This window comes from Lygodium microphyllum, chromosome 30 (genome assembly GCF_053477565.2).
Source record: "Lygodium microphyllum isolate KBCC chromosome 30, Lygodium_microphyllum_v1.1.10, whole genome shotgun sequence".
NCBI lineage: Eukaryota > Viridiplantae > Streptophyta > Polypodiopsida > Schizaeales > Lygodiaceae > Lygodium > Lygodium microphyllum.
Window position 1 is genome coordinate 9,413,532 of NC_141164.1, and position 144,179 is coordinate 9,557,710.

Here is a 144,179-nt window from a genome sequence, read left to right on the forward strand (position 1 = left end):
TATTATCATCATTGTGGTGCTTTTGAGTTGACTTATTATATTTCCTTTCTTTTGTTGCCTTATTTTGGACAAAAATTGTTCTAATCTAAGAGCTTTCTTGTAGAATATGTTGATGCTATTACCAATAAGTTATCAGAAGCAAATGCTTTCTGGACAGGTTTATTGAAACCTTGAACATATAATGTGTTCAACATCTCATCTTTTGGTTGAGCATTTGGGTCAACTCTATTGTTGAGAATAGTGAACTTGGTGATATACGTTTAGACTAATTGATCCCCTTTCTTAAGGTTGTAGAACCTTCCAAGCTTCTGCACATCCATTCTATATTGGGTGGGAATCAAATATAGAATGTGATGAGTGTGTCATTCCATGTTGGATAGCCATGTTCTGGCCACTAGCCAAGTCACAGTCTTTTCCTGCATTGAAGATTCAAATACAACCTTGTGATGCTCATTTACTCAACCACGGAAGTTGATTGTGTATGTTACATCAAATTGATGGATAAAGGAATTTGGATCCTCATTAAAAGATCTAGAGAACTTTTGAAATGAGATATTGGGTGGATGGGCCATTGAAATCAGAAGTGAGGATGAAGTTGGGAGTATTGAGGGGATAACAACAAGGTTAATAGAAGCTAAGAAATGACTTGTTAGGTATATGCTTTCACTGATAAAATAGCATTCAACCCTATTCTTATAAACATCAATGAAAAACCTCTATATAATTGAGCAAAAGAGTTCTCAAATCAATCCAAGAAGCATCCAAGACAATGTCATTACATCCTTTAAGCATCGGGATACCATATGAGTATCAATATACATAAATAAGAGCTCCAAACTCTGAGAGTATGCTATCCCAGATGCTATTGTAGCAAATTGTCCTATGTATGACAATCAAGAACTGAAGTATGAAAGCTCAAATCCAATGCCACATGCTCAATATAAATGTCGAGATCTTATGTGGCCTTTGCCTAATGTTGAAGAGTGTTCAGGGCTATAAGAGATAACCGGAAGCCGATTGAGTCACGAAGAGCAGACCATAGAAAATCATGCTAAATTTTTGCACCTGTTTTGGTGATGGCCTTGCTAAGCATAATGCTAGTGCTACTAAGGGTCAAAAGGTTGTTGATGGTACTTGAGGTACCCCCTGGAAGATCTTTGACAAGTGTAGAGAGGCCTAAAGAAAGTTGAGCATCAATGATTACATTAACATGCTAAAACCATGGTTGCCATGAATAAAGAGCTAAAGCTTTTCAAATCTGGGTTGAAGTATGTTGAAGGGGAAGAGTTCCTCAATGCTGGTGCAATGGCTATGATACCAATTGAACGAAGTAAGCCTTGAAGTGGAAGCACAAAGCAGAAGTAAGAGCTATGTGGAAGGGGAGAGAGAGAGAGAGAGAGAGAGAGAGAGAGAGAGAAGATATGTGGGAACTCCAACAGTCACAATGTGTGACTAGTCTTCCCTTTATTCAAATGTCACTGAAAGAAGAAAGAATGAAGTGACAGTGATGGCTCGAGTGATGGGCACCTGCCACCTACAATGTACAAGTGTGTGAGTATGCGGGTGCTATCAATGTAGCTAATACATGGGTGGCTAGACACAAGCGCCTTTACCCCCAACATAGAGAGAGAGAGAGAGAGAGAGAGAGAGAGAGAGAGAGAGAGAGAGAGAGAGGGGAGAAGAGAGAGAATGAGAGAAGCCATGAGAAAGGGATAGTGCAGTAGAGAAACAGAGGTAGAGAGAGGGGGAAAGAGAGAAAAATAGTTAAATGGAGGGATGGAGAGAAAGAAGTAGAACCAAAGAGACGAGGGAGAGAGAAATAAAAATGTAGAGGGGAGAGAGAAAAATAAAGAAACATAGGGATGGAAGGAAAGAAACAAAAACAAAGAAATTAAAATTTTTAAAAATAAAGAGAGGGAGAAAAAATAAATAAATAGAGGGGGGAGGGATAAAGATGCGAAGGGAGGGAGAGGGGAAAGAGAGAAAAATAGAGAGAGGGAGAGAGAAACAAAGAAAGAGCGGGGGGGAGAGAGAGAGAAACAAAGAAATAGGGGGAAGGAGGGAAAAAAACAAAAAAAAAAGATAAATTTAAAAAATAAAGCAAAAAATTGAAAATGAAAAATATAGGGAGAGAAACCAAAAAGGAAAGAAAGAGAGAGACAAAGAGTGGGAGGGGGGAAGAGAAACAAAGAGAGACAACGAGGGGGAGAAATAAATATGCGAAGGGAAAGAGAGAAGTGTATTGTCCACCATGACATAGAGAAGATGGATAACAATGTGAGGGTTGTGATATTTGATATCGAGAGGCATATCTCAATTGATGTATCACATGTCCGTGCACTCAATGCAAGCTTGCAATTTGACGAAAACGTTGCTTGTCTATAAACCATGTATGATGCTTCGACAAATTTCAATTGAAAATCATCGATTAAGTGGTCTTAGACTTTGAGTTAATGGTGAGCAAATGTGTGTATCGTTCATGCTTTGCAATCAAAATCTAGTTGAAATAAACTTCAACAATAATAAATATGCCCTGCAAATGTTCACAAGGAGGTGCCAGTCCATCTCAAGTAATGAATCTATTATGGACTGTAAGAAGAGTGCCTAGCTATATAGTGGAAGGAGCATCCAAGTCGATAAATTGTTAGAGGGCACTTTGCCACTTGTGCTCTCAGTACTTGACATGGATTATAACATCATTCATATATGTATTAATGATTGTGTGCTCTTTCGAGGAGAACAAGGGTCCATGGAAACATGTACGAAGTGTGGTGCTCACTAGTATCACCAAGACCTACATGGACAAATCATCCCTCAAAATATTCTCAAATACTTTTCACTTATATCACGTATCCATCACATGTTTCACACAATAAGCATGGCGAGTTTAATAATATGGCATATGCAAAATAGGCCCACAAATGGAATCCACCAAATATTAGCAAACTCACAAGCATAGGGTCACATTGACTCCACCGTTCTAAGCTTTGCACGAGAATCAAGAAATCTTCGACTCTGTCTTGCTATGGATGGCATGAATCCTTTCGAACTTTGCTCGACTTCTTATAGTGTGTTGCTAGTAGTCCTTGTGAACTACACTATACCACTGTGGCTTTCTACGAAGAAGGGACACCTAATCCTTAGCTTGCTCACTCCTGGGTACTACAAAGTCAATAATACGAATGTCTATCTCTATCCATTACTTAATGAGCTCAAGATTTTATGGGAGGAGGGGATTACCATGAAAGACATGAGCAAGTATATTGAGAGGTGGTCTGTTAACATACAAGTTAATCTTATATGGACCATGGACGACTTTTTGAGATTTGACAAGTGCTCAAGTATGTTTGCTTCCATTCTCATTGTTGGTGTCTCACATGGCTCGTTTATTAGTATGTGACCAAACTATTGATTTAATATGTTTTGTTGGTTGCTACTAGCATGGCCCATACTACAACCTCTTGAAGAGAATCTACCATATTTCCTTCCCAAACTTGAGTAAGATACTTGGACATGTTCATCACTTCTTTCCAATAATTCACCCTCCTTTTTGGTCCTTCTAAGGGTTTGGTAGTATAAACAGTTCTAATATGGAGGAAGATTTTGGCTTTGCTTGTAGTTTTGATAGTCTTGACAGTGCTGCTAACTTTGATAAATTGGGTTTTTCTAACTATTTTGGTAGTATTTATAGTTTTGTAGCCTTGTTTATTCTCAAAGTATTGGTGGACTTGGTTGTTATGGTAGTTTTCTTAGTTATGAAAGTCCTTATGGTTGTGCTAATTTTGGTAGTTCTAGTACTTTTAAACTACTTTTGATAGTTTTGATAATTTTGGTGGTATTGGCTAGAGTTAATTTTCTTACTTTTTTTGTACTTTTACTAAGTTTTTTGTTGTTGTTGACACGTTCTAATGTTTTGAAACACTTTGTGCTATTTGATATTTTTCGTACTCATTGGTACTCTCTATTACTCTTTGCTACTTTTGGTAATCTTTGATATTCTTTGGTACTTTTGGTACTGATTTGGAACTCTTTGTGCTATTTGATATTCTTGATACTCGGTAGTCTCCAATACCCTTTGTGAGTTGTTGGGGTTGTTTGATATTCTTTGGTGCTTTTGGTAGTATTGTTTTGAAATTCCTTCTGCTAGGTTCTTTTGGTACTTCTTGGCTTAGGGTATTTATCGATGCTTCTTCCACTTCATTTGTACTAATTGACATGTATGAAACTTTGGATGCTCTTGGTACTGTTGGGCACTTCTTTATGCTGCCAATTGTATGTTTGGTTTAGGGTATTTATTTTGTACTAGTTGGTCCTATTTGAATCCCTTTGGTATTGTTGGGTACTTTTTGGTATTTATTGTTGCTTCTTACACATTGTTAAATTACTATTAGGGTGCTTATGGCACTTTGGGTACTATCTTTTGTTATTTGATCTATGGTACTTTTGATACTTTTTGGTATTTTTGGTATTGTTTGGCTTATAGTGTTTGTTGTTACTTCTTATGGTAGTGTTTGACTAGCGGGTATAGAACTTGAGATATTAGGGGTTTATATGTCTAATCCTTTAATGTGTTTTTGTAGAGAGACTATGAAAAGTTTTAAAGACTAAGTATGCAAAAGGCTAACTCCAGTTAAATTTTGTCACAACAAGCTCATTACAAATGTGAAGAATGGAACAATGTTCACCTTTTTACCAAGGCCTCTTATTGTGGATGTGAGAATACCATCCATGTCTTTGGGTCTTGTGATACTTATGGGGAGGCTTGGGAGTCCTCTTATGTTGTCGATAGCTTCATGCTTTCTTGCCAACATCTTTTGTTTGACAATGATATTATGGGGAGGCTTTGGAGTCCATGCTTACAAGGATGAATATGATGTCCTAATGAGACTTGGGTGCTAGTACTGTGGATGGGAAAGGGAATGAGCTAGGGCTGGAGGGTGTGGACAATATGGTGAATACCTCAAACATTGCTAATCTAGAGGATAGATTAGAGTGCCAAGAAGGAGATATTGAGACTGATATGTAGGACATGATAGTAAAGAAAGCAAATCTGGGAGAGACAAATCCCTAAGACCATAAAGTTGGATGAAGAGTTACCAAGTGTAGGTGACAAGGTTGAGGAAGCCACTATTGATGATGAGGTAATGCCTGATGATGAGGCTAATGATGTTGATCCCAGGGCAGTTGATGCAAAGGCATTCACGATCTCGGTGGTCATGTTGCACAAATAATAATTTGTGCAAGTTCATGAATGTGTGCTTTTCTCGACTGATGAAAATGAGAGGATTGTTTCTAGGAAAGAGAGAAAACAGAAAATCTTCTTACTAATTTATTGCTAGCTTAAATTCTTACTATTTATCCTTCACTTCAAACTTTTAAAACCAACCTCTCTTGGTGGCATTATTGTGATACCATATCATGAATCTCGTGGTGGGAGGATTTGCTTGAGCTATTGCATTGAATACAAATAGTGCACACAAGATGAAGCTCACTCAAGAATACAATAAGAGAGATAGATGCCAAATTATTTTCTTACTAGTTTTTATTCTTTCTTCCTCTCACAATAGAATGTACACAAAGTATAGATAATATTGAACATAAAGAAAAAATGTCCTACTAAGTCAATAGGTGTACAACTGACTATATTAATCAATTGGTGTTATAAGTATGTCAATTTGTAGAAAGGTGTAACTAACCAAAAATAATAAGTCAATAGCCATGCAAGGATCATAGCGAGCACCAACATGTTAAGTGTAGACATACGGATCCATCTAACTAGATGGTCCATCATCAATATTTGCACGTGTTGAGCTTGCCATCTAAACAAAGTTTGTATTCAACAAGGATATATAATTTCTGTATCTATCTTATATAAGGTATACATGCCTTTGTCGTATGTTCTTCTCTTTCCAAAACTTGTGTGTCGATGGATCCTCATATTAGTGTCGACAATCTTACAATCAAACATCGTGTCACTAAAATACAAATATTGTGCTTTTTTACTTCAAGTTTGCAATAATATGGATGCATTTGCTTGCTATAATAATACATTGTTGATGCATATTGTTGCACTAAGCAATATATATTAGTTTCGTATTGTTGTAATCAAGGAGCTTTAAAAGTTGAAATATATAGGGGATTGGTAAGTATGGTCAATGTATTATATGCAACTTATAACGATATTGGCATAGTTGTGGGGAACAAAATAGTGTTACCATTTTTCTTTATAGGCAGACCAAATTTCATGTATCATTATAGAGATGCTATGGCAATTGTGCACACCAAAAGGAAACACGATATGTTTATTACCCTAATATGTAATTCGAAGTGGTTAGAAACTAGACATGTTTTGTTGCGTGGGTAATCTGCATATGATTAGCCAGATTCGACTACAATCCAAAACAACGTTCACCACAGAATGGGGACCTATGCCTATAGAGTGATGCCATTTCGGCTTTGTAATGCTCCTGCCACCTTCGAACGAGTAATGATGGCTCCCTTCTAGAATCATCTACATGATTTCATTGAGGTGTATCTTGATGACTTTTGTGTCTATAGCTTAATACGAGAGCATTGGGGACACCTAGAGCAATGTTTTGATAGATGCCGAGAGTATGGGATTTCTCTCAACCTCGACAAATGTATCTTTGGCGTTTCATCAGGAGTTCTTTTGGGCCATATTGTCTCTGCACAAGGGATTGCAACAGACCCAACGAAGATTGAGAAGATTATCACCTTGGCAGCACCAACAAATCTTAAGCAATGGGGAGGATTTCTTGGCCATGTGGGCTACTATAGAAGATTTATTGCAAATTTTGCAACCAAGGCAGCCCCTCTGCACAAGCTCCTAAGGAAAGATGCAGATTTCCTTTGGAATGATGACTATGAAGGAGCCTTTAATACCCTAAAATAGTGCCTTATCCAAGTACCTATCTTGCAACCTCTTGATTGAACGAAGGAGTTCCATGTACACACAGATGCATCAGTTGAAGGGCTAGGTGCTGTCCTATGTCATACGATGCAATTGACAACCAAAAAGAAATTATTCGATAGTGTTGCTAGATATGTATCTGTTATATAATTTCAAAAGAGGGACTTACCTCATTCACACACACTCTTGATATTAAAGCCACATTTTAAGCCCTTAAAATCATGTCATTATGATAAATTCTGCATGTTGAGCTTCTTGATAAAGAAAGATTTCCATCTCTATATTAAATTGTCGCTAAATGCAACATGCACAATCCATGTGGAGCATTTAATGGTGGAATAATTCCCTTGCATGAGGGGTAGCCAATGTACAAAGGATCCAATAAAGTTTATGCATTTTTAATTACAATTGATAATAGCAGTTATCCTCTATATAGATGTTGAGACGATAGAAAAAAGCATAATGCTAAGGGTAACATCTTGGATAATCGATGGGTAGTGCCTTACAATTGTAACTTGAGTTCCAAGTAGAATGATTATATAAAGGTAAAGGTATGCTCAGTAATCATAGCAAGGTTAGATATCATTTGTTGCTCTTTCATGTTCGGAAAAATACTACTTGTGTCTACTTCTCATCACATATAGGGAGTGCACTTCCTTTGGAGCATCATGTATAGTTGGTAATGTGAATATTCAACATTTAAAGAGGCTTGCATAGCAAAGAGTATGTTAGAAATTGATGTAGAATAGTAAATGAGCTAATGTGAAGCTACATTAATATGCAACTAGATACTCAATTGAAAACTTTGTTTGTATCAATATTGGTATTTTGTTCACCTACCTAACTTGGTGTATGTTGGGAATATTTTTTAGTGCCGTTAACAAAGGATATAACACATTGATTGTCTTACAATATAGAAAATTTGTGAAAATACAAGATGAGGATAGTAATCAAGTTTTGATGTATTCAATAACTTCTACATCAATATAGATAGTAATTAAGTTTTGATGTATTCAATAACTTCTATATCAATATAAATGCAATTTAGTAGGCTATCATAGACTACCTGAGGTGAGAGTGTAGGACTATGCAAACCCTTTGATCATTTATAAAAAACTTTAAAATAAGATAGAACCAGAGAAAACTTTCTTAGATATGGAAGCTATCAATGATGATGGACAAAATAATCATTTATAGTAGTAATAAGTGATATTGATATTAATTTAAAATATATTGGATGGTCCAAACTTGCTATTAAAAGTAAATGGTTCAATAATATTGCTCAAAATTTTGAATCCTTTTAAAGGTTTATGCAACAACACTAGACTTATGTGCAAGGTTTTCAACAACAAGGTTATTGATATAGTGATAATAACAAGGACCAATATTGGAGAATCAGTATTTATCCCAATAATAACTTTTATCCCAACCACATTATGACTCCCATTCTCAATGAAACATTTGCAATTTCCTTATTGTTTAGCATTTGCAATGATAATGAACAAATCTCAAGGGCAACATTATCATGTTTGGGGTTATATATAAAAACTTTAGTGTTTAATCATGGACAATGATATGTTGCATTCTCAAGAGTAAAGTCTCCAGATAGATTTGAAGCTTTGCTTGATGAGAAAGAGAATATGGCAAATGCTACCATCAACATCGTGTACAAATAAGTTTTAGGGAAAGTATTACAAGCCCTCGTTCTCTTATTCAATAGGAAGTTATTTGAATTGCCTATCAAGTGTAGTATTTTCTTTGCTCACTCTGAGTACTTATTCTTCCTCGAAATATGTTTACATAAAGTTTCAATTTCAACACCATCAAACTTATTTTATTTGCTTATTTGTGTAGGTAGGTATAAAAAGGATTTACTAAAAATATTATAGCCTCTCATTCTCTTTTTCAACTGAATGTTATTTGAATTATCTAACATTTTTTGCATATTTGTTTACATACATACATGGAAGTTTTATATAAAAAATTAGTACCTCTATATCTCTTATTCAATATAAAATTATTTGAATTCCCTGTTAAGTGGTGTAATCTTTGTTTGCTTGCTCTAAGAAAAAAGAATGTTCACATAAAGTGTCAATCTCACCACCATCAAACTTATTGACCTTACTTATTTGTTTTTAGTTTATTTTTGGATTATAAGCCATGTTATGTTGAATAAAATTAAGAAAATGATACAAATAACTAATTTTTAATTTGATCCTTCAAGTATTGGCTAGATGGTCGAATTAGTTTTCCATTGTTACCGTGCTTCGCCTTATTAGATGCAATTGCAATAGAGATTACACCCATAAGCTCCAAATGATATAATTTGTTGAACTCTTGCAATAGTAATCAATAGTTGATTCAACACCCTTGACATCCCCACGTGGAGCTAGATCATGCAAGCTAACTAGCAATGTCAAATATAAATATATGGGCAAGCTGCCTTCTATAGAATCTTGTATACCTTAGTATATAAATCAAATATAAATATATGGGCTCATCTCAAAAAAATGGTTCACAAAAATCTAGATCTATTGGATTCTTACAAATCAAGGCAAGGCCAATTTGGTCTAGTTTAGGTTTATGGAAAAGGGTTTTTATTTGGCTATGGTTGCTATCAAAGCACAACAGGACTGGATCTTCTGGATCTTGGCTTCCTTCGTGGGTTATACGGAGAATCTGGCCTATGCATTGTCTCGGTCTTTCTCCTCACCGAACGAGATTTTATCCCATGAATGCCCTATGTGGATTGAGCTTTCTAGCATCCCCCCTCTAGCTGGTTGACAAAGTCCATACGATTGCAGCAACATTGGGAAAGGTGTTGTTTGTGTCTACAATGGTAGCCTCCTCCTCGAGCCTTATTAAACCAAACATAAGGCATGCATATTGTGGGATGAACTACCTAAATACCTGCAGCTTTTGGATCCATGAGACATGGAATTTCTTCTCTTAGTTAAGTTTGCCACAGTTCATGGTGCATGTTATATATGTAGAGAGGTTGGACACTTTGCTCATGCATGCCTAAGCAAATCAAATGTTGAGGATCTAGTGCCTTCAACGGAAGATGGCAAAGAGGTTGGGAAGAAGGAGGACCCCAAAAAAGGCCCACAAGGAGCTTCTAGCCCTGCGGGTGATTCCCAAGCAAAGCTAAGACCAACAAGGCAGACGACTAAGGACTCCAAGTATGATCCCAAACCTATGACATCAAAGGCAAGGGCCTTAACAAGCTAGACATCAAGCCAAGCAAGAGGCAACAAGTAAGAGGCAAACACATAATAATAAGGAGAATGTGGATCCAAAGACATTTGGTAGCAAGATGACTAGAAAGAAATATAGCAAGAAGCCATTGCTCAAGAAGCAAGCCCACACTCCGTTGGTGGATAAAACTATTATGCTCCCATTAATGGTCAAGCATTCATGGATGAATTGCCTCTAGTGTAATGTAGGGATGTTTTTGTCATCCAAGATCGTGTTATTCTTGGAATGGTAGGTGTTTTATGTCGGACCTAAAAAACCAAGTCATGCATGGGCTTGTCACATTGAAGGCATAAACCACCTTTTGTTGCGCTCTAGGAAATAAAGCTTCGTGAGGAAGTATGTAGAGCATTTGCTGTTAAGGGTTGTGTCACATACTTTGACAGTGCATCAAAGGGGAGAGGGGACACGATGCTTCTCATTAGTGTTGGGGGTAAAGGCACCTATGCCGCCTTGCCACCTATGTATTACTACATTGATAATACCCACACACTTGTATACTGCAAGTGGCGAGCACTCATCATTGTCACCTCACTCTTTATTCTTTTAGTGCTCTTACTCCTTCCACCATAACTCTTGCTTTTGCTTGCGTGCTTCCACTCTAGGCTCACTCCCTTCAATTAGAGCAGATTTCAAACTGACCCTTCTATTCACTTCAAGAGTTGGTACCTTTGTTATTGCAAGAGTGTGAGTATGCCAATAGAATTTTATTGTTTGCTTAGTCTATGCACCTAACAACTCTATGACTGGGGCCAAATTTTGGGGATGTTTGCATGACAAGCTTTTGAGTGGAGAGGCCCTAATTGCAGGTGATCGAAATATGACAGTGAGGGAAGGGGGCACATCCCACAGTTCTAGAACTCTCATTGGAATATGACTGTGAGGGAAGGGGACAAGTCCCGTAGTTTTGAACTCTCATTGGAGAAGAAAAGGAGGGTTGGGCTAAACTCAGTTGTGCATGTGATATGGAGGACACGGTGGTGATTGCCTCTAAAAACAACAAATTGGAATATAAATGGCACAATAAGCATGTTGGCAACACATGGAGAGGCAACATGATTGATAAGTTCTATGCCTCACAAGGAGATTGGTGTATTAATGGGGGATGTAAGTATCGATGGTTGCTCTCTTTGCCTTCCTAGAAGATGAGATCATGAAACATTGCCTAAAGAGCATAGACGAGTTCTCGAGAAGATAGGAAGCTGGTGCAATAGAAGCAACAAATATACAATTTAGAGGATAGTGGGAAACTAAAGGGGACGAACCTAACAAATTCTTCCTAGTTGAACTCAAGGCTAAACACAAGAAGGAAATAGTTACGGAGATGATTAACTAGGAGGGGGTGCTCGTGTCTAATGAACACTCCATAGCACAAGCATTCATGAAGCATTTCGTTGTTATGGTTGGGAGTGATCCCCCTGAGTGCCCTGACTATCAAGTGAGGCTTCAAAATTTCCTACAAGCTATAGCAATCCCAATTGGGGTAGACAAGGCTCTTGCCCTAGATAGCCCATTCACATAAGAGGAACTTAAAGTGGTTGTCTTTGCAATGAAGATTGGGTAATGTCTTGGAATCATTGGTATGCCTCTTGAGCTCTTCTAGAAATTGTGGCCCGTCTATAGCAATGACTCAACTACCTTGATGAATTATATAAGGAGATAAGGTGATATGCCCCCTAGCATAAACCAAGGGCTGACAAAATTGATCCCCAAAGCGCACGATCACTCTGAGCTCTCCAATTGGAGGCCACTTACCATACTTAATTTCTCCTACAAGGTTTTGGCCAAGGTAGTATCCCTCAAGGTGAAGTTGCTTTTCTTAGATATCATACATAGTAAATAGTTCTCGGCTTGAGCTCTTCTTGAAACTATGGTCAGTCTGTGCTAAGAACTTAATTCCATTAATGAACTATATAGGAGATAAGGTGACATGCCCCCCATCATGAATCAAGGGTTAACAAATTTGATCCCCAAAGCATGGGATCGTTCTAAGTCTCTAATCGAAGACCACTTACTATGCTTAATTTCTCCTATAAGGTTTTGGCCAAGGCACTATCCCTTAGGGTAAAGTTGCTTTTCTCAGAGATCATACATGGTAAACAATTTGGCTTCATGCATGGAAGGCATATCCATAATGTAGTACTCAATCTCATTCTTTCCATGGACCATGCCATGAGTTTTGTCAGCAATGTGCTTTGGTTCGGTCTTCTCCAACATGGTGGCTGTCTTGTTCAAAGGTGCCATTGCCTATATAATCACAAATGGAGAAATATCTTCTCCCTTTTCCTTGAAAAGATTTATATGGCAAGGTTGCCCATTAGCTCCTTTATTGCTTGCACTCATAAACTGACCTGCTTCTCCTCATGATTGATAAGCGACTACGAGTGGTGCTATAAAGGTCTTCCCCTTCTAGATGGATACTAATTAACACTATAGTTTTTTGCCGATGATAATCCTTCAATTGTATAGGTGGATAAGGAATCAATAAGTAACCTCATGGAGGTATATGCCAAATTCTCTGCTCTATTAGCATCTAAAGTGAATCAAACTAAAATGGAGCTCTTCTTCCTCTTATGGAGAGAACTAGAGCAATGGATTGTGAAGCAAGGTTTTAAAGCGATCAAGCCCCTCATGAATTGGTAAGATACTTGGATGTCCCCATAGGAATTAGAGTTTCTTTAAGACAAAAGTTTAAATGGTTTCTTTCTAAGGTCCAAGATAAGATTAAGAGATGGATGGGAGCTCCTCTATCTTTTGTAGGGAAATTGACAGTTATTAATACTATGTTGGTATCTTCAATGGTGTATGTTGGATCTCTCCTTCCTTTCAATCAAGTTGCATGGAAGGAGTTTGAGAAATCAATGCGAGTGTTCTTGTGCTCCTTTCAGGGCAAAAACCAAGCATCGCAAATAAGTTGGGATATTATCATTGCTCCTAGGGAAGGGGGAGGAGCTAGTATACAAGGCCTTTGCAACAAAGCCCAAGGCTTGCTAGTTATGGCCTTGCTTAAAAGGATGACTGGCAAGCAACCGTGGATGTTGCTATGCGGCATTGGATTGCTTGCACCAAAATATTGGGTAAGCATTGGCTCAATGTGGATTAGGAAGATGTAATTCCCTATTCTCACCTGTAGGTTAGGATATCCAAATTAGATTTTGCGTAGGCAATGGTCAATAACTGGAAGAAGATTATTGCAAACTCCATGTGGAGCTTTAGAAGCCCCAGGCAAGGAGACTCTTTGTGCTGAATAGGGGTATTTGGCTCAACCCATCCTAAGCACTCCCTAGTTTACTCAAAGCTAGCACGGGAACTTCACACTACAGGTTTAAGGATCTAGGATGATGTTTAGGACAGTGGTATTGCTAGCTTACATTTGATGGAGTGGCTTGTGGATCATTATCACCCGAGCGACCGTGAAATGGACTTGATAAGCACAATTCTCCAACAGATAAAGCCAACGTGCCCAACTTGAGTGGTCAAGCAACAATGGATCGATTCTCCAAGACTTGGCAAGTCCTATAGGGAAATAACTATGGCTCTGCAAGTTAGCACAATACTACTTAGTGTTCTCTCCAAGGACTCTCTTAAACCTCTTAGCCAAGTGGAAGAAGGAGTGCCTAGTAGGCAACATTGCCATGTGGAACATGAGATTGGAGAGACTATGGGTGGCCTCACCCTCGTTCATACTGAACATTTTCAGGTTACACCTGGTACTAAAGAAACTACCCCTTCTTCAGGCAAGGCTTGCTAGATGGCTAACAATCTCACAATTGTGCACATTCAATGGGCATGTAGAAGAAACATAAAAACAATTGTTTTGGGAGTATCTCCATGTTGTCCTAATATGGAGAGTTGTCAAAAGATGGTTTAAAAGGAGTCAACCTAAGAGGCCAATTTGGCATGATAGTTGTCTTCTTTGCCGATCAAGGCCCACCGAAAGAGAGTAATTGGAAATTGATCAACCTACTTGCAATGGTCACCTTGAAGTTCATATGGTCAAAGAGGAACTTTTGCTTGTTTGGGAAAGGGAGCAAGGAGAAACCTAATGAACGTATAGGGCTCCTTAAAAAAGGGTGCTTAGTTGTCGTAGGACCCCTTTAGTTTGAAATTTGGCTTTACAAACAGTTGTTCAAGAAACTGAGTACTCAAGCCTAGGACCTTGCTGCTTGTGTAAACTATATTTTACTCGCATTACAAAAAGAGTAATCTATCGATAGTTTACAAATTGACCAATTTACTAACATGGACTTGCCAATGCTATAACGTTTTTATCCCCAGCATCGAACAGCTTTGTGATGTCAGGACTCATTCGGATGCAGATTGTCCGAGGTTAATTGCGCGGGAAGAGGCCTCGTCGCGACTCGCTATAAAATTATTCGGCTACACATTCTCCCGATGTCTCAGCCTCCTTCAGAAGAGAACGAGGCTCTTTAATGGGCAAGGATGTCGCTTATCAAGCCCATCGATAAAGCGTCAATCCATAGGATATGCTCAGGCCAAGTGATACTTGACCTGGCCACCGCTGTGAAAGAGCTAGTAGAGAACAGCCTGGATGCTGGCGCAACCAGCATTGAGATCAAGCTCAGGGATTATGGTGCTGAGAGCTTTGAAGTCGCAGACAATGGCTCTGGTGTCTCCCCTGAAAATTACCAGGTTGTAAGCAGAACTGTTGTTATGCTCTGTCAATCTAAAGAAAATTCTCTTAGAAGATTGAAAATTTTATTACAAAACGAATTTCTTCATTCGTGTTCGATCATGATACAAAATCATGTTTGATATTGCATTGCGCTTAGATCATGTCTTGCAGACTATTTGCAGATTTATTGTTCTAAGCTTCTAGCATAACGATGCCATTGATCTTCCCTTGTTAGTGACAGGGATCACCCCTTTGTTATTGACAGGCTTTAACGCTGAAATATCACACCTCAAAAATCTCTGAGTTTGTGGACCTTCAGAGCTTATCATCCTTTGGCTTCAGGGGGGAGGCCTTAAGCTCTCTTTGTGCTTTAGGTGACTTGAGTGTAGTTACGAGGACAAAGAATGAGCCCATCGCTGTGCAGTTGAAATTCAATCATTCAGGCCACATTATTGAGCAAAAGAATCAAGCACGCCCTGTGGGGACGACTGTTACTGTGAGCAAACTGTTTAGTTCCCTGCCAGTCCGATTCAAGGAGTTCAACAGAAACGTTCGGCGAGAATATAGTCGGCTGCTCTCTTTGCTACATGTAACCATCTCTGTAATGTCTTGTTTGAAGTGTTTTCAAATGATTGTCCCATTGGTTATCTCTGGGTCGAAGGTTTCAGTACCTGTTGACATGGAGATTCAGGAATTGGATTCCTGGTTTGTGTAATATCCATCCGTTGCCAAGCCCCATATTTTACTCACTTTTTTATTTATTGTTTGCTGCTCAGGCATATGCTCTTATCTCGAAAAATGTCAGGCTGGTCTGTACACATTTGACAGGAAAGAATAACACAGTAATTTTGAAGACTCAAGGAACAAGCTCCCTCAAGGATAACATTATCAACGTTTTCGGTACAAAAACAGCATCTTGCCTGGAGCCTGTGGACCTCCATGTGAGGCACGATTGTCGAATTGAAGGCTTTATATCCAAACCAGGCTCAGGTTCAGGGAGAGCATCCGGGGATCGACAACTTTTTTTTATCAATAATCGCCCAGTTGAGCTTCCAAAAGTTGGAAAAATGCTGAATGAGTTGTATAGGTGTTTCAATTCTCAACAGTATCCAATGGCTATTTTGAATTTTATTCTTCCAACTACAGCGTATGATGTCAATGTGACTCCAGACAAGCGCAAGGTATTTCTTCATGCAGAGAGTGAGCTCCTTGCAGCATTAAAGGACTCGTTAAATAATATTTATGCACCTGATAAATACACATATGTGGTACACAAGATGGAGAACACAGTTTTGAAAGAGGAAAGCTCTTTACCCAATGAATTACCGGAGTTTGAAACACAAAAATCTCCTGATGAAGACTGTACAGTTGCTCTTGGGGAGATTCAGGAGAAAATCTCGTCTGATGATGAATCTCCAAATCGTACAGATAGATTGGCAGTGTGTGCAACAAACATCGGATCTAGTCACAAACTCAACAATGTCATTAGTAGTGCAGACATTAATTCATTCCGATGTACTGCAGCTTCTTTAGTGTCAACTGGCACCCACACCATCCTGCCTAGTCGAGAGGGGTCCACCAACTTTGATATAGAAAGAAAAGGTACTTCAAGCTTTTTACAGAAAAGTGTCCAGTTGACTCTAACTGGAATCATAACAGATAGAAAGAGACAGGCAGAAGGTGTGTCACTTATCAGCGAAGAGCCATTACTAAAGAAGTGGTTGTCAGGACATAATAGTGGGAAACCTGCAAGTAACATCAGTGATTCATTGAAGCGGATGAAGTCATTTCCCAAAGATGCAACAAACCCCACCATTGATCAAGTGGTATCATGTTGTGCTGGAAAGGATGATGATGTAAATAACGAAGAGTTTGAGGTATGTATATGTTTGTGATTCGTTACACATCATCTCTCTGTCAGAATTACATATTTACTTAATAGCATTTATGTTGCAATAACTGAGAAAACTTGCTATGAAGGGAGAAAGGACAGTGCCAGAAAACAATGATCACCAAGAGTTTGAGGTATGTATCAGTTTGCGATGTGTTACACCTCTATCAGTTAATATTACCCAACACCACAACTGAGAACACTTTTTGTGAAGGGAGAAAGGCCGATGATGAAAAATCCTGCCAATAGTCACTGCTCTACTTCAATGGTTACAAGTGGACCAAGGATAAGTAGGCCTTCAGTCTCTGAAGTGCCTACTGTGGTGCATGAGGAAGTTAAAGATCAAGCTGTTACCTCCATTTCTACAAAAGCGCCAAATGAAGATGCTGATACAACCTCAACTGTAGAATTTGATTTTACTGAGCTTCGGGCAAGGTTTTTGAAGGGGTGGCTGAGCTGCAGAAGCTTATCAGAAAGGAAAAGAGCACCAAGAAAGAAAGGGTAAGTTTTTGCATGTTGCAGTGATTAGCTTATTATCGCACACAATTTAAATTTATGTTTTGTGGAGCAGCTTATATACTGCTGCATCGATGGTGATCAATGGCATCACAAATGATGCAGCAGGAAAGGAGGAAGCTCTTGCCGCTGCAACCATGGAGTTGGAAAGGACATTTGATAAATCTGATTTCAAGCACATGAAGGTTTTACTCATCTGGTTGCTGTTATCTGATATTAAAATGTGGTTAAGTCTAACTCCTGTTGAATTCTGTCACTTTGCTATTTGGGATCTATCTATTGACATTTTCTATTCAGTTCTAATTTAGCCTGAAGTTGCAATAATTTATTTTGGCCCCTATTTGTTACCATTCTCATGGGCTGGGAATGTCCTCATGTTGGAGTCCTAGAGAAAGATGGCAAGAACACTTGTCCCTTTTGCCATTAGTGTCTACCCAGTTTTTGATGCAACAAGATAGTAGCATGCTCTGTAATTTTTTTTTTTGGGGGTTGAGGCCATTCATAGAAATGGATATCTGGTTTGAGAAGAGCCATGCTATGTTTTGAGCTCGTGTCATGCTTGGGTTTCTGAAGTAATAGAGCTGCACATTGCCACACTATTGATATGATGATGCTGGTGATATGTGGCACTGATTCCTGTCAATGTGGGTTGCAAATTGGAGGGTGTGATTATCCCTTTCTGACGGTGCTTTGGCTGGGAGGCATTCATGACCTGTAACCTGGTCATTTGCTGACAACACTGGGCTGCCTACAGTTTACTGAATGCTACTTGTAACTTCGGTCCCAGCCAAAAGCTTGTCACAAAGTAAAATTCTAGCACACAACATGAGGCAAACAAAGTGAAGCACTTTCTCATGTGGCTGGCTAGAAACTTGCTTAGAACAACTAATATGAAGCTAGTGGTATGTGTTCTTCTTTATAAGCCTTTTATTGAACATTATATCAGTTTTATTTGTGAAGAAGCCTTCTCTGTCAAGAGCTTAGACCCAAACTCTTGATTGGCTTGCCCTCTCAAAGGGATCTATTAATTTGCACAAAACCATGCCAAATGTCTTCACTCTTCCCCAAAGATTCTAACTTGACACAATTTCCAATAAAGGTTGCATATCAAATTGGTGACTCTCAGATTCAGCCACTTGTTTGTGTTCATTTTGAAGTCAGCTAAATGTTGTGCACACCAGCTTTTTATAGAGTAAATAGCTTTACAATGCACAACTTGAGCTATTTTCCATTAGTAACACCTATATATGGATGCAATCATGCTGATGTCATTATTCAGCATAGTTATGCGCTAGAATAGTGCAAAACAATGAAGCAAAAGAGAGCATTTCAATAAATGCAAGAGATACATTGGAATGGAGCAAGGAATCCACCAGCAATAATCAATAAGATACATCTGGAGCATGACAAGATGCCTGCGGAGTGTGCTCAGGTTTCCCATCTCTCCGCATGTGCAAAGCAATCAATGAGGCGTGTGTCCTACACCCCACCCCTCTATATATAGGGCACATTCTATCATGAGGCGTCCACTACAACCATAGAGCAGTGTACAAATTGTACAAAGTGAGCACATGTGACATGCCCGAATAATAATGGTTGATTGTGATTGGTTTTGGTCTTGTTTTCAGCTGTATAGGATATTTTGAAGCTTCAACCTACTAAGGGTATGTACTTATATTTTGCTTTGGGATACTTTGTTGCTTGCAAGGGGATTTACTAATAGATTCTTTTTCCTTCTCTAGGAAAAAGAAACCCTACTAAGGGCATGCAAGTTTAAGAAAATGGCATCATGAGTGGCTCGGATTAGTTGTCATTGAACTTGCTCATCCTTTATAAGTTGAACTATAAGTTTTGTTCGAAAAGTTTTCTAGCTTCATATAGCATGTTCATTTTCTTACATCAAGTGTGCAAATTCAGGTGATTGGGCAGTTCAATCTGGGCTTTATTTTGGCAAAATTAAATAATGATATATTCATCATTGACCAGGTTGGTTATCTTAGTAGCTGTCAAGGATTCTCTTGGTTGCTAACTTCCACTTCTTGAGTTCAGTAGAGGCAGTTCAATGCTAAAAACAAGCAGTATTGATAATTGTTACATTTCACATATTTGGAATATATGTGTATTTTTTGCTTGCTTCCACTGCTATCTTATCTCTAATGTTTCTTTCTCACTTTATAAGCTTGCAGCATGCATCAGATGAGAAGTATAATTTTGAGCGGCTTTCAAAAAGCACAGTCCTGAATCGGCAGCCTCTTCTTAGGTAGGCCATTACAAACTTTTGAGCACAAAGAACAAACTCTAAATCTTTGCTAATATCTGGTTTTGGGTCTTAATGTATGCAGACCTCTGCCTTTAGACTTCTCATCTGCAGAAGAAGTGATTGTTACAACTCACCTTGAGGCTTTTAGGTAGGTAAGCAATGGCTTATCATGATTAGGTATTTTTCTTAGCTGTGACGTGTATATATCAACATTTCTGGTATAATGAGTCCATTCTAAGGCTCAATTGTTTTCCCCCCAAATTGTGTTATCGATACAGCTGCCAGAATGCCTTAGCTGCGAGATCAATAGATCAATATTTTAACAGCTAGTAAGTCTAGTTTAAGGTTCAATTGCTTGTTTTCCCTAGTTTTCCTTGCATTTAATAGATGCAACCGTAGAAAGCTCAAAAACTATTTAGACCATTTATTTTCCCATGCGTTCAACACACATGGATGAATTGGAAGTGGCTTTTTCTAGGGATAATGGGGATGTTATGAGACCTTGGCCAATATAGGGTATTGGTCAAGGGCTATTCCTTGTGGTTTTTTGTAGGTATCTAATTGGTCAGTTTTGGAGCAATTGGTGACAGTTTTGTGCTTCAAATCTTGAATGATCCACATAATACACACCAAGAACAAGGCTCTATGCATTGTTCTCAATGGGAAGGGGGTCATGGAGGCACTCATACACTTGTGGTAGGAACTATCCTTGTAATCCCTTGCCATTGGCTTGCCTTCCCTAGCGGCTAGGTCTTGGAGCCTTGAGTTTGGAAGATGGACTCATATGTTCAAAATTAAATTGGATGTTTCACCGTTGTGATTTTGAGGCCAAGGGAATTCAAGTTTGTTTTCATTGCATTGAGAAGTTGCCTCTCTCTTTGAAATGCTTTTGGGATTGACAACCACCGAAAATCATCAATATGATTTTTCTTGTTGTTATACTTGATTGTTATTACCTTTGCACATTTGATTTGGTAGACCTAAGTTTAAGGAAAAACTTATGGGTGATAATTATACACACCTCAAAAGCGTATTGTGGTTGAGGCCGTACTAGTAGTGTTCCATTGATAATTGACATGCATCGATGCATGTTGGTTACATATTTTATCACATTGCTATCTCTGTTCTTTCTTCTGTTTTAAATTTTAATCAAGGACCTCGAGAACATCTTGATGATGTTGTAATGAATTTGTCGTACTAGTAAGTGTACAACCATCTTAAAGTTATAGGTGGTCATTGCGGGGTCAATTTACCCTTTTTTAAGGTATGGTCACTAGGAAGATTGAACATGAATTTCTTATTATACAATGGATCACGGGTGCTTATTTGTCTTCGTTTTTGCATGATGCCCTTGTTATGCAGTATGGAGAAGAGCTAGGTTGAACTAACCCTTTTTCCAACAGTTCATTTACTTGTTTGTTTAACAAAATCATGTTTGGCTTGATCAATTAAAGAGAGGGGTTCTTTTAAAGTCTAAGCTTAGAAGCATTAGTTGGTATTGTGTGTTCATTAGAGGCATCAAGTGTCCTTGAATCATTAGCTTCTTTTGACTCTCTCACAAAAATCATGTACGCAAAAATAGCTTTTTTCATTTCTTTAGAAATGCTAACATGACCAACCATTGGCACACGCCAATCTCCAGCATCAGCATGCATACTATGTTCTGACCCTTGAATTGAAATGCAAGGGTCTTCTTAACAAAATCAGGAAGAGGTCTAATATTGTAATGCCAAGGCATACCTAAGATAACATCACAGTTTCCAATGGGTGCAAGTAGAAAAGACTCTTGGTCGCGGTAATCCCCAATTCTAAAATTCAACTTCCCTTGGATATGAGTAGAATTGATTGTAAGTCTTTCAAATGTTGAACTTGATCCAATTGGTATTTCCAATCGATCCGGTGGAATTTGTAGCCTTTCAGCAGTATCTGTTGACACAAAATTATCTGTGGACCTTGGATCAAAGAGTATCAAAACTCGTTGATTGTTGAGTGTCCCCCAACCCTTTCAGAGTTGTCTCTTCTTCTCATTTGAATGAGTGTGAGCTTGTGCATCTAGAATAGAAATTGAGGATGGTGAAGGAGGATCTTTAATCACATTTACTTCCTTCCTTTTGTGAGGACAATCAGGCTTCATATGCCCTAACTCACCACAAAGAAATCACCTTCCTTCCTGTTTGTATTCATGGCTAGAGGTAGGTCTTCTTCGATTAGTTCTGTCTCTTGGTTGATCATAGAGCTGCTCTTGTCTAGCTCTATAAGAACTCATCTTCAACTTTCGAGATGTACCAGGTGTATGCAAACTTTTAGCTACGATGGTAGTCTCCATCATGGGAGATAAGGTTTCATGTGGATACACCTTCATGGTTTTGTGTAAATGAGGGAGTAGGCCAACTTCAAACTTCCTTTTCTTCTTTTCATTGCCAATCTCCATGAAAGGAGTAACCTTGAGAAGAGTAGACCAAAACTTGTCCACATAACTAGTGACCTTCTCATACTCTTTTTGGCCTAGCCAATCCCACTCCTTGACATCATTCTCAAAATCAGAAGGCAAGAACTGAGTATAAAACTTCTTTTTGAAATTTTCCCAACTTGTAGGTTTCCTTCCCTCCAAAATGAGAGTCAACCACCAATTGCTAGCGGCGTCTTTCAAGTGCATGTCTACATGCTTGAGCTTGGACTTTTCTGAGAAATTACCATCAGAAAAAGCAACTTCAAATTCCCTGACAAAGGCTAACGCCTTAGCAGGATCTCTCTTACCAGAGTAAGAGTCAAGCTTTATGTCCTTATCCCTAGACTTGAAAGTCGTAGTCTTCTTAAGCTTGCTCTGCTTATGGTCCCTCTTTGTTCATTTGCGGATTGCACGAGACTTAGAACCAAGAGAGTAGAAACTAGAAGACGATGAGGAGGAGGAGGAACTTGAGTAATTAGGGGAGTAGTTGGTTGCTGAGGGAGATGGCTCCCTCCTTATCTGCCTCACTCGAGGTGAGGTCTTTTTACTCTTCTTGACCCGAAAGTCCTTCCTTCTAGGAAGCTTCTCAGTAATTGGATACTTTGCACCTTCACTATCAATCGGTGCAATGGTGTTACCTCCAGTATCACCATCTTTTGGAGGATTCGGTCCTTCATAAGTAGCTTCTTCCCTTGCCCTTAAGCTGTCAATCAATTGACGTACTTCGGGAATCTCCAACAAGCTACGATACTCAGTCAATTGAGCTTGTAATTGCTCACTTGTAGGCACTTCATCAATTTCCATCTTTACCTTCTTCTTGCAAGGATTGCCTTTACTTTGAGAAAAGCAAAGAGACCTGCTTTGATACCACTGTTATAAGATCTGAGATACATGCTCGACTTTTTTATATGCTTAATATATATATATGGTGAATATTATGCTGGCGCAGAGAGAGAACATATGAGAGAAAAGAAAGATGTAGAGAAATGAAATGATATATTAACGTCTACAAAAGGCCAAAATGACCTATGAGACCATGAGTTACAATCATATGTATGATGGTATAACTGTCAGGGCAAAATATGTAGCATAAAGCTAAATAAGAAAAGAAACTAACTATGGCTATGTGTAAACATAGAGCTCTATCTAGCAACAATGAGCTCCAAATGGTACAATCTCATGTGGGTATGGAGGGCCTAGCTCTAGCCCGAGGAATTATCCCTTGTATCTGTCTATGAAGGTGTCGTCGGTGTTTGTGTCGAGGCCTAGGACGTTTGGATCGGCTAAGCTGAATGGCTTGATCAATCAATACTTCTTGTCTATGTGTGGAATGTGGCAGTGGGAGAGGCTCTCATGTGGACTGTGGTTGTAACTGTATTGAAGTCTTCTGAGTCTCCTTTGCAAAGAAGTCTGTGAGCTGCCTCTACGAAGGGCCTCGGTGTCCTGGAGCAGCTGTGTTCCTGAGGCGCATGTCATGAAGCTGTTGTATCTTAAGAAGAAAGAGGCCAAGGCATTGTTGATTGGTAAAATCCATGACTCTGGATAGTGGTCCAAATCCGTCTCTAAAGAGACAGTGGAAACGACCACGGACCTCATAATACGTTGGGCAGCGGCATATATAATGCTCCTCCGTCTTTGACTCTAATTGGCATATCTAGCATATGCGCTCCTCTGGTGGGATGGATCTATATCTGCTAGTCTCAATCTCTAGCTGATATGAGGAGTTGCGCAATTGACCAATAGTACATTTGATCTCATGGGAAAGGTGGGTGTCCATGTATCTCGAGCGAACAATAAATCCATCGTTAGTAGTGTGAAGGAAATGCTGCTGGTAGAAAGCCATCTTTGTTCCTAGCTCCTGCCCTAGCATCAACCATGTCCGTCTGATATCCAACTGGGTAAGATCCATCTTAATGATCTTGCGAATCTCTAACCTGCTCAGATCAAGAGATGGTGCATCAAGGGAGTATTGGAAGGGGGGTAACTTGTCCATGCTAAAGCCATGCAGCTCAAACCAGGCCGACATTTGTGCATACCAACATGAAGTATCACCCTCTCTGGCAAGTTGCTTGGAGGACTCAAGGACCAACCGTGCATATCTGTGTTTGGGTAAGTCCCATAGGCTATGTATGTATGCGACCGATCGGGTGAGAGCTTCTACCACAATCGGTGTAGCTGCTAGCTCAGCTCTAATGATCTCGTGTGGCGTTGAGGCCTTACATGTGATCATCTTGAATATCATGGACACTAAGGGTTTCTCCATCGACCTCCATCCGTCATAAGTACGTCCTGATCTGCTACGGTGGTCAAGACTGGGTCCCCATATCTGTACTCCATAAAGTAGTGTGGATGTGACTAGTGTATTGAAGAGCCATAGCTTGGTGCGGGGTTCTTGGAATTGCGCCTGTGAGCACATCCTCTCCAAACCACCTAGTGTTGTGTATCCGCGAGTCAGTCTAGTGTCTGTTACCTCTTGCATAGAAAAGGTGGGCCCTGTGAATAAGACTCCTAGGTATGTATAAGAATCTACATACTCCAGTTCCTTAGATCCATATGTGAAATTAGGCGCTGATCACCCACTGGTGTAGTATTAAGTACCATCACCTTGGTTCTACCAAGGTTCACTGAAGCCCACTGTCCAAAGTATAGGAGTGTAATGCATCCAAGTGTCTTTGTAGACCCTCTAGAGAGTCAGCTATCAATGTCAGCTATCAATACAATGTCATCTGCATACAATAGGAGAGATATCCAAGTGCTAGCTAGTAGATCTCCTCTATCTCCTTCCTGTGAAATGTAATCAGCAATCCCATCAATGTACATGCCAAATAAACGTCGGAGAGAGGGGGCATCCCTGCTTCACCCCAATGGTGGAGTAAATAGGTGCCGAAAGGCCCTTAGATGTCTGGACTCTACCCACAACTCTCTCATACAGTGCTAAAATATTCCAATTGAGCTCTTTCGGTACTCCCATGGCATGCAGTCTATGTATCAGCCTGTCTCTTGGTACTGTGTCAAAGGCTTTGCGGAAGTCCACAAAGCAGTAGTAGGTCCGTTGGCCATGGGCCCTTCCCTCCTCAATGATCGCTCTGAGTGTGAGGATGTGATCCAATGTGGAGATAGGATGGAAGCATATAACTTAGCCAATGTATGCCCGACCATGATAGTCCGATAGTTACTGGGTAGAGTAGGGTCCCGTGACTTGAGGATAGGCGATAGCGTTCGTGCTTCAGCTTTCTGGTAGGCCTTCACACATGGCTCTGTTAAACATGTAAGCTAGGAATCCTGCCACCAAATCTCTAGCATGGATCAAGTGCTCGGCTACTAATCCATCATGATCTTGTGCCTTTCCTTTGCCAAGTTTGTCAATGGCCTCTCGGATCCTACTTTTTGTAAAGAAAGTGGTGGTCTTTGGGCAAGGCTCAAGTGGGTCAGGAAGAGGTGGCTGACCCTCCACAGTATAAAGACTAGCTGCATACTCCTCCCATACAGCGGTGGACGTAATAGGTGTGGTCGGGCAACGCTCTCTAAAAAGCCTCCAAGCCTCTCTAGAGTCATGGCTCAAGAATGACTGATATAGGTCTCGCTCCAGCTGGGCCAAGAATGTTCTCTTTTTCCACTGTGTGAGGCATCTAAAGAGTATCTGTGCCTGTTTGTGGGTAGTGGACCCCAATGCTCTCTCTCTCTGTAGCCGTGCTTTGGTCTCACGGTACTCATCATCATACTAGGTGTTCCGGGGTGTCACCCCGGTGGAGGCTCTTTGTGTGGGTCGTGAGTGTGGGAAGGCTACACCTGCAGCGATGTGTAGGGCCTCACTGAACTGCTGAGTTAGCTCCTGTAATGGAACGTCGGGGTCTGCATCATGTAACAATCTAAGGATCTCCATCTCATAGGTATCCTCTGTCTCTTTGGAAAAGAGGTATCTCCAGTGTCGGTGAGCTGCATGATGGGTCTACGTGTGAGTGAATTGGAGGTCGATGGTGAATGATAGGTAGGTATGATCCATTGCAACTCCGAGAAGGTGTGGGGATACTGAGAGGTCTTGGATGTGAGATATTAGCATCGGTGGGGCAAGAACATAGTCTATTGTGCTGGCACCATGTCGGTGAGGATAACATGTGAAGGTGCCGGATAGGGGGTATCTAGCCAGGCCATTGAGAATGGCCAACCTATGTGTTGTGCCCATCTCCACAAGGTATCTCCCATATTCAGTGACTTCCCTCATATCTTGAGATGTCCTCTCCAGCTGTAGCTCTGACACATCCTGCTCTTGTAGTATCTTCTCAGATGCATCAAAGAAAGACACTTTGATGGGAGGCTGTCCTGGTATTAAAGTCTCCTAGTAAGATAACCTCACCCTCCTTCAAGAACTCCCAAATATCCTCATCCAAAGCTACATATGGTGATTGCCCCTTGGGTGGGGTGTATCGGGACGTCATAGGGGGGAAATAGCATATGGCAACATACAAAGTGCGTTCCTCACCACGCACTCTCACCCACATGTATCTGGTCTGCTCATCTCTGCAGACTACCTAGATAATCTGTTGTAGCTCCTCCTTGAATAATACTACCACTCCTCCCGACCCGTGATTACTGTGGTTTGTGCGTGTCTCCTTCCTGCAAGCTGACTCCCACCTATAGCTTGTCACCCGTGGAAGTGTAGTATGTGGTCCTTGATGTGTCTCTGAGTAGAACACTATATCTCTCCTCTGAATGTCTCCTCAAAAGCTCCCATATCCAATCGGAGGGCTCCATTACAGTTCCAGACTGCCACTGCAAGGCTGGTCCCATAGGTCTCTCACCGTCATTTGTGGCGCCTCTCCATGACTACCACTCTCCTCCTCTGTAGAAGGCAAGTTTGCCCTCCTCCCTGGTTGCCTTAATTTTTGGCATGCACTCCCTCATGTGGGCTAGTTGGGTTGGTGTGAGATCGTCACCCAAAAACACACCGGTTCCCTTCAATGTACGACGTTGAGCTAGGAAGTCTCTCTTAGCCTCCATGGTGGGGAAGCGGAGAATGAGTGCACGCTCTTTTGAGCTCTCCCTTTTTGTGCTTTTCTTGCCCACTCTCCAAGCGGAGACATGCGTGTTTTTCTTAATATTCATTAACGTGTATAGCACCTTGGTGTCCTCATGCACTTTTTCATGCATCTTCAGCCCCGTCGCCCGAACATGGAGTACTCTCATTTTCCTTTTTTGTTCCTCCTCCAATGCGTCATTGATTATGGTTGTTGTAGGTGCGTGTGCTAGGTGTTTCCCCTTCTTTGCAATTTGAATCCATTGCTCCGCCTCCTCTACTTGCTGTTGGGTTTTCTTGAGCATCTCTGCCCAAGAAACAGCCTCCTTTGTCGTCTCCTTTTTTTGGAGTTGTTGTACTTCCTCTTTGATGCGGGTGAGCTCCTCGGTCATGCTAGGTTGGATTTCTCCTTCCTCTAGCTTGGGGCTGAGCTGAACGTCAATCAGTAGTTGCCTAAGTGATTGAATCTCCCCATCTTGGGCTTCTATCTTCAGTTTCAGCTTTTTAATCTTATCGTTCAGCTGCCTATTTACTATGCTCAGTCCGTTGTCATACTCCTTCTTGACTTTGTTGATGGCATTGGTAATCATTTGCTCATCTGGACCTTCTCCATTTTGGGGGCGAACTCCTCTTGTTGTGGTGGGCTTGATCGCGGGCAATAGGGGCAAAGCGTGGACTAGAGGTGCGACCTTGGACAATAGGCAAGAGTCAAGCTAAGCAAGCACAAGTTGAGGCGGGAGTCGGGGGGTGGACAACATGCCAGCAGGAATCGAGGCGGGAGTTGAAGTGGCAATCAAAGCTGACGAGTCACGACAGGCAGGCGGCAATTGAGGCGGTTGTCAGGGCGGATGAGTCACGGCAATCGGGGTTGGATCTGATGAGGAGTTGTCGGCGGAACAGGATTGCGACCTGGCATGAGAGAGAGAGAGAGAGAGAGAGAGAGAGAGAGAGAGAGAGAGAGAGAGAGAGAGAGAGAGAGAGAGAGAGAGAGAGAGAGAGAGATTGACAACACACTAGGGAGTGGAAGATGGGCCAGTATCCCCCCTTGTGGAGTTATATTATTGACAAGGAGCAAGCTCCTCCATTACACATAAACCAGTTCTTACTTGTAGATCTTGGAAACAAGATCATAGTTCCTTGCTCGGTATACAACCGGCTAACACTTGCATAACTTGGAAGTTGGCATCTTTTGATCCTTCTTGAGTCTCCTTCTCTTCTACACAATATGTGTAGGGACTTTCTTCTTGGAGCTTGATTTCAGCGGAGCTTCCGCAGCACTTGTACCTTCTTTTCTCCTCTTGGAACTTGATTTTAGTAGAGCTTCTGCAGCACTTACATCTTCTCTTCTCCTCTTGGAACTTGATTTTAGCAGAGCTTCCGCAGCATTTGCACCTTCTCTTCTCCTCTTGGATGCATGCAAAGTGATGCTTTCTTCATCTCTCCCACACCCAAGGAGAGCCTCCTCTTTTATAGGCTTTCAAGAGCTTCTCTTCTTGGAGAGAGACTTGAGTGCCAGGATTGGAAAGGTTGATCTTCATGCAAGATGTGGTTGTTCCAGGATCTACTCTGCGGCACCAATTTTGAGATATCTTTTTGTGCGTTGCTCGGTTGCGTCCAACACGAAAGTTGTAGATCTTGTTGTTTTCGATAACCTTCGCAAGCCATTTTTAGAGATTGTCTTTCTATCGCGAGATTTTTTAAAAATGGACTCACCATGTCTATTTTAGGAAAAACAACTTTTTAAACTGTACTCTTAACTTGTGGTCCATGCAACTGCCTTAAGGAGAGTTCATTAGATTGCCTTGGGCCTCAACCTTAAGATTGACTTCCACACAAAAGCTTGTGTCATTTTAGACCTTAGAAAGAGATAATCATTTCTCTCCTCACTTCCAGAGGATCATGTCTCTCGTCTTTCTTAGTGAGAGAATTACCTCTCTCGTTCTTTCTTAGTGAAAGAAAAGACCTTAATCCTTGACTTATAAGGGAGAGGATGACCCCAAATGAATGCAATGCTCATTACACACAAGTAAACATTCCCAGGCGCCCCGGGATGTACACATAAATACATATACATAATGCTAATGCACTTCCTTTTCTTAGAACTCAATCCATCTTCATTTATGTGTAACTCCTTGGTTTTTGTGTACCCGCTAACACTTGGTAGACACTTTTTTTTCCATTCATAACTTGTACTGCATGTACCAGATATCCCTATCACAGTGCTTTGATCACCCCATTAAGTGATGCACTAGGAATACTGGTCTCTAAATGGTCTCATGGCCATGCTAGATCATCATCAACACTTAAAGAAAAGTGAGTCATTAATTTATTGAACATAAATTTATTAAATAGAAAATGGGTAATAAGCAATCAATTTAGTGACATCTCTTCCCCTTGTGGAGTTATATTATTGACAAGGAGCAAGCTCCTCCGTTACACATAAACCAGTTTTTACTTGAGATATTGTAAACATTTATTTGCAGCCATCAATTCCCTACTTTGTGCCAATGTTTTCGAGCCCTTTCTTTGTTGTTTTGGCCTCTTTTCAGGCTGATTTTCAGATCTGCTCCTTTTCTTAGTCTTAAACAACTTTTTATTCAGCTTCTCTCCACTCTCTAGGAAGCCCGAATCCTTCCCACGCAGCAAAGCATTGGCTGTAGCAGCAGTCTCTATAAGCTGAGACATGCTACACGGTGGATTTAATGCAAAAATCCTTGATTCCTTTGGGCAGCCCACAAATCTATTTTTCCACTTGCTCATGAAGGGGTAGGGGGGGATAAGAAGTAATAGGCAGCAATGTATCCCAAAACTTCTTATTATATTGCTCCAAATTCTTACATTTCTTAGCATCCAGCTTATTCCAAGCTGTCATGATGTCCACCTCAAAGGTACTTGTCAATTAATTCGATGCAAACATTTGCTTGAATTGTACCCATATTGACGGTGCTCTACCTTGCATAAAAAGAGTGGACCACCACTGTAATGCATTCCCTTTTAAGAAAGTTGCTGCCTTTCTAATCTTTGAGGACTCTGTGAAGTATCCCCCCTAAATAGGTTGCATCAAACTGTTGAATGAAAGTCAAAGCTTTCAGCCTATCTTGTACACAGCTGAAGGACTCAAACTTCACTCCTTTTCCACCCTCATCATAGTCTTTTGCTGCCCCTTTGGTTGCTGCAAAAAGGGTGCATTTGCTGAATTTACATCAAAACCAATGCCAAACAGAGCATTTGCATGACCAACATTCATTCCTTGAGCCCCATAAGTATTCCGGGGTGCAGATGCAGTACCAAACATGCTACTTTGTGCCCCAAGCATCAAGCCAATGCTGCCATACATAGGGTTTTGCATATTTCCAGCCATACGCGAATACATTGGGCCTTGCACATCATGCATTGGTTGTTGCATACCATAGGGATTTGTGCCATACATTGCCGTATGTGGTCCTTGTGCAACCATAGCATGAAAATTGTGCTTTCACCAAAATATCTTGGCTGCCCCATCATAGCATGTGTGCCCGGCTGTCCAAAATCCATTGGTTTGGCACTTTCGTGATAGCCTTGCATTTGCATTCCTTGCTCCATAGGTACCAACTGTTTTATCTCATTAGCATCTTTGGGAGCTTCAAATGAAGGGTTTGGCATTATCTTCGATGCATCTTGCTGTCTCGAAGGTGTAGAAGACGTCTTTTTCTTCTTGCCTTTGCTGTCCTTCTTTGGAGCATTCAAAAATCGGGTAAATTAAGGATCCTTTGCTAGTTCAGCAAAGAGATTTGCTGCTGTCCTTATCCGACTCTTGAATTGGTCATCAAATTCCTCTTCACTTTGCTGGTCATTAGTCTCCTTATGCCCTAAAGGCCGTGCATTTTGCCCAACAACAACATTTTCAGCTTGCTGTCCATGGTCTGAGCCTTGTCCAAGGTTAGTCATTGCATTTCCTTCATTCCCATGTGAACGTTCATACTAAGAGGCATTATCATTGTTTGAATCCATCTCACTGTATGAAGACAAATGTCTGTAATTTTTTAGCTGAGAGTAAAAATCAACACTAGCACAAAGCTTTGGCTGCCATCAGGTGCCTTGGGCCCACCTAATCAAGGGATTGAGTGGTATCCGACAATGAAACCATGTAACCAGCCTTCCTTCTGTGGATGGGTGGTAAATCCTTGATTACAACTTAATTACAATAGAAAATAATTAATGCAAATTTGAAAATACAAATTTACCTACTGATCTTGGACAATGCACATCCAATTGGCCCCAAATTAGCATCCCTTTCGGTATTTCTTTAGCTTTATTGAAGAAGAAGTTGATTAAGAATGAGATTCTTCCGATTCCCTTCGCAATCCAAATTCCCTATGCTGTCCAAAGTGACTAGCAAGTCTTCTATCTATTTTGCCCCTTGATTTGGATACTTAATTGGCCTTTACTCACTTCATAGACGATGGAAATGCCCCAAATTTAATGGCTGGCTAGTCTTCTATCTGAATTTAGCTGAAATTCACTTTTAGCCTTGTTGAATCCAAGTCTTGGAGCTTCCAATTTTTGGCATGCTTTCCAAGGTTGTTACTAAACCCTAATTTCTGTTGTAAATTAGTGTTTACAACATAGAAGTTTGCAATTTCTCAGCTTCCAAGGGTCTAGATGTTGAGATCTTCAGACCAAAGTTGTGAAATGGCTGGAAGATAAGAGAGAAAGGTGTAGAGAGAGAAAGTTCAGAGTTTTGTCGCGAAGAACGACTGAAAATCAGTCAAACGTAGCTATTGCCCTGCCATAACAGCTTGTAGATGCAAAGAACTAAAGAAAATCAGTCATTTACTGTTGTTGCCCTGTCTCAATACCCTGTAGATGCTGTCATCTGTTGTTGATTGGTTTTCTCCCTCCTGTGGTTGTCTCAAAAGGTCCAATTGTTGCAAATGAGGGCAACATCTCCTCCCTCTCTCTTGCAGGTTGAATACACTAAAAATGTCTCTCTCCAGTCTCTAAAGACGTTTTTCAATCTTGCATGGGCATTTTTGACAAGTGGCAGCCTTCCCAAATGGTTTTTTCAGCATTATCCATAATTAAATATTAATTTGCAGTCTTTAAATATTGAAAATTAATCTAATAATTATTTTGGTATTTTGAAAAATAATTTGACTTGGCCAATAATTGAATTGGCTAGGCAACTTCCATTCCCGAGTGGCTCTGTGTCATCTTTGACCATAAGATTGGCGTTAGGTACCATTAAACGCCACTTCTTTAGTGTTACCAATTGACACTTATGGCCAAATAAATGACCTAGGCCAACAATTTACACCAGATACCACCAAGTACATGTGCGGTATAACTTATAGTAACTTTTACCTTTGACATCCTGTGATTTCTTCGGGTCTTGGGCTCGTAAATTTACTTTAATCCAGTTGCATCTCACATGTGCAACATTTATCTAATTATGTGATTAAAAATTAATCCACATGTTAAGTAAGGTTTCAAAAATACATGTCCTCATGACATCTAACTCAGAATCGAACTCTCTGTCTTCACTAGAAGAGAGAGTCTCTCTTGGTGGTCGCAGCTCGGAAGGCGAGTCCGTTCCCAACAGTGATATGACACTTCGTTGGACTAGACTTGCCTGCTCGTAGTCGATTGTGCCTATGTGTTCCAACCAGGTTCGATCTTAATCTATGCGCATGACTTCTCTCTCTAACCTAAAGGTGTTCTGCTTGCGTGGTTTGGAGTCAGCTCGTATTTGTTCGATTACACGTGTCGTATTTTATAGTGTCTATTTTTCTTTTGCTCTCATCACCAAAGGAATATCAATTTTCATATTCATCGTCATCAAAGCTGTCTTTATCCGATTGTTCATCATCTCCTAAGTCTTGATATGTCTCTTCTCGTTGACTAGGGACTAAGGCCTAATTGTACATAAAGTTTAAATCGTGTATCTTGGCCCATGGCCACTTAGGCTCATCCAAGAGATCTTGAAATGGCTTGAGATTGGTTGTTGGATTGCCAGCTAACTTATCAATCGGATATTCTAAGATCTCAAGGAGCTCTCGTCTATTGTTTGTGACTTGGAGTATGTCAAGGTTAGGTCTTCCACATAGGCTTCCAGCCATCATGCAAACTAGCATTGAGGGTGTGCCCTTGGTGCTAATTGTCTTAATGGCTTGTTTGTAATCCTCATTGTTCGAGAATAGCAAGTCGATGGTAGCAAGAACATGCATCCAATCTCGCTCGTTCTCAGGACACGGGATATACTTGGTTAAGAGTCTGTAGGATTTCCTAATTTGGTTGTCATCCTTTAGCATGGTGGAGGTATTTATGTCAGCCGACGTAGTCTTTCAGGTGTCCATCTCTACCCTTACAGCCTCCATTTGAGTGCTTAGGAAGATGAGACCGTTGCCCCAGTCTTCTATGACTCTTGTGTTGCGCATTCAGGATTGGCCTAGCAGGATGTCGTAGTCCACTCCCTTCATGACTATAAAGTCAACAGAGAATTGGACTCTTGTGATATTCATTGGCCAATTCTTTAATACATTGAATGGTTTCACCTTCATTTCATTAGTTAGTGTGACGTTGAACCTAGCAGTCTCGACCGGTGGGTTATCCCAAGTTTGAAGTATTGCATGGCTTAACACACTAACTCCCGCTCCTGTGTCTACGATTTCCTTTCTTGTGACATCTCCAAGAGCTAAGACTGACAGGACTGCATGCATCTTTGTGCCTTTCCAGAAAGCATTGACGTGCAAGGACTTAGGCACGGAGTGTAGCGTTAGGCTCGGTATTTGCGTTTCTGCGTCGTGCTCGTGCAAGTCTACAGCAGCTTGCTCATTTGATTCTTCGACCCACTATTTCAACCCTTGCCATAGCGTTGGGTGCTGCCTAAGTAGGTCTCCTGAGCTTAGAGTCATAGGGGTGGTCACCAATGTATTAAGGAGGTTGCTAGCTGCTTGCCTCTCTCCTAACTCTGTGGTTCTTGGCCAATGGCCTTGACTAATTTGTTGGTCCGTAGCATTTAGGCTTTGTCTAAGCAGCATTGGTTGTGGTGTAGTTGTATCTCTTGATTTTGGTTGTAGGGGTGAGATTGGCGTGCTTATGTTTGAGATATCATCGATCTCATCCTCTAGTATGGGCTCAACGTTGTTTAGGTGCTCTTGGGCTTTTTTCATCCACTCCTTCACTTTCTCAATGGCTTTGAGTTGGCGCTTCGAGTTGGGGTACTCCTCGACCTTAGCACTTTTCTTTTCAACCGTCTTTGGAGCTGACATTTTTGCCTCTGCGTCAGTGACTTTCTTTCTAGCAGGCAGTGTCATGGTACTTTTGGTTTTGAGCATGACCTTAGCATCTGGTCTCTTCTTTCTCCGTCTTTGACTCTTCTTTCTGATCGAGGTTGTATCAAGATTGCTAGGCCTTGGCAATGATATGCTAGCCTGCTTTGTTTGCGTGCGGGTCATGATATGCAATGGGATAGGTGTGGCCTCCCCTTCAAGTGTCTCGACAATGAACAACCCCAATGGGACTGATGGCTCGTTTGCCAAACTAGAGAATGGCTTTCGTCTAGGGCAATTGACAAAGAGACGAGTCATTTCACACTCAGCCCATCTTAGGTGAGTCTTGTCTCTATTTGCTTGCTTTCTCTCGGGGCAACGCGAAGAAACGTGTCCTGGGTGACGGCAAGTCCAACACACGATTGGCTCTTGTATCTGCTTTTCTAGGCCTTTGCCTCTCCCTCTACCTAATGCCATCATCGGTACTGGTCGGTAGTCCATAAGGATTGCATTGCTTTCTTTGTCGTACGACACGTAAGGGTGTATATAAGGCTCGTTGCTGTTCAGCTTTTTCATGTAGTAGATTGGAGTGTCACTCAATGGATGGGTTACGTAGGGTCTAGGTGGTCTAGGGATATTTGTAGGATTTATCTCCATCCTAGGGATGGTGAGCTTAGTGTCATTAGGTGTTGGGAGGGTCAATGAGGCTTCCCTTTCAAAGAAATTCGGCGGCCTATTCGCAAGGTAGGGTTGACCGTAAGGCTGCGAGTATGGGAGTCTCCGAGGTAATCGACAATGTATGGAGTCATGGCCGAACCTACCGCAATTAGCGCAAGGTCGTGACCTAGGGTCCTGACACTCGGCTGACAGGTGGTTTCCGCCACAATACACGCATTGGATGTATGGGCGTGTTGGTCGTCTCATCATCTCTTGCAATTTGGCTATGTCCATCTTCATCTTTGCTAGCTCTTGTCTTAAATTAGTGCCCTTCCCTTTATTCTGAGCACTTGGGCCTGATCTCTCGCTCGGTGTTGAAGCTCTCTCAGAATTCCTAGTGCTGGACTCTTTTCGATTCGACTCTTGGAGCTGGTCATCCACTCTAATAGCTTCTTCAAAGACCCTTGCCAGTGCGTCTTGCTGTAGGCTCGAGTTGTCTGTCGTCTATAGGGGCTCTTTTGAAGAGGCTTCTCACATGGGTCACTTAATCTCGAATGTCCTCTCTCTCTGCTTGACATTTATGAGTTGCACTAGCAGGTTGGAGTAGTATCCTAGTTCGGAGAATCTCTTAATGAATAGATTTTTCACGCCACTGAAATTGGCTCGCTCAGCAACATCTAGACTTGTGTACCAACTCCTACTCTTATCGCCTAAGCACAAATCGAAAGCTTGCGAGCGTTGAGTGAGATAAGTGAGGCTGTTGGCCTTGCAGACCTGCTCAAACTGCTCTACGAAGCTGTATGGGTCGTCGTTTGGCTGGTATTTGTCCAACTGCTTCGCTACTATGGGAATTTTCGACTGGCTCTTAGAGCCTTGGCTTACTCCTAACCCTGGGAGTAGCGATGTTGCTAATGCCGCAGTACTCTACTCTGCTGTTGTATTATCTAGCAGTTGCTTCGTCCAAGAAGCTCGCTCAACGTGAGGTCTCCTTCTAGCACTCTCTCGTTCTCTGTTTGATTTTTGCCTGCTAGGGCTAGCACTCTTTGGATCTCTCACATGTCCATGCTTTGGCATAAGCTCCTAGTCTGCTGATCTTGGTTGTAAGCAACTATGCCTTGTAGAGCTTTGCGTACTAGTTTCCTCTTCTCCTTAAGGTTTGCTATGATATTCTCTGCAGGTTTGCCTGATGTTCTAATCGGGTTTAAGCGTCATATTTGCTCACTAATTGTTGAATCGTCTCAAGAAAGTCTCCTAGGTCAAGTTCTTCGTCGCTTTTACGATGTGAGCTACCCTCTTCCATATCTAAGATTTTATGTTTTGCCAAGTTGTCGATTAAGTTGATGAAATCGGGTAGATCCACTTCCCCGATAGTGTTGGTCCTTGCTACTCTAGCTTTTCAGTTGTGTTCTTCGCTTGGTCCTACACTCGGGGATTTGATCACTCGTCTATGTCTTGGGATCTTCTCTTACTAGTGGGTTCTTTCAAGTTTCTATGTCTTAGTGAGTTTCTTGTTAATTACAAAGTCCTCAATTTACCTTCACTGTGTGTGTGTGTACTCTTTTCCATACATTGTGTGCAATTAGGCTTTTAGTTTTTCTTAAGTGTGTTTCGAGTACTGAAAATCAGAGCAAGTGAGAAAACAAAGTGTCTAAACGGCTCTTGCACTCTCGTTTATGGGTCTGGCTTGATAGGCTTGTATGTTCGGTTTTTGGCCGTCCTCTTCGGTTTATAGGGTTTTCGTTGAGCCTTCCGCTCAGGCAAGATTTGTTTGAGGGTTTACGGCTCCGTTTGATGCTACTTACGGGTTGGATCGCTAGATAGTCGACTAGCATCGCCTCTATGTCTGTGTCTTGCTAATTCTTCCATTCCTTGCGCTAGAAAGGTGTTTCAAGTGTCTGTATGGCCTTCGGAGGTTCGTACAGTCGGTGTCTAGGTGGGTATGGTCTAGAATTTAAAAACTTTGGGAAAAATCAAATTTGGCCCAATAGGTCTGAATTGCAAGGGCTGAGTGTATAACTCGGACGAGCCGAATGGTTAAGGGCCGAGTGAAACTGGGCCGAATGGGGACGTCCGAATGACATGTGGCACAAGTGGGCCGAGGTTGAATATGGGGTTCGTACCGTCTGAATGGTTGGTCATGCCGAACGGGACTGGGTCGAGTCGGGTAGGCCGAGTCAGAATTGGGCAGCTGAGTATCTAGTGTGCTTGAATGTGCAGCTTGGTCGGCGCTGGCCGAGTGGTTGTGTTCGAATGTGCAGCTTGGCCTGGCCGAGTCCAGGTGGGCCGAGTGGCTGTGTGTCCGAGTGAGCAAGGCCGAGTTGGCTGAGCCAAGGAGGCCAAAGAAAAGTGGTCGAGGACCGACGAGGCCCAGAATCGAGCCGCTTGGATGGGCCGAATGTAGCGCGTTTTTAGCCGACGCAACAATAAATCACTCGAATCACACGATTTAGTTCATGGTATATCGCACGCACGTCCATATCCAAGGTTATGGATAAAGGAGAAGGGTTGGATATACCTGTAGCGGGCAATAAACTCGTCGGCGGCAAGATCGAAGCAAATCTACACAATGGAGCTCTCTCTCTCTCTCTCTCTCTCTCTCTCACACAATCAAGGTTTCAAATGAGCTCTCCCATAGCCTTAGCTATTAAAACCCTTCTCGGCAAAGGTCTTGCTACTCCTAATCACTCACTTGTCGATCTTAATTCCCTTGAGCACTATTTCTTTCCCGTTTTTCTTAATTTGTGCCCTGTTTGGGTCTGTTTTACAGCAGCAAACCCTATGTTTTTCCAATCCAATTTCTTAATCCTAACCTACTCTAAATGCAACAAGAATCGAAAGCAAAGTACTGAAATGATTTCTCCTACTCTCCTAAACATCAAACCACCAAAATAATCAAAATACTTACTTGTTGTGAAGATTAAAAACCCAAAACTTCATATCTATCTCAAGCTTCGGTTCGGGGATAAAACCTTACTTCGATGCTCGATTTGAGGCGTGTAAATGCTCAAGCTTGGATCCGTTGGTCCCGCCAACAGAACCAAAATGTAGGGGGAGCTTATGCCCAACCGTCAAGACCCATGAACCGCTTATTCGTTCAAGCGTTTCAAGCGACTACCTATGGCTATCTCTCACCTAGCCGATGCGCCGTGAGCTTACCTCAATGTCCGAATGAGTTGCCTCCTCCCTAAAGCACACCGGTAGCTCCACAATTCTTGATGCAAGCTCAAGCATCCTCAAGCCTCTACCTCCAAGCTCTATTCTCCATAGCCGCGCGCGAGATAAGAGAAGAGAAGAGAAGAAGAAGAGTCTCTTGTTGTCACATACCAAAGAATGAGCTCTCATTTACTTTTTTAACTTTATATACATGCCCTAAAATCCCATGGGCACCCATCCCCTTTTTTACATGACCGGCCATTGTGGCAAGGTCCTCTTTTCCATTTCCTTCTACTTGGCCTATTTCTTTAGTCTATGCCCATCTATCCTTTTACAATTTGCACAGGAGGAAACCTGGTGCTCTTTTACAAAAGTTTCGGAGCGCCTTTCACTTAAAATGCGCTTTTGTCTTTAACTTGATTTTAGAGGCCGCCCTTGTGCCGTTGCTTGTTCTCCATCTTGCTTCTTTCATTTCATTCGCATTTCACTTCTTTTACTTCCATCTCGAGCTAGGGTTAACATCAACAAACACTTGCCATTTGTAGCCTCTACTTTTCACTTTTGAGCATCCAAGACCCACACCTATATATTGAAGATCTCTCTTCATTTGCGTTGAAGTTTCAGTTACATGCTTTGCACTCTTCTATCTATCACTCATCCAAGAAACACTCTCTACCTAGCTTAATCTAATTAGACTACTATTCGGAGTTTGCAAAAATTAGGATTTCAAACCCCTAATTTTCAGAATTGCACCAAATCAACACTTTTGTATATGGTTTAGGCACTCGATGCCCATGGTTTGTTTTAATAAATTCCTGTAAAGGGGGAGGGGCTAGTTCCCCTCTCAACATGGTGTTAGCTACTCTCTCTCCCTAGCTTCTAATTTTCATGGTGATAATTGATCAAGTTGGTTAAGTTCAAAGTATTGTCATTCTCATGTTCTTCCCGTACTTACAATCTGTTACAATAATATGGGTATCCGTGTCTCTCCTTGCTCGGATCCCTTCCCTCCAAGTCTATCAATGTAATTTGATATCTCATCAATAATAAAGCCCGAACAAAGTAGATGAGAGTGGACATCCCTATTTCACCCTAATGGTATTGGCGATCTCCTTCGATAGCTCTCATGGTGCTTGTATCCAACAGATTCATATAGTGCTAGCACTCCCAATCTCTATCTTAGTTGAGACCTTAAGCTCTTGTAGTCTCCACATAGGCTTGGCACAGGGTAGTGTGAAAGGCCTTGTGGAAATCCAGAGAGTAGTGGTATACCCACCTCTCCTTTGCCTTGCTCTCCTTGATGGTGGCTCGGAGTGTGAGGATGTGATCGAGTGTGGAGTATCCTCTTCAGAATCTTGTTTGTCCACGTGCCCAATGTTGGTATTTCTTCTCTGCCCATTTGCTCAGCTCATGCATAAGCTTGGCTAGCACATGGCCAACCATGATCGTTCAGTAGTTCATAGAAACCATGGGTTCTCTTTCTTCTAGGATTGGTACTATAGTATTAATTGATGAACTGGTAGGGAAGCCTTCACATAGGCCCCTATTGAACACGTAGGCTAGATGGGGCATGAGTATATCTTTGGCATGTGATAGGTGCTCTGCTACTAGTAGACCCATTGGTTCCCCCTCATGATTGAGCTCTAGGGTGGCATGTCGTCTTTCCATCTATAGCCTATCACCTTTGGTAAATGCGTGCTTGAGCTTTGGTGTGTCTTTGTGTACAAGATATGTTCTTGTCAGTGAAGGTATTCTGGAATAGCCTTGCTTCAGTTCTCATGGCTCCATTATAGTTTTGCTCTGCGAACCTTAGGTGTGTCTAATAGGCCACACCTTGCCATTGGTACCTATTTGTGATAATGATGCGTTTGTCTCTGTATACTTCCCATTTGCTTGCTTTGCAAGCCTCCATAATTTGTGGCATGCATTCTTGGTGGTGGGCTACTTGGGTTGGTGTGAGATCAGCCTCAAGGTAGACTTTTTCCCCTTTAAGAGCCTTCCTTTTGGAGAGGAAGGCTCATCATAACTCCGAATCAGCAAATTTGAGGATAAGGGTCTCAGCTCTTTTTTAGGTCTTTACATACTCGCCACATGTTTCCCATAGTGGAGGGGTCCTCTAATCCCATTTTTCCTCATATGCTCTTGGCATCTTCTTGAGGGTTGTCTCCGACTTTCCATTTGACCACCCAAACGTGTAGAGCTCTAATTTTCCTTCTCTTCTCCTCTTCAAGTGCTACATTCAGGAACTCTTCCTTCTTTGTTAGGGTCTTCTTTGCCACTTTGATCCATTTGGAGTTTTCACCTGCTTCAGCTTGTGCTTGTTCCTCTATGGCTGCCCACGTATTTATTTCCTTTGTTATGTTGTTTTCAGCTCATTAATTTCACTTTGTACTTTGTTGTGCATTGTTTTGGTAATTTCCCCTTCCTTCTTCTTAACGAGGTCAAGCTGGTTCCGATAGTCAATAATCTCATGCTGAATCTCTTCAATCGCCTTATTTCTTTCTTGAAGAGAAGACTCAATGTCTGCCTTCCAAGAGGCGAGGTATGCTTTAATCTCCTTGTATATTTTGCTCTTCCATTCTTGCATCTTCTTGACCGTCTCCTCCCTAATTTTCCGGATAGCCTCATCGCACATTGCTGTCATCAATTCTTTAAATTTTTCCACATCACGGTCCTGCATTTTGTAGACATCTTGGAGTGCTTCCATGCCCTTGTACGTATGCAAACGCCTCACTTTTCAATGCTGCTCCAAATGGCTGAATATTTCTCTCCTCCCCCCTCTTGTGCAGCTTCCGAGGGGAGAGAGAGGTTGGGGCCATAATAACATATGGAAAATAGCTTTGTGTTGCCAATGTTTTTGGATGTGTTTGTTGCTTTGGGATGTATCTGTTACTGAACACCTTGGCTACTTATGGCCATAGCCTTGATTGAGCAGGTTGTGATAAGCAAATGTGGACCTTGGCAATTGTTTTCTCAGTTGTTAGCTTTTTATCAAAAGTTGTTGATTTGTAGGAAATGGAGTGTTTGTCATTGCATATGATTGCCATTTTTAAGTGAGGGTTGGGTGATAGAAAAAGAAAACAGAGGCTCAAAAGTTGAATGCAGAGTACTATGGTGGAAGATCAAGTTCAAATGAATGGCATATCTCCAAGATTCCTCTTGAAGCTAAGGTTGTGATAACCAAATGCAACTTGCATAGACAATATTTGGGGATACCATTCATGGTAGACAGAAGCTTGTCATGGATTGTCTCACTTGTCAACTTTTTGATAGGAGGTGTTGATTCCTACGAAATGAAATCTCACTTGGTAGTTGTTGAATCCTATGAATCATAACCATAGTATTTTCATATGTCAAGAAAATATCAAACACCAATGGGTATGACAATATGACAAAAGCGCAAAATGTACAACATTGAAGCAAAAATAACCAATATCGAGCCAATAATAGATATGAGAGCCTGAGGGTCAAGACTTAAGAGCCTAGGCCACTAGAGATGGAAAACCAAAAAGCAAACACCCAAATGAAACATAGATTTAGCCCATAGACATTAGTGCGTCGTCTTCGTTCTTCTCAGAAGGAGAGTTCTCCTCCTCGTTGTCATCGTCATCCATGTCATGCTGACCCAGGGAACTAGGACCAGGAACATCCCTTGTACTTGCCCTCATATGTGACAATGAGGCTATGAATGTCCTCTTCCTCCTCTAAGACTAGCAGGCACAGAAGTACAGGCCAAAAATGGCACTTTATTCCACTTGTGCAGCGAATTTTACCCTTAAAAACATATCAAGTCTGAAACCCATACATTATACTTAAAGTTTGCAAACGTTTGCCTAGCATATTGTACGTGCTTGAATAGCATATTGTATTAGTCTGAAAACCATATGTTCATAACCAGATGAGATATTGATTATGTCTATCATTAGTGCTTAGCTGGGAAAAGAGAACTGTCAGTTGGTACTTTAATAGAATGGCATGCTGGGGTGGTGCACCTTAAAATTGTCCTTTGGTACAATTCTCGAGATATTCAATTCTTGGAGGCAAATGAACCATGGTCTCTTTGCTTCAGAACTTCGAGAACTTAATGCTCAGATTGTAAATAGCCTTTGTTGCTTGCTGGTGCACAGTGAGTGTTGGGGACAGGAAAAGCCAGTAGGAGCTTGAAAGTTGAAGAGTATGGTGGAAGACCACATTAGGAACAAATTGTTGGACCTCCAATATTCCTTTTGAGGATTTTCTAAGCAGAGTTATGGTTGGAGGCACTTTCTTAGCAAACATCAAAAATGAAACCAAGATTTGGGCAAGTATGTTGATTCAAGATTTCATCAGTTCAAGTCATGCCCAGTGGTTTGTCCCATTTAGGGTGTGGGCACCTGCAACATGCATACATACATATTTGTACTTGGTGGATTCATATTCATGTCATACACTACTGTACCGCAAATTCTGTACATATTTTATGTGTTGCTATGGAATTGCATTGATTTGCAAATGTTTACTCCTCTTCTAAGAGAATACACAGGTTGTAATACATGATGCTTGCACCTTCAATACCCCAACTCACATTTCAAGTTGTCAAAGTGAATCCCGGTGTTTAGTGAAGAGAGAACTTTACATGTCATTTTATTCAGCACCAGACTAGTTTTTTAAGCTGAACAAAATGCTTCTGTCAGTTCTTGACTGGTTATACTTGGTTGGTGTTTAGTAATCTAGCGTACACTTTTCTTAGCTAGTGCACACTTTTTTCATATTTATCCCCTAAAGTGTGTGTTCCTCTTCAAATAAATGATGTGCTCCTTGTTTTGTTCAGGAGAAATGGTTTTGACTTTGTCCATCATAAATCTGGACCCCCAGGTCAACGGCTGTTGCTGAGTGCTGTTCCTTTCAGCAAGAACATAACTTTTGGTGCTAGTGGTATGAACATCTTAGATATGTAATCTCACTATGAGAAATTTTTTTTGTTTTGTTTATAGACAGCTCATATGAAATTTTTGGTTGCCTTAGCTTAGCTTCTACTGAATGAGAAGCCTTACAATGCTTGAATTTTATTTGCAAGCTGGAGACATTGTCCCCACTTTTCAAAAGTTTCGAGTGTCAAGTTCCTGAATGGAGAGCTGTGAGCAGCCTGTCACTGTGCGTCTCTGTGGTTGAGAGAAGTGTGATGGTCACTGCTATTGTATTGGAAGTGATAATGACAGAAACGCACAACAACAGTAACCGAATGCAATGGAATTCTCCACCACATGTTGCAAGGAGTAGGGGTAAAAGAACTGTATGCAGGGGTAGACTGCTGGAAACAAGTTGACTGTTGGAATAAATGGCAAGCAGGTCAAAAACTGCCTGTTAGAACTCAGTAGTAGTAGACCAAAAAAAAGGTTGCAAAATGGCAAGTTATATTCAACCAAAAACCTCTACTAAATAAAGGGTGCCTATAAAAGATTTTTCAAGGCTTTAGTATATTAGGCAAATCAATATCGCGAGTCTAAAAGTAGAATAGAGAGTGGTCAGGAGATACTCTTTGGTTGGAATCAGAAGAATCTTACTAGATGTATGACTTGGTCATATGGTTGGTACTTGATTGGCACTGAAGTTGAATTTGGTCTTAAACCAAGTTTTTGTAACTAAACTTACTCCCGAGCGGTCTAAAATGGTAAGTGGTTAAAAAGGAGTCACCATTGGTATGAACTTTACCGGCACACGAGATGGGTTGCAGGTCCACCTAGCCATCAACCAAACTGGAGTTTAAAATCAAGTGTCAATCAATCTGCTTACATAACCTAACTATACTTTTACTCTAGATGGACTCATCTTTTAGTGAACAGTGGACTGTCATCGATAGTTATGATTGTTTGGTCTCCCAACTACCTTTTCAGTAGTTTGTAGCCTGGATCTAACCTACAAACAATATTGGTGCACACGGGCCATCTGGTACGGAAAACATTGTATCTTTAGGACTACAGAGGGCGTTGTCGTGGACCTCAAATCAACTTGCACTTGGGTCATAGAGAGTGGCAATTGCTTCCACGGTTGTAAAGAAGTACCAGTCCTTCCCCTAAAACAAGTATCCCAAATTCCAAGAGCCCTCCGTGAGCTCATACCCACTACCCAAAATCAGGTCTTTCAATGCCCTGAGATGTGCACGTGACGGCTCCACTACCCCATTGTAGGTGGGACTATGGAAATCGCCAGCCAAAAGCCTAGCTGGCTTCGTATGCACCATAAGGGTGCATATATCACTCAAATATGGTCTTTTCAGAACTTGACCTTTAGCCAGTCTTGAGTAGTGTCCTTTTGAGATTTATCATCACCTCACGGATGGCACAGTAGAGGACCTTGGGGCGAGTCGATTGTTGTATAATCTTCGGTCGTCCGATTCATCGATTATCTTTGTATCAAGTGAAGACTTTTTCTATTATGAATTTTCTTTATTTGTCGCAAGCAAAAATCAAGAAATAATTAATCCAACCTACACGAAACAATCCAAGACATTTATTGTACTTCAAGATAAGTTAATGTTATAATTGATTCTAAATCGATACATATCCTCAACAAACTTCTAGATTTCTCTTCTTATTAAATTTAAACCTTTGTCATTTGCCCCCTCTCATTAATTCTCTAGTTGAGACGAACTTATGTGCCCTTGGAAGAGTCTAATTAACGTTATAATTGATTCTAATTTGATACATATCCTCAATAGAGTTCTAGATTTCTTTTCTTAGGGGGTCATAAGGACTTGTGACCCATGATTACTACTTATAGTTCTTATTTAATTAAACCGTTGTCATTTGCCCCTCTCAGAGATTCTGTAGTTGAGAAAGAACTTATGAGCCCTTGGTAGAGTCTAAATTAGTAAGACCCTTGTGGGCGTATTTTATGCTTCTTTTGTTGTTACATCAATGATTTCTCTTCCTTCGTTTATGAGACCTAGGATTATCCAAGTGTGTTCTGCATGGTTACAAGTAACGGGTAGGACGGACGTGTAGGACACTAGGACGCCGTCCCCGAGACAATTCCTTGACGGGATGCGTCACTTCTGATTGTGAGTTCACTTTCTTCGGCACCACAATGTGACGGGGCAAGGCGCAAAATGTCATGGACGAGCTTGTACGTGACGGATTAAAGTTACGTGAGGTCCGATTGATTAAAGTTTAAACGTGATGACTCGTCGATTATAAAAACGAGCTGACTATTGGTTTTTTAAATGCGATATCAACTCACTTTGTTGCATCGGATAGGACTATTGTATATTCGTAGTCGTAGCCGCAGCCCAATTTGTTCAAACTTCCCGTCACACTTCGTTGGCGAGCACAGCCTATGTCCACCAGGTTCCAACCAACTCCCAGCTCCACATAAAGTAATCATCTTCGCTCCCCTCCCCCCTTCCCCTTGATAAACCTGCACTCGTTATGCACTCAACACGGTACAGAAAGGTAACACGATATGAGCTCAAGGTATACTCTTGTATTATTCAATCCAAAAAGCGGGACAACATAGACACATCCTAGGACCACACCCTCGTGACGCCGCACATAAGAGGGTTCACCACTGGGCATAGGGAATCACACGTAGAGTGGAAACAAGGCAGGGCTTTAAGTCACTACTACTCCCTATATAGGTGCAATCGGTAGCAACGGCATGGTATAGCTACAAAGCCCTTACACTCACTCCCACTTACTGGATTGCTGACCTCAGCAATCTAAGGGTAGCGTTTGTTATTTGACTCATCCGGGGTCTTAACGCAGCTTTTCCTAGCAAGCTGGTCAATGTCTGCCGGTCTAAGGGGACCGCGGGGTCTTAACACAGTCTATACTATCAGATTGGCCAGTGTCTGCCACACTAGGACGTTGGGGGCTTTTTGTTTGATGGAGTTATTTTTGATGATTGCGACCATGCGGGTCCACCCTCGACTCGATTACATTTGAGGAGTGGAGGCACATTTGGGGTCTATGCTTGAGAACCGCATTATTTGTTGAAGTATTGGACAGGCTCAAGGGTCATTGGAAGGAGCAGGGGGGTTCTCCTCGAGCCAAAGGGCAAAGGCATCCTTTCCGCGTTCGCGGGCCTCCGCTTCTGAGATCCAAGTGGCCTCCTTGAGTGGAGGCCCGCGCCACTTGGTGAGGTATTCGGGGAAGCCTCTTTGTTTCCGGCGTCGGAGGAATGCTTCTACTTCGAAGGGACCGTTGGAATGGAGCATTGGTACGTGCCGTTCCCATTGGTTGTCGGGATAGAACCTGCGCAAAAGACGAGCATGAAATGCATTATGAACACAGATACTGTCTGGCAGGTCCAGCTTGTAGGTGACTTCGTTCAGCACTTGAGTGATTCGGTAGGGTCCATAGTAACGGTGATTGAACTTGGGGGTCATGTTTTTGGGAAGTGACATATTCTTAGAGCTTACTAGGACCATGTCTCCTTTGGCGAATAGTACAGCCTTTCTCTTTTTGTTTGCTTGCTCTGTCATGGTGATCTTGCTCTGCTCTAGGCTTTGCTTTGCTGCTGCATTGTGGTCTCTCCATTTCTTCAAGAATTCTTCCGCATCTTGATCTTTCGCTTTGGCCGCTCCGGATGCTAAGGCCAATGGTGTAATGACTTCTTTTCCTATTGCTAACTCGAAGGGGGTGTACCCGGTTGTCGAGTGTATGGAGCTATTATAGTGGAATTCCAAAACATCAAGGTACAATGCCCAATCTTTCTGGTCCACTCAAGCATAGCTTCGGAGATAATCTTCGATGCCTTGGTTGACTCGTTCTGTCTGTCCATCTGTCTCTGGGTGGAAGGATGATGAGAATCTCAATTGTGTTTCCAGAGTCTTGAAAAGTTCCTTCCGCATGTCGCTCATGAATCTTCCATCTCTATCTGATACAATAGCCAGCGGTAAGCCATGAAGTTTGAATACATGTGTGAAGAAGAGGCGTGCTACCTCCTTGGCATTCAATGGTGGTTTGGCTGGGATGAAGTGAGCCTATTTGGAAAAATAGTCCACCACTACAAAGATGATTGTGTACCCATGGGACTCAGGTAGCTCCACAATGAAGTCCATGCTGATGACGTCCTAAGGGCGGTTGGGTACCGGTAATGGCTGTAGTAGGCCTGCTGGTCTTGATCGTGGTGCTTTGACCATTTGGCAAGTGGGGCAAGTTTTGATGTAGTCTATTACTTCTTCCTTCATGTTTGGCCAGAAGAACTGCTTCCTAAGGGCCTCCAAGGTTTTGCTTTGCCCTTTGTGGCCTCCAATCTTGCCATCATGTATCTCATGCAGTATGAGTTTCTTCAACTCCACATTGTTGGGGATATACAATCTCTTGTCTAGAAAGAGGATACCTTCCTCTAAGGTGTACATTCCATGTGGGGTCTTCTATGCTTCCACATCTTTGATTATCTTGTGCATTTCTTGGTCTTGCTCTAGGGCCTCTTTGACGAGTTTTATGAAGTTGCTGCTGACCACACTGATAGCTTTTAGGTCAGCTTTCCGGCTCAAGGCATCTGCTATCTTGTTAGTGGAGCCGGGCTTGTGTTTAATCTCCAGGTCGAATTTGGCTAGGAAGTCTAGCCAGCGGGCTTGCTTTGCCGATAACTTGGGCTGGGATTGGAAGTATTTGAGGGAGATATTGTCGGTGAAGACGACTATATGCTTGTCTTGAACATAATGCTTCCATTTTCTAAGGCAGTGTATGACTGCCAACATTTCCTTCTCATGCGTGCTCCACCTTGTTTCAGCACCGGTGAACTTCTTTGACTCATAAGCAATGGGGTGACCCTCCTGTACCAGGACACCTCCTATGCCGTAGTCGGATGCATCTGTGGAAATTTCAAAGGGTTTGGTAAAGTTTGGTACCTTTAGGACGGGAGTTTGGCTCATGCACTTCTTCATTTTCTCAAAGGCTTCCTGTTGCGCGTTCCCCCATGTAAAAGGGTGATCTTCCTTGGTGAGGTGGGAGAGGGGGGCAGTGATGAGGCTGTAATCTTTTATAAATCTTTGGCAAAACACTGTGAAGCCGAGGAATTCCCGCACTTCTCTTACATTCTTTAGTACATGCCATCTTTGAACGGCTTCCACCTTCTTAGGATCCACTTTGATTCCATTTGCTCCTACAATAAAGCCTAAGAACTCGAACTCTTTCACTGCAAACTCACATTTTTCCGGCTTGGCATATAACTGATGCTGCCGCAGTTTCTCAAAAACTCAGCGTAGGTGCTGCTTGTGTTCTTCTAATGTTTTGCTGTAGACTAGGAGGTCATCTATGTAGATAATAACAAAGATATCTATCTCCGGTCTAAAAACTCCATCCATGAGGCCACAAAATGTGCCTGGCCCATTGCTTAGGCAGAATCCTAGTACTAACCACTCAAAACTACCATATCGGGTGCAGAATGCTGTTTTGGGGATATCTTCTTTGGCTATGCGGATTTGGTGGTATCCTGATCTAAGATCAATACGGCTAAAGTACTTGGTTCCGTGTAATCTATCTAAGAGGTCTTCCACTAGGGGCATGGGGTATTTGTTTTTTATGGTGATTTTGTTAAGGGCCCTATAATCTACACAGACTCTGAGTCCCCCATCCTTCTTCTTTACAAATAACACTGGGGCACCAAAGGGGGATTTGCTAGGGCGGATGAATCCTTGTTTTTCTAGTTCATGCAGCTGCTTCTTCAGTTCCATTAGCTCAGTGTGATTCATGCGATAGGGAGCTCTGGTTGGTGGGGCAGACCCTAGGATCAGCTCAATTTTGTGGTCTACGTCTCGCCTGGGTGGTAGACCTTTGGGCAGCTTGGCTGGCATCACATCTTTGAACTCCTCCAGTATTCTTGCCACCTCTGTTTTCTTGTTCTGTTGTTTGGGTTTCTTGCCACTTTCTTCTTCTTCAATCGGTCGGATCATACATAGATAGACCATATCTCCTTGTTTGACTGATTTTTCGACCTGCTTGGCACTGCAAGTCATGATACGTGGCCTGATAACGGTCCTCTGGATTGGCGCACTTTGGGTCTGGCCCTTTGGTTGGGTTGTAGTTGGTTTCATTGTTTGGCATGATACTCCTGGCTTATTCTCCTTCATTTGCACTTTGATTGGGGTCCTGCCAGGCAGTTGCATTCTTTCACATGGTACTCTGACGCCTTCTCCTTGCATATCTAGCATCATTTCATTTACACCTTTACCAAACATTGCAATGACATACTTGTCATAGAATTCCAATCCCAGTATCACTTCAAAATCATCCATGGGGATTACTAAGAAGTTGAGTTTCGCCTTTTACTTGTCGGCTGCTACTTGGACTGCAAAGACTTGTTTCACCTCCTTGGCTTCTCCTTGTGCGAATGTCACTGTTAATCCTTCTGGGGCCTTCGACAGTTTTAATCCATGTTTTGCTGCGCACCCTGGTGTCATGAAGTTGTGTGTTGCTCCTGTGTCCACCATGATAGGTCGGTTACCCTCGCCCACTCGGCCTTTGATGTATAGATGGTGGACTGCTGCTACTCTGGTTGCCATGCATTGGGGTCGGGCGCTAACTGACCCTACCCTTGGGTGGTCCATGCTTTCTTCACTCCCATTTGGGATTTCTTGGATTCGCGGTGGTTGTGGTTCTTCTCCTCCATATGCACTAGTTGCATTCACCCTTGATCCACTTGACGAAGCTGTATCTTCTATTGGGTATCTGTTTTGGTAGTGTGGACCCCCGCATTTGAAGCATCTGATTCCGATTGACGGGCCTGGGGTTCTCCACCATGACGTGTTTGATCCTGCCGGCCCATACGATGTACTAGGGGTTGGCCTGTAGTGATTGTTTCCCCATCTCCCTGCTGCTCCTCTTGGTACTAAGGCGGTTTGTGATATGGCCGTGGTGGTGGTGGTGTTTTGGCTCCTTGTATCAGTGAATGCCTCTCTAGGAGCACCGGGCCTTTGGTTCCATGAGTTGTTGTCGTTGAAGGTGTTGTTGAAGTTGTTGTTGAACCTGTTTTGATTCCCTTGTGCTGTTCTTCTGCCTTCCAGGTCCACCAGTCGTTCGGCCATTCTCATGGCTTCTGCTAAGCTTGTTGGCTCCTGTCTCTCCAAATCTCTTCTAGCCCATTCTTGCATCCCAAACAAAAATCCATGTAGCTTAGTGCCTGTATCCATGTTTGGTAGCTGTAGCATGATCTGCCTATATTTGTTTACATATTCTTTCATCTTTCCCTGTGTTTGCTTGAGGTTCCTCCATTCATCTCTCACTTTGAATTTCTCCATCTTTGGAATAAAGTAGTCCTTCAGTTCTTCCTGGAGTTCTTCCCACGAAAAGATCGTGTGGCCCTGCTCTTGTTCTAGCAGGTACCAATTGGCAGCGTCCTCCTCCAAGTAAATGGCTGCCACCTCCGCCTTCCTGTCTTCGGTAATTCGTGAATACTTTAAGTACCTGTCCACCTCTGCGATCCATTTCTTTAGAACCAACCCACCTCTCTCTCCCTTGTACTTGGCGGGTTGGGGCATCTTGAATTTTCCATAATCATCTTCTGAACTACTGCTATCTTCCTCTTCTTTGCGATGGTGCTTCTTTTCCTTCTTCTTGTCTTTCTTTTTGCTTCCTAATTCTACTACTTTCTCCTTCTCCTTCCTTGTATCTTGCGCCCTCCTAGATGTCTCGTCTCTACCCGTTCTATCCATCTCCTCTTGCATTCTGTGTCTTTTCTCCTCTTCTCGTTGTTGAATCACCCATTCTCTATAGCCCTGCTCTACTTCTAGTTTTTTTCTCCTTTCTTCCTCCTCTTCTTTCATCTGCATGTTCCTCCATATTGATTCTAGCATGCATGACATACCATCTAATTGTCTTTCTAGTCCAGCCACCTTCTCCTCTTGGGCCACTCTCCATTCTTGCCTCCTACTCTTCTTCCTCTCCTCCAGTGTTGGGAGGGTGACATTCTCCCTTTCGTCCTCCATGTGGTTGGTGGTGGTGTCGACGCGAGGAAGCCGCGTTTCGCCTGTGGTGGTGTGGGTCGTGCCGCGGGGAAGCCGTGCCACGTCTTCAGACGGTGAGATGTCGAGGTTGGGGCGTCAAACCGGGGCGACGCGTCGGGGGGTGTCGCGACGTGGGGCGACACGACGCGAGGCGTCGCGTTGTGGGTCGTTACGACTTCGATCTCTTCGGGGCACTGGATCTTCCTCCTGCTTCCGTGAGCACTCCTTCACTCCGAGCAAGAGTTGCTCTGATACCAAGTGTGATAAACCTGCACTCGTTACGCACTCAACATGGCACAGAAAGGTAACACGATATGAGCTCAAGGTATACTCTTGTATTATTCAATCCAAAAAGCGGGACAACATAGACACATCCCAGGACTACACCCTCGTGACGCTGCACATAAGAGGGTTCACCACTGGGCATAGGGAATCACACGTAGAGTGGAAACAAGGCAGGGCTTTGAGTCACTACTACTCCCTATATAGGTGCAATCGGTAGCAACGGCATGGTATAGCTACAAAGCCCTTACACACCTCCCCCCCTCTCTCTATGCCCTGCCCCGCCGATTCAGCCTCTCGATGTTAGATAGACCCATGCGGGACATTTTAGGATGACCAAGCTCCATGAGCAGTTGCGCACCATACTTGGAACACATATGAATTGTACCCATTTTAAATACCATTTTGTACCTACTCAATTAGTTTATCATAGCATTAGATGGTAGCTTTGCTGGGACCTGGAAAGTTTCCCAGTATGTAACGTTGCCAACTTGGCCTTTCGTAGACGTTAATATAACTTTCTTTTCTTTTCTTCTTTCTTTCTCTCTCTCTCTCTCTCTCTCTCTCGTGTGTGTGCTTAATGCACACTTTTTGCTGCAACTTGCCTCAAGTTTCAATGTTTCCCCTCCCCCTTCCCTTGTTTCTCTCATTTCAATCTTTCTCATCATCTCATGGCATTGACATTTCAAGCACGCGGCAACCACTTTCGTTGAGGTGGTCATCATGGCGGAAGAAGTAGGAGGTCTAATGCATGTTCCTGATGAGATGAGGTGCACGTTGAGCATCATGAAAGTGGTGGAGGATCTCATGCATGGATGTGCAAATTGTGCCCGTATTGTTGCACAAGTGGGGCAAGCAAAGTTTGAGCTCATGTCTTGCACATTGAAGGATATGGAGTGCAATATTGTCCCTATGCGACTACTCGGAAGAGAAGAGAGCTCTCATAGAAGGACGGGGGGTTACGAGCCTCGTCTTTAGTGAGAAGAGTACTATGTTTGCAAATTGTTGACCGCTACATTTGCGACAACATTGAGATCTCAAGAATCTCGTCCACCATCTAGTATTGATGCTAGTCACATATTGTCTATTTGAGATGTATTTGGAATAGAAGAATCTATTGAGCAAACATTGATTGATCCTCTCAAGCAACAACACACTCTTGAGGGTGTTTGGGATCCACAAGAAAAGGAGAAAGTTGATGTTGTTGTTGCACACTTTTTTTTTTCACGATCACTATTCACATTGCATTCAATGTTGTGAGGTTAGATTATTTTAAAGCAATGTCAAAAAGAGTAGGGAGTATGGCCCAACTTATACTCCTTCATTAGAGCCTTGCGTATTGCATTGCTTGAAAGGGAAAGCAAGTGGTGGAGCAAGCAATTGAGAAAACCAAGCGTGCATATCAAAAGAATGGTGTATCACTCATTGCAAATGGATGGAGTGGCTTATGTAGGAGATCTATTAATGGGGTGGTTGCTTACATTCGAAGTGAGATACATTCATTTCATCTCATGATGGTTCAAGAACAAGAAAGTCAATTGATACACTTGTTGCCGAGTGGGTAGATGCAATGGAGTTTATTGGCAAAGATCTTTTTGTGGGGTTTGTTGTTGATGGTGAGCTCTCAAATAGGGCAGTAGGTGTTATTTGCAGAATGTCTATCTGCATATTATTGTTTCTTCGTGCATGGCTCAGTGTTTGAACAACTTGCTAAAAGATATTGGAAAGTTGGCATGAATACAACTTGTCATTGACAATGCAAATTTGATGGTATCATTTGTGCTGAATCATCAGTTTTTGCACCATGAGTTCAATAAGAAGTCAAACAAAATGTTGTTGAAATATTTTGATTCCAATCAATGGTTGTATCTATTCTTCTATACCAAGCTATTTCTAATACAATATCACAATGACCAAGATTTCCCATGACAAAACTCTCATAATCTACATACTCTCCTATCTCAATTCGTAGTTTTCTAGGAACGGGAGTAACTTCAGACTCCATTTCTTGAAAAGCAGCACATGACATTTTTGGTGTTTCAAACCTCTCCTTTGGTAGATGTGGAGGCTCAACAATTGGAGGATGGATATAATGATATGCAGCCCTTGTATCAAAATGAATGAGAATAGGTTGATTAGATCTTATCCCAAGCCATAAAAAGCTTTCTTTTCTCTAACAAAGTTTCATCCTATTATAAGGATTCCTTAGGTACAATGTTTGCTTGAGGTGTCTTTTGGGACTGATTTCCTTCTTTGCCTTATTAGGACATATACCAGCCATGTGCCGTTTTTCTTCACAGGAGAAACATCGTCCTTCTTTTGTATATTCTACTAATTGCTAATATGTTAGCTTCTTTTTGGATGGCAAAGATGGTATATCTCCATCCTTATGCTTTGATTCTTATTTATATGACTTCTTTTGGTCAAACATCTTGGTCTTTTTCCTTTGTGGTTCTTGTTTTAAGGCTTTACCAAGCATCCATGGCATATGGAATCCTTCAGTTTCTAAGGTTGTATCTTGGGCTGCTGTCAAAGTATCAGCCTTTGTCATCTTGTCAACTCGCCACACCGTTGAATGTAATCCATGGATAAACTTTCTCATCTCCATATTGGAAGAAACTTCATTAAGAGATGCAAATTTAAGAGAAACAGTTGCAAACGTGTTGATATAGGTTTCAACACTTTCTCCATGGCTTTGCTTCAGCTCATCCCATTCTTGTTGCACATCTAATTCAAAGGATGAAGATAGAAACTTTTTGTTAAATATCTCCTCGAACTCTTTCCAAGACTTGGGTTTCTTTTTCTCTTGAATAACTTTAAGCCACCAATTTAAAGCAACATCCTTTAGATGCATTTTAATCATCCTAATTTTTGCTTTTTTAAAATAATATTCACCATCAAAAGCAACATCAAATTGTCTAGTAGAAGATACAGCTTTCTAAGAATCTCTCTTACCATAGAAAATATCAAACTTTATGCTATTCTCTCCAGGCTTGAAGTCTCTTTTAGTATCGTTTTTCCTTGCTAAAAGCATTCTTTGGAGATTTAGCTACCATGGAAATAGTTGGTTCTTTAACTTTCTCCTTTCCTTCTCCATGAAGGGATTCTTTGGACAAGAGGAGATAGCTTGCGTATGATGAGACTTTGAAGTCATCGCTTGGGTGAATCCTCGAATGATAGGTGATGTGTTACCTTTCATAGACTTAGTTGTATCAATAACATTGATATCTTTTATGTTGAGACAAGCCTTCGCAACTGTAATACCATCTGTCTCAAGAGCCTTCTCGATAAGGAAATCTTCAAAGACTCTCGCTTTAGTCCGTGCTTTAGTCCTTCTCTTCATTAAAGCTTGAATTGTTGGATAAGCTTCCAACTCCTTGTATCTTTGTATCTTGTCATAATCAGAGAAGTATACAGGTGCAGAGTATTGGGACCCTTTCCGTTATTCATCAAAATTCTCCTCTTTGCCTCTTGACATGGCAAGAAAGTTAGGCCCAAAGATCTTGTCACCCATAAAAGTTCTTGCAAAGAACAAGCCCTTGCTTTGATCCCAATGAAAGCGTGGGGAAGAACGTGGGAATGATAATACTTTGAACTTAACCAACTCGATCAACTATCACCATGATAATGAGAGAGAGAGAGAGAGAGAGAGAGAGAGAGAGAGAGAGAGAGAGAGAGAGAGAGAGAGAGCGTTTCTTCCCCTCCCTTCTCTTCCTTAAAGAAATTTATTGAAACAAAACCATGGGCACCAAGTGCTTGAATCATATACAAAAGATTGATTTGCTGCAATTTCGAAAATTAGGGTTTTGAAACCCTAATTTTTGTAAACTTGGGTAGCAAGCTGATTTTTTAATTTAGTGCTCGGATTAGATCAAAATAAGTAGAAAGTGCTTCTTGGATCAGAGATAGATAAGAGAATACAAAGCATATAGCTGAAATTTCAGCATGAGAGCTTATTTCAAATGAAGAGAGAGATTTCCAATATATAGGTGTGGGGCTTAGGTCAAAAGTGTAAAGTGGAGGCTACAAATTACAAGTGTTTGTTAAAAATGACAAGTGTGGGGACACTTGTCTCTTCAAAATGACACATCAGACATGCTCTCTTCTAGATGTTTTCTAGTTACGTTGCTAGTTCCAAGGTCCCATTTTGCATTGTTTAGATTTTGGAATTAATGAAAAGGGCACTTTTCTAGGATTTGTATTTTGTGTGTGTGTTGTATGGGGGAGGGGGAAAGCTTAGGATTATTAACTTGTAATATTTTTTATTATATTTTAACCATGTGGCCAATCCATATATGCTCCTACTTCTATTATATCACCATATCGGCGGCAACAGAGGTGGTGGTTATTTGTATTCTCAAAGGGTTTGTCTTGTCTTGTGAAAACAAAGACCTACTTTTGACGGCTATTTCTATTGTTGGAAGCGCTCATGATGAGTTGGATGCCTTGAAAATTTAGCTCAAGAAGAGCTTAAGAAGCTTCCAAACCTTCTATTTAAAAAATCTTTCAAATGGTGAATAATTTGAGATAGCTGCAGAAGATAAAATTGTTCATTGCGAAATGCCAGAGCCTTTGATGTGAACAAAATTTTCCTTTGAGCAACTTTCAAAAATTGTAACCTCCTAAATTTTAGGAGTCACCAAATTTAGCTTTTGGAGAGCTTCATTATATAGGTTCAACGGTTCATGGTTTGTTTTTTTAATCATGAGCATTTGGTTTTACTTTTTGAAACCACTCATTATATGGGTTTTTAGTCAATGTGACTATCTGAGTGAAAAAGTCTTAGTCATCCGAGCTTTTTAATCAATTTGACTGTTCGATTAAACTTTTAATTTCTCTTGGGTAATCGTCAATGACGACCCAAGTAATTATAGGGCGTTTTGGCCATTGGCCACCCTTAAATAGAAAGATGAACATTTAATCATATTTTGAAACACTTAAATAATACAAATTGCCTTTCAAAGTACACGAGTATTAAATTAATTTGGAATCATTGAGCCAATATGTCTCGGTAACAATTGATATACAAAAGGTTTGCTACATATTTGACTATTGCTACTTTTTTCTCGGGCTTGATAACTTATTCTAAAATTGTCATTATAGAGGTATTTTATAACCTTATATCCTCATAAACTAACATTGTATTCATTTAGTTTTATAGTTTGCTCATTGATATAAGACCACTTCATTTTAATGTTTTCTACCTTTATAATGTTTTAAAGGTCTAATATCCTAGCTCTCTTAGTATGCGTATAAACTAAGCAATCTTCTAAATCATATTCCTTTATTGGGGAGTTGTGACCCTAAGATCTCTAGGGTTCTTAATAGAAATATAGCAATAAAACCAACCCCTATATTATAGTTTATTATGCTAGCTACATATTCGATTAGTTCCACTTTAAGATGATCTAAGTGGATTTCCTTGTTTCTAGTTGTTAATCTCTAAAGACTAGGAGGAGGTGATTATTTCTTATGGTTTGCTCCTAGCAAAAGTGCATCCTTAGAAAGTAAGGGTATAAAAGGATACTACCTTAGCTCTAATTGCTTGCATTAAAGAAAATAATCATAATCTTGCATGGTCTAATTAAGGCATCCCATACATCCTATTAAAATAATAGTTGCAACTTCATAATCATGAGGGAGGAAACTAGAGATCTTGATCCACCGATGACACCATAGAGAGTGCCATTTGATGGTGCTAAGGTCAATGCAAGAGTTGAGGTGGTGGAGCTCATGCTAGGACATGCAAACTCAACTTCTCTTAACAACCTTGACTATCTTCCTTTAGGCTCTTTGGAATACAACATTTAGAGAGGTGATTGATGTGAGGGTGACAAGGCTATTACAAGTGAGATGATGATTGAAGCATAGAGGTTTGATAATAATAGATTGGGTGAAGTTTAGGGGGGGGATTAAGTAATGATATCTAAATTTATAGGCTATGGTTAAATAAGAGGATGGCAGTAGATTGAAGAAAAAGATGATGTTAAAGGTGTTAGAATAGAGGTGTCACAAGGGCATTGCAGTTCATCAATTGGGGTGGTAAGATACAATACTTTGTGGCACATACAAATTGTAGATTTCAACTAGAGGGGTCGGCTCCTTGGCATTGTGTTTGCCCGATGGGTAGTTTCTACCAATGCATACTTTCTCTAGGAGGTGGTGGTCAAGGTAGACTCCAAGTGACACTTTTGTGAATAGGGTGGCTATGTGAGTAGGCAAAGCCCTCTCCTTCTCAGTCGTAGCAGGGAAAATATAAAGTAAGAGTTCCCCTCCCCCCTCCCTCCAAACCACCTTTTCTTTTTCTCCCTCCTTCCCTCCCTCAATCCCTACTTTTGTGTGTTTAGTGTTGAAGGGTGGTGCGTTTGGAGGATGGCTTGTGCAAGCAAGGTGATAGTGCAGCAGCAATTATGGCTATGGACCGTGTTTGATCGGGGTGCAATATTGTGGTGTAATAGATCCACTAATTGAAGGGCATGTTTTTGCTAAGATGCAAAGATCCAATCCTCATGATCTATGACTTCCATGCACAAGAAATAGGATAGTTGACCAAGGCCAACCATTTCAAATGTGAAGTAAGGTTTGGCCTATATATTCGCAATAGTGGTAGAATTTAAGCCATTGATCAATAGATCATCAATATAAAGAAGGATATATTATAGCTCTTGCCCATTGAAGTGGTTTTCATGTATAAGTTTAAGTCATAAGGGGTAGAATGGTAGCTATATGATCTAAGAAACTGATCCATTCTATGGAATTGGGAATGTAGTGCTTGCTTCAATTCATAAAGAGCTTTTTGCAAATGAAAGACTTGTCTTTATGGTTTGGAAGAGGAAACTTGGGAGGTTGCTCCACATCGACTTCCTCCTCCAAATAACCATTTAGAAAGACACTTTTGATGCCCATTTGATGGATAGACTGATTGTAATGGGTGGTAAGGCAACCAAGAGATGGGATGATCCCAACTGTGTTGTAGATGCAAGGTTTCTTTATAATCAAATGATGTCACAAGTGTAAGGAAAGGATCATTTGGATGATATGCCAAAGTGAAAGGAGTGCTATCTTGATGTCCAAATGGAGGTAGACCTTGTTCTGCTCTAGGTTTTTTGCTCTCATTGTGATAACTTTGACACATTCGTCAAGACAAGTGCAAATATCCTCTTGGTAGGATGACATGGAAGAAGAGGAGCATTTTGGATTTGAGGAGGTAGTTTCTTGTCTCTTAGAGTTTCCATGAAAGTTGATATCGGCATCGAAGGAGTTGGCTCTTGAGGAGACTGCTTTGGTGATGGTGGAAGAGACATCTTTCCTTTCGTGTTTGTGCTTTACTTTGATGTTGAGCATTGAGATCAAGGCTTGGGTATCTTCAGAGTGTACCTAGCTTTGATACTATGTAAAGAAATGCTCAAGCAAAGAAGATAAACACAAAGTGTATATAAAACACAATGATAAACAATATAACTCAAAGGTGGAAGGGTAACTTAAAGTGAAAGAGAATGAATGCCGAGAACACACTATGCAAAGTGAATATAATGACCTTGAACCTCTCTGTCTCAGAGTGGACCAGGGCAGAAATGAACTCGAGAGAGTGTTGTACTTTGAACGGATTTTGAATCGCAGTAGGCAGCCTATAAAGATAATAAGCCATTGTAACCACAGATCAAAGTGTGAAATTTGTCTCGAACAAGCCGATCAATGGTATTGGCAGTAGGCGGGCTTGCACAGGAGGAAAACACTAGGCAGCTGATGCAAGAGCTGTCCAGGCTGCAAATGGCAGCTGTAGACATAGAGTGACAGCTCCAACTGATGAACAGGATGCTGGGTGGTGCTCCAAGGAGCAGCAAACACAGGCAGCAATGCTGCAGCCAGCAGTCAAGACAATGATGTCAGCTGCTGTACAGCAAACACGAGCTGAAAACAAAGCCTCATTGGTGTCACCAGCTGCAGGATGCTCCGGATAGGCAGCAGACAGGTCAAGTGCAGCAAACACAGGCTGGAGGGGATGGCTGATCAGGTTGCTTGGCTGTAAGAGGTGTTGGGCAGCACCATGAACTGAGGTATCCACTTGAGAGGGGTTTGGGCAGTTGTAACTGACCTCAAGTGTTACCATGATGTATCAACCCAATGATTCAAATTAACTTGATGCTCATATGCCTTGAAAGGTGATTTGTATATTATTTGAGTATTTTAGAAAATTTGTTAAATGTTATATTTTCATACAAGGGTGGCCAATGGCTAGAATGCCCTATAATGACATTTGGGTTATCATCAATGAGATGCCATGCAGAACTTTTAGCCACATCCTTTGTGCTCTCATACCTATCACTTATCCAAGAAGCACTTTCTACTTAGCTTGATCAAGTCCAAGCGCTAAAGAAGAAAATCAACTTGTTGCCCGGAGTATATAGAAATGAGAGTTTCAAAACCCTAATTTTTAGAATTGTAGCAAATTAGCACATTGCATATAGTTGAGACACTTAGTGCACGTGGCTTGTTTCAATAGAATCCTATAAAGGGGGAGAGGTTGGTTCTCCTCTTAATGTGGCGTCATCTCTTCTCTCTCTCTCTCTCTCTCTCTCTCGCGCGCGCGCGTTCTCACTGTCTTTAAAATTTTGTGGTGGTAAATTGTTCAAGTTGGATAGTTCAAAGTAATTCCATTTGTTACATTCTTCCAACACTTGCATTGGTGTTAGAGTAAGTACTTCTTCCTTTTAAGAACTTTTTTGGGGTGACAAGATCTTTGGGCTCAACACTCTCACTATGTCAAGAGGTGAAGAGAATAAATTTGGTCGACAACTGAAAGACTCTTGACATTTTGTATGTGTATGCTTCTTTGATTATGAGAATATGCAAAGATACAAGGATCTAGAAGGGGATCTAGAAATTTAAGCTTTGATGGAGCTTCTTTGATTATGAGAATATGCAAAGATACAAGGACCTAGAAGGGGATCTAGAAATTTAAGCTTTGATGGAGAGAAGGAAAAAAGCATAGGTTGAAGCGAGGGTCTTTGAAGATTTCTTAATTGAGAAGGCTCTTGATATAGATGGTATTATGGTTGCAAAGGCCTATCTCAGAATGAAAGGTATCAATATTATCGATGCAACAAAGTCTATGAAAGACAACACATTGCCTACCATTTGAGGATCCACCCAAGCGGTGACTTTAAAGTCTCTTTAGACACAAGTTGCCTCCTCTTGTTCCAAAAATCCCTTCATGGAGAAGGGCAAGGAGAAAGTCAAAGAATTGGCTATTTCTATGGTTGTTGAATCTTCGAAGATGCTTTTAGCAAAGGAAAATGATGCTAAAAGAGACTTTAAGCTTGAAGAGAAGAGCATCAAGTTTGACGTTTTCTTTAGTATAAGAGCTTCTCAAAAAGCTGTGTCTTTTACTAGACAATTTGATGTTGCTTTTGGACTTTTCATAACTTTTGTCTTTGACACCCACCAACTTCTCAAGGTTCTTGGCTTGCCACTGTGACTTACTGACTTGTACATCACATATGTATCTCACATTTACACTTTTGATTAGTAGTCAATCAAATGCTAAGTACAACATCAAAATTTCACGTCTTGGTGATGGACTTTCTAATTCAAATTCTTGCAATTGCTCTTCATTGCATTGCATTTTGTCAAAAGGTTCTGTTGCCACTATTGGAAATACATGTTGGCATCATAGTTAAACAACATGTGCACGTATTCCTTAACCATGTGATGAGAAACCACTTTTCATTTTACACACTTCATTTAGGGTTTTGCATTGACAATCCCAAAAAGGGTTGGTGTCCATGTTTTGGTCACTTTTTTAGTGTGTGCCCACATAGTGCGTCACCCTAGACAGCTTATGCCTATAAATAGGTAGTCATTTCATTCATTCTTACACCTCATCTCAATCATGCCCCTCTTTCTCCGTCACTCCCTTGCTCTTTCCTCTTCACTCCATTGCTGCCCATATCCCTATTGAAGGACATCACAATTCATGGTCTCCCTTCCTCTTCATCTTTAGGCATCTTGTCCCATCAATCAAGTCTTATGTTTGGAGGCTCCACCCTATCGGTGTCATCATCAGATTGTTGGCGACAACACTCCTACGTTGGCATTAGTCCTCCATAGCTGGTGACCTCTTCCTCTTCCTTCAGGCTTCACTAGATTTGCGTTTGGTTGCCTAGCGACCTCCACATTTGGTATCACCTTTCCTAGCTTGGTGTCAATATCTTCCTGCCCAGTGTCACCCCATATTTAGCATAAGTTTTTGCAGCTGCAGATTCCTGCGTTTTTGGATTGACAAGGCTTTACGGGTTGTGTTTACCTTCCTGGTGGCTATCCCTTCATTTGGCGTCATCATCCATCCCCTGGCGTTAGCATCTGGGCTACTTTTCTTGTGTTTGATAGCTTTGATACACTCTGGGATTTGCATTTTGTTACTGTAACCAATCTTTCTTCCGTGGATGGGTAGTAATTTTTTGATTACAAGTTAGTTACAGTAGTAACATTGATTACAAAATTGAGAAATGCAAATTAACTTACAATCTTGGACAATGGACATCTTGTTGGCCCCAAAACTTGCATCTCTTTCGATATTTCTTTAACTTAATTGAAGAAGAAGTTGATGTACAATGGGATTTCCCAATTCCTTTCGGTATTCCAACTCCCCTTGTTGTCCTAAATGACTAGTAAGTTTTCAATCAGATTTGCCCCTTGATTCAAACAGTCAATTGGCCTTCACTCGCTTTGATGGAGATGGAAAATAACCCATATACATTGATTTGCTAGAGCTTGGTCCCTCCACTTGAATTTGACTGAAAACAACTTCAACCCTGTTGAATCCAAGTCTTGGAACTTTCAATTTTTGGCATGCTTCTTGAGGTTGCTGCTAAACCTTGATTTCTACTGCAAATATAGGGTTTATAGGAAAGAAATCTGAAATTTCTCAGCCTTTGGTGATCTCAATGCTATAATCATGGAGCAAGGTTGTAGAAAGGTTGGGAGATGAGAGAAAATGCTGAGAAGAGAGAAAATTCAAACTTTCTTTGCGAAGAACTGAGGAAAGTCAGTTATTTATTGCTGCTTCCCTATCTAAACAACTTGTAGATGCAAAGATCTAAAGAAAATTGGTCATTTACTACTGCTGCCCTGTCGCAATAGCCTTTTGTAGATGCTATCACTTGCTGTTTATTGGTCCTCTCCTACCCTTGGCTGTCTCAGAAGGTCCTCCAATGGCTATAGATTAGACCAGTAGCATCTCCTCTCTCTCTCTCTCTTGTAGGCTGAACACACTAAAATGTCTCTCTTCAGTCCCTAAAGACATTTTTTAGTCTTGCATGGGCAATTTTGATATGTGGCAGCCTTCCCAAATGGTTTTTTCAGCATTATCCATAATTAAATATAAATTTTCAGTCTTTAAATACTAAAAATTAATCTAATAATTATTTTGGTGTCAAGAAAAAAATATGACTGGCCAATAATTAAATTGGCTAAACAACTTCCATTCCCAAGTGTCTTTGTGCCATCTTTGACCATTAGATTGACATCAGGTACCATTAAACTCCACTTCTCTAGTGTTACCAACTGACACTTATGGTAAAATGAATGGATGATCTAGGCCAACGACTGACACTAGATACAATCAAGTACTTGTGTGAACTTATAGCAACTTTTGCCTTTGACATCCTGTGATTCCTCGCGTTCCGAGCTCGTAAATTTACTCTAACCCTAGTTACACCTCACATGTGCAACATTTACTTAACCATGTGATTAAAAATTAATCCACATGTTAAGTGAGGTTTCAAAAATACATGTTCTTATGACAGTTGTCCAAGCCATCTTCTCAGTATTTGAGGATTGCGGTTCACTTCCTCTACAACTAGTGATTATCTTTCTCATCTCTGACGGCATCACAGGACTACGGTTTACTCCCTTGACAATTGTTCTTTACCTTCCAATGATTACTTCGATAGTCCACTGCTCGGAGGATTGTGTTTCGCTTCCTTTGATTTGCAGATTCCCATAGGTGTGTGTTGTCGCCTGATTCAGATAGGAGAGTGTAATTATCTTTTGAGCTTTTGTTCTATTGTATTAGCTTTTCTTCTCATAGCATGATTTAGTGTATCATCACCGCGTTCTTATGTTTTCGAGTTTCTTTTTTTTCTTAGCGTTTGCCGTACACATTTTGTGTTTCTCCTCGTAAATCCTACTGTCTCTCTGGTTTTTGTCATTTTTTTGACATGGTATCAGAGCCAAAGATGATTAGCGAGTCATGAAGATCCTCTGCATTAGAGAAGGCAAAGATAGGTTGCGGATTCGGCATCATCCACTGATTTTCCTCTTCATTTCCGCTTTATCACCAAGAGACAGAGATACCCTTCTCTTTCTGCTCCATCCTCCCTTCCTTTTACAGGTTGACACTCCAATGTTATGACTTTTTCATAGGCAGATAGAGAGGTCACTGGATGCTTCTCTTCCATCATTATTGGAATCCCCATCGATGCTTGCCGACATGGATCTTTGCTCCCTACACACTCAGAGTATATGTGTCTTCCCCCAAGTACTCATTGTGCCACCTCTCCATTTTGGGCCATAGAGTTTATTTTGCACCGGCTTTTAGATTTCTATGCTCAAGGCAATAAGATGTATTAGATGCGCACTAAGTCCTTTTGAGCCACATGAGGATAGCGTGGTACCGTGGCCTCCTTACGACCACCACAATGTGCTACCGAGGTTGCTTCTACTTCTTCTAGGATTTTAGGAATGCCACATCGACAACTTGTAGCTCTATAGTCTACTCCATCGAGAGACATCGATTATTAGATATCGTCCCGTCCGCAGTCCGCTCCTTCACGAGACAGTGGTTGTTCGACACCTTTTATTATTGTGGTTGCGCAGTCCACTCCATTGAGAGACAACAACTATTAACTATCCTCTGCTACGCATGAGTCTCACCTTTCTCCATTCTCCACTCTCGACTAGTTAGGCTTGAGAGGCCACCTCTGGGAGTTCTTTGACATCTTCGATACTCGAGATATCTTCTTTGGTATGAGTAATCCATGATCCATGAGTGTTTAGATTCCCTCTCTCTCGTCGAGGTGGATTTTGACAGAGATTACTATCATTGCTCTTAGAGGGGGACTTACTTCTTCAAATTCAGAGGGGCCCCTTGCATCTCCACCTTCAAAGGGAGTATCTACTCATCCTAAAGTTCTTCCCCTCGATTTACTCTTAGGGGATGGCTGTCTTTGAGTAGTCATTTCTTCTATTGATACCGAGAATCTTCAGGTACCACTTAGATTGGGGCCTTGGAGGTTCAACTGGAACTTGGTGATTAGGTCTTCAAATTCCTTCCGGCATAGAGTTATGGAGTTGGTGGCTTCTCTCTTGAGGTGGACTTAAGTTCTATAGTTGATCTCGTTTGTTGTTCCTTACTAGAAGTTACCTTTTAGGTGGAAATCTTAGATCTTTGGAATCCTCTATCTCTTTTCCTCTTTCTTCATCCCTTTTTGGGCTTGAGAGGGGGTGTTGAGAAACTACTTCTTCAGTTTACACACTTCATTTAGGGTTTCACATTGACATATCCCAAAAAGGGCTAGTTTCCACATTCTAGTTACTTTTTTAGTGTGTGTCGACACAATGGTGTGCCACCCTAGACAACTTATGCCTATAAGTAGGTAGTCATTTCATTCATTCTTACACCTCACCTTAGTCATTCATCACCCCTCTTCCTCCGTCACTCCCACACTCTTCCCTCTTCACTCCATTGCTGCCCATACACCTATTGGAAGACTTCGTTGTTCATGGTCACCCTTTCTCTTTTCCTTTAGGCGCCTTGTCCCATCATTTGGAGGCTTCACCTTACTGGTGTCATCATTAGATTGTTGGCGACAACACTCCTACCTTGGCGTCAGTCCTCCATAGATGGCAACCTCTTCCACTCCCTATAGGCTTCACTAGATTTGCATTTGGCTGCTTGGAGACCTCCATATTTGGTGTCATCTTTCTCAGCTTGGTGTTAGCATCATCCTAGTGGAGGACATCGCGGTTTGTGGTTACCCTTCTTCTTCTCCTTCAGGTACCTTGTCCTATCATTTGGAGGCTCCACCTTGCTAGTGTCATCATTAGATTGTTGGCGACAACACTCCTACCTTGGCGTCAATCCTCCATACTTGGTGACCTCTTTCACTCTCTTTAGGCTTTACCAGATTTGCGTTTGGTTGCTTGGAGACCTCCACATTTGGTGTCACCTTCCTTGGCATGGCATCAACATCTTCTTGTCTAGCATCACCCTAGATCTAGTGTCGGTTTTTGCAGCCCCAGATACCTACGTTTTTGGGTTGACAAGCCTTTAGAGGGTGTGTTTACCCTTGTGGTGGCTGTCCCTTTATTTGGCGTCATCATCCATCCCCTGGGATTAGCATTTGGGCTGCTCTCATTGCGCTTGATAGCTCCGACACACTTTGGGATTTGTGTTTTGCTGCCTAAGCCATCTCCTTGGCATCTGAGGACTGCAGTTCGCTCCCTTGACAATTGGTGATCATCTTTCTCATCTCCGACAGCATGAGAGGACTGCTGTTCACTCCCTTGACAATTGTCCTTCTGGAACCGGTCTATGACTCACATAAAGTGGTAGTTCCTTCAATTAACACCTGGATTTTACATACACACACATAAACAAAGACCTCTCTCTCTCACTCAACACCAGATTGGCCTCGAAGACCGGCGCTCCTCTCCGTATTTCTTTATCAACTAAAAGATAGAAAATTACAAAAAATGGTAATGTTCCAAAATACATAACCTGTGACCAGTTGGTTTTCATCTCTTCTAAGTAAATCCCAGCTGCATAGTAACAGTACAACATGTCCAGATCAATATCCCTTACTGTCCAACATGTGCAGAATTCACTGTTCTTACTATCCAGTATGTGCAGAATTCACTGTTCTTACTGTCCAGTACACTGTTCTTACTGTTCAGCATGTGCAGAGTTCATTGTTCTTACGATTCAGCACGTGCAGAGTTCACTGTTCTTACGATTCAGTATGTGCAGAGTTCACTGTTCTTATTTAACATGAGCAGAGAAAACACAGAATTGTACCTTCGATATAATCAATCCATCATGCAAAGCATTTCTTTTGAGAATAGAGAGAAAGGTGGTTAGAGGGAGCAAGCTCTACCTCCGTGCTTGAGTCAGAGACGTAGAAGTACTCTCCATGGCTGGTTTTCTTGCAGCAATCTGCCCTCAGCTCCTCAAAAATTCATTCTCCCATTTGTCTCTTATGCCTATTACGTTTTTTTAAAAATGTTCTCTCTCTCTCTCTCTCTCTTTCTCTTTTTTTCGTAAAAGGTAATTGTATTAATTACGAAAAAAATACAAGATTACTGGATTACAAGATACATGATGACACAAAGCCATCATGTGAAGAGGTTTTCTCTTTTTCTCTCTCTCTCTTTTTTCTGATTACAAGATACACGAGGGCCCTAGGCCAACGTGTGGGGAAGCCCCGTAATAATGCACTGAAAAGGTTACACCAATCATGGCAACGAGCCAGAGACAATTGCCATATGCCACGGATGCAAATCCTCCCGAGGGAGCAAGTCGGAGTGTCGGATGATATCTAGCTGCCAATGCAAGAGCCCTTTAAGCTTGGCAATATGTCGCGGTACATTAGAGGCCGAATCAAAGAGAAAAGCATTGCGCGTGGTCCAAATGTGCCAGCATCCCCAATATCTGAAAAAGTGAAATAAGATCTTCTCATGCAACTGTGGCGGTGTGGGATACTTCGGGCGCACAAAAACCCAGTCGAAAGGAGTTAGCGAGGACCCCACCACCGCGCGCCAAATGTGCGACAAGAGTGACCAGATATTCTTGGCGAGCGGGCAAGAGAGAAAACGATGTCGGGCCGATTCCGCCGGTGTGGTACAGAAGAAACAATTGCCGTTCGAGATGTGACGCTTGGCAAGGGCTGAGGCCAGAGGAAGACCACCAATCATCACCCGCCAAAGAAAAACCTTGCTTTTGAAAGGTGTCTTATTTAGCCAGCCCTCCATCAGCGTTTTCTGCCACCATGACAGCGATTTCCGCAGTCCCCAAACAGTATTAGCTTTCTCTCCCAGCCATTGGTGATCTTGAACAAGAAGATGATACACCTGATTAGTAGAGGCCTTTTCCAGACTCAGGCGGCTTGCAAGGTCCCAGTCCTGCCAAGGGCGATCCACAGTTAAGGCAGGAAAGGGTTGCCGACCCTGAAGCTCCGACGAAAGCTGCTCCCATAAATCACGGTATCCACGCGGGATCTTGAAGAGTCGCCGAGCAGTTCGAAACGATACGAGAACATTACGAGTGGCAAGGGTAGCATCTGCAACCGACGTCACACCTAAACGGGCCATGCGATTAAATCTTGGTCTGAGTTGATGTCTATCTTCCCATGAAAGGAGTCTCGATACTGCCAACAATTCCAGCTGAAAGGAGTTAGTCTGCAAGCGGTCCCCTACTGGGTGCCAACGGGCCTTTTGGAGCACCACTTTCCAAGAGCCGACCAAGTGCAGTAACAAAGAGGAAGAGGGACTGGAAACACGAGAGTCAGCATTAAGGACATGCCACCATGAGGCCCGAAGCCGTGTGTTGCCATGGCGGAGCCCGCTGTCCTCAAGAAAATAACGGGCTATGATGGTCCATGGGTGATGATCCACACACATGGCACGAAAAAGGGACCAACGGAGAGCTAACATATGAGTGTGTGCATCCAAAATAGCTCCTCCACCCATGCGCTTAGGGGTACATGCGTGTGACCATGAAATCCAGGAAATACCGGCCTGCAGTGAATCCTTCTTCCACAGCATGAAACGGATGGGATGAGTGAGGGCCTTCAAAGTAGTAGGCGTCCATGGCAACAAAGGTAGGAAATACGTTAGCATTGGAAGCATGATTGTCTAGGCCACTTTGAGGCGGACATGGAATGGCCACGCTTGCGACTTCCAATACATAAACTTCGCCGCCAGTTTTTGTGAAATCCACTCCAGCAGGTCTTTTGGCCGTACATCCACCCCCAATGGGTATCCAAGATGCTTGACGATGGAGCCACGGGAAACCACCTGGCCTTGCCAGCCTAAGGACTGTAAATCAGGCTCCGTACAATTGAGAATGGCTGACTTAAGGGCATTGATGCGAAGCCCAGAGGCCTGACCAAAGAGCGTCCAAACATCTAATGCCCTTCGAATGTTGTCCCTGTCCGCCTGCAAAATCATAAAGGTGTCATCAGCTAAAGATTGGCTAACGAAGTGCTGACCCAACGGAAGAGACAGCCCGACCAGCTGAGCAGAGGCTGCCATGGAGGATAACATTGAAAGGACCGGGTGAGTCGCCAGGGCAAAGAAGAGAGGGCTCAAAGGACAACCCTGTCTGACCGAGCGTGCAAGGACAAATGGCTCTGTAACTCCACCATTAAGCATAACTCTGGAGGAAGCCTCAGCACTAATGGTGTAGATCAATTGGGACATTCGGGTACCAAAGCCCATAGCCGATATGAGGTCTGCAATGAAAGACCAGTCCACATAATCAAACGCCTTTTCCAAGTCCAATTGGATCAATACCACTTCCTGACCGGAGTGCCGCGCATAGTCAATAGGCATTTGCACATTTAAGATATTATGCAGAATGTTGCGGCCCTTAATGAAGCCATATTGGAGAGGATGCACAATAGCTGGAAGCTGCTTGTGAAGCCGATTTGCGAGCACTTTGGAGTAGATTTTGTACATGGAGCCCATCAAAGAGATTGGTCTCCAGTGTTGCAACTTTGACGGCGAAGGGACCTTTGGAATTAGTTTGATAAGGCCTTCTTTCCATGAGGAGGGCATGACCCCCGTTTCCCACACCTGCTGAAACATAGCCACCAATGGCTTCACCAACTGCGTGGCCGAGGTCTGAAAGAATTCATTCGTGAGACCATCCCAGCCAGGACTTTTATCCTTCGACAGGTGCAACAAAATGTCCATAACCTCTTCCTCGCAAATATCCGTCTCCAAAGTGGCTTGCATATCAACTGGAACTTGCTGGCGGACCAGATGATAGAAGACCGAGCGAGCATGCGTAACTTGGCTAGAAGGCGAGGAAGAGGAACCAAGAAGTTCCATAAAATAGTTTCTACACATAGTGACAATGGTCTGCGGATCCGTGACCATGCGACCTTTCGAATCCTGGAGTCTGGTCATATTTTCGCGAGCCGGAGACGCATGCAAGGCGCGAAAGAACTTATGAGACTGGCAGGCGCTATCTTGCAATGTGTCCGTCAAGTTGTGCAGCTTGGCCTGTTGATAAGATTTCAACTGAAACACTTGAATAAGATGGGCCAACCGCCTCTCCAGAGACAGCAGAAAATCATCGTCAGGGGAATCCAGAAGCAAGGAACGGACCAAAGCCAGTAAGTCTTCTGTTGCATGTCGACGTCGGCGGCAAAGCGAGGCATGATGGATCCCATACTGGCGAGCAACCTGCTGCACATTAGAGAGCAGCCGTGCAAATGAAGACAAGCCCTCAGAGGCGAAGTCCAATAAGAACCTCTCAATCAGCTGCTGCATATAGCCTTGGAAAATTGAATGCTTCAAATAAGAGGAGTTGAAACGTAAAGGGAGCCTACCGGCAGTTGCACAAAAGGTGCAATAGAGTGTGCCCGCATCTCAAGCTGGAGGGGGAAATGGTCCGACAACGCATATTGCCGTAAGACCTTCATTTTCAGCATCTCGGGAAGAAAATCATCCCCCTGCATGATATACATTCTGTCCAGTTGCGACCAGGTAGTTGCATATTGTGCGGAATGAAAAGTAAATCCTAAAAAAGAAGGGTGAAGCCATGACCAAAGATCTTGCTTGAGTACGTGCAAAGCAAAGGAACTCCACACCCGGCTTTCCGGCGTATCCATTACCGAATGCCCTGAAGTGGACTGAGAAGAGTCAACACACATATTGAAATCTCCCATCAAAAACCCCTTCCGGCCGAGTGACATGGAGCCCTGCAAGGTGGACCAAAGATCCCGTTGGGATGCGGGATCATTCGGAGCATAGAGGCCCAATAGCCATAAAATCTCTCCTTCAAATAAGACTTCGATCACCAGAAAGCGGCCCTGCACATCATTTTTAACAAGGACAGGCTGATATTTCTCATGGACAATCATCAGCACGCCCGAATAGTGCGTAGCATGGGTCCCTGCATAAAACAGACGGAATCCATGACAATCCATCACTTTTCCTGCTTCACCGTGACTTTTATGCTCAACTGCACACAATACATCCCACTGGTTCTCATGCAAGACGGTCCACATGGCATGTTGCTTATGGCGAGAGCAAATGCCTCGCACATTCCATGTGGCTATCTTTATGTATCCTCAAAGAAGGAAGTCAGGAACGAGGCGCTTGCTGCCTCGATTTCACCTTTTCCGCGAGAGCATCCAGGACACCCTCATCCAGAAAATCAGCCAATACTGCAAAAGAATTCTGGTGACCTGCTTTGGAGGTAGAAGGGAAATCCATTGCCTTGGGAGAGGGGCGGGGATAACGCCGATCCCAGGATGTAATAACATTTCCTTTGGCATCGAACGCCAGCTTGGCAGGTGGGCCTTTGGGGCCATCGGTATAGGCTCTCCTTGGAGACTGATTACGGGGGGCAGACGGGGCCGTAGGACGCGCAGCCTGCTGTGAAGTGGCCATTTCTTTCCGGTGCGTATACGTGCGCACGGAATCCTGGGGCACGGTAGGCCCAGGATCCGCCAGGCCTGCATCCAACTTTTTACCTTTTTTGGGACGTGCCTCAATCCAGTCAGTGCGACGGGAATCCACACTCAGGACCTGTTGTTTGCCTTTATCCATGACATGAGGAGACTGAAGGGCTTCCTGGGGCGTGGCATCAAGCAGCATGTCGTCCTTGGGCAGCACAACGTGCGCATCTTCCGAAGACGATTGCTTTTCAGGGCATTCGGCCACGAAATGCCCCAATTTACCACATGAAAAGCAATGGCCCGCAAAGTTGCTCCATTTTAAGCGAAAATACAAAGGATGCATGCCCGAACAATTGAGGCGAAGCCACGCGGGCCTTTTCCTGGCCGTGTCCCATAGCATGCATAAACGGTTGCGGTTCATCGCTCTGAGGCTTGGGGGAACCAGCACTGTTCCCACAACTGCCATCGCATCCTTCAACATGGGCCAATAGACCGCCGGACAATTTTCCACCTCTACCCACACCGGGCATTCGCGTTGAAGCAGACGCTGGAAGTCGGCCATGGGGCGCCATGGCACAACATGGACCAGGCGGCGATCAAAGAATAGCGGCAACTTGGACAAGAGCTCAGCGCGATGCGTTTCCGATTTCAGCAGGACCTCATAAAAGCCGCGAGGTCCAAGGAAGATCTCCTCAACAGACTCCCCTTGCAATAGATGGTGCAACCACTGGCGAATATGCGAAAGCACTGGGATCCTGCCAGTGAAGAAAAGTATAACTGCACGGTCATAAAACACCGAGAAGGATCGCAAGACTGATTTGGGGTCCATCGTGGCGTCCAGCACATCATCCGTTCCCGCAACAGAAAAAGATTCGGTATTATGCTGGACATAATCGCCGAGCAGAGTATTGGCGAAGTCCAGCAAATGCTCCCAGTCAATTTCCTGCGAGTCCACAGGATCAGAGGCCACTTGCGCATAGGAGCGTTCCGGAGGACTCATTGGCTCATCAGGCGTATGCTTGGAGCGTTTGCCGGCAGGCGGCAGCTCAGAACTCGGCGGCAACTCCTCCGTGCATGGCACCATATCTTCCGGCTCCTCTGCATCGGAATCAGGGCCAAGGGCTGCCACTGTCCAGTCAAGAAAATCCATATCCAGGCCAGCCATACTGCTGTCTTCACACTCGTCCTGGCAGAGGGCGAGCTAGGTTAGATGAGGTCGATCCTGCGCAGGGACGGATTGCTGGTCCCCAGCTTCACGCAGGATCCAGTCAAGCCTGCGCTGCCCTGGGGGAAGGGGCCAGGCGGCGCGCAGGGCAGGACGGCGAAGAAATCACAGGGCAGGGCGGCGCAGCACGCGGGCGGGTCAAAGACGAAAGGCGCGCAGGGGGGCGACGAAGGGGGCGCAGGGGGAAGCGACAGGCGAGAGGTCAGGGCGGCGCCAAGCGCGCAGGTCAAAGGGGCGGCGACAGGGCAGGGCGCGCAGGGCCAGACGGACGCCCGACGGACGCAGGGGCAGACTGGCACGCAGGGCCCGACGGGCGCAGGGACTCGCAGGGTCAGACGGGCGCAGGCGGACGCGGAGGGCGGAACGGGACAGGTCAGGCGACCTTCTGCAGGGCGACAGAACCAGGCGGCGCGAGCACGATCGAGCTCCCTGCCATCGCCGTCGCGTCTACTCTCTCTCTCTCTCTCTCTCTCTCTCGGGAATTTGTGCCACATGGCATACATGTAACAATTTTCCCGTTTAAACCTTCCGGTCTAAAATTCTCCATGATCGGTGTAAAATTTGACCTCAGCATAGACCAGAGAATTAATCCTCGTGTAAAAATGAAGACAATGACGCGAACAGATTCTAGGGTCCAAAAATAGTAACTCCCTAAATTTTGGGGATGGTGACCCATGCATTCCTCAAGTTGTTTTATGCAACTTTTACCATTGCGACCGCATCAAAAGTGTAATGTGGCTTAGTTACAGTAACTTTTATTCCGTGAGCATTCTCATATGTGCATCTTCTATCTTGGCCAGGCTCATTATCCTGCACCATCTCCAGTGGCTAAGCACACAGTCCCAAACCACTGGCATTCTATTCTTCAGTGCCCATTCAATATGGAACTGGTCCTAAGGCTTAGACAAACCATTAGTTTAATTTGTCCCAATGGCTGTCTCTTCAGGCCATACAAAGATCCCGCTTATTCCAAGAGAACTCTAGGGGTAAAAAGCAACAACAACAAAATAAAAGAAAAATAAAATATTTATATAAGTAAATAAGAAAAGCAACTGTAAAAAGTATCACCACCTCATGACATACCTCCCTCCTGAAAGAAGCAAGCGACCTCGATTGCATGCCACATATGCTAATGGATGACACAGGGCGAAAACATGATTCTCCATGTTATTAGTGCCATCGCATGTATCACTTGCTAACAGATGACACGGGGCGATGGTAGGAGTTTCCTCACTACCATTTGTGTCATCACAAGTTTAAGTCTCACATAGATGGAGGATTACATCCTGTATCCAACTATGATTATTAGGAGCCTTTCTAATATACATGTTTCCGGATGCAACACAGGGCGATAACACGTATGCGCGAACTATTAGTGTCACAATATGCATATTCATTCAACTGAAGTGTAACAAATACAACTTCAAAGCACTAAGATTTCATTCAATGATACACATGTTAATGCTAAATGTAAGCCATATATTATGCATTATTCAATGAGATACAATATTCAACCGTACAATAGAGAATGTACATTGCTTCAAAAAGCATTCTAAGTCACTGTAGATTCCAGTAAGAAAGCTTCTCGATAAAGTTGCAATAACTGAGGCGAATCTGCAAATTCAGCCTCTTCCATCCATTTGGCATCCATTGGTGAATAGTTCTTGAACTTCACCAAAAATCTTCTTATAACTCTACCTTTCACTTTCCTATCCTTATGTGCCAGAAACTAGAATCTCATCTAATTCCTCTACTTCAGGCTGTTCCTCTTGAACCAAATCTTCTGGCAGTTCACCAATAAAAGGCCTCAATAGGCTCACATGGAATGCATTATGAATTTTCCAATTCTCTGGCAATTTCAGCCTATATGCTATATCATTGATTTTCTCTGAGACTTGAAAAGGGCCATAATAACGCATACTCAACTTTGGAAACAAACGTTCCTTGCCCTTTTGTTTTCTCAAACGTGCCTTTTCAAAACGCAATAAGACCCAATCATCCTTTTCGAACAAGAGCTCCCGATGATGACTATCAGGAGCTCTTTTTTGTTTTGCTTGTGACTTTTCTAGGGCATACTTGACCTTTTTATATGCTTCTTCCCAATCTTTTACATAACGATCTACTTCAAAGATGTTATCTTTTGTCTACAAAATGGGAGACAATTTCGTTCCACCCTCCACAATCTCAAAAGGTGCTTTGCCAGTAGATGAATGCACTGTATTATTGTATGCATACTCAACCAATGGCAAGTAGTGTTCCCAAGAAGTCTTATGATTTGAAACATAACACTTCAGTAAATCTAAAACAGTGGAATTTGCTTCTTCAGATTGTCCATCAGTTTGTGAATGGAAAGAAGATGAAAATTTCAGCGTAGTGCCAATGTTTTCAAACAATGCTTTCCAAAACAAGCTAGTCATTCTTGGATCTCTATCACTGACAATTGACCATGGCATTTCATGGTACTTGAAGATATTTTGCATAAATATCTTTACCATGTGTTCTGACTTAACCTTTTTCCTTACAGGAATGAAATGTGCCTGTTTGTTGAATCTGCAAATGATAGTCTAGATTGCATCATTCCTTGAAGTTCTTGGAAGATCAAAAATGAAATCCATGGCAATACTTTCCCATGGCCTTTTTGGAATAGGCAGTGGTTGCAATAACCCTGGTGCCTTCTGTCTAGCAAATTTGATCTTTTGACATACAAGGCAAGATCTGACATATGCATCAATATTAGATCTCAAAGCTGGCCAATAGAAGAAAGTCTCTACCGCTTTGACTGTAGCATCAATACCACAATGTCCTGCATACGGTGGAGCATGACTTTCTAATAAAACTTTGGCCTTAGCTGTTTTGTAATGCATAGTCTTCCATGCATCATGATAAAGCCTTCTTTGAACACAAAATGATCATGATGTTGGCCATTGATCAACTGTTCATAGATTTCAGAGAAATCTTCATCATTAGTATACTGCTCTTTTATATCATCCAATTCATGGTGATAAGGAATTGAAACAGCTGACACCTGCGGTTTGCGAGATAAAGCATCTGCAACTACATTCTTCTTGCCTTCCACATGCACTATATGAAAATGAAACGTAGATAGGAAATTTGTCCAACGCATGTGTTTCTCTGACAATTTAGCCTGTGTGAGAAAGTATCTAAGTGTTTGATGATCCATTTGCACTACAAAATCAGCACCAAGCAAATAGTGCTTCCAACTAGAGAGTGGATGGATCACAGCCAATAATTCTTTCTCATAAATTTGGTAAGTCCTTACAACGACAGAAAGTACTCTACTCTCGTATGCCACAACTCGGCCATTCTGCATTAATACAGCACCAATGCTGTTTCCACATGCATCACATTGAACTACAAATGGCTTAGACAGATTTGGCAAAATAAGTACTGGATCTGTAGTCATTTTCCCCTTCAAACGTCTAAATGCTGATTTCTCTTTGTCAGTTCATTGCCATTTGACATTCTTCTTTTCAAGCGCATGTAAAGGAGAAGCAATCTTTGCAAAGTGTCTTACAAATCTTCTTTAGTAAGAGCATAGGCCAAGAAAACTGCAGACATCATGAACAATTTTAAAGTTTGGCCAAGAGACAATTGCTTCTATCTTTGCAGGATCCATCTTCACACCATCTTTAGAAACTATGTGCCCAAGGAAGTGAATCTCTTCCAAAAAGAATTCACTCTTCTTACCATTAATGAGTAATCTATTACGCTTAAGCTCATTAAAGATTGCAACTAGGTGTTTTCTATGCTCCTCTTCATTCTTCGAAAAGATAATCATATCATCAAAGAATGTGCCAACGAAACTTCGATAAGGGCAGAAAATTCTATCCATCATCCTGTTAAATGTAGCAGGAGCATTGGTCAATCCAAACGGCATGACTAAAAATTCATAGAGACCAAATGTCGTTCTAAAAGCAATCTTATGGATATCCTCTAGCCTGATTCTGATTTGATGGTATCCAAACATTCCTGCTCTTTGTAATCGATCAAGAATGCCATCTATCCTCGGAATTGGAAACCTATTCTTGATCGTGTTCTTATTCAAGGCTCTGTAGTCAATACACATTCGCCAAGAGCCGTCCTTTTTCTGAACTAGCAACACAGGTGAACAAAACGGAGAACTACTGGGCTGAATTAGTCATTTCTCTAAAAGCTCATTAACCTGTGTCATAATCTCTTTCTGTTGCGCTGCATTGACCCTGTACGGTGGCCTATTGGGCAGACTAGTCCCTGGAATAAGATCTATGGTATGATCTTCAAGCCTCTTAGGGGGTAACTCTCTTGGTAACGAATCTGAGAAACAGTCACCGAATTTATCCAAGAAAGCCCTTGTACTTTCATCTAGTACAGACACATTACTGTCAACTTCATTAACTTTCTTTGCAAAAACCAAGTACGCAGGAATATGATTTTTCATTACAGAAGTAATTGCAGAAGTAGAAACAAATGGGATAGACTCTCCTTTAAACTTCACATCTAACACATGAGTCTTGCTCCTATGTACAAGAGTAATCGTTCGATTGTAAGTATCCAAAATAGCATGCTTCGTGTGGCACCATGGGATACCCAACAGAACATCACAGCCCTCTAGAGGCATAATATGGAACTCCTTTGTGTCCACATAGCTTTGAATATGCATACAAAGTTTGCCAAGAATGGGGGTGACAGGTTTAGTATGTCTTGGGCATGCCAAATCAGCCTGTCCAAATAGTCCCATTTCCTCGGGACGTATACCTAATTTAGCTGCCAATGCTAGTGAGATAAAGTTTGCATGAGCTCCAGAATCAAAGAAAATAAGCACTGTGGAATCTCTGATCTTTCCCCAAGCTTTGCACAATTTTGTAGCATCATCAACTGATTGATCTCCCACCATATCAAGCACTAAGCCAATGCTGGGTTCTTTTTACTTGGCGCATCTTTATCCTCCGCATCTTTAGAAAATTGTTGTGGGCACTTAGAAGCAATATGGCCTTTTTGTTCACAAATAAAGCATTTTCTAGCCATCATTAAAGCCTTTCTTTCTTCAAATGATTTGCCAAAAAGTGGTCTCTTTTGTCCTTTACCCTGTTTAAAAGAAGTCCGAGGTTGCTGCTGAAATCTTTTCTTCCAAAAAGACTTCTTTGTAAAACTGGTCCTTTTTGGAAATTGTTGCTTCTTCTTGCCAGGATCTTGCTTAAATTGAGAATCCTTCTTTTCAGTGCCTTTAAAGTTGTCAGCTTTTCCTTTCAACAATGCATTTGCCACACCATCATTTTCAATAAACTGTACCATATTTGTAACCCTAGTCTTGGTACAATAATCCCTGATGGCTTCGGGCAAACTGCAACAATACTTTTCAATTTGTTCTGATAGGGGCACTGTCCTGTAAGAACTCACGGGCAAAAGTGCTTCCCAAAATTTCTTATTGTACTCTTCTAAATCCGTACAATTTGCCGCGTCCAATTTATGCCATGCAGTCATAACATCTACTTCAAACGTGTTAGTTAACCACGAGGCTGTAAACAACTGTTTGAAATGAACCCAAGTGGTAGGTGCATATCCTTGTATCAACAATATGTTCCACCATTGCAAAGCATTACCTTTCAAAAAAGTTGCAGCCTTCCGCACCTTAGAAGTCTTAGTAAAATTCCCTCATGTGTAAGCTGCATCAAACTGCTGTATAAATGTCAAAGCTTTCAGCTTATCTTGCATACCACTGAAGGTTTCAAACTTTATTGCCTGACCACCCTCTTTATAGTCTTTAAGCTTTGCACTTTTTGGTGTCAGGTTGTTATAGACAGGTGGCTGTAAAAAGGGGAGTCCCTTAGGTGCATTATCAGCATTCATTTCACATGTCTTAGCTGCCATATGCCCACTAGGCTGAGAAAAACCAGCGGCTGCATTGTGTACTCCAAGCATCAAATAAGGACTCTATAGAGCCTGATAACCGGGCTGTAGACCAATATTAGCATAAAGTGGGTTCACTGCCTCAATAGGCATCAGTCTTGGTGGCCCTCTAGGCAAGTATCCCTGATAACCCGTGGGTAATCCGGCCATTGCTTGAAAAACTAACCCACCACCAAAGTAACCAGGATAAGTAGCAAACTGAGGAGGAATAGTTTGCTGTGCCACTTGTGCATTCACTCCCTGATCCTGTGCTTGTGCTTCTTGTTGCACTGGACCTGTCTCCATGTTTGGTGTCTTTTCCACATGCTCATGCACATTATAGGTTTGCCTTTTTGAGCGCTCCATGGTATGATGTGATGACTTAGCCTGTGAATCCTCATTATGTGACTTCAAAATTTTTTGCATCCAAGGATTCTTTACCAACTGTTGGAAAGAGCCAACCATACTGAGGAGTTGTGTCATAAACAAGTCCTCTTGTTCTTGCTCCTCATCATGTGGTTCAATCTCGGTTCTAGAAGGTGTTGACACCTGTGCACCAATACAATCTCTCTCGTCCTGTAATCTCTGTAAAACCTGTGTGTGACCTTTTCACCCAAAACTGTCCGAGCTTAAATTCTTACAGAAAAGAATTCAAATCCCGGGGATGGAACCATGGAACCGGTCTATGACTCACATAAAGCGGTAGTTCCTTGAATTAACACCTGGACTTTACATACACACACATAAACAAACACCTCTCTCCCTCGCTCAACACCAGATTGGCCCCGAAAACCGGCGCCCCTCTCAGTGTTTCTTTATCAATTAAAAGATAGAAAATTACAAAAAATGGTAATGTTCCAGAATACATAGCCTGTGAATAGTTGGTTTTCATCTCTTCTAAGTAAATCCCAACTGCATAGTAACAGTACAGCATGTCCAGATCAACATGCCTTACTGTCCAACATTTGCAGAATTCACTGTTCTTACTGTCCAGCACACTGTTCTTACTGTTTAGCATGTGCAGAGTTCACTATTCTTATTTAGCATGAGCAGAGTTCACTGTTCTTACGATTCAGCATGTGCAGAGTTCACTGTTCTTATTCAGCATGAGCAGAGTTCACTGTTCTTATTCAGTATGTGCAAAGTTCACTGTTCTTACGATTCAGCATGTGTAGAGTTCACTGTTCTTATTCAACACGAGCAATGAAAACACAGAATTGTACCTTCGATGGAATCAATCCATCATCCAAAGCATTTCTTCTGAGAATAGAGAGAGAGGTGATCAAAGGGAGCAAGCTTTACCTCCGTGCTTGAGTCAGAGATGTAGAAGTACTCTCCATGGTTGGTTTTCTTGCAGCAATCTGTCCTTAGCTCTTCAAAACTTCATTCTCCCATCTGCCCCTTATGCCTATTACGTTTAAAAAAAAAGTTCTCTCTCTCTCTCTCTCTCTCTCTCTCTCTTTCTCTCTCTCTCTCTCTCTCTTTTGGAAATTTGTGCCAGATGGCATACATGTAACAATTTTTCAATTTAAACCTTCCGGTCTAAAATTCTCCATGATCGATGCAAAATTTGACCTCGGCACAGACTAGAGAATTAATCCTCGTGTAAAAACGAAGACAATGACGCGAATAGATTCTGGGTTTCAAAAATAGTAACTTCCTAAATTTTAGAGATGGTGACCCTTGCATTCCTCAAGTTGTTATGTGCAACTTTTATCATTGCGACCACATCAAAAGTGTAATGCGGCTCAATTACAGTGACTTTTATTCCGTGAGCATTCTCACATGTGCATCTTCTATCTTGGACAAATTCATTGTCGTGCACCATCTCCAGTGGCTAAGTACTCAGTCCCAAACCATTGGCATTCTATTCTTTAGTGCCCATTCAATATGGAACTAATCCTAAGGCTCAGACAAACCATTAGTCCAATTTGTCCCAATGGTTGCCTCTTCTGGCCATGCAAAGCTCCCACTTATTCCAAGAGAACTCTGGGGGTAAAAAGCAACAGCAACAAAAGAAAATAAAAATAAAATATTTATATAAGTAAAATAAGAAAAGCAACTGTAAAAAGTATCACCACCTGGTGACACCTTCACCTTCCAATGATTACTTCGATAGCCCACTGCCTAGAGGATTGTGTTTCGCTCCCTTCACTATGTAGATTCCTACAGGTGTTGCCACTTGATTCAAATAGGAGAGTGCAGTTATCTTTTGAGCTTCAGCTCTGCTGTAGCAACTTTTCTTCTGATAGCATGATTCGGTGTATCATCACCGTGCTTTTGTGTCTTTGAGTTTCTCTTCTCTCTCAATGTTTGCCATACACACTATGTTTCTCCCCGCAAATCCTATCGTCTCTTTGTTCTCTATCATTTTTTGACACCACACTCACATCCTTTGCATGTAAGAAATTCCAGCCATTCAAACTGGTTACAATCCATACAGATGAATCATAACCATTGTCAAAACCATAAGGAATGCATCCACATGCCAAAATCCAACACTATTTTGACTAGCAAGGCATTGTAATGCATAAACTAGGCATATTCAACACCTCATAGCAATGATCTACCATATGATAGTTATGTAAAGCATACATCAGTTGCAAACTGTATGTATCTTAGTTAATTAATTAATACCTAGTTTCTAATATCACCACTGACATTTAATGGTTAATTAAATACCCTAGGCTCAAATTGTCATTGGGCACCTAGTACTTGACAAGTATAACTTATTACAACTTTTGCCTTTTACACCTATCGACGTCTTGGGGTCTTGGGCTTGTTATCGTAACTTAATTGACTTGCACATCACATATGTACCTCATATTTGCACAATTGATTAATAGTTAGTCAAACGCTAAGCAAAACATCAAAATTTCACATTCTCGTGAGATTTAGTGCATCACTCTTGGGAGGGATTTGTTCCTTAGTTGTGGTAGTAATGTGTGTGAATACACTTAGGACCATCGGGGCACTTTTACCTTCTTTAGGAGGTTTTGTGATCCATGATGGCTTTTGTGATCATGGTAGGCCTTTGGGTAGTACATTGTGATACCCTTAGTTCGATGCCTTGTTTTCTTTGGGGTGTGACCTTTGGTATAAAGAGGCTCAAGTAAGACTTTCTCCTCTTGTGGTGCTTGATCCACCATAATTGAGGCATGCATAATGTTTAATTTTACTCCATTAAAACAGCCTGAAAAAGCTTTATTTATCAGAAAAGGCATTATTTTTGGACGGTAAGACGGATACTTGAAAATGCCCCACAAATGGACATATTGTGGATATCTAATCTCATTTCACATTCTTGCTTTTCAGTAATCAGCATCACTCTCCAGCCTGTTCATGTCCTGGAGATTGCATTGCCATCATCTAGAGGTCATTGCCAGCCTTGGTAGAGGTCTGTCCTGCTGCTGTAGGTTCAACCCAGCCTGCTGCCATCATCACTATTCAAAGGACATCATCGCCCAGCCTGATCCTGTGTTGCCCAGCTGATCACCACCTCTTGGAGTTTGTTACTAGTTGCTGCCCTTGCTAGCCTCAGCTGCCTGCATTTTCACCCTTTGGATGTTTACTTACTGACCATCATCGTCTTGATCCTCAGCTGGGGGTACAGCTGCTGTCAGCCAGCATAGCTTGTGACTTGCTACTTGGAGTCATTGCATGACAGGCTACATTTTGCTTCCTTCTTTGCTGCCCACATTGTCATCAACCCCGATGGACTGCTGCTGGTCCATTTTGGGATTTGTCATGAGTACGGCACACTCTTGTAGTTATTATCAGCATCTTTTATGCTACTCTCAGCTCACCTCTGCTTCGGTCCTTATACTCATCTTCATTAAACATTTGTATGATTGTGCTCATCATATTGTTGTGGTTATTTCTCTATGTTTACCCTACCCACACACGATCCCACCATAGCAACCAAAAAATGCATTTCGTCCTAGCAAGACACGAGACCTCGAAACATGCGAAATGCTTTGTTTCATCTTGTGAAATAGGGTCTTGAAACAAAAAAAAAAAGCAAAATGAAATTATTGTTATTTTCTTTATTAAAAAGAACATAATGTTTTTCTTTTACAATTAACATTTTTTCCATCCTCCTTACGTGCCCAATTATCTCCTCCATCTTTTCATACTTTGTTTCATTTTGCGAAACGAGGTCACAAGATGAATTAAAAAAAAAAGAGTTTCTTTCATTAAAAAAAAAAACTCCACACACATACACGAAAAAAAAAAGCTCGTTGAAATATTATTTCATCTAGAAGCCAAGCAAGGTAAGAATTAGTTGATGCAAGGATCTCAAGAAGGTATAGTTGCATCCATACATAGTATAAACTGATCTGTATGGTGTGTATCTGTATGATTTAGTGCCAAAAAATTACATTTTTTAGTACAAAAAATTGCTCCTTTTTAGTACGAACAAACTAGCCCTTTTGTATGATCATTGATGTATGATGTATCTACTCCCATCTATCTACTTGTAAGTTGCAAGGCATGTTATGTATGTGGCATATGCCATACATGTTTTGGCTTGTTACCCTCATATATTCATCTTATATGCTCTAATGGCATTGCTACTTTGGCTTCAAACATGTGTTCTATCATTTGTGTCCAAAGTAATCAAGTTGTTTTTTCTTTTGGGTACTAGTATCATACCATACCTTTAAATTCTTAAGGTGCCATTTAGTATCGTATTTTATCGCACCATACAATATCGTACCTTTCATACTCGACAACTGTGCAAGAAGGGGATCCGACATTGGGCATATTATGTGTTGGAGGTTTTACCTAGGTAGATTGTAACTCCAATCTACAATCATTGGTATGTGCCAATTGGATGTCTGTTGAGGTTCAATGCATGGATCTTAAGAGTCTTGTTAAAACATTCTTCCATTTGAAAGCTCAAGAAGGGTATGGATTAGTTGATGATCTTAGAAAAGTACTAGACTTGTATTGATGATTCTTTATTTCTTTTTACACTTATGGAACATGTTTAATACTAAAAAGGCTAGGTATTATAAATATGGGGAGCCATAATGACAAAAATGATCATGATTTATGAGTTTTTCGCTATGTTTGGAAAGTAAATCCAATGTTTGAATGAATGTATACGTTTAAACATTAGTTGTGAGAATCTTAATGAAAAGGAGCTTGTTTCTAAAATAAGGATCAAATGTTTATTGGATATTATTTTCAAGTTGTATGTCGGCTTGACACAAGCTAGAAGACAATGAAGCTTAAGTATTTAACTTTTGGCAAGCAATTCTTCATATTCATGTCTTGTATCTTATGAATTTAATGAAGTTCAAGAACAACTAAAAGTAGTTTGGTCAAGAGAATTTGTTTGATATGTATAGTTTTCAAGTTAAAGCTTAAAGATTTACTAATAATCCCTTCCTTAGCAGATGTGCAGGAGATGGTTTCCATGTTAGCAGAAGAGTCAACCTTCAATGACCTAGTTTCTACCAGGAACAATGGCCAGACCGTTACTAAAGCGCAACAAGGGCCTTTGCTGTGCAATGAATCTTCTATTCGTCCATCAAGAGTACGAGCAATGCTTGCCTCACGAGCTTGTCGTAGTTCCATTATGATTGGTGATGCTCTTAGCAAAAAGGAGATGCAAAAGGTATGGAGTGGGGCATGAGTGAAGAGGGAGGGAGAGGAGAGGAGGTAGTAGTGCTTAGTCAAATATAATGTGTGCACATACATGAATATGTACACATTCATGCATATGTATGTGTGTGTAGATATGTCTGAGTGAGTGTTATGGACATATATACATGTGTCCACATGAGTATTTTAGCTCCGCCTTGGGTTGATAAGCATGGGAATGATTTGTGGCACCTGGATAAATCATTGGCCTGGTGGAATTCCAATCTCAATAAAATTTGGAAAAACAAATTGCCTTTGAAGCAAAGGCTTTGCTTTTGGAGATGTATTCGAGAGTGTTCCCTGTGGGACAAAAATTGGCAAAGCATGCTATTGCTTTCTCTTGTAGTAATTGATGTGTACATGCAAATGAGGTAGGTCCACCTCTACTTTGATTTTGTCCTGTTAGCAGATATTGTGGGTTTTGGCACTGCATTAGTGGGCACATCATTGGGCTTTAATGGGCAGCCGGATGGCACATTATCCATGTGGATGGCAACATCTATTGCTAACTGACTTGTCATTATTGATCTCGCAGAGGTGGCAAACCTGTTGACATCTTTGGCTCCCTTGTTGCCTATATGTATGCACTCCTATTCCTCCATATCATCTTGCATTTCACCTGCATCCTTGAAAAGAGGGATTGGAGGCTGCTGGTCATGTGAGTGCTGATTACATCGGTGGTGTTGTACTTTGTTCTTATGTTTTCTTTATGGAATCCATTGCCTGTTCATTAGTTCTCTCCAAGTTCATTGGTCTTTACTTTTCATTTTTTGTTTTGTGCTTTGTGTTCATTGCTTCCGCTTCTGTTCTGCATTCTGATGTCGTATGAAACATCTGGATCTCTAGGTCTTGGTGCTGCTGGTGTTTGTGGTTGGCTGAATGCAGGTCCTGAACAGTTGTGTATTGATTAGTAAGAGATGCCGACCTTGCATTTGATTGCTTTAGACCTGCTGTGCATTGCATTTCAACTTCTTGATCATTGTCTATTGCTCGGTGGCCTGTTTCAATGAGTGGAAACAGCTTGTTGCTTTTGTCTTTCTTCTCTAACATCTATCACCCTTGCATTTTGGCCTCCCATGCTGATGTCTTGCAATCTGGACTGCCATTTTAGTGTACTAGTTGCCAGTTTGGGTTGTCTATGGTGACGATTGCTGCTTCGAATCTTCTCCCACCTGCATTTTGTTAGCAGTCATGTGTGTCTGGTGTGGTCATCTCTTGCCTATGAGCCTTAGTTTGAGTTAGGATGAGGACATTAGGAGCTTTGATATTGTATTTGTCTATCGTTTTATGTGTTTTATACACTTTAAATGGAGGGCACATTAGCGCATTTCTTTTTTTGCACTTTTCGCTATTTTTTAGGGGTTTGATCACATTTAGGGTTTTCCCTCCTTTTCACCTACATATAGGCAGCCTGCCTTCCCAATTGCATTATTTATCATTGATCCTTTGTGATCAGCCAGTCCTTCTCATTCTCTCATCCCCTTACTACTGTATGGTGCCCACACTGATGCATAGAGTTGCATGTTGGGGCTGAGAATTGCAGCCTTATACTCTCAGCCATTGCAGTCACATTGTTCCTTCTCTCTCTTGTGTTCTCTCTATGTCTTTTTCATCTATTTGTGTTCACTTTCCTCTTTCCATTGCGCACTCTCACATGGTATTAAATCCATGCATGGGAGTTGGAGATCTCGGAGAGAAGCATGTTGTCCATGACAAAACTTGCTAGATGTCATTCCCACATGTTGCAGACCTTGCCCTTGGAGTCAAATAGGGTAGGGAGGCTTGTTTTCAGGCCTTTTTTAGGCTGCATTTACTAGGGAAGATTTGTGTTTTGCTCCTAGGTGGCCTCTACCAGGCTGGGTGGCACCATTATTGTGCCTAGGCGGTGTTTAATAGGTTGGGCGATCATTCTATTGGTTGGGTGACATCAAAATAGACTTATGTTTTCTGCAGGCAGCCCTCGGCACACGTGTTGCAGAACCAAGCTCCGGATTACCTGCGTTTTTGTGTAGACAATCCCTATATCTCTACGCTTTGTATAGGCAGGTCATCGGTTGTGGTCGCGTTGCATGGAGTGTCTTCTTGACGACTGTGACCTTTGGGATTTTGTTCTAGTCCCTATACTTGGACTTACCATGGATCCTTATGATTGTGTGATTGCGGCTTCTATAGCTTTATGGGATCGGTTGAATGCTAGAGCTTGTTCTTTTCTTCTTTTGTGTTGTACAAATTCTATGCTCGTACATGTTAGATATCTCTGCACTATTGCAAAAATTTGGAGGAGATTGGCATCTCTCTTCCAGATCTAGACATTTGGGCATTGATTTTCTCTTGAGTGGAAGCCACGATAGCTTTCTATTGCAGATTTCCCTATGACGAGGGATTGCATCCACAAGATGGAGAAGATTCGGGATGAGCTTTCATTCCTTGGTACAAACATTTCTTTGGAGGACCTAGCTGACACTTCTCTCACATCTTCTGTCACCAACATATGATGTGTTCTATACCAGTATTCTCACTTCTTGTACTCGAGAGACTCTCACTTTGGAGGAGCTAGTTTCATTAGTGCTTGAGCAACATGCGCATTAGAGTGAGCTAGATTCTTGCGGAGCTCATGCACATGGCCGTGCTTATGCAGTTTTATGTATAGGTACAGGACAAATCATGCAAAAGAAAGGGAAGATGAAGAAGTTGGAGTCATCTTTGGACTTTGATATAGCTTTTGTGGGAAAGTGTAGAGGATATCCCACGTGTCCTCATTGTGGGAAGCCTCGCATCCCAAGGAAAAGTGCTAGAGGATATACCCTTATCTTTGTCCGGGAGTGAACGGTGGATCTACATCAAAGCTTTGTCTAGCTCTATTTCATTACCCGTTATTTTCACAAAGTCACTATTTCTACACATTTATCAAGTGGAGGAGACTTCTTTGATTGTCTCTTCTTTTGAGCAGCCTTGGCTCATTGCCAGTGTGGTGCATTGAGTCCTATGACTCCCCGAGGTGATTTGTTACAGGTTCTCCATTCATCAGAGGGTATTGTCAGTATTGGTAACATTTCTTTGGTGCCTATTAGTGGTGTTGCCGCCTTGCCTCTATTGTTTGACAGTCTGTCGAGCTCCGTTTTTGAGGCCCTACATGTTTTGGAATTGGGCCTTCCTCTCCTCACTGTTCATGGCCTTCCTTGTCTTGGCACTTGCATTATCTTCATCAAGCCGGCCGTATTTGTGAGGATTTTTCTACGGGAGCCACTTTTGTGACAGGTTGGCAAGAGAGGGGGCTATCTATACCCCATTTCCCTTCCATTTTGTAGGGCCCTCCAAGGCACATTTCTATTGTCGCACCGTTCTTGATTGTGCACCGTTTATCCCACAGGTTTCATCCCATCCCCTAGCATCTCCTTTGGTGGTTTCCTTGTGCCTTCCATCCCTTTCAAAGGGGGGCGATATTGGCGATGAGGTTGTGGATTTCTTGGCCCCTTGTATTTTAGAGTGGGTTTCCGAGGATCGTGAGAAGTTGCTTTAGGGTTTCTACCATTTCTTGTTGCTTGGTCCTTGGTCTCTGGTGTTTCTATGAAGCTTATGGTGCCTTTGATAGTTCCTCGCTATTGTCTCATAGTTGGGTTAGAGGCTTGGGTCACCCATCTCCGGCTGAAGTTTTTTGGAGTGATCTATTCGAGGCCTCTTCATTTTCATTGGTCTTTGGTGGCCTTCCTTCTGATCGGTTGTTTCTATGGAGAGGGGTCTTGCTCCTTCATGTTGGCTTTTTTTATTGACGGACTACATCAGTATTGATACTCTTCTTGCCACCCTTGGATCTGGATCTCCTTTGGCCTTCCGCCATATCTAGGATCTAAGAGGGGGTGTTAGCAGTCATGTGTGTCTTGTGTGGTCATCTCCTGTTTGTGAGCCTCAGGACGAGGACATTGCTAGGAGGTTGGCTATGTCTGCATACCAGGGAGTTACAGTCTCAACCAAGAATAAGGAAGCATCAAGGAGGTCCGGATCATCCTGTTCCTCTTTTGCAATTTGAGGGATCCGTGACAGATCAGCTAGGACATGGGAACGGCCAGGCTTAGTGACCACTTCAAAATCAAACTCTTGGAACAGGAGCAACCATCTCATCAGTCATCCTTTGACATCTACTTTTTTATCAGGAAGGACAGGGCTTCATGGTCCACAGAGAACTTGAAATGCGTCGACAATAGATAGTGTCAAAACTTCTCCAATGCAAACACCATTGCCAAGCACTCAAGCTCTATCACTGTGTAGTTCCGCTCTCTATCAGTGACCTTTCGACTTGCATAATATATTGGTTGATCCAACTTAGAAGAATCCTTCTGGCATAATACAACGCCTAGCCCTTCGACCGATGCATCTGTGTGCACATGGAACTCCTTTGTCCAGTCAGGAGGTTGTAGGATGGGTGCTCTAATGAGGCATTGTTTTAGGGTATTGAAGGCTTCTTTGCAGTCATCAGTCCAAGGAAATCCGCATCTTTCCTTAAGAGCTTGTGCAGAGGGGTTGCCTTGGTTGCAAAATGTGCAATAAGTCTTCTGTAGTAGCCCACATGGCCAAGAAATCCTCTCAATTGCTTGAGGGTTGTTGGTGCTGTCAGTGCTGTAATCTTCTCAATCTTCACCGAGTCTATTGCGATCCCTTGTGCAGAGACAATATGGCCCAAAAGAACTCATGATGAGACGCCAAATACACATTTGTCAGGGTTGAGAGAGATCCCATACTCTCGGCATCTGTCAAAACATTTCTCTAGGTGTCCACAATGCTCACGGATTAGGCTACAGACACAGAAGTCATCGACGTACACCTCAATGAAATCATGTAGATGGTTCTAGAAGGCAGCCATCATCACTCATTGGAAGGTGGCAAGAGCATTATAGAGCCCAAATGGCATCACTCTGTAAGCATAGGTTCCCCATTCTATTGTGAAGGTTGTTTTGGATTGGTCCTCTTCTGCGATTTGGACTTGGTTGTATCCGCTGAATCCATCCAAGAGGGAATAGAGCTCATGGCTTGCCACTGTGTCCAACAGTTGGTCTGTGAAAGGGATAGGGAAATTAGGAGCTCTGCCATTGTATTTGTTTGTCATTTTGTGTGTTTTAGACATTTTAGATGGAGTGCACATTAGTGCATTTTTTTGGTGTACTTTTGGCTATTCTTTAGGGGTTTGACCACATTTAGGTTTTCCCTCCTTTTTGCCTATATATAGGCAGCTTGCCCTCCCACTTGCATTATCTATTATCCATCATTGATCCTTCAACCCTCCTTACTCTCTCATCCCCTTGCTACCGTCTGGCACCCATATTGATGCATAGAGTTGCATGTTGGGGCTGATTGTTGTAACCTTGTACCTTCAGCCATTGCAGTCACATTGTTCCTTCTTTCTCTTGTATTCTCTCTTTGTCTCCTCTCCGTGTTCACTTTTCTCTTTTTGTTGTGCACTCACACATTTTACTTGAGAGAGGGTCTTTTGTAGTTAATTCAATGCTAACACTTTGTTCAATGTTAATCCTAGTCTCACTTGTACTTGTTTTTGTTGTGTGAGATGTGTTTTACACTCCTCACACTCTTAACAACATATGCATTTTGTACTCAAGAGACTGAAGTCCGTGTTTATCTCAATGCCAACACTCAGCTTTATCCACCAATAATCCTAGTTAGGTTCATACTTTGCATTTTTCTTGTGTCTGATTGAATTGCCTTTTGTGTTTTTTTTCGGGCTCTCATGGCCAGTAAATTGCCCAATGTATCTTTCTCCACCTTCCTCATTCATATCTTCTAGGATACAGCCTTCTTCAGTTGGAAGTGGCTATACGACAACACTTATGGCTTGAGAGAGGGGTAATAAGAAGGGGAAGTGCCCCTTTTGTGGCAAGAAGGTGTATTTGCATATGGATTGCTAGAAACTAGTAGCTTTGGGAAGGAGGCAAAATGCAAGGATGATTTGGATATTGCATCCTTGTTTGAATTTGAATTTGATTTTGGTTAGGCAGCCACGGCTGTTGTGACCACAAAATCTATCTTCTAGCTTGTTGATGCTGTCGTCCTTCAAGAGTTCATGGGGCCAAAGAGCATCTGTGAAAGGATGGTGGTTTTGGGGTATCCTGGCCTCACTCATATCCTTGATGTGGTGGTTCCTTGAGCGTGGCTTTCTACATGCATCAATTCAATGACAAGTAGCTGGCTTTGCTCCTAGTTGGTTCTCACATGGGGGACCTTTTGTAGGATGGGTGAAGGTGGAGAATCCATGGTCATGACATGCTTCTATAGGGCTATTTGTGGCAGGCAGAGTTATTTGGCCATCTCTACTCTCTATGACAAAGGTTCAAGTATGATCAGCATCAACATATGTGTCTTGTTCGAGCTACCTTAGCATTGGCATGATAATGCAAGGTTTGGCTATCTATGGTTCTATTTGTTGTCATTGTTTGATGTAATATTGTGTCATAGGTTTCTAGTAGACTTCTTGTGGTATGGGACATGGTGGTGGTTTCGAGGGACTTGTATGCTATCATCATTGTATATTCTATTATATCGATCACAATGATGGTACATATCATGGGTTTTGGCATTGTATTAGTGGGCACATCATTGGGCTTTAACAGGAAACTCTGTGGCCGGCGCATTATCCATGTGGGTGACACATTATCCGTGTGAGCAGCAACATTTAATACTAGGTGACTTATCATTATTGGCCCCTCAAAGGCTAGCTGATGTGTTTGCCATCTTTGGCTCCATTGTTCCTTGGTCACTTGGTGGTACTATACCTAGTCCTCATGCTTTCTTTATGGAGTCCATTGCCCATTTATGAGTTCTCTTTGGGATCATTGTTCTTTGTTATCCATTGTTCATTATGTTGTGTTTCATGCCTTGTTTATTACTTTTGCTTCCCTTGTGCACTCTCACATTTTCTCGACAATTGTAAGCTTGATTTCTGGCTGAAAGATTTCAAAAATTCTTCTTTTGTTTGTGAGGCTATTTGGAGGGATCTATTATTATTCCCTCTTCTTTCATTGGGTTGAATATTGGGCTTAATTGACTATTTGGACTCGTAGGGATCTTAATTTTATGGGTGGTTGGATTTTAGATTTTCACTATGACTATCATTATAAGAGCGTTGCCATGTGGGTGATTTGGATCCTTTAGTTCTGGATGTGTTTTACCATTGCCTCTTATTGTTTTAGAGAGACTTTATACTGAAGTGTATGCACCTCTTGTACACTTTTGACTTTATGAGTTAATGAATAGTAGTTTCACAGAAAATAAAAGGTTGTGTATGTGTGTGTACACACACACACACACACACACACACACACACAAAAAAAAGAAAGAAAGAAATAAAAAAATGTAATATTAACGTCCTTGTGAGGCCAAAATTGGCTTGTAGTCCTCCTCGAGGCTTATAGGAAGCACATAACAAATGAGATGTATAGAGGTATGGAGGTATAGATTGTCAAACAAATATAGTCTAATTTAATCTAGATTTGGAAAGTAAATCTAGCTAAAAGAGAACTAGAGGGAGAAGCCACCATCCATTGGTAATATTTTAGTTAGGCCATCATCTTGGTGTATAATAGATTCATCATGGGATGGTGTCGTTGTTGCTTTTGTTATCTATGCGTAGGTATCTAGGTGGACTATTCCCATGTGGGATGATGATGGATCTGATTGTGGTTCTAATGACTTCATTCATGTAGATCCCAAGGGAGATGTATTTGGATCTAGTGAAAATAGTGAGAAAGGAAGTCAGCTTTGCATCACGGGTTTTTAAAAAGGTCAAGCATAGATGTATGGTTACTTCAATGCTCACTAGTTTCCAGAAATTTTTATATTTTTCAAGTGAGAGTGGTGTTGTCACATGGAGCAACAAGAAGCAGCCTACAATAGCATTGAAGTAGTTTTCATATTTTCGTGATGGCATAAATAAGTATACATTTAGCTATAGAAACAGGGAATGGCTGTTCTGGTTTGTAGGAACAGCCTAATGCAGGCCGTCAAAGGAGGTGAAACAGCCAGGGAATGTTCCACGCCATTCCCTATTTGGAATAGTTGTTCCAAGCTTGTTGGCCAAAATTTGATGCTTTTTCCCATTTTTTCTTCTTGCTTGTGTCACAACTCACACTCTTGCCACATGTTCATCCGTCTCCATTGCCTAATGTGCACACATCTCTCTCTCTCTCTCTCTCTCTCTCTCTCTCTCTCTCTCTCTCTCACCGAAGACTCAAAGCGTTGAGACAAGTCATAAGCCAATCATGAGTCCATGCAGGGTTTACATTCAATGCATCATCAACTCTTGCAAATCACAATCCAATTTCAGCCATGTCCTCGATTCCAAGGTAATCACACATTCGTATCGTTTAATTTCAAGGGAAATTGGGGTAATTGGGGCAGTTTAGGGCTATTTGGAGCTATTGAGGTAATCAGGGCAATTTTGGGGTATTTGGAGCATTGAGGGCTATTGGTGCAATCGAAGAGGGCTAGTGGGGGTGTTTTGGAAATTGTGGCATTTTTTGGGCATTGAGAATAATTTGGGGCCATTTTGGGGCATTCAAGGCATAGTTGGGGCATTTGTGGCACTTAAGTTATGTGCTGTTCCCCCTGTTCCCATTCCCTGGCATTGGTCGTTTCCCCCATTCCAGGGGGGCCCCATTCCCCATTGTAGATAAATATGCATTTAGCATGGAACCTGGTCTTTTTTGTAGATAGAAGTGTGTTATCATTTTGTGATGGAAAAGGATTAGTAGGAGCATTAGGAGACATAATGAAATTATGTGACTATAAAGGATTAGGTAGTTGATATCTTCAAAAAGTCCCTAAAAGTAGACAAGCTCAAATGGTTTAGAAGTTTACTTGGAGTACAACGTATGGGTTAAAGTCTCAGGGGATTTTTATAATCTACACAGTTGCTTGCTACACATTAATGTCATGGACATAGTTGCTTGATAAAATGTATAAGATGTGCGAATGATTCTATTCTGAATGGTAGTCCATATGTTTATAATAAGTGATGTAGTTATAGTGCTAGCCTGCCTAATCATGTTTACACTTAGTTTATTAGTTTAAAACTAACTCCCTTTCTCATATAGTCGATGTAGACTTAATTCATGCATCAGAAGGTCTTTCTTGTATATTCTATATACATTTTGAAGCATGAAGGAGAGAAGAAAAAGTGAAATTGCTTTGGCATCTCATCTTTGTCTTATTGGCTTCATCTTTTCTCTATTGTTGACCATAATGACATCGAATGGAGACAATTGCAGCTTGGAATGGGGGAATGCCATTCCATGACAGTCAGAAATGGGGAATGTGTTCCAAGATAAGGGAGCATTACAATCCTCATTCTTGACAGTCGTTCCTTGGTTGGAATGTTCCAGCCAAGATCTTATAGGGAACAGGCTGCAAGGGACACAAAAGAAAGGATTGTTCAATCATTTTTAAAAGCTTATATTGGACCTTTTTTGGCATGTGCTTGAAACTCATGGCATTATTCTCTCTCTGTGTGTCTCTCTCTTTCTTGTTTTCTTTTTTTCATAAAGGGTAGTTGTATTAATTATGGAGGATGTACAAGGTCACATGACTACTTAGTGTCACACAAAGTGACAAAAGAGATGGCAGCTTGCCAAGGAGCCAGATCATCCCTTGTAAGAAGACTTGCATACTTGAGCCACTGAAGAAGGCATTGCAAATGCTGGATATGCATCTGCATGCCAGAACAGGAATAAAAAATGAAAGCATGATGGATAACCAAATTATGCCACTATCCCCTAAAGTGTAGAAGTGAAAAACCACTTCTCTTCTTCAAGGAGGAGGCCATGAAGAGGAGGTAGGGCCTTCTAGAGAAGGAGAGGACTGCTAGAGTGCTAGAGCATTGGGAGGAGGATAGATGTCTAGGGTGTAGACAACACTCTTCACATATCACGCTGTTTTACTTTGAGAGCAAATGCCCCCAACATTCTTGAGTAGTGATTTTCATTAAATATAGAGATACAATTTTAGATATAAGAATATGATTGCCTTCCCTTTGCGTTTGTTTCCAATGCAGCTAGCAACTCTTCGTCCAAAAAATCAGCCAACAGTGAGAATGTATTTTGTCCACAACCATTTCTCTTTCAAGTAGATGGCTGACCTGGTTTTTTTTTTTTTTTCCCCCTGTAAAACCTGGTTCTCTCTCTCTCTCTCTCTCACGCGTGCGTACGCGTACCATAGACATTCTTACATAGAATATCACCTAACATCTGGGCATGCCTTTTATCCTTTTTTAAATGGGAGACCTTTTTTTTTGGGTATGTATTGGTGGAGTCTCATAGCCACATTGGCCTTTCAAAGACGTTAGTATACTCCCTCTCGTGCAGCTCTCTCAAGGCTTGAGTCTTGACATTGACACTTGAATTGGCACTGGTCCTTTTTCATATGCACGTTAGGCTTTGCCTACATACAAGGTTTAAGCCATAGTTTGTATGTAGGCTTTGCCTAGATACAAGGTTTAAGCCATACTTTATGCAGCTCTTTTTAATGTTGTATGTACGTACTCATTTTGGAGCATCGAGTGGTCTTAATATGTGGTGCACTGTTTATTTTGTTTTTCTAGTGCAATGTGATCTTTAGAGTGATGCTTTGAGTGTCTTTGAATAGAGTTATAAACATTTCCTATTTTATCTATTTTGTTTAGTGTCCTGTTCCCAAAATGCCGCCTTCCTGTTCCTGGACCGTTCCCTATTCCTTGTTCTCTGTTCCTGGTAGTAGCTATGAATCTGGTCGTTAGTATATAGGATGGAATTATTTCTGCCGTGTCCCCTTTTACTTGAAGCACCATCTGGCAGTGTAGTTTGGAGAGAGATCGAAGATCATAGACTTGGTCTTCCTATGTTGATAGTGAGGTCTCTTGGTATGTACAAGCCAGCAGTTAAAAGGAGAGACTGAGGATGATTATAGGGGAGAGTGAGTATCGAGGCAGGGCACAAGGGGACAGAGGTGTGAGAGATAAGAGGGAAAGAGGGGGGGGTGGGGGGCTTTTATCTAAAGGTCGCCCTACTTGTATGCAGGTTCTGTGTCACCTTGCAGAATTGGATTCCCCTTGGAACTGCCCACATGGTAGACCAACTATGCGACATCTGGTTGACCTTGGAAGTATGAAACGGAAGCATGCGGAAGCTTGTCATAAGACGGCTAATTCTATGTAAAAACTGGGGTGCACTTCGACACTGCAGCTTAGTCGTTGATGTAGGATGCCACACGATTATGCTCGAGTCTGTCGTGTAAAGTATCTGATTCTGTCTGCTTCCAGTTGAATTTATTTAACAAAGTTGACGGACCCTCCAGGAAGGCAGGGGTAGCCATCTGCGCAGGGGTATCATTTCTGAATGCAAGAAAGAAGTGAAGCTTAAAATTTCTGAATGCTTACAGTTGTGAAACTGGTTTTGATTAACTAGAGAGAGAGAGAGTGTGTGTGTGGATCTTGCTGTTTCATCAACTGGACTCTCTAACTATCTCTGCTTTAAAACACAAGTCCAAGCTCCTCCTTTTCCCAAGTAACAAACATCAACTATGTTTTTGAAACCCTTTTACAGTAGCTTTTATGATGGGTTTCTTAATTATTCCACTAGTAGTATAAACGTAAAATTTTTAGTTGTAGGCACTAAATGAAGTCCTTAATTTGAATCGTCTACTAACATGCATTTTCAATCTCTATGATAACTTGTGTTAAAGGAAGTTTTTCGATTGTGCTAGATAGCTATATGGTATAATTCTTGCTCCTAAAGCTTTGGAGCATACCCAAAAAATCTAATTGCCCTACACTTTTTGATAAGGATAAGGCAATCTCTATTTTGAAAAATGTGGAAAAACTCTTAACATCTAGAAAATTTTTTACAAGCTTTGCATGATAAATCTTAAAATAGTTTGGATTAAGCTTTGGAAAGTAATGGAATAGAGCAGAATACACCCCAATTTTGGCCCTTGGACCACTAGAATGAGCTAGTAAGTGCTTATCATTATAAATTAACATGAAAAATAGGTGAGTATTTTGTAATGGATTATGCTTGGGATCAATTAGGACACCTAATATAATCACAAAGTCCTCTTTGCAAGACTTTGCAAAAGCGCTTCTCAAGCCTTGTGGATTTTGGATATCATTTAGTAGAATGAATTCCTTTCGAAGTACGGGTTGCTCAATAGCTTCTAGGATGTATTTTTTCTTTGTTTTGTCTATTAGATATACCCCTTCGAAGTTTTTTGTGTCAAGTTTCTTTAGCATAGCCTCCTTTCGAATGGGCAATACCTCCTCAACATCACGTTTGCTTGCTCAAAATCTTCAAGTATGGTATAGATGGATGGTAAGTTGTGAAGACCTCTTGGGTTGATTGACTTCCTTAAGTAGAATTTGTACAACTGACACTAATATTTATGGAATGAATCAATGGTGTATAAAGGATTTGGATTTTATACCATTTTTCTAGGCTTCGTCATTCTATTAGAGCTTTAGAAATGAATGGATAGTGTAAAAAGGATTTGAGCTATCTTGTGAATGGTACATAGTGAAGATCTTTTTGGCATTGCCAAAGCAACTAGTTTGTTTGGCTTTGTGAAGGAAAAGAAACTTAGATGGGGAATCCTCTCTACCAATAATTTCTCCTCCAATATAATTACCCTCCATGTTCGAGTCCTCTCAAGGCTTTTGCATCATCTACCATCTTCTCTCTAATGTCCAAATTTTCTAAGCACCTTATATGACCAAATGTGGTGCTAGTCTTCTCCTTTGGGGCCTCCATTTGTAATGAAATGAGGGAAACCATCTAAGAATGTGGTAAATTACCAAAATATGAGCCTAAAACTAATCCATATTCTACCATTATTGGTTTGTCTACCAGCATGGCCTAAGGTTTGGGTGCTAAATATCATTCTCTTTGTATTCAACACGATTGAAGTCTTACCATTATATGCTGATGTAAATTTATAATATTGCATAATTATAAACGCAACCACCTTGTGTAGAAAACATGAGAAATTCACATGTATTAAAGTTTCTTTTGATAATTAATCGTGGTTTTGGGGTAGCAAAAATAAAAGAAAAGGAAAGAAATACCTGGGAGGGTTGTGTATGCAACTAAAAACTTGGTCCACTTGTCCACTGATGTGATGCAAGCACTGATTGAATGCAATCATAATGAAATCCAACAAGTAGACCAAATAGCTGAAAATTTAAGGACATAAGCGAAAAAAATGAAACAACATATAAAAATTTTCAACATGCTTTTAATGTGGTGATTAGATTTTCAGCAGGGATCCATGGATGTGATATAAAATGTGTAGGCTTAGATTTAAGGGGTTGTTTCTTTGTATTTTTAAAAAAAAGGTTTGGAATTTGTTTTATAAGTTCAAACCTCAAAGCTTGCAACTAAAAATAAGTTCTTGCAAAAAGGCCCTTATCTAAAGGCCAAGGTCTTATTAGGCAGAAAACAAGCACACAAAATATATAAACTTAAGAAAAAGACTTAGCATATCACTGAGAGATCACACACACACACACGCACACACGCATGGTTGTCTAGTTAATGTGGTTAATGTAGGCATATTTGTGTGGAAGTTGGAATTTTTCATTCATTTGAATTGGCAAAATTGCGGTTTAAAATGAAACCAAAAGATCCACTTGATTTTCCATAATTTTCAAGAACTTTTTATATATTTTTTTGGATTGTTAAAATTTTTTAAAAAAAATACTCATTTAAGAGTTAATTTCTTATGGAAATAATAGCCTTTCAATGTGTTTCAAAGGTTTCAACTCATGTCAACTAACCAGAATGAACGAGGGAATTTTTTGGAATTTATGAAAAATTCTTGAGGTTTTTCACTAATTTTTAATATTTTTAAGGACTTTATGAAAATTGTATGAATTTTATGGTTTAATGAGATTTGTTTATGTTTTTCTATTTTTAGTGAAATTATTAGCTGTTAGAAATTATCCAAATTGTTCAAAACATTTTGGGATTTTTCAGTATTTTTTTTAGAAATTTTCTCATTTACTATTGATTTTTGAAATTTCTATAATTTTTGGCAATTGAATGATTTTTTTATTAAAATTTAGAAGTTTTATCAAAATTTTAATGAATTTTGCAAGTTTTCTAATTCATGGGATCAAAATAATCAAAGTTGAGACAACAAGTTATCAATAGCAGCGACGTGCAAACAGCAGCTCCATGGCATGGGCGAAATGAGACGCGCATCCTCGCGCATGAATGGGTGCTACCAACATACAAAAAATCCAAGACACAAACCAACACGCGAACTGCCATAAGAATGATTCCATGTAAGAACAACACAGAGATGGGAGACAGAACGCGTGACCAAGAAGGTGCTAGGGGAGGGGGGGTGTGAGTTTGTTTTTTATTTCTCTTTTTTCTTCTTTATGGGTTGGGGTGGAATTATGGGGGGTTTGGGAAGGGGGGCTAGAGAAGGGGTAGAAGGTGATTCTGTGGGGGTGGAAGGAGGTGGAAGAGGTGAAGGCGGTGAGGAGGGTGGTGGAGGAGGTTGCAGGCGACAGTTGATGGAGGAGGTGAAGAGGTGGCCGAAGGAGTGGAGGAGGTGGAAGAGGGAGGGGAGGGAGGGAGGGTTAGAAGGGGAAGGAGAAGGGGGGAGGGAAGGGGAAGGAGAAGGAGGATGAAGGAGGAGGCGATTCGTTGGGAGAGGGGGTGGGTAGAGGGAGGTAGGGAGAGAGAGAGAGGGGTCAAGAAGAGAGAGAAAGAAAGAGAGAGAGGAGAGAGAGAGGAGGGAAATGGGAGGGGTGAGGGGACGCGAGAGGGGTAGTTGGGGGGGGAGGAAAGCTGATTATATATATATATATATATAAAGAAAAGGCAAACGTCCCCCTATCCCATGCGTTTGCGCAGATGGGGGGTAAAAAATTTGTGTTGTCAGGAACGAGAGAGGGTGCAGCATGCACAAGGATGGAGGATGGCATGATGAATGCAATATGTGCATCAAAGACAAAAACGAGGGCGTTCGCATGCAAACCTGCAAGACGTCGGGTGGGCGAAGGAGTGGAGGTGGAAGAGGGAGGGGAGGGAGGGAGGGTTAGAAGGGGAAGGAGAAGGGGGGAGGGAAGGGGAAGGAGAAGGAGGATGAAGGAGGGGAAGGAGGAGGCGATTCGTTGGGAGAGGGGGTGGGTAGAGGGAGGTAGGGAGAGAGAGAGAGGGGTCAAGAAGAGAGAGAAAGAAAGAGAGAGAGGAGAGAGAGAGGAGGGAAATGGGAGGGGTGAGGGGACGCGAGAGGGGTAGTTGGGGGGGGAGGAAAGTTGATTATATATATATATATATATATATAAAGAAAAGGCAAACGTCCCCCTATCCCATGCGTGTGCGCAGATGGGGGGTAAAAAATTTGTGTTGTCAGGAACGAGAGAGGGTGCAGCATGCACAAGGATGGAGGATGGCATGATGAATGCAATATGTGCATCAAAGACAAAAACGAGGGCGTTCGCATGCAAACCTGCAAGACGTCGGGATGCAAAATTAGACGAAAATTAATTTCAAAAAATCCATCCATCGGAATGAAGTGCGGCAAGAAAGAAAAGTACGCGAGACAACGTGTTGGATAGGCCGATCACATCAAAATGTCATTCCGATAGAGATAGGACCCATTCATGTGGAAAAAACCATAAAATCATATCCGAAAACGAGAAAGAAAAATTAAAACGAAAATATCCAGTGGTCAAAACCCGACAAAGTAAACATACAAAATGTTTGCAAGAATAGGTCAAATAGGATGGATAAGGTCAAATGCGGTTTCGGGGACAATAAGACGCGTTTGTATGGAAAATTTACAAAAATACAAATAAAAACAGAGTCCAAAATTAATACAAAGAAATCCATGCATCAAAATGGAGCGCAACAAAAAGAAAAAATGTTAGGGGAAGTGAGTGAAATAGGTTTGTTTGGTCAAAATGCAGTTCTGATGGCATAAGGGGTTGTTCACATGGAAAAAAACAAGAAAAAAGAACATAAAATGCACGGAAAATTTAATAACATAAAAGCAATAGACTAGATCAGGATGGGGGAAAAAGGAAAATCATATAGAGGACCAAATCGGAAATGGCTACTTGATCAAAATTAAATTTTGAGGTGCTTAAGGTAGTTTCACATAAAAATAGTAAAAAAACACACAAAAATATCCAAAATTATAAAAAATTTAATAACTAACAAATCATACATCAAAATGATAGGTAGTAAAAGGAAAAAATATCCAACGAAAGGTATAGGTTAGGTCTGTCACCTCATATTGTTGTTCCGAAGCAAAAAAGGTGTGCTCGCATGGAAACATGTGAAATATGCAAAAAATTCTTCAAAATTTAATAACTCATGATCTGTGGCTCAGAACAAGGGGCTGTAAAAAGGAAACATGGCCAATTCAAAGAGATAAATAGGGCTATAAGGTTGGATGTGGGGTCCTATTAATGGAGGATGTGTTCACATAGAAAAACGTCAAAACAAGAGATAAATGGAAACGAAGGAACGTCCTCGAGAAGGAGGTGAAGGAGGATGCGTGGGTGGGGAAGGGACCCCATCAAAGAAAAATTAGGACATGGCATGCATGTATAATCATATTGTGGTATACACATGAGGGTATGCATCATAGACGCGCAGGGACACGTCCCCACACATAAGACCTTAACAGGAAGGGTGAACTAAGAAACAAGGACCTAAGACCACATATCAGGCCAACCGTTGATGTCCCCACAGTTAAAACATGACCTTCACTAAGAAACAAAAGGTGTAGGAGGGTTAGAAAAACTTGGCCCATGTTTTCGAGAATGAAAGTTGATTGTTGATGTCACGTGTTGTGTCGCAGTCGATCACAAGAGGTGCCCAAGTGTCTTCACAACACATGTCCAGTGTGGCAGGGACCACGTAGTAGTACCCAAGGAGGCAATATTACTGAGAGAATCGTGGAAAATCGTCGATGGCGAAGAATATTGCACTCGACTCACAGCCACTCAAATTAGAATGAAAGAACAGTCACTCACCCCACAACGTACTTCACTTGATTGAATAATGATAGAAACCCAATCTCACACCCGGTTTAGAGATCGACAAGGGAGATGGTTGAGAGGGAGTATGCCAGTGTGCACAATTGATGGTGCATTAGTGTGTCCCACCCATTTGACATAGGTGCAAGCAAGAAGGTCAGGGATCCTCGTAGTGCATTGTACATAACTTGGTGATGTGTCCTGGGGTGATGGTAGAGACCCATCCTGTATGTACATAGGAAAACAAAAATGTACATAACTCCAAGTGTCATAATGTCCCTCAAGTGCACCTCTCAAAAAATTGTTTGAGGAAACATCAGTCATGCTCAATCCCCGCTTTGTCTCACGCTCTGTTAATATATACAAGAGGGCAGCCCGTTCCTGAAACCCATTGATGGTATCCTCACTGTCACTTGTGTAGAGGGTGTATGCCTTATGCACAATTGATGGTGCAATTGTGCATTATGCCATGTGTCAGCATACGATGCAATAAGGAAGACCAAGGAGCCTTATAGTGTCGTGCACATGAACAATTTTGTGTTTTGTGCATTGAGAGGCCCATCCCATGCATGCAACTCTCCATTCACACATCTCACCTCTCTGTTGGATATAAAGGGTAAGGGACTGGCCAACCCTCTATCGTCTCACACTCTATTGATAGATACAGAGCGCAGTCCATACTCACATCCCCATCCTATTAGGATAAAAGCTCTCATCACTCTAGGTTTGTCGATGAAGATCGGCATTAGCAGGTTGATAATGTCACTTGGATCGATTGATAAGGGGGCATACCCAAGGAGGTAACCAAGAAGGTCGGTACTTGAATTGCATGTTGGAAACTTAGTCTGTTGTAGGAATCATAAGCACTTATGAGGTTACATGATTAAGCGCACCAAGTGAGACGGCTCGGAAACTTCTTCTGCAAGAGTTTTGCTAAAGATTCAACTATCCTGGATTGCGGGGCATTACCACCTTTTCCACAGCCAGCTTCTCATCCAAGGGTGTGTGCCACCTTTTCTTGGAATGAGGCCTGTTATGACAACAAATTTCTTCCTTTTCTCCCATAACAGTTTTTTTAAATATTATTATTACTATTTTTTTTTCTTTTCTTTTGCCCTACTCTCAAGGGTGTTTCCACCTTTTCTTGAAGAATAGGTCAGCATGACAGGAACCGAAGTCCATTTCTCCCATGATCGATATATTTTTTTCTATTGTTTTTTTTTTTGGTTGGAAGAGTAGAATGGTAGGAATGACATGTATCAGAACCATCCTCACCACCTCTGCTACATTAGACAGAAAGGAAGTCAAGGAGGGGAAGGTAGCTGTGAGGGGTTAATAGAACAAAGCCACATCATTAGGATCAACAAGAAGGTTATCAAGAGCATTAGGTAAAGTTGTATCGAACATCATGCAAGGAATGAGGAAGCTATCGACGATGATTGTCAGGATCCCCAAGCAGGGTAATACGTCTTGAGACGATAGCCACCATTAATCAAGAAGGGATCATCCGAAGCGTCAACTGTCTAGACTTGAACAGAGCCATTAGGATTGATGGCAAGTACCTTATAGGGGCCCATCCATCGTTGTTGAAGCTTGCCTGGAAACTTTCCAAATTGGGAATCATAGGCTAGGACTAAGACACCTTCCTTGAACTCCTTTTGCTTGATGAAGCAGTCATGATAGGCCTTTCTACGAGCTTGTGCGGCTTCCACGCTCTGTAGGGCCATCCTATGAGTCTCATCGAAACATTCCAAGTGCAAGAGATGGAGTTGCAAGGATTCGCCATCTCCCAAGTGTTCTTTGATAGCTATGCACAGAGAGGGTAGCTTAAGTTCAACAAGAAAGGCAGCTTCTATTCCATACACTATTTGGAAAGGGGTCTATCTTGTAGCAACCTTATAAGAGGTTCTGTAAGCCCAAAGGGCCTTTGTAAGTCAACCCTCCCAATCACGACGATGTGCAGCAATCGTTCTTGTCAAAATCGAGCAAAGGATGCGATTGGTAACTTCGACATGGCCATTGGCTTTGGGGTAATAGGGTGTGGACTTACGATGACATATCTTGTACAGTGATGTCAATTCTTCCATGATCTTGTTAAGGAAGTGAGTACATTGGTCACTAACGAGATCTAGGGGACTACCAAAATGGGTGATGATGTTCTCATACAAGAACAAGGCCACGGTGTTGCCATTGTCCTGCTTTAGAACTTTAGCTTCACGCCACTTGGTTACGTAGTTTGTATAGACCAAGATGTATTTATTCTATTTTCTTCTAGTTGGTGGATCAATGGGACCAACGAAATCAATTTTCCACTTCTTGAACGGCTTTAGGGAAAGACTAGGTTGTAGTGGCATGGAGCTGGATTTGGTAGGCTTTCCCATTCCCTGACAAGCATCACAATGTTTACAATAGTCATAGGCATCCTTGTGGAGGGGGCGGCCACCAATATTGTGCAAGCAAGGCCTTTCTGGCTATTACTTCTCCTACAAAGTGTCCGGCCACCACAGGGCTTGTCATGACATGCTTTCAACACGATTCCAATCTCTTCTCTTGTAGCACATATTCACAAGACCTCGTCTTTTTCATTCTTGTATAGAGCACTACCTAACAGGGTGTAGGAGGCTGATTCCAACAGAAGCTTCTTCTTCTCACGGCTCAAGATGCCAGGGGGATACTGTTGGGTTGCCCCAAGAGGTTGACTATGTCTATATACCATGGGGTAATAGTTTCAACTAGAAAGAGGAAAGCATCACAACGATTTGGATCATCCTACTCTTCTTCATTATCACTTTGAGGGATTCACGACAAATGATCAGCTAGGACATGAGAGTGATCGGGTTTGGTAACCTGTTCAAAATCAAACTCCTGAAACAAACGAACCCATCTCATCATTCTTCCCTTCACATCAGCCTTGTTCTTCAAGGAAGGAGAGAGCTTCATGGTCCATGTAGAATTTGAAGTGCGTCGATAGCGGGTAGTGCCAGAACTTCTCCAAGGCAAACACCATTGCTAGGCACTCAAGCTCCGTCACTGTGTAGTTTCGTTCTCTATCAATTACTTTCCAATTTGCATAATAGATAGGTTGATCCAACTTCGAGGGGCTCTTTTGGCATAAGACTGCACCTAGGTCTTCAACTGATGTATCAGTGTGTAGAGGCAATGTGGCCTAAAAGAACTCCTAACAAGACTCCAAAGACACATTTGTTGCGGTTGAGAGAAATCCCATATTCTCAACATCTATCAAAGCATTGCTCTAAGTGTCTCCAATGCTCACGGATTAGGCTATAGACACAGAAGTCATCTAGGTACACCTCAATGAAATCATGTAGATGGTTCTGGAATGCATTCATCATCACTCGTTGAAAGGTAGCAGGGGCGTTATAGAACCCAAATGGCATCATTATATAAGCATAGGTTCCCCATTCTGTTGTGAAGGTTGTTTTGGATTTATCCTCTTTTGCAATTTGGACTTGATTGTATCCACTGAATCCATCCAAGAGGGAATAGAGCTCATGGCCTGCCACTGTGTCCAACACTTGGTTTGTGAAAGGGATAGGGAAATTATCCTTCTTCATCATGGAATTTAGCTTTCAGAAGTCCACACATATTCATAGCTTTCCATTCTTCTTGGGTACTACCACAATGGGTGAAACCCATTCACTGTTAACCACTGGATAAATAAACTCACCTTCAAGGAGCTTTAGTAATTCAGCTTTCACTAGGGCAAAGTAATTTGGATTCATACGCCTCTATCTTTGCCTCATAGGTTTGGCATCAAGCTCTAAGTTGATGTGGTGTTTGCACACTATGGCATCAATCCCCTTCAAATCTTTGTACGACCATGCAAACGTGTCCAAGTTCTCCTTCAGTAGGTCTCGCAAGAACAATAATTCTTCATCTGGAAGATTGATACCCACCTTCAAGTGACATTCAATCCCTTCAGCCTCCATGAACGTTAGTTGCTTTTCTCCCTCCACTTCACGGATGAATGTCCCCTGGACTACTTCTTGATAGAGATATAACTCCTCCAAGGGAGTGGTCTCCTCTTTTGATGATTCACTAGAACCAACTTCCTCTTTCAGTGGAGATTTAGCTTGCTCCTTGTTGGAAAGTTGACAGGGTATTAAAATGGTTTCAGGTTTGGTTTGGGGAGCAGTTATTTCTTGGCTTGAGGATTCCTCTTTTGAGGATGCATCCAGGAACATCACATAACAAGAACCGTCTACATTTTATTTAAGCTACCAAACTGGTAGTTGTTGGCAAGGTGCATTGTCATCATCTTCTCGTGATAGGGGTGGATTAGTGCAGCAAGAGCCACTGCTAAAGGAAGGCTTATTTTTCTTAATCCATTTCTTTTAGAGGCTTTTCTTATGACATGACTCATTAATCAGTCCAAAGGTTACCATAGTCACTCTAAATAGAAAGGGATTTTTTGCTTTTCAGGCTTCAGGAGCTTCTGGAACTTCTTCCTCATCTCTGCCTTCTGCGAGTAGGATAGATTCTACTAGCTCACTTTCGTAATCTTCTTCTGCATTACCATTTTTGTCATCTTAAAATTTTGTTTCTACCTCTGTTGGGGCGGCTGTGTAAGAGAAGAATAGGCTCTCTATTATGTCCTTTGCTTCTACTTCTACTTTTGTCTCTATCTCTGCTACTGCCATGTAATAGGGAGAACAGTACATCCATGCTTCTATCTCGCTGTCAGAGGTGATTTCAGAAGTCAATTTGGGTTCATGCAAGAGGTATTCACCCATTGACAAAAGCTTTGCTTCCTTTGACAATTGGCTTACATTGCCCACTATTAGGGACTATGTCTTTGTTTTCTTAGAAAAAATCTTTTTGACAGCTTCTTCATCTCTCCTGGTGTACCATCTATCATGTCATTGGAGGAGTCTGTTACGACTTGATGGATGTTGATCCATTACCTTTATATCATCCATACAACTTCAACACCACTCTGTTGGGTCCTCTGCCTAGGGTTAGGGTTCCTTTGAACCAATCCATCCTTGGTCTTGCTTCAAAGAGCCAAGGTCTTCCCAATAGCAAAGGGTATGAGGTCCTGTAGGAATTGGGTAATAAGCCAATATTCTCTTCTTGCGAGGGTTGTCTTCACATATGGGAGAATGCCCAAATTCTTGATTCTACTTCGGTCTACCAATCTAATAAGCCACTACATAGGTTGCATTCCTTGCAAGCCTAGATCCTTCATTGTCACATCCATCATAATGTTTACTGATGAGCCTCCATCAATCAATGTATCTACCATAAAGCATCCTTCAATCCATACGTCAATCTCTAGGGTTCCCAAATCCAAGAAGGCGTTAGCCACATCCATTTCCTTTACAAGTTCTAGGGCTTTATTAGACTTGGTTGTTGTGGAAGGAGCAATCCGTAAGCCTCGTATTCTTGTTAGTATGCTTTAAATTTCTTTCAATGGCTAGGAGACAACATTAGCAACTATCTGAATGTTAGGTTAGGTTTAAAAGTGTCTAGGTCTTTGACCAAATCATATTCTTTGATAGGATCCATAGGCTTCTCCAATCGGCTAGAGAATGGGGTAGCACCTACTTGTATCTTCTCTTTTTCTTCTAAGAGCAGCAACATCTGCACCTCTTCTACTTCTAGAGGTACTTCGACATCCTCTATATCCTGGACCTCTGGTCCAGTCTCTATAATTGTCTCTGTAGCTCTCTATGTCTCTGTAGTACTACATTATTCTATGATGCACTATTATGTTTCTCCCTAGGAAGGTTGAACTTCATTATATTGGCAGATGGAACGTTCTCTTTTGGATCTGTGGGTTCTCCTTTCTTTACATGCGTTATTGTGGCCACTTCCAATTCCACCAAATTGGAAGCAAGTTCTTGGGTCTTCTATTGGATATCGGGAGCAGCTTTCATAGGAGCTAGACTTGGACAGTCTTTTGCACTGTCGCCTTCTCCTTTGCATCCAGCATAAGGGCTTGTAGTCCGTAGACCTTCTAGGATTTGAACATTTCAACGAAATATGACTCTTTTCTCCACATCTATAACACTCCACTTCTAATCTCTAGCCAAACTATCATCCTCTATAACTCTGAGAGGGAAACCTCCTTGAACCAAAATTAGGACTGAATTCCCTAGGCTTTGGTCCAATTTCCTGTGTTGTCATTTTAGATTCCAACAAGTTGAATCTTGCATCTTCATCTTTCTTTCTTCTTTACCACCTAGATATTGATAAATGTAACTACCAACTACTAAATTCTATTATCTATAATATAAGTAGGGAATAAAGGATAGATTGATTGAAGCTTGTATCTGCCTACTAACTAGCTTGTATAATTGATTTTGTGTCCTTACAACCTTCTAGAAGTTGTGGCCTTTTTACTATAATTATTCTTTGATTGTAGCCTCTTCCATTAAATGAATAGTGTATAAATATTTTAGACATTATTCCAATTTCTCATCTTAGAATAAAACTCATATAAGTTAGAATTTTGCTAATGGCATGGATATTCAAATATGGCCTATCTTCTAGAAGTTGTTGCATCCTTTTCATTACAATCCTCCCTTGATTTAGATTCTTCTCTTAAATGGATAGTGGATAAATATCTTAAGACCTTAAAACCACTTTATCATCCTCAGCCCTTTGCTTAAAAATTTGGAACTCCTCTTTGAAGCAAAACATGTTTGATAAAACCATTAATTGTGTTGAATAGTGCATTGAATATTTTTGTTATGTTAGTTGAACTTTATGAAGGAAAAAACATCCTTTCAATTGGAGTCTCATTTTTACTAAAAATATTATCTCCAATGTTCTTGTCCTGAATGGTTATATTTTTAACATAATTTTGCTAGTATCAAGGTCCTTTGAGATTCCTAAATCAAGAACTGTCTTCTCCCCAATGTTTGGATCCTTTAAGAACTCCCAATGATCAATTGGTGTGTTTCTTATCTCCTTTGCATTAAGGGTCTCTATTCTATATTAAATGAATAAAATCTACTAAGAATAAGATAATTGAGGCAAAGTTGAGAACGAATATGATTAGGTTGAATTAGTTCTAAGCATACTATAGAATTCATATGCTTTCTCAATTGGATTGGTCTTAAGCATGTCATAGAGTTTAGGTGCTTTTTGAGAAATTTTATTTAATGCAAGTATAATGTTGACATATTTTGTAGACACTTGTGATATCAAGTACTTGAGAAAGAGATAATTGTTTGAGCTAAAATAGAGAATTGAATGATATGTCAATCATAATTACTTGAAAAAATTGTAAAATTTTAAGCCAAAATTTGAGATGTAAATGAAACACTAGTAGAAATATTAGAGTCTTTATGCAAAGTTATTAAGGTGAGAATTTTGATAACTTTAAGATCATAAATAAGCTTAGAAAACTTGTTATGATTGTTTTGAGTGTAAATATGATTTATTCTTAAGTTTTGGAGCTTAAGTCATGGTATTTTTTGACCTTATGATGCACTAAAGACTAATCTTATTGGGTCAGCTTCAATTGGTCTTGAGCTTGCCATAGGGTTTGGCCAAATTGTACTCCAAAGTGTTATAACTTTCAAATCCAGACTCAGAATAGGGTCATGTTTGTATTCAAAATGTTTATAATGGGTCTTAGTTGATATATATCCTTAAAATGAATAAAGTCCTCATATTTCTATTAGTACTTGTCATGTGTCTTAAATTTTGGCTCATAAAATTTGCAATTTTTTCAAAGTAATAAATTATTATACCATTTAAATGTAATATGTTAGTTCAAACTCTAAGTTATTGGTGTAACAATCTAGAAGCCTTAAGTTATCTCTTAGCAGGTCGTAGGATTCAACCATTCATTTTAGTGTTTTTAATAATGCCCCAATTTGAGGAGCATTTTTGTAATGAAATTGTATCTTCTATTATAGCTCTTTAAACTTGTCTTCAAGTTTCTTATGTGTCATGCATTTGGCTCAGTTCTTTCTTGAGGATCTAATCTTTTTTTGTTGGTTGTTGTTAGGATATATACCTTTAGGTTTATGCTTCGTATCATCAAATTCCTTAACATCTTTTGATTTTGCAAAAGAAGGGTTATGTTGAACCTTTTGTTTATCTCCTTTTGAAGCATAAAATACCATTATAGATTCCATCTTTTTCGATTTTTCTATCATTGTTTTTTGTTTGAGATGGTTTAGAGTTTGTTAAAATAAGTTAATTTGCTGAACTCTTGGTATATTTAGGGATTGGGAACACTTGCCATATTTATACCTATTTCTAATCTTTTTGTAATATTTTCAATAATGAGTATTTGAGGTCCCAACAAGCAATATGCACTTTCTCTTGCAAGAAATAGACATGAAACAAGTTTAGTATGCCATGCTACCATAGATTGAGGGATAAGCTTTTTTGTAAGTACATTCCAAAATATGTTAATTGTTTAATGATGTTGGTTTTTTGTCCATGGAGTTCACATTGAAGTATTGCAATACTTGATCTCAAATTTATAAAGGTTTGTTTGATGTATAAGTGCCACACTTTTATTGGAAGAGTAAGGCATCTCCACTATTCTATGGACCTTGATACATTTATGGATAGATTTTTAAGAAGAGTATATGCTACATAAAGAAGAGGATGCTTATAATTGATCTATGTAATTGATTTTTTTTGAATTATTGTGTAGTTATATTAGAGTGTTACTAAGGTGACTATTTTTGGCTCATAAAGATGAAAATGAATAAGATTCTTATGCATAGGCACATGGAAATTAAAAGATTCATATTAATAAATTTATGGATGGATCTTAGCAAAGGTTATTTGCTTAAATCGTAAAATATGATAATATATTTGTACCTAAGGATATCAAGGGAAAGAGATTCAAAAAAGCCAAGGGGGGTATAAAGTGCATACCAAACAAGAATCAAACAAAGAATCTAGTGGAGGAAGCTCTTTCAACCTAGCATACATTTATGCATTAACTAGAATGATGTCTTTAATGAATTAAAAGTATAAGAAAGATGAAAATTGGTTGTTGATGAAAACAAATTTGTGAAAAGTTCTCATGGTTAGTCCTAAATTTGATTTAAGGTAATAACAATCCAAATAAGAGATACAATTGTTACCTTACAATGAAGTGAAAACTATTGGTATGTAAAAGGTGATAAGTGAAGATCTTTTGTAGAATCACTTATGACTTTTTATCTTATGATTTGAAGCCCATAATTGGCATTTTCTCTTTTCACTTTGTGATTTTGTAGGGACCTTTTTAAGAGGGATTCAACCTTCTTTAATTACAAACCTTCTAGGTTGTTAGGGATGCCTTATATCATCCTCTCTTGTATTGTAGCGTATACATGTCTATGTAGAGTTAGATGATCATCTTATTCCAAAGAGGAAGTTTGAGATACTAAAAAGAGACAAGGTTGGAATGGAGTGAAGGTATTCAAAAATGAGGTTAGATTGGAGCTCAAGTATTAAAACGATGCAGTTATGAGATGGATGTAGGTTTTATTTTTGAACATTAAAGGTGACTATAAGTAATATCACTTTTTATAAGTCACATCAAGGGTATTAAAAACAAAAAAAAGGGAGACAAACAACCACATCAAGTATAATGTTATTGCTTAGAAGTGCCTTGGTAATTACAGACTCTTTGCCACCTTTTTGCTAAAATAGATGAAGATTTCTTGATTTAGTAGAGTCAAATATGACATTTGATGTAACGTGTCCACCTGTTCCCTTTCAAGACACGTCTTGGCAGTCCATCGGAAAGAGAGTCTAGAAAGCTCCGCCTAGCACTCCCATGGAATGTTACGGGGTTTGTGATCTAGGACTTTCCGCGTCTGCCACGTAGCGGAAGTATTCCGGCTATTCCCACTTAGGATCGACTTGAATCAGGGTTTTCCCTAATGGTCACTTTCCTAAACGGTAGCTAGCATCCGAACTACTTTATGCGGAAACACCAGGGACGAAGCGGATTCATGCTGCACTTGGTTCAAGGAGAATGGGAAACAAGAGGGATGCAAGGCTCAACCTGTCTGCCCATAAGGCATAGTCCCATTCCATTCCCCTAAAACAACATAAATCGGGGTTCTAGTAACCTAAACCTTAGGTCAGCGCCCTTGCTGTTCATTTCCTTGGAGAAGAGCTCCTTGCTATCCATTTTGATTGAGAAAAGTTTTCGGCCAACCGGGACCACCCATCCGTAGGACGGACCCATGGCCACATCCACCGCACTTTCCTCAGGGTTGTTTTAGTTGTTTAATTACCTACCACATTTAGTTAGACATGCATCAAGCAGCTTCCTTAATTAGCCATTTAGACACTGGTTCCTTCACGTAATCTTAGTACTTGACATAGAAAACAGTGCCAAACAAGTTCATTTTCATAGGCTATCTTACTTATCTTTGGAATACATCCATAAAATCCAGCCCGTAGGCTAATCCATAATCCGACCGAAGGCAATCCATAATCCGCCCGAAGGCTATCCATCAATCCACAGGGATTACTAATCCAAGATTCCGCCCGTAGACTAGTATGCGGGCCTCGAGATCCAATCCCGAGTCATGTTGGCCTCTTGTGCAGGGCCCGGAAGGCAAGGGATTTACGGCAAGAGCCCCCCCTGGCACCCAAGCGTCCTCCTGCTCCAAGTAGTGCTCAACGGAGAGATCTCACGCGACGGGTTCGGTCCACATTCCTAACGCAGCTTACAGCCTCCTTGGTTAGGGTTAGGCAGACAATCGAGGGTAATTGATGTTGCCTCTCCCTTCAGGTCTTCAACCTGAAGCATTAATTAACTTTTCATCTTTTAGTTCCTTGAGCAAACAATGCAAACAGTGCTCCTAAACCATTACAAGCATAATCAATCCAGTGGTCATTTATTTGGCCAACTGCTAAGGAGTAAATCATTCTCTTTGAATGCATCCAGCATTCGATCCGGGATCAATTGCGACTTGGCAAGATCCCCAAGGGTTTGTTTGTCCACCCTTTTGTCCTTGGGTTAGGGCCATACCTTGTTAACCCAACTTAACCAACACCTTAGGTTTCATAAATCAACAGTAAATCTTGGCGGCCATGTTGCTCTAACAATTGATCCTTTGCTTCCAAGCAAATACATAACTTCCCTTAACTTGGCAATTTTCCCCAGGGAAGGTGATGTAACAGGATGACTACTCATCCTCTTGCAAGTTAAACTTGCGCAAGAACCTGCCAACCTCATTCCAAGGAATGGCAAAACTCTCTTGTGATCAAACCACAAGGCCATGCGACGTTGCAACTTGTTGCACAAGTGTCGCATCTATTCCATGGGATCATTTCACCCACCACTGAATGGCGTTTCTTGGTTAAGGAATTATGTTTAGTCAAGAAGCAGGGTTTAGGGTGTCTTCTTACCCAACCCAATCCTAATTGCACTAGGCCGTCAACGTTCGGTCCTAGGGATTCCAAACTCGAACTGAGTTTTAACATTAAGTTGGTCGATCCTTAGGGTAGAGACCCTAGATCGTTATTTGCATGAGCGTCCAAATGACCCAAACATTCCGTGAATGTGGATAGGACCTTTAGGATTGAGGGTTTCGACTTGGCAAAAAAGTGCGAAACTAGGCCGAATCCTTAACGTGCTAAACCCTAGTTAGCACTTGGGGTATTTATCGTATCGACTGAACCATGCCTATATGAATCCCTTGCGGGTTAGGTGATTTAGATAATTCGATCTACTTATCTTGAACCTTTCCTAGAAATGATAAACTTGATCTAAAAGAGAAAACTAGTTGCAACATGTCACAATACACATAAACACGCGATTCATTGCTTCTACGCACCACTAGATTCGCAATAATCCTTTCCTTTCTTGTTAAAATCAAAACACATGATAATTTGTAGAATAACTTTCATAGAACCTACTAGGACTTACATCAAAGAATCATGCCTACAACCCTTTTTTCTAAGCTTTAGAATTTCATGCTTTAATAAACCATGCAACCTTTTCTAAATGCAACTCTTGATGAATGAATTTTACGCGTGATGAATGTGCAACATGCAACCCTTTCCTAACTACAACGTAGCTAAATGAAGTTCATGCAAAGTGAATATTGTAGGACTAGTGTTGGCTTATTCTATCTTGCAAGCACATGCCACATGCAAATCCATAGATTCTTTTTCGTACTTAGTAATTACTTTTCAGATAACATCCTACGGGTGTTAACGACTTTTTCCCATGAACCATTACAAGGAAGATATTGCCTAAAATGTGACATATGTCTATTCTTTCCATGTCTAGTAAAAATTGCACTTAATAATTTCAACCTTATAATGATAGGCAATAGGCGTTTTAGGCTCGTTATCTTGAAATGCACGACACAACAACATGCTATTAAGGTCGTAAGATAGATAGACAATTTGCGTTCATCACATTGAAAATACCAATAACCCAATTTCATGTCATGAATTAATTCTAGTAATCGTTCAAATAGTCAATTTTTTTTTCCCCAATTGCCTTTAACTAGGCTAGATGAATTTGAACATGCATAGGTGCTTCCTATTCCATGAAAGTTATTGTGCTTAATGCATTACTTTTGCGTGGAATTAGAATCGTAAAACCTGGGCTTGTGGGCTCGGGGAGATGTCCACGTGTAAGCTCGGGGAGGAACCTCCCGCAGGTGCGCCTTGCAACTTCTTGGGAGCCATCGTTGATGACTTGAACTCCGCGGATTACCCTCGCTTCCCCGTGTTCTTTGAATAGCCTCAAGAATTTCCTTCTCCCTTGTATGCAGGAGATTCCTTCACCGAATTTTGAATCTTTAAAAGGCCGGGGGCTTGTGGACTTCAGGGCTTACGGAAAGGCTTGTGGGGTTGGAGCTTTGCTTGTGGGAATGGGGCTTTTATGAGCCCGGTTTAAAAATCGGGGAGGGTGTGTAGGAACAAGGCCCAAGCCTTATCCCTTTAAGAAGCTTCTGAACTGGACAGAACAACGTGGAAGGACCCCAATGATTGGGGAGGGGTAAAGATTTATGGCGGCGGTAGCAGACGTATGAGGGTGGCGTCTTCTTGGCGGTGACAACTCCAGCCTGACGGCTTCACATCGGTGTCCTCCTTCTACACCTCTCGTGCACAACACGCAGACTTCCCCTCACACGGCAGCATCTTAGGCTCCTTCCCCAGTTACAATCCGAAGGTAAGGGGGGTTTTTATAGCCTAAGGGGGAGGGAAGATGGTAGCCACCACGTGGCGATGCATGGCTCCCCCCCTGGACAACACTACACCACATCACCCCCTTCTCCCATTCCCTTCCCTCCAGCCATGCATCGGCTGGGGGAATTAGTAAAATAAATTTGCATTATTTTCATTATTATCCATTTTGTCCACTCCCAAGAGGGTGTTTCCCCGCGATTATGCAGTCTTGAACCCCCGGGCTCGATTTCACAATGCGGAGGCCTCATTTTTGCGTGTGCGGGGTACGGATTAAACTATTGGTAAATACAATGCGGGAGATAACCTTGCACAGGTTTTACGCAGCATGCGAGGAGTCAAGTTTGGTAATATTTTCGAGTGGGAATATTATATTTGACCACACATGCTATGAATTTATTTTTGTATTTGCTAATCTTGTCATTGATGAATTTGATTAGATGGTCCATTTGGCATCAAAATTAGCCTTAATGGAGGGGAGCTATGTGTTAACCCTCTATCATAGCATAATTATGAATTCCATCCCTTAAAATAATGTTTGTTTATTATAGAAGCAAGAGAGCTCTCAATCTATAAACTCTTTCTAAATATCATTTGATTGAAAAGATATGAGACTTATGGGTTCCATCCACCCTTAGAGTTCAATCATTTGGATTGAACTCTGTTACTTTCTAATCACTTACCTATAATTTCTTTGATTACTTGAATAATTTATACTATCATATTGTGAAACACATTGAACTCTCCTACTTTTTACACACAAAAAAAGTTTATTTGATTATCTAAATGGTTTACACTACCAAGCTATTAAACATTAAAGTGAGTTCCTTTTATAACTTGTTGAATAGGGTTGCTTGGTATGCCTTTATCAGACGAAAAAAATGTGAAATAAAATATTTATTCAAAAGGTTTTTATATCATCACATTGTAGTATGAGTGTCAAAAAACTATCCCACCTTGGATGGGACTTGCTTATCTTATAAGGTTAGACCAAATGTGATTGTACTCTTCTCAATAGTAAGAGGACCATGTTGAGAGCCCAATGGCTAAGCTCGTGTGTACCTAAAGAGGTATCTTATACATAATGTTGCAGTAGCATTTAGTCCTCTTCGTCACACCTCAAAATATGGCGTATCTTATTTCACAAGATGAGTAATCCACATCTCTTGTACTTCTCCATGGTATTGATTCTTAAATCTACTATATGAATGAGAGAGATGATGCTCTATATGGTCCATAATGGATGCTTATGTAGGAGAAATGGGGGGAGGGGGTGGTTAGCTCAATGCATTCCACAAAGCAGCGGATTGTCTCTTTCAAGCTATGTACCCTTAGAAACACATCTCTATCAATTGTTCCTTATTTACTATTCTTTAATGTCTCTTTTTTATGCTTTTAAGTTTTGTTCACACTTGAGTTTCAATTTCTTGCTTTGTTGGTAGATCATTTGATTTTTTGAGCTTGTTATACCTACACAAATTAGTAAACATGTTCATTACACACAATACCTCGTTCTAGTATGCTCAATTTTTGTGTTCTCATCAAAGACTAACAAATTTATCAAACTAAGCTTATCATTTAGCCTAGTTAAAATGCATGGGCACCTTGGTGAACCAAGTTCATTTAATAAAAACTAATTTTTGTCAATCTATAAACTAAGATTTGAAATTTTGAGACTTAATGGTCGTTAGAAAAATGCCTCAGTAATGGGCACATTACAACATCCGCTCTTGAACAGAGGCTTTGCTTGTGCACTCAAGCATTTGGATTAGGATCACCTTGGTGTCAAGCTACATGCATCTTATGCTAGTGTGTTTATTATTAGAAAGAAATACACCTAAGGTGATAAGAAATATTGGTTTAATGTGTTACATCTTGCACCATTTTTAGAACGAAATGAGTTTTTCTACAAACTCATATTAAACATTAGCTTTATATAGCATATGTGCAAAGATGCAATAGTTGTTGTATAGCATGTCTTTGTGTCATACTAGCCATATCATAGCATGCTTATGTCAAACAGTAACATGCTTAGGCAATAAACACCCTAATATTTAGTGCTCATCAAAGATCATAAATGATTTAGACATACATATATAGTGATCCTAAATGATTTACTTACAAAACCAAGAAGGATTAGTCTCTATGATCAATCCACAATATTTTAATTAAAATAATAAATGGTTACATAATAATAATGATAATAGTTAATGAATGCAATTTTTTATTTTAAAAAATAAAATTTGTCCTTATTTTAGGTCTCTATGGTGCATGTTGGTGGCAAAAAAGCATAAGAAGAGAGAGACACTCACAAAATAAGAGTGTAAAGCTTTCAATAGTGGTATCCTTATGAGGATGGCTGAGTGTTGATACGCATGAGGCCTTCATACATCTAGCCAATTAAAAATATCAAGAAGTGTAATTAGATTGGCTATACTGGAATGATCCGCGATCCAACCTCGAGGGCATTCAACTTTGAGGTTTAGGAAATATCAAAAGATATTCAATTTTTTGTTCCAACTATAAAGAGGAAGACTCAAGTAGTCATGAAGCTATGGAAAATCTACAATAAGAATGACCCTATCTTAGTCTTGTTAGCTATACAATAGTTTCTAGAACCCATTAGTTAAAGAAGTCATACAAGCATGCATGGAGTCATAGATGTTTGGTCACATAAGCAACCCAATCCACCTTGTCCAATTGTTAATATTTTTTCTATGGATCGAATCAATTGTAGTTATTATTCTCCGTTTAGTAATGGTGGCTCAAGTACGGTTTGAGTAGTGAGAGTTGCAGAGGAGGGATTTTTGGAAGAAGTATATGTAGCAAAGTACTATTAAAGACATGTTGGAGTTCTCCCATTAGACACACAAGCTACATTAGAGAGAATACACATATTCTTTCACTACCTTGGTGTTGTGCATTGTTTAGGAGTTGTTGTGGGTAGTCATAAGGTGCTTTTGGGGCTTGTATTTCATTATTGGAATGGGTAAGATTTGCAACATTGGCTAGATGTTTCTCATTCCAAGAGAGATGCAGATGTTATGCCCCCTTGAGACTTTGTTAACTTGCTTGATGACGATGATTGATATATAAGAGTCCAAGAGAATGCCCTTTCCTTAATGGTTGCTTTGTGAATATGATGCATGTGCTACATTAAAAAAATTTAATTTATAATGATTTGCACATGAAAAACATCATGTTTCACTCGCCAAAATATTGAGGGTGTTCATTCGGGTTATTGACTAGGGCACAAATATAGAGTTAAAGGTACAAGCAACATATTCTCCTCAACCAACAAACCAATCCATGGATAAAATGATACATTTACACAATCTTCATGAGCACATGGAACTAGAATGCTTCTCATCGAATCCCCTCTCCTTTAATGCAAAGTAAGAAAAGTATTCGATTCGATACATAGTATATAAGCTTCTATAGCTAGGCTTTCCATATCCAACTTGTGGGGAGTAAATTTTTGTGGAGCAATTAGATGAAATTTGTAGCTTAGCCATAACATGGATGAGCCTCACAAGAGTCCAAGCATTAAGAGATTCATTAGCCACATAGCACCATATACCCATGTATTTTGCCTCAATGAATATAGTGGTCTTTGCCCGAATAACGATGCATAAATAATTCTCATTAATACAAATTGTGCAAATAGTTGGCTTTCCTTTCCTAAGTTCTTTTATTGTGATATTAAATTTAAAATTTTCAGTATTTGATAATGTCTTGTGTGGATTATTGTAATTATGATTTGAATCAAATGAGTAATTATATTATTGATCATGATTTGAATTGTCATCTCAATTGTGGTTTGAATGGAATGTGTATACAAGTTTGAATGACATGAAATCATGATTTGACTCAATCATTTAGAGTTAATAATGTGTTTTGCAACCCAATTGTATATGAGTTAGTTGCATTGCATTCATGTACTTTTGTGACCCAATTGTTTGTGGAGTAAATCATTTTTGCTATTCCTATCATTTATCGATTAACTGTTTACATGTTTATTATGAATCACTTGAGTGCACATGAGTTAGCCTACAAAATGATGACATGTACATTAATGTATACATAACTAACTTCTATACATATGTGAAACACATAGGTATGCTTGAATGCACAAGAATGATTGTTATACTGATGAGAAAATTGTAGATATTCAATGCTTGAGTACATCAACTACATTGCACAATGATGGTGATATGCTCAAGTGCACATGAAACATTGCTATATTGAGGATGAGATTCTAGACATTCAATGGTTGAGTGGTTATGAATAATGTTACAAAACAATTGCAATATATAACAATTATGATCACAAAATAAAAGGGTGCTTAATCATGAGACTTATTAATTTATGCAACCAAAATTGCAAACTTCAGGACATTTGGGGCACACCTAGGAAATCCACTTGCTTTTCTATATTTATATCATCACCATGTTGAGTTCAGAGGCCTTGGCCACAAAATGCAATGACATGGTAGTAGTTACACTAGAGAATACACAAAATGGAAGGTAATTCCAAGCTCTAAGTAGTCTTGTATATTCCATACATCATTGCAAATATATTGAGTGACTCCAATTTTTGTGATCATAATTTTGAATACTATCCTTTTGAGTTTAGCCCCACTAAACATTTTGAGTTTTCCTATACTCCTAAATAATTCTACTTGTAGAATATATTCTTCAAGTTGTTACTATTCTCTAAGTTTTTTCCTACTCCTAAACAAGTGTGCTTGAAAGATGATTTTGTCAAGTAAAGCCATCACTATTTTCTTAGTCTCCCTTTATTTTTAAATAAGTTTACTTGAAGAATAATTTATAAAATAGAGTTGCTTCTTTTCTCTAAGTTTGAAAATATATTTAAATAATTTTAATTCAAATAGAAAATCTAGACTTAAGATTTATTTTTGAAGTAACTTCAAATATATTTAAAGTAAACTCTAAGTTTATTTAAATGGATATTTTAATTTATTTTAATTTATTATTTATTTATTTAAATGGATATTTTAATTTATGTTTATTTATTTATTATTTATTTTAATTATTTATCAACATAAATTAATCATTTTAATTAATTATCCTAATTTTTAAGCTTATCAAACCCATAAGAGCCCATTAAGTTCAATTTTATACTCAAATAGCTCATTGCGATTTGTTGTCCTCACCTTTATCTTTTACAATCCCTTGGTTATTATAGAGATTGATTAGACATGTTATACATAATGCAACACCATTTTTATAGGGAAATATGCCATATTCTTTCACATGATAAAGTTCTTTTCTATTAAAGATATCTGACAAAAGATTCTTTCATACAAAATAATGTTTTGTACAAAAAGGTTTTCCCACTAATCATTTCCTTTATCCAATATGGTAATCATTATATTTGTTGAAATGTCCTCATATCATACCTTGTATTTTTGGGGGTCATCATATAATAGTCCCATATTTTCTGTATTATACAAATCTCGTACTTGTAATAGTGCAACCTAGATCCTCTATTGGCAATATATGGTTTGTGGTTAGCCATAAAGTGTTGATTTCCTTTTCTTACATTCACCAAGAAGTCAAATTCTAGCAACAACAGAAGCCAATAAGCTACTTGTCCTCTAGTAGCATAAAGCTTTTCTTACAAGATATAACAATGTTTAATGACTAAGGGAGAATGTGAAATGTAATAGCTAAGAGGTAATGGCCACCACATACACTATCGCTAGTCCAACTATGAAGGATGAGATCTCTCTACGACTCTAGATATATATCAACTGGCCATCTTTGTTGTGTAGCATACAAGGCCTATGTAAGCCCGAACTCCACTTTACACATGGATTTACATCCTCAAGGAGATGTCAAATAGATTTTCCCAATAGATAATATATTATATTGTTATATGTTATTTTTCCATTGCTTGACATTCAATTATTGTAGCTCAATGATATTAGCAAACAAGGAATGTAGAAGGTTGAAAGTCCAAATCTTGCTTTTAAAGTAGGTTTCATTTTGCTTTCTATAAAAGTTCACTACAAGTACCCATCTCAAAGGTCCATGGTTCTATTAAGTGCATGTTTTTAAGCTTATAGTGTAAGATCACATGGACAATAATTACAGTTGAACTATAGTACACATTTTTTTCGCTTATAGTGCACCTCTTTTTTGCATATAGTTTATATTGTGCAACATTATGTGGTTCAATGCACATGTTTAATTTTAAAACAGTTCGCTTTATCCACTAAAATTGTGTTACTTTAAAAATTGCAATTGTATAAATGAGAATAATAATGTATATTATTATCAATTGCAAGTATTCTAAAAGTTTTTGATAAACTTGTAACTTCTACATGAAACTTATACTCCTTTGGGATCAGTAGATAGTATATAATCATAGAGCTACTCTACCAAAGCCATTATTGCAATACTACACTAGAAGTGTAAAATTTATAACAATAAATAAAAGGATGTTCGTCCACCATATTGGGGGAATCTATCTAGCACCTCCCAACTTTCAAACTTCATGTGTAAAGTGGAGTTTGGGCTTGTGAATGGCCCTGTATGCTACACAACAAAGATGGCTATGTTATATCTCTCCAAAGCCTCTCTCTCCATTTTCGAGCCCAACAAAGCATAGAAGAAACCTTGATCAACAAAACAATCTTGAACAAGTGAAGTTTTTCTCTCAAAGATGGCGAAAAACCACATTTTGAACTCATGCTCATTCCAAACTCTTGTAGTAAATGAAGGTACACCCCAACTATAGGAAATATGAGTACCTTTGTTCCAAGTGGCCCAAAGAGAAGGTAGGACACCCGCATGCATAACATTCTTCCTACTACCCTATAGAGCATTCTTCCTCTTCTCAAAGAGTTCATTGAAGTGATTGTGGGAACCTGGTTCCATCTCAACCATGTTAAATTGCCAGTTGTGGACTAGGTCAATATAGTCAATTTCCATTGACTCTTTTTTGGTCCTCTACAAATTCTATCATGCATTGTTACTCTCCTCCCCTTTGTCAAAATTCTCCTTAGAAGGATGCTTATTTGAGCCTCCTCCTTGCATGCATGCAAGCAAGGAGATCTTAGTTGATATACACATTTGTTTGAAATAAATATTAATAAATGCACATGATTCCCCACTTATCATGTTAGGGCTACCACTTGACTCCAAGCAAGGAGCACAAAATTGAGATTAAATTCATACATTGTATTAAATGGAGTCAAGTGATGGCCTTGATGTGGTGAATGGGAAATTAAGTGCATTTAGTAACATTTATTATGGTCAAACATGTGTACAAGCCAAAGGAGGAGGCCCAAAGAAGTGTTTGCCCAAGGGGGTTCCTTGACAAAGGGGAGAGAAACTTCTTTGTGGTTCTAAAGATCACACATTGCACATGGTCCAACTACCATGAAAACACCATGCCGCAAGTCACCTAGCTTGATATGATCTATCTTGTGGGTGAATGGAGGATAGTTGACCCCTATCCCAACTCTCCATGTCTTGCACCACATGCACAATTCAAATCATGTTACATCTTACATGTTATTATGGTCAAACATGTGTACAAGCCAAAGGAGGAGGCCCAAAGAACTGTTTTCCCAAGGGGGTTCCTTGACAAAGGGGAGAGAAACTTCGTTGTGGTTCTAAAGATCACACATTGCACATGGTCCAACTACCATGAAAACACCATGCCGCAAGTCACCTAGCTTGATAAGATCTATCTTGTGGGTGAATGGAGGATAGTTGACCCCTATCCCAACTCTCCATGTCTTGCACCACATGCACAACTCAAATCATGTTACATGTTGTCATTCACATTCAAGGTAGTAATTCCAAGGAGAATGGAATGGTTCCTAGCTAGCCACAAATTCTAGTAGTGTGATACAAAAGACGGAAGAAATTCATAGATTTGCATCATCGAGGAGTTGGATGGATCTTTCCACAATAGACAACATATTATATTATTATGTGTTATTTTTCAATTGCTTGACAGATAATTCTTGTAGCTCATTGATATTAGCAAACAAGGAATGTACAAGGTTGAAAGTCCAATATAAAAATTTTGATTACATAAATGATGATAATGATGTATATTATTATCATTTGCAAGCATGGTGATATTTTTTTTATAAACTTGTAAATTCTACATAGAACTCGTACTAGTAGCTAGGGTTCGATGAGATGGTATACAATGATGGAGCCACTCTTCCAAATGCATTTTGCAATACTAGAATGGAAGTATAGAGTTTATAACCATAAATAAAAGGACATTCATCCATCAAGGAAATCATGATTTGGCACCTCCCAATGCCAAGGTTCACATGTAAAAAGGAGTTTGGGCTTGTGCATGCCCCGTATGCTACACAACAAAGATGACTACTTTATATCTATCCAAAGCCTCCCTCTCCATTTTCAATCCCAGCAAAGTAAAGAGGAAGCCTTGACCAACAAAACAACTTTGGATGAGTGAACGTTTTCTCTCAAAGGTGGAGAAAAACCACATTTTGAACTCATGCTTAGTCAAAACTTGCCATAAAATCAAGGTTCACACCAAGAATAGCAAAATATGAATACCTTTCTTCCAAGTGACCCAAAGAGAAGGTAGCACCTTCATGCATGACATTCTTCCTACCACCTTACAAAGCATTCTTCGTCCTCTTGGAGAGCTCCTTGAGGTGATTGTGGGAAGTTGGTTCCATCTCAACCACGTCAATGTGCCCATTGTGGACCAGGTTAATATAGTCAATTTCCATAAACTCTTTTTTGGTCATTTGCACCTTCTATTATGCATTGCTACTCTCCTTCCCTTTATCAAAATCCATCTCAAAAGGATGCTTCTTTGATCCTCCTCCTTGCATGCATGTGGATAAGGAGATCTCAGCCTATACACACATTTGGCTATAATAAATATTAATAAATGCACATGATTCCCTACTTGCCAAGTTAGGGTCACGACTTAGCTCTAAGAAATGAGCAAAAAATTGAGAGAAAATTCATATATTCTATTAAATGGAATCAAGTGATGGCCTTGACATGGTGAGTGGTGAACTAAGTGCATCTAGTAACCTATATTATGGTCAAACATGTGCTGAGGGTAGGAAGCCCAAAGAAGCATTTGCTCGAGGGGGATCCTTGAAGGAGGGGAGAGAAACTTCTTTGTGGTCCTAAAGGTTGAACACTTCACATGGTACAACATCCATGTAAACACCATGTCGCAAGTGATGTGGCTTGATAGGATCTTTGTGGTTCTAAAGGTTGAGAGAAAAACTTCTTTGTGGTTCTAAAGGTTGCACACCATACATGGTACAACAACAATGTCTCAAGGCACTTTGGCTTGATAGGATCTATGTTGTGTGTGATTGGAGGATGGTTGGCCCCTCTCCCACCAACTCTCCGAGTCATGCACCAAGTGCACAACTCAAATCATGTCGCAAGTTGTCATTCACATGCATGGTAGTAATTCCAAGGAGAGTGGAATGGTCCCCAGCCAGCCAAACATGTTCGTAGTGTAGTATGAAAGAGGGAAGACATTTATAGATTTATAGCACCAGTAGACAGATCTTCCCAACAAACAATGTATTATATCATTCTATGTTATTTTACAATTACTTGACATGCAATTCCTGTAGCTCAATGATATTAGCAAACAAGGAATGTACAAGGTTAAGAGTATGAATCTCGCTTCTTTTAGATGGGTTTCATTTTTTTATCTATGGTAGTTTAGCATAAGTATCCATCTCAAAGGCCCATGGTTAGATTAAGTGCATGTTCTTGGGCATATAGTGTAAAATCATCTAGAACATAATTAGAGTTGAACTATAGTGCACAACTGCTTATAATGAACACCTTTTTTTTTGCATATAGTGTAGGTTTTGTGGCATTATGTGGTTCAATGCACGTGTTCAACTTTAAAATAGTTTGCTTTATCCAGTAAAATGTATGTTATTATAAAATTTTTGATTGTACAAATAAGAATAACATTAAGACATTGCTTTTGTAAATTAGAATAAGAATGCATATTATTATCATTTTGCAAGTATGCAAAAAGTTTTTGATAAACTTGTGAATTCTACATGAAACTTGTACTTCTTAGGGATCACATGTTAGATCCATCAAACAATACCAATGATGGAGCTGCTCTATCAAAGCCATTATTGCAATACCGCAATGACAATATTAAAGTGGAGTTCAAGCTTTGTGCAGGCCTTGTATGCTACACGATCAAGATGGCTACTTTATATCTATCCAAAGCCTCTCTCTCTCCATTGTCAAGCCCAAGGAAGTAAATAATAAACCTTGACCCACAAAATAATATTGGATGAGTGAAGCTTTTTTCTCAAAGGTGGAGAAAAAACACCTTTCAAACTCATACTTAGTAAAAACTCTTGCCATAAAATGAAGACAATAGCAAAATATGAATACCTTTGTTCCAAGTGGCCCAAAGAGAAGGTAGTAGCCACATGCATAACATTCATCCTCCTCTTGTAGAGTTTGTTGACATGATTGTGGGAAGTTGGTTTCATCACAATGATGTCAATCTACCTATTGTGGACTACATTAGTATAGTAAATTTCCATCAATTTTTTTTTGGTCCTTTATACCTTCTATTGTGCATTGTTACTCTCCTCCCGTTTTTCAAAATCCTCCTCAAAAGGATGCTTATTTGAGCCTCCTCCTTGCATGCATGCAAGTAGGGAGATCTTAGCCCATATACACATTTGGTTGCAATAAATATTAATAAATTCATATCATTCCTTGCTCGCCACATTAGGGCCACCATTTGACTTCAAAACAATGAGCACAAACTTGAGAGAAAATTCATATATTATATTAAATGAAGTCAAGTGATGGCCTTGAAGTGGTGAATGGGAAATTAAGTGCATTTAGTAACATATACTATGGTCAAACATGTATATAGAGGCCAAGGAGAGGAGGCCCAAGAAAGCATTTTTTTGAGGGGTTTCCTTGACACACGAGGGAGAAACTTCTTTGTGGTTCTAAAGATCACATTGTACACATGGTAAATAGCCATGCAAACACCATGCCACAAGTCACTTGGCTTGATAGGATCTATACTATGGGTGAATGGAGGATGGTTGGCCCCTCTCCCAATTCTCCAAGTCTTGCACCACATGCACAACTCAAATCGTGTTACGAGGTGTCATTCACATGCTGGAACGTTCAGTGGAAGGAAAGGGGCCCATATATCTGCATGATCCTTAGAGATATCGGCTTGTTGTGCTTCTTTGGCCCATTTCCCCCTCTCTTCTTTGAACTTCATTTCCCTCTAAGTTTGTAGCATTTTCCTAGTTTGAGATAGCTGGGAGCCCTCTTCTTCTTGTGCTTGTCCTATCTTCCTAGTGCACTGGATGCTTTCTCTCTTGTGTCTTTTGCTTTTACATCACTTCCTTCATAGACAGTGTTGCCTTTTCTTCCCTTGTACTCATCAACAACTCCCTAACCATGTTAGGGTCATTTAATGCTTCCTTGATGATGGCAGTTAGTATATCTCCAAATCCAACTATGGTTGCCTTGCTTTTCCCCTTGTTGGTTCCCTACTTCCCATCATGACTTCCTTAGAATCACTAGCCTCAGGGAGCACTTTGGCCATAGATAGATGGTGTTTCTCATAGAAGCATTGAGATCCACATTCCTCATGTATCTTGTGACTAAAGCCTCAAGAATTCCTGAGTGGATCCTGTTCATTGTGGAGTTGTGTTGGGTACTCAAGAACAATGTTTGTTTTAGTTTTTCCTATAATGTCATGTCTAGGTTGGTCAATCTTCATTCCATCATTACCCATCTCATGCTTTGTGAATCTAAACTTGGCCATAGCATCAGTCTTCTCCTTGGTTGCTCTTTGTGATTATCCCCTCCCATTCTCTAAAATTTTGCAATGCTTCCTAGCTTGCAATGAAGGTTAATGGTGAAAGTGTGATTTTGCATGGGTCAAGAGTGCTTATTATACAAGGATGGAAAAAGAAAGAAAAAGAAATGAATGGAGTGCATTTACAAATTGAATCTAGGAAATGTACAAGAAAAGTTAGACAAGTTTGATAATATAGGATCTTACTACAAAAGCTAGACATAAAAATTAGGGTTGTATTCCATGGTAGCTTAGTGGTCCATGTCACTTGGCCTTATGCCCATGAGTGATGTTTGTGAGGACATCTATTAAGAAATCCCATGTCCCTAGGCAACTATCAATATGAAGTTCCTCCTCAGTCAGGATTTCGATCCAAATAAGGATGGAGTAGGACATGGTTCTCTAATGGTCGATTCTATGTGATGCTAACACACAGAATGACATTGAAGCAATATAAGTGGGGTCATACCTAGTTGTTTTTATGGCATGACATTGTTCAACGTTGGTCATTATCTAACAAACAAGTTGTTCCCACCACTGAACCTAGAGAGTGAACCACTTTTGTAGAGAGTTGTTAGATGAAGAAATGAGTTGTTCCCACCATTGAACCTAGAGAGTGAACCACTTTTGTAGATGTGTTCACTCACACATAATGTAGAGTATCTACAACCTTTGAAAAATAAAGTAAAGAAACTCTAGTTTAAAAAAAAACCACACACAATCTTTATGTCTCTAATTTTGATTGTTGTGGTACATTGAGCTTTTTTCTTCCTCCTTGTAGAAGTTCGAAGTATTCAAAATTTACTCCTAAGCTTGGGTTTGACCCTCCTCCCCTCAAAATCAAAACTTGAGAAAAAACCAAAGAGCAGCCCCCCTTCCTTAGTGTCTTTCCTTTATATAGTTTTTCTTCCCTCTTCAAACATGATATGTGTTTTAAAAGCTTAAAAGCTTTTCCTTCACCTTTTGGTTTTGCTTAAGACTTTGAGGCTTCTTTAAATGTAAAAAAAAAAAACGATTTGCCACTTGACCCGAAAACACTTGAATCTTTTGAGAAGACTCAAAAAAATGTGCATCCCATATAAGACACCTCATTTGTCCTTTCTGGAAAGGAATAACCTTTGTTGCACATCCAAAGCAACAACTACTCTTGAGTCAAGCACTGCAATCACATCGCAATCATCAAGTGAACCTTTACGTAAGGAGTTGGCCGCCTAGCTCCACATAGTCTTCTGAAAAACTGCCTTGCTTGACAATGCACAAGCATTGCAAATGCAAACAAACATGATTACTAGTTGGATTAGCATAGAAGGTTTCTTGTAAACAATCCACATATAATCTATCAAGCCACTCCTCAATGAGAATGGCCTCTTCGAATCTTCTCTAGTCTAGTGCTAATTTTTCCAAATAATATATCTTTATGAACTCTCATCTTATCCAATGATTTATGAGGCTGCCATATTTTCAACTAGTATTTCCTTCTCCTTTCAGAATCTTCAGCTTGCTATTAGTATGAGTAGTGCAAGCATTGCTGGTCAGTACTACATCTTCCTTGTTTTTCCTCGTACTAATGTGTAATGGACCCCAAAAAACAATGTACAAAAGATGCTTCTCTCCACATTCCAACATGGATAATAGTTTGCTTCTAAATAGTGCTGCCATTCCTCATAAAGGCTCAACACAATTTATTCTTTTGTGACCACATGCTAGTGTAAATTGTTCTAGATAAACAACCACCTTCCACGAGACCAGATTGAGTTTGAATTACCCTCCCTCCTTTTTTATCATGGCTTTTCTACTCCTCTTCAAGATTTTCCTCATTCACAATTAGCCTAAAAGATCTCCTTTCTAAAAACACACTGTGATGATGTCATTTAATGATGGATGCCTCATAGCTTCTCTCTCGCAGACTGGTATAGCCCCTCAAAGGTAACACTCTCTTTTGAAAGTACTACATAATATTTGACAGCTTTTTGGTTTTATTTCTATCCCAAAATCATCGTCTGTTTGAAAGATTTTGAGGTAAACGATGCATATCCCCTCTTGCTCTAGCTGGATATGGACAATTTGTGCTTATATAATCTCTCTCTCCACAAGAAAAACAAGTCACAATTGGTCTTCAGAAATATCCTCTCCCATTTCCTTCTCTTTCACCTCCTAAATTTTCTTGACTAGTTTGTCTTATAGGTCCCCCACTACCTCTTCCCTAGGGTCTTCCTCTCAATGTTCCTAATCTCATGTTTTGTGTTTGCCCAGACAATTAGCCCTTAACTTTTAGAGCTAATTGAGCATTATGTCTTGCTAAAATCTGATAATTTACCCATTCCCTTGCCAGTTTTGGTTTCTATTCTCAATGTTTGATCTCTATGGTTCTCTTTTTTTATCTTCTCAATTTTTCTTTCTTTTCCTATTGCTATCATTATTGTTTCTTCAAAAGTGCTTGGCTCTTTAATTTCTAATTTTGTTCTCACATGTCCTTGCAAATTTTCACAAAATATTTTATTTTTAACATTTTGAGTACTCTCTCTCCTAGACCTAGGGATGTCTTCCAATGATCCTAAAGTGGGGTGTATTCTAAGGTGAAAAATTCTATGGTTTGGTCTTCTTTTTTCTAGCAAGTTTCTTTTTTTTGCCAAAGGTCATGTAAAGTCTCAGTTTCTTTAAATCGCTAAAGAAATGCTTGTTTGGTAACTTTATATTTCATAAGAATAGGAGGATTTCTCAATTTGAGAAATTTTTCATAACCTCCAAGCCACTTTCTACCTTCATCCAACAACTGAATTTTCAAAATTTGAAGTTTCAAGGTTGAGTTAGTACATCCAAGCTCCATTTTTTTTAGGAATCGTTGAGGATCCTCTCCTTTTGTACCATGAAAATTTGGAGAAGAACTAGCCATCAGAAAATAGTTTCTTGCAAAAGAATTCATAAATCTCAAACAAAGTCAAAATTTTCAGCACTCCTTAGTGGGGGCACAGAAAAAGATATTTCATGACCAGTGTTCGAAGATAATCCTCTCACATGACCTGAAAAGGAGATGACAAGGAGTGCTAGTAAAGTGATTGTGGGTGCTCAACTTGACTTATAAAGTACTATAATTCATAACCAAACACTAGCAAACCTGATCCCAAATAAACAACTACTATGCCTCTCGTACCCTTTAACACACTGAGAACACACGTAATGGAGAGTATCTACAACCTTTAAAAACTAAAGTAAAGAAACTCTAGTTCAAAAAAAAAAACCCGCACACAATCTTCATGCCTCTAATTTTGATTGTTGTGGTACATTAAGCTTTTTTCTTCCTGCTTGTAGAAGTTTGAAGTGTACAAAATTTTCTCCTAAGCTTGGGTCTGACCCTCCTCCCCTCAAAATCAAGACTTGAGAAAAAAACTAAAGAGCATTCCCACTTCCTTAGTGTCTTCCCTTTATATAGTTTTTCTTCCCTCTTCAAACATGATGTGTTTTAAAAGATTAAAATCTTTTCCTTCACGTTTTTGTTTTTTCTTAAAACTTTGAGGGCTTTTTTTTCTTACAAATGCTTCACCACTTGACTGCAAAAATCTCGAATCTTTCAAGAAGGCTAAAAAAAATGTGTATCCCAGATAACAAGACCTCATTTGTCCTTTTTGGAAAGGAATAACCTTTGTTGCATATCCCAAAGCAACAATTACTGTTGAGTCAAGCACTGCAATCACAATATCACAATCATCAAGTGTCAGAACTTTACGTAAGGAGTTGGCTGTAACCTTCTCAATCTTGTCACCTTGATCTGATTTTGCATAGATGTTCAATATTTACAGCTTGCAGTCTCTAGCTCCACACAGTCATCTGAAAAAGATGCCTTACTTGACAATGTACAAGCACTGCAACTGCAGCCAAGCATGATTAGTAGTTGGATTAGCATAGAAGGTTCCTTGTAAACAATCCACATATTATCTATCAAGCCACCCTTGAATGAAGATGGCCTCTTTGAATGAAGCTTCTCTAGTCCAGTGCTAATTTTTTCGAATAAAATATCTTCATAAACTCTCATCTTAATTAATGATTTATGAAGCCGCCATATTTTCACCTAGTATTCCCTTCTCCTTTCACAATCTTCAACTTGCTCTCTAGCTATTAGCATGAGTAGTGCAAGCATTGCTAATCAATACTACACATTTCTTCTCTTTTCTCGTACTAGTGTGTAATCGATTACAAAAAACAATGCGCAAAAGATGTTTCTCTCCACCTTCCAACATGGATAATATTTTTTGCTTTCTAAATAGTGCTTCCATTCCTCACAAAGGCTCAATACAATTTATGCTTATGTGACTACATACTAGCGTATGTAAAAATTACACGCGCAGTGAACATAATCTGAGAAAGAGATAGAGAGCACACAACAGATAAGAGGAGAATAAAAAAATTCTTTAGCTCCAAACAACTAATACAAAGATGGCTCTGCCCACCCGTGTGCTTGCACTATGAAGCTTAGATGGCGATCTAGACAAAAGATAGGTGAAGAGCTCAAGGCTAGCTGGAACAACTCTGATTGGGTGAAAGATAGATAATGGAAGGCTGTAAAGGGGTTTAGCTTTTATAGCCCATGAAGGTGGTTAGGTCAGCCTGACCGACCTACTGTATGAGCCTCCAGAGTCGACCACGTAATATTTCCTTTATTGTAGAGTTGAGGGCATTGCCCTCAGAGCCCCACGAGGGGGACCGCTGACCCCCTTGGGACCCCCCAGCCAGGGGTCATAGCCACTTCTGCGGCCCCTGGACCCCAAAATAGGCCCCCCTGATAACTCCCTTACCCCGCAACTTGATACAATGTGCCTCGAGTTGCTACCAGCTTAACTACTCCATCTAACCCAAAGATTAGACCCATAACGATCACCTTTTTGCCATCCGATCACATAGACCTCATTTGACATACAAGTAAGGACTTACCAAATATCTGGGCTCACATATGGCTTCTCCTCACAATGGGGGCCTTACAACTTTGAGCACCATGAATCATTGGTGGCACCTTATAAGGGTGAGGCATTGAGCATATCTAACACCACCCCGCAATGTCCACCAGCAGGTGAACTATCTCCTCAAGACCCAATGCCAAGTCTTTGAAGATGAACTTGAAGGAGATCCTTCGTAAGTGCTTTGGTGAAGATATCCACTTCATTCTCCTCTATTGGACAGTAGATCAATTCCACTATCCCATCCTTGATCAAATCATGCATATAGTGATACTGGATCTCTATATGTTTGGTGCACACATGAAACAATGGATTTCTGGTGATGGCGATGTAACTTTGATTGTCACATCTCAGCACAATTGGTTCTTCATCCTACACTCCCATATGCCATAGGATCCTTCTTAACCATACTGCTTTACATGCAACAAAACAAGCTGCCTTGTACTCTACTTCGATAGAAGACAATGCCACTGTTTGGCTAATTCTTACTAATCCAAGAGAAAATTCTTGAAGCCAAAGAGAAACAATAACTAGAAATTGACATCCTGGAATCACAGTCTTCTACCCAATTTGAGTCACACTTCTCCAAAAGAGAAGTTTCGGAACTCTATGTGATACCATAGTTAAGATTTTCCTTCAAGTATCTAAGCACCCGCATCCTAGCTTTCCAATGAATCTCATGAGGTTTGTTTGAGAACTTGCTCAAAACACCAATAGCAAAACTGATATGTGGTCTAGTGTTACACAAGTAGATCAGACTGTTGACATGTACCTCCCAATGTGTGCTAGTATTGATGTATCCTCAACGGATAACTTTGCATTCACCTCCATAGGTGTAGCTATCTCCTTGCACTTGGTCATGCCAAATGCCTTCAAGATCTCCCATGCATACTTCTTATGAGAGATGAAGATATTTCCTATCTCTTACCAAATTTCAATTCCCAAAAAATAGTGCAGCAAGCCCAAGTTTACCATTTGAAACTCAAAACTCAAAGCCTTTCAAGTTGGTTGATTATATCTTAATAGTCACCTGTGATAAGAAGGCCATCCACATATAGGACAATCACTATAGACTTTTCACCATCCTTGTAAACATACAAGTTAGCATCTGAGGCACATCTTTTGACGTTTAAGCTTAAAAAGAACTTATCTATCCATTGGTACCATGCTCTAGGCGGACTTGTTTCAGCCCATACAATGCCTCTTCAGCTTACACACTTTGTTCTCAAAATGTGGGGCCTCAAACCCTAGTGGCTGAGCCCACATATAGCTCCTCCTTGAGGTCACCATTTAAGAACGCTGACTTAATATCCATTTGGTAAACTGGCCATTGCTTGTGGGCAGCCACTATAAGTATTGTGCAAATAGTGGTAACTCTAGCAGTTGGGGCAAATGACTCTTGAAAATCAAACCCTTCAACCTGTGAAAATCCTTGGGTTGCCAATCTGGCTTTGTAGTTTTGTAAGGTACCATGAGCCTTGTAATTTACATTCCAGATCCACTTGGTGCCAATAACCTTCCACTTGGTTGGCCGATCCACTAGCTCCCAAGTGTCATTCTTCATTATGCTGTCATACTCGGCTTGCATAGCTGCCTTCCATGTTGGATCTGCAAGTGCTTCTTCTAAGTCAGTTGGCTTCTTTACTTCTCTCATAATCTCAGCCACCATTAAGGCCATATTGACTATGTGAGCAGAAGGCCTCCTTTGATCCTCTATTCTTTGAGACCTCTGTGGTTCATCTACCTTCTCCTCAACAGATGTAGGCATAGGATTATTGTGGTCATAGAGCTGCTTCACCCAACGCGGCAATAAATTTTCTGGTGGGGTGATGTCAGGTTGGTGAACTTTTTTCTCATCATCTAAAGATGATGCTTCCTCCTCCTTAAGGATAGGGTCAACTCTTGGGACAGGTTCATAGTGGACTATTTCTTTGCTTGATGATAAACTGGAAGAACTTGCCTTCTCCTCCTCCACTGTATACGACAGCTCCTTGAATACCACATCACGGCTCACAATGATCTTCTTTGCCTCTTGGTCATATAATTTGAAAGCCTTCTTCTCATCACTATAACCCAAAAATATACATTTTCTGCTTTTTGGTTTTAACTTGCTTCTCTTCTCATTTGGAGCATGTGCATAACATTCACATCCAAAAATTCTGAAATGTGAGACAGATGGTTTCTTACCAGTGTAAGCCTCATGAAGTATTTTTCCCTTGAGAGCCTTTGTTAGCTCTGATTTAGAATGTAGACTATAGTATTAACACCTTTAGCCCAAAAATGGTTAGGCAATCCCTTTCCCTTTAGCATGCATCTTGCCATCTCCACAATCGTGCGATTCTTGCGTTCCACAACACTGTTCTATTGAGGTGTGGAGGTGTCATCAATTGACGCTTGATCCCTTTTCTCTTATAAAAGTCTTTAAACTCTTGTGAGCTGAAATCACCACCACCATTTGTTCTAAATTTCTTCACACTTTTCCTTGTTTCATTCTCAACAAGTTTTAGCCATTCTTTAAACTTACCAAAATCTTGAGTCTTATCACGAAGGAAGTACACCCACATCTTCCTATTGTAGTCATCAATAATCAACATAAAATAAGAAGATTTCCCCAAGGTTTGTGTAGGCAACTTACCGCAGAAGTCGGCATGCACCAACCCTAGAGGAGCATATACTCTATTCTTGCTTTCGTGTGGAAATGCCTTTCCTTGTTGCTTGCCCATCATACAAGCTTCACATGGTTCCTTCAATTCAATTCACTGTAGGTAGGTGAGTAACCATAGCTTGCTTGTGCATCTCCTTCAACATTGCAAATCCAATGTATCCAAACCTTTCATGCCAAAGCTTAGTTGTGCCCACTCCAGCGGCTATAAGAGTACTTAGCTCATACAAGCCGTTCCTTCTTTCTCCTTTGCCAGCAACTTTACCAACACTGTCAAAAATTTCTGCACTTGTCTTCTTGAACCTCACTTCATGACCAAGATCAGTTATGGCAGCAAACTGATAACAGATTTCTTCTAATTTTGACAACATACAACACATTTGACAGCTTTTTAACTTCACCATTTGTAGTAATAAAAGAAATAGTACATGTTCTTGTAGTAGGGCATTTTGCATCATTTCCAACCATCACAATGATGGATTCTTGTAGGGGTTGCATAGAAATGTATAGACCTTTCTTGTTGGTCATGTGATGAGAGGCCCCACTATTCAATACCCATGAGTCAGTGGTAGATTCTTATTGCGCTGAGGAGCACACTTCCTTAATGGTCGCCATGAATAAGTCCAACTTTACTTCAGCCATATTGACTGTCTCTTTCTCTTTACTTTTAAGGGTACCATTCTTTTCATCTGCCTTCTTGACACAACAATCTGCGATTCCATGTCCTTTCTTCTTGCAATAGAAGCACTCTCCTTGAAACTTCTTCTTACTATCCTTCTTCTTTTCATCACCATCATTTTTGGTGGAGGAACCACCTTTGCCTTTTGCATTGGAAAAGAATCCAACATCTCCATTGTTGATTTCTTATCGGGCTTTCAGCCTCAACTCCTCCTCTATCACAATAATGCACAAATGTTGAGAGTGAAAAAAGACTGAATTTTTGACTAATTTTTGTTGTTTTTGAGGTCTAAATGGTTGATTTTTGATGGATTTAGAGTGATGTATGGTTGTTAATGGAAGTGTTTGAGAGTGTTTTGGATTATATTGATTATGTTTTGAAAGTTCATGATGATTTTTAGTAGAAATATGAGGCTTTGTGATGTCTTGCTAGGTTCTGTTGAGGTTCTGATTGGTTCTAATATCTTTTGTATAGCTTCTGTTTTGTTCTGATTTTCTTATGTATGAAGCATGGATTGATGATTGATGAAGGTTGAAATATTTTGAAAGCTTATTGAATAGTTTTTGATAGTTTGGAATGGTTTTAGTATAAGTTATGAGGATCTGCTGTTCTCTGATGGCCTTCTGTAACCCTCAGTAAACCTTCTGTAGAGCCTCTATCTCTGCTTTGTTCCTATTCTGTTCTGTTCTCTTCTGTAGATCTTCTGTAAGTGTTCTATAGAATGTATGTGTGACTTTGGAAAAATTTTCTAGCTTTTGAAAAGGATGAATCTAAGTTCAAAAGAGCTAAAACAAATGGAAGAAGCATCTACTGAAGATTGAAGAGAAGACTAAAGTGACAGTGACAGTAGTGAGCTATGAAGAGACACTGTAGTGGCTCTGGTGCCTTTTCGACACATACATACCTCTTGGGAGGTGAAACCACGACCTAAGAAGGATTATTGAGAGTCATTCTCGAGTGTTATAGTGAGGAGATGATGTATTATTGAGAGAGAGAGAGAGAGAGAGAGAGAGAGAGAGAGAGAGAGAGAGAGAGAGAGAGAGAGAGAGAGAGAGAGAGAGAGAGAGAGAGAGAGAGAGAGAGAGAGAGAGAGAGAGAGAATTCTATTAAAACAATGTATCTATATATGAGAGATTGAGAGAGAGAACTATAAAGACATTGAAGATGAATACTATGTGATTGATTTCCATTCAAAAATTGTGTATTCTTTTATGTTCGTTGTTCTATTGATGGATTTTGTGAAGATGTTGAAGATTAGTTGATTCTATCAAGTTCGTGGGAGATATCTACTATAATGCTGTGTGAAGATTTGCTGTTTTCTTTGTTTTGGTCATCAAAAGAATGAAATAAAAGCTTGTTGATGTTACAAGATAGATTTTCTTGCAGTAGAATCCTCTTTTCCTTGGTGTTCCTCTTGGGGCTCCATATTTTTGGTGCGCAGCCAGGGAAGCTTGCCATAAAAAAACATCAGAAGAGGCTAAAAATGAAGGAAGTGGCATTGCCAAGAAGAGGAGAATTCAATGGAAGCTTACAAAGTTCCTTCTTCCATTGAAGAGTTTGAGATTCTTATTTCCAAAGCCACTTTCTACAAGAAGTTCATTCCACAATGACAGAAACATATTACCATCATGATGCAAGCTCTATGTGGTGAACTATTTCCTCTTCTTGTTGAAGCAGCAAAAACTTGCATCTTGGTGGCAAATTGTTTGGAAACAAACTGAAGAGCATAAGTAGAGAGAATGACTATCCATGGAAGATTTGGTATTCATTGAGAAGTTTCCAAACATCATAAAGTGGGAGATTGGAAAAAGCTTCAGGAGTCGTGGTCAGTGGAAGTTCACGAAAACAAGAAGGAAAAGAGTTGGAATTTGTTCGTGGATACTCAACAGCAAGGTACGCAGGATGCTTGGTGCACTAACAATCTTCTATTTATCCAATTAGCAACCCACTGGAAGTTGGTAGACATAGTGTTTTTCACAACATACATTGTTGAAACCCTCAGAAGTTGGCATTATTATAATGATGGCACAACAACAATCCTAAGAAGAATGAGTTTTGATACTTTCAGAATGGAATATCTCCCCCTCTGTAGTGGTTTGAAACCCGAATTCAGAGACGTTGAAAAGAAGGAAGTAGAAGAGATGTTGGCCAGACTAGAGACCGAAGTCCCTCTCTGATTCTATTCTATTGAGTATTAAACAACTGGTTGGAGCCAAGTCTCCTTTGACGCCCTAAAAGCACTCTTTACAGAAGTCCCCATGGCGACTCAAGGTCCCCTTCCTAGTCAGATTCATCCTGGAAATATTGATGACATGCCAACAAATGTAGTCCCATTGCCAATTTTTAAGGGAGAGTACAATGAAGACCCTGATCTTCATGTAGCAGAATTTATGGTAGCATGTGTGGCTAACAATGGCAGAAACCCTAAGCATTGGTTAGTAATATTTCCTGCCATTTTCAAGGCCGTGGCATTTCAGTGGTATGAGAGACAAATAGCAAGAACTTTTGGCACATGGGACGACCTGAAGTTGGCCTTCCTCACTAAATTCAGGCATGAAGCTTTTGAAGAGCGGATGCGAGAGGAGTTCATGAACCTAAGTCAATCCTCTCGAGAAAGAGTAGAAGCTTATGGGTCGCGAATGGAATCCATCCTGAAAAGATGGACTAACCATTTGGACGAAGGTATCCAGAAAGGAGTGTTCCTTAGAGGCCTACAACCAGAAGTTCGTAAGTTTGTGGATTTGAGAAGATCGGTCAATCTGCAAGCTGCAGTGGAAGGTGCAAGATTGTATGACGAAGTTGAAGCAAGGTTGTCAATGACTCTAGGAAGAGGAGTCTTACCTCCTCCCATGCCAAGAATGGTATACCCACCAAATGCAGTCCCAGGGACAGTTTCCTACCCCTATCCCTAGATGCAAACAATGCCGCAGTATAATGCACCTAATCCACTGCGGTCGCCCCAGACGACAGTGCCTCAAATAATGGTTCAACCAAACAACAGTGGCCTCAAGCAGTTCCTCCAATGGTGACTCAACAACAGTGGAACCCTACCAACTAGAATCAATAATCCCAAGTCTCAATAGGAGCTCTGAATTAGAACCAAAATAGAGGACCTTCTGGATCAACCCAACCAATATATGCAGTAATTACAGAAGCTTCTCAAAACCCTACTACAAGTACTTCAGGAGGTGAAAATCTAAAGGACCACTTATCCAACTCAGTTGCAAGTATCAAGAAAGAGCTTATGGATGTGATTATAGAGCAGCTACAAATGCTGAAGGTGAATACCGCCAATATATCCACCCCTACGGGAGTTGGGAGAGATGTGATGCATTCTAATACATGGTGCAGAAAGTGTAATCAAGAGGGACATTTAGCCACTGAATGTACCAAAAAACCAATCATTTCGGGAGCCTTTTGTTCTTACTGTTTGGGGAAGAACCATATAGAGGATATTTGCTCTTTGAAAGAGATGCACAAACGAAGATAGAAATATGAAAATGCAAGATTCAACTTGCTGGAATCCAAAATGACAACACATGATATTGGACCAAAGCCTAGGGAGTTTGGTCTGAATTTTGGTCCAAGGAGGTTTCCCTCTCAAAGTTATAGAGGACGACAATCTGGCGGTGGTCAGAGATCGGAGGTGGAATATTATAGGTATGGAGAAAATGGTCATATCTCCCCGAATTGTCCAAACCCTAGACGATCTATGGATTACAAGCCTTTATGCAGCCAATGCAGAAGGCCACACTACAAAGGACTGTCCAAGTCCAACCCCTGTCAAGGCCAATGCCACTAATAGCCAACAGAAGGTACAAGAGCCTGCCTCCAATTTGGTAGAGTTGGAAGTTGCCACTATCACGCGTGCCAAGAAGAAGGAACCAGTTGTCCAGAAAGAGAACAACTCTCCTACTAAGACTGTGAAGTTCAACCTGCCAACGGAGGGATAGAGCATTACAAGATAGAACAGTGCAGTATAGAGCACTACAGTGCCATAGAGAGTCACAAAGACAGTGCCAGAAACAGGACCAAAGGTCTAGGAGATAGACGATACAGAAGCACATCCAGAAACAGAGGAAGTGCTAATGTTGCCATTACTACAAGAAAAAGGAAAGATGAAAATGGGTGTAGCCCTATTCTCCAAAGTAGGCTAGAAAAGCCCATGGATACTATCAAAGAATATGACTTGGTAAAAGACCTAGACACTTTTAAACCAAACTTAGCATTCTGACAATTGCTGATGCTGTCTCTCAGCATATTGATAAGAAGGCGTGGACTAAGGATTGCTCCTTCAATAGCGACCAAGACCAATAAGACCCCGGAGCCTATAAAGGAAGTAGATGTGGCTAACACATTCCTAGATCTTGAAACCCGAGAGATTAATGTATGGATCAAAGGATGCTTTATTTAAAATATATTGATTGATGGAGGCTCATTAGTAAATATAATGATGGATGTGACAATGAAGGACTTAGGGTTGAAAGGAATTCAACCTACACAATGGCTTATCATATTGGCAGACCAAAGCAAAATTAAACCGTTGGGTATCCTCCCATACGTGAAAACAACCCTTGCAGGAAAAGATTACTGGTTGACCTATCCGGTGGTTAAACCAAATTCTTATGGGACCTCATACCCTCTGCTATTGGGAAGACCTTGGCTTTTTGAAGTGAGAGCCAGGACGGACTAGTTCAAAGGGACCCTAACCCTAGGTAGAGGACCCAACAAAATGGTATTGAAATTGTATGGATGGCAAAAAGGCAATGGATCCACATCAATCGAAGTCATAATTGACTCCTCCAACGAAGTAACAGATGGTACATTGGGAGACGAAGAGGCTGTTAAATAGATATTTCCCAAGAAAATCGAGGCACAGTCCCTAATAGTGGGCAATGTAAGCCAACTACCAAAGGAAGCCAAGTCTTTGTCTATGGGAGAATACCTCTTGCCTAAACTAGAATGGACTTCTAAAATCACCTCTGACAGCAAGATAGAAGCATGGATGTACCGCTCTCCCTATTACATGGTAGTCGCAGAGACACAGCCACAGACAGAAGCACAACCATAAGCAGACACAGAGGCAGAAGATCTGTTCTTCTCCTACAGAGCCTGTATAGAAGCAGAGACAGAGCCTCCAGAGGAAGAGGATGAAAATGATGAGGAAGAAAACGAAGCAGGTTATGAAAGTGCAGTTGAAGAAGATCCTTTGATAGCTGATGATCTTGTTGATGTCCCTACAAAGACCTCAGAGACCGAAGATCTCGGGGTGTTGGAGGGAATGACCATGGTTCCATTTGGGTTGACCAATGGACCACAAATTATGCAGAATCTGCATAAGCAATGGATCAAAGGCATAAAAATTAAGTTCACTAGTGGCTCTTGTCGCCTTGACCATTCATTCTGGAGAAAAGATGATGATGATGTCCCTTGTCAACAGAAGCTAGAGCCATTAAAGCCACGGCTTCTAGAAGGTCTGTGTTATGTGACATTCCTAGACGCATCCTTTGAAGATGAATCCCTAAGTCCATAAGAAATCACCACTCACACAGAAGCAAACAAAGCTCTGATACCCTTCCAGCAATCTCAATAGACAAATGAGTCATCTGTTCAGAAGGAGGACACTGAGGTGTATCTCGATGACTTCTGTGTCTATAGTTTAATCCATGAGCACTAGGGATACCTAGAGCAATGTTTTGACAGGTGCCGAGAGTATGGGATTTCTCTCAACTTTACAAATGTGTCTTTGGCGTTTCATTGGGAGTTCTCTTGGGCCATATTGTCTCTGCACAAGGGATTGCAACAGACCCAGTGAAGATTGCTACCTTGGCAGTATCAACAAACCTCAAGCAATTGAGAGGATTTCTTGGCCATGTGGGCTACTACTGAAGATTTATTGTACATTTTGCAACCAAGGCAGCCCCTCTGCATAAGCTCCTAAGGAAAGATGCGGATTTCCTTTGGACTGATGACTGTGAAGAAACCTTTAATGCCCTAATATAGTGCCTTATCCAAGCATCTATCTTACAGCCTCCTGATTGGATGAAGGAGTTCCATGTGCACACAGATGCATCAGTTGAAGGGCTAGGGTATCCTATGTCAAAAGGGCCCCTCTAAATTAGATCAACCAATATATTATGCAAGCTGGAAGGTCACTGATAGGGAACAGAACTACATAGTGACAAAGCTTGAGTGCTTGGCAATGGTGTTTGCACTAGAGAAGTTTAGACACTATCTACTGTCAATGCATTTCAAGTTCTACGTGGATCATGAAGCCCTGTCCTTCCTGATGAGATGGTTGCTCCTATTCTAGGAGTTTGATTTTGAAGTGGTCACTAAGCCTGGCTGTTCCCATGTCCTAGCCGATCATCTATCATGGATCCATCAAACTGTAGAAGAGGAATAGGATGATCCAAACCTTCCTGATGCTTCCTTGTTTCTAGTTGAAATAGTTACTCCCTGGTATGCAGACATAGCCAACCTCCTGGCAACTCAACAGTATCCTCTTGGAATCTCAAACCGTGAGAAGAAGAAGCTTATATTAGAATCAGCCCCTTACACATTGCTAGGCAGTGCACTGTACAAGAGAGGCAAAGATGAAGTATTGCGAATATGTGTTGCAGGGGATGAAATCGGCATAGTATTGAAAGCATGCCATGATGAACCATGTGGTGGACACTTCGAAGGAAAAGCGATAGCAAGGAAGGCTCTGTTGGTAGGATATTGGTGGCTCACCCTCCACAAGGATGTACATGACTACTGTAAAAGATGTGATGCTTGTCAGCGAATGAAAACCCACCAAAACAAGTGCCATGCCACTGCAACCTATTCTTTCCCTAAAGCCATTCGAGAAGTGGGGGATTAATTTTGTGGGTCCCATTGATTGGAGCCCCAAGAGGAACACCAAGGAAAAGGGAATTCTCTTGCAAGAAAATCTATCTTGTAATATCAACAAGCTTTTATTTCATTCTTTTGATCATCAAAACAAAGAAAACAGTAATTCTTCACGCAACATCATAGTAGATATCTCCCATGGATTTGATAGAATCAACCATATTCTCCAACATCTTCACAAAATCCATCAATAGAACAAAGAACACAAAGGAATACACCATCTTTGAATGGAAATCAATCACATATTATTCATCTTCAATATCTTCATAGTTCTCTCTCTCAATCTCTCATATACAATCACACTGTTTTGATAGAATTGACTATCTCTGACTCTCTCTCTCTCTCTCTCTCTCTTTCCATCAATAGTATATCATATCCTTACTACAATACTCTCATAATAACCCTCAATAATCCTTCTTAGGTCGTGGATGCACCTCCCAAGAGGTATGTCTAATATGAAGAGTCACCAGAGCCACTACAGTGTCTTTTCACAGCTCACTACTGTCACTGTCACTTAGTCTTCTCTTCAGTCTTCAGCAGCTGTTTCTTCCACCTGTTTTAGCTCTTTTGAACTTAGATTCATCCTTTTAAAAGGTTAGAAAACTTTTCCAAAGTCACACATACATTCTACAGAACACTTACAGAAGGTCTATAGAACAGTCACAAAACAGTACCAAAATAGCTACAGCACAGTTACAGAGCAGAGACAGAACAAAGACAGAGGCTCTACAGAAGATCTATAGAAGGTTACAGAAGGTCATCAAAACCTCATAACTCATACTCAAACCATTCCAAGCTCTAAAAAACTATTCAATAAGCTTTCACAAGATCTCAATCTTAATCAATCATCAATCCATGCTTCATACAGAAGACAATCAGAACAAAACAGAAGCTATACAGAACCAATCAGAACCTATCAAAACATCACAAAACCTCATATCTCCACTGAAAATCATCATGAACTTCCAAAACATAATCAATATAATCCAAAACACTCTCAAATACTTCCATTAACAATCATACATCACTCTAAATCCACCAAAAGTCAATCATTCAGACCTCAAAAACAACAAAAATTAGTCAAAAATTCAGTCTTTTTCCACTCTCAACATATCCCCATACTTAGAAAGGAAGCGTCCTTGCGACCTAAGGAAAAGAAGAATATAAGTTCACTAAAGAGCTCAATCTTGGATCTTCCTTCAGATCTTCAATAATCTTACCAAAACACGACCCCAACTTATCACCTGTATCTAATAGAAAAAATACGACTAAATAAAAACTTCATTATTCATTAACTCATCTGATTAATCATGTAAAAACCATTACAAATTTGTAAAGGATATAAGAGGTTCTCTTCATCTTTCCACCATAGGCTTTTCATCCACCACAGCAATCTTTTGAAAATAGCTCTTGAACAAATATTCGCAACCAACACGAACTCATCACATACAATTAAGACAACACATACACGAACACTAACACAACCATCTGAATGACACCTCCAAAAAGAGATATATCATTAAAATTCATCCAAAATACATGGCAAAGGTATCAATGAAGATGATCCCTTTTAAAATCTTGGTGGTTTCGGAATCGATCCATGGAGAAGGATTCATCTACAAATGTCTTGGGAGGATTCTGAAAAAACTGCAAGCAATACATCCTTTCGAGCAAGACAAGGTATCTACTAGGGAGACACAGGGCATGAAAATACAAGACATCCAATTGGTGGGAGTCAATGTTCACATTGACATTCATACAAAGTTTTGGAATGGCCTTTTGATCATTATGGGAATGCCTATGCATGTATGCTAGATACCAAGCAAAATGAGCTGCCAATCTTGCCGAAGGATCCAGAGACTGTGAATATTGGTGAGCAAAATGAATATAGTTCTGGTATGCTTGACTGGCAGTTGTCCAATCTCTTGGAATAATTGGCCAGTTTATCTGAGGTCCTGTAAGAGAATCGTTCGAGCTCCATCCCCTTCTTCTGGAAATCTAATGATCAAACCCGTCATATTCACTAACCAACTGAGGGCGTTGAGAGATAGAAGTGGCAGGAGATGGAAGTAGAATAAGTAAAAGTGGATGAAGAGAGGGGTAGAAAAAATCATAAAAGGAGGAATAATTTAAAGGAGTGGCTCTGAAGAACTACCAAGTCCTGCTGTGAGAGAGAAGGGATCAAGGGAACATTAGGGCTTAGAGAAACAGATCATGACTTTGCCAGTTGAGCTTGCAACTGCTTGATTTGGGAAGCTTGTGATTCCACTGTGTCATTAGCAGTCTGTAAGGTTGAAAGTTTGACATCTAAGAGAGTTTGGAACTCTTGCGCTTCTTTGGACATCCTCTTCTTCTCCTCTGAGAGGCTAGTAACCTCTGATTGAGCCTCTGTTAACTGAATCTTCAAAGAAGATATCTCATCTCGTTGGGTTTCAATCAGTTGGGTTTGTTGCTCCATCTGCTTGAACAAATCTGTTAGGGTATCCTTAGCAGAGGCTAACTCGGATGTTGCCTTATGCAACTGGTCCTTAGACTGCATCAGTTTGTCATAAAAGGAAGGTACAGCTGTTGAACACAGGCTGTCACTGACAGTTCAATGGAACTCTGAATGTCTTTACATAAGAAAGGAATGGCATCTCCCGAGACTAGACTGTTCAGTGAGGGGACTGATATATCCAATGAACCTTCTCGATGTGCTCGGAATAGGTTATTACATGTGAGATAAGTAGGGAGATCACTGCCAGAGGTAGCAGGAATGGGCACGGAAGGAAGAACTGAAGGAGCTCTATCTGCTACCCGCTTCAAGCGTTTGGGCTGTATGACTAAGGGAGGCGGAGAATCCAAATCCTCTATATCAATTGGTTTTGACTCATCTGAAGGTGGAGGAGGAGGTACTGGATCAGATGGAGGAGGTGGAGGCACACTCTTCTGTAAACCTGAATAGGTCAAGAAGGCATACAAGTACGATCCATAGGTGACATTGGTAACATTGCCCCTAGTGACTTTGACGAAATGTTGATCCATCTTAGTGAGTAGGTAAGTGCTCCAATCAATAGCCACTCCTTTTAACACCATTCTTGAAGCTGTAAAGAGCTCTTTGGACAAGTAATGGGATGGCGTTTTTGCAGGCATAAACCTATCTTGGAGAAACTAATAGACCAACTTCCACACATGATCAGTGATCATGGAAAAAGAAACTCCTGAAGAGTTGATCACCTTGTTAACATCCAGAATTTCCCTGGTCTGTTTTTGTAACAGCTTCAAAATCTCTTT

The 144,179-nt window shown here is 40.8% G+C and overlaps 2 protein-coding genes and 3 pseudogenes across 2 annotated transcripts; 1 reads left to right on the forward strand and 4 right to left on the reverse strand.

Moving 5' to 3' along the window:
* The first annotated feature begins 14,444 nt into the window (after positions 1-14,444).
* PMS1 (DNA mismatch repair protein) lies at positions 14,445-95,318 on the forward strand. Its single transcript, XM_087672580.1, has 12 exons — positions 14,445-14,839; positions 15,088-15,411; positions 15,599-16,699; positions 16,803-16,847; positions 16,928-17,214; positions 17,285-17,414; positions 19,147-19,215; positions 19,416-19,489; positions 19,572-19,637; positions 42,823-42,926; positions 83,430-83,650; positions 94,731-95,318. Exons 1-12 carry the CDS (start codon positions 14,630-14,632, stop codon positions 94,866-94,868), a joined length of 2,769 nt encoding a protein of 922 aa, XP_087528706.1. The 5' UTR covers positions 14,445-14,629; the 3' UTR covers positions 94,869-95,318.
* LOC148009542 (uncharacterized) lies at positions 23,362-24,354 on the reverse strand (annotated as a pseudogene).
* Positions 25,403-26,437, reverse strand: LOC148009543 (uncharacterized; annotated as a pseudogene).
* LOC148009544 (uncharacterized) lies at positions 26,763-27,344 on the reverse strand. The gene has a single exon (XM_087672335.1). The coding sequence runs from the start codon at positions 27,342-27,344 to the stop codon at positions 26,763-26,765; it is 582 nt and encodes a 193-aa protein (XP_087528461.1).
* LOC148009545 (uncharacterized) lies at positions 76,298-78,072 on the reverse strand (annotated as a pseudogene).
* Positions 95,319-144,179: the final 48,861 nt, after the last annotated feature.

Excerpts from the sequence above, each read along its gene's own strand:
- LOC148009544 (XM_087672335.1), bottom strand. The coding sequence starts at position 27,344 with ATGACCGAGGAGCTCACCCGCATCAAAGAGGAAGTACAACAACTCCAA.
- PMS1 (XM_087672580.1), top strand. The coding sequence starts at position 14,630 with ATGTCGCTTATCAAGCCCATCGATAAAGCGTCAATCCATAGGATATGC. Across the intron at positions 14,840-15,087 it reads TCTCCCCTGAAAATTACCAG|GCTTTAACGCTGAAATATCA; the intron begins GTTGTAAGCAGA and ends TGTTATTGACAG. Across the intron at positions 16,848-16,927 it reads ATGATCACCAAGAGTTTGAG|GGAGAAAGGCCGATGATGAA; the intron begins GTATGTATCAGT and ends CTTTTTGTGAAG.